A 144,179-nucleotide genomic window follows, 5' to 3' on the forward strand; every position below is an offset into this window, starting at 1 on the left:
CTTTTTTTTTTTTTTCCTGGGTTATGCTGGTACTCTGTCTGCCTTAGGGCTCCAAGTTGGACTCAAAGACAGTGTACTCCACCAGGCTCTCCCTCCAGCTATATCACCAGTGGCCAGGGCTGATGAAGTCAGGTCTCACCTGGCTCTCCAAAGCTGGCATTTCCTTCAGTTCTCAGCTGCGGAGGTCGGGTGCTGTGTCTGCATTTGTTGCTGCAAGTCTGCACCTTTCACACTGGTCCACAGCTTCCCTCTTCCTTCTATAGAGTTTCCACTGCCAGTTTCTCTCCAGCTCTCCCCTGGGAATGCACTTCCTCCAGATCTTTTGCTGCTATTTCCCCGTATCTAAAAGCAGTCCTTTCTTTCCCTAGTATACAATGATACGAATTTTCACTTGGCATGACTGACTATGTGATGCATTTACCCAATAATCCTCTGCATGATTCATTTTTCTCCCCAAAAATGATACTTTTACTACATAAAACATGAAAATCAACTCAGCAGATTATAAAATGTACCTTTAAGAATGAAGTTTCTCTATACCTTGCTCATGATTTCTGTGTGACTACACTAGGAAATGTGGATATAAAAATTACCTAGTTCAATAAAAACAATGACACTTCACTGAGATATTATCGATGAAAAATAACCTCCAAAATAATGAAATTAAACTAAATTTACTTGCACTTTACAAATTTAAGCATCCAAAACATCAATGAGCATATTCACCCATTATCTAACTTGTTTTTAATATTGCATTGTATTTAAACAAAAAATAAGAACAATGTATAACCAGAAATTGGTACAGAAACTGTAATGAATTCAAAATGCTCAACTGGTAAACACTGACTTATGCAAAGGAATAGCTGGGGCTTCCACATTTCAAACATTTTTATGTCAGATTCTGCTATGTAATATATATTTTTTGACAGGCAGAGTTAGACAGTGAGAGAGAGACAGAGACTGAGAGAAAGGTCTTCCTTTTTCCGTTGGTTCACCCCCCCAAGTGGCCGCTACAGCTGGTGCGTTGTGGCCGGCGCGCTGTGCCAATCTGAAGCCAGGAGCCAGAAGCTTCCTCCTACTCTCCCATGGGGTGCAGGGCCCAAGGACCTGGGCCATCCTCCACTGCACTCCTGGGCCACAGCAGAGAGCTGGACTGGAAGAGGAGCGACTGGGACAGAACCGGTGCCCCAACCGGGACTAGAACCCGGGGTGCCGGTGCTGCAGGCGGAGGATTAGCCTAGTGAGCCACGGCGCTGGCCTTTGCTATGTCATATTACTATGTAATTCTACTATGTGGTATTCATGAGTTAGATATTTTGTTAACATTTTCTAATCAATAGAATACAGAGATTCTAATCAATAGAATACAATATTCTAATATAATGGAACAGAATTTTCTAATCAAGAATACAAACACACGTACTAATGCACACTATTTCAAAAAGTTCATGGAATAATGGAAGCTAAAGTTTGTTTTCGATTTATCAAACATTTAAATTTATCATACACATGTATGATTTTTTCAGACTATTAAATCTACCATATTACGGAAAGATGTTTACAGTCTTTCTACATATATCGTAATATTTTTATTTATTTTATATGCATGCCTGTTGCTGCATAAATATGCATGTCTGTTGCTGCATTAAATAAAATATTGTATATTTAAAGTCAGATGCAATGCTTTATCATTAATCTCTACAAGAATCTCTTAATGTATGGAGGCTGACGAGATACCATTTTGAGATTTAAAATATCTTAGTGACCTGAGTCTTACCTAACCATTTTTTGATTGACATTTTTGCTTGATTCCTGGGCATTGATGCAATGATTGCCAAGAACTGGAACAGCCTGGTCATAAGATAAGGCCCAGATGGCAGTGGAGCACCTCCTACATAACTTTTTCATGACTGACTCACATGGCTAACTTTGTCTTCCCTATATAAACCTTGCCCCACTTCCCTTTGGTGGAGAGGATAAGTGTGTTTTCCCCATATCTCTTTGGTTTCAGCATCCCAAATGAACTTCTTCCCTTTCTTTTCCATGAATCCTCATGTTCTGAAATACTGATTTCTCTTGATATGAATACGTGATTTTGGGTTCAGTAACAAATTGGTGAAGCTGTTAGGAGGTCCCTGGGTGCAAGTCTATTCCCCCAAATTCCAAAATATGGAGCAATTGGATGTGGAAGTGCACCAGCACTTGTCTGTTTGCATACTGGGGGGTAGAGATAACTACTCAGGGAACTGAGCCCCTTTTTGGTGTTGGTCTAGCTCCCAGGGAAAGATTAGGGATGACCACATCAGTGGTCTACACCTATTACCTTAGGGAAACTCCATTTTGCATTTCTTTGTGAAATTCCTGGCCTCTGTTTTTCTTTTTGTTTGAGGAAAAAGAAATTATTTTGGATGTGGCAGGCTTTAAAATCTGGGTAAGTCACCTCCGTGTGCACACTGGAACTAAATAATTTCCGCTTTAAAGGAAACATTGTTTGTTGTTAGAATTCAGTAATGGGTCCTGGAAGTCTGAATCCTAAGGGTTAAAACTCCCAGTTTCCCCTTTAGGAAAATTTATTTGGGCTTCTTCTTCGAGAGAATATGGTTTGGAAGAGCACTCCACTTGTTTCTTTCTGGTAGCTTTCTCCTTATTATTTCTCTGTATCGGATGGAGAATTCCACTCCTCCAAAAAGCCATTGATAGTGTATTTTGGTGTCCTCGTCAAACTATAACTATATATTTATAACTATTTTATTACATATAAATTATGTGGTTATTATTATAAATATCATACTACTCTTTGACCCAGGTACATGTTAAATTCTGAATGCAAGTGGCTTCTGAATGAACCAATTAATTCACCAGTTGACACTTTTTTTTGGAGATCAGCAAAATGGGATAAAATGCTTAGTTTTCAGGCTTTTATGTAAAAAAATAACAAGGATTCTGTCAACAAGGGCTCTAAATTACCCATGAAAGAAAGCTGAGGATCAGGTTTATGAAGGTAGTGGGAGTCCAGAGGAGAAGGAAATGAGGAATTCAGCACAGTAAATTCCTTAGTTCCTCCACCAGTCCTGAAGCCCACTGGACCCTCCCTTACCTGAAGAAGAGCCACGTGCAGTCAGTCGTTCCAGGCACGCCTGCAATGCTCTGTCCGTCATGGTAATGCCTTCCCGTAATTAATGAGCACCTGCAGAGATGGTACCTGCCTCTGAGACTCAACAGGGCACCCGTGTGGCCAGGGAGCAGAGCAGGCAAGGACAGGGTCACTCCCCTTGCTGCAATATTCCATGGGAGAACTGAATCCTCAGTTGGCACATGCTGCTTTGCAGTATTTGATGGAAGGGGAGGAGGCAATAGGACACTGTGCCATTGGCAGGTGCATCCTCTCAAGGGGGAGAAATAAGAAGAGGGGAGAAGCCCTCCAGGGAAATTGGGGTGTTCATTGCAGAGAAGAGACACTGGAAAGAGGAGTGCCCAAAATTGTAGGAGATGAACGAAACCAAAGACAGATGGTCTCCCAAGTTCAAAACTCAGACAGTAAGTGATGCAGCCCAGGGGCTCCCTTGATGATATCAGCTTCTAGATGTCTCCCCAACAAGGTCCCCACCTGCGTGCAACTGACAGCAAGGAATCAATTATTTGAGTTTTTGATAGATATCAGAGCTACTTACTCAGTACTTAATTCAAAACTGAGTAAAGGCAGTGGCAATTGTGTGGCCTCGTGGACTACAACAGACAGTCTCAACAGGGGTCATTTCTGCTGCCGCTGGAATGTCATTTGAGGGAAGAAAAACCAAAGCGCTGTTTTCTGTAAATGATTGATTGTCCCATTCTGTTGCTGGGTTGAAACTTGGTCTGCAAACTAAATGTTTAGATAGATTTCTCCTCAGGGTTACAGCAGCTACACCTACGAGTATGGGCTGAACTCTCCTCCATTTCCAGTCACTTTCCACTCAAAAGGAAAACATAGAATGAGTGCTTCCCCCAGAGACCTGTGAGAACCTGAATTAAATTCTGTGAGTGAATGGGATCTCTGGAATGTCCTCAAATGCAATACCTGTGCATGTCTGATTGATAAACAAAGTCTCGTCATCCTCAGAAAATAAAGTAGTCTTTAAAGGAAGTAGCACCACTTTATATAAAATGATTTCCTCAAGTACATTTTAATATGCCCATATCAGTCCCCCCACAATATACAAATTATCTCAGGAAAGAAACCCTGAACCAGTGAAAATTGATTTGTACGAGATCTGTAAGCAATTGATGGCATTGCACAAGATGTCCATATACTGTATGCAACCCCTTTAGCAGATGGGGCTCAGTGTTGGACTTGAAAGATGCTGCTATTCTGCAATCCCTTAGAATAACAATTGTTATTCACCTTAGAATGGCAAGAATCTAAGATTAATAGCATCACCCAAATGCAATCAGAGGATTGTGTTACTACAGAAATATAAAATTCACCTACCCTATTTAGCGAAGTTATTGCAAGAGACTTAAGATGCTTATGATTCTATTAGGGGACCCTCCTCCAATATGCAGATGATTTATTGATAGCTCATCTTGATTATGACCATTGCCTAGCCAATACCATCCAGACACTAGTTCATTTGGTATAGGATTGGTTTAAGTGCTCCGTTGAAATGCCCACGTATGTCAACAACAGGCTACTTATTTGGATTTTCAGTTGTGACAGGGAACTCATAGCTTGATGACTGATAGAATTATCATAAAGAATATTAAGACACTGCACTTGCAGACAACTCCTGGGAGTGCTGTTAATTCAAAGGATTGTGCTCAAACATGGATTGTAACATTTTCAGTAACTACTAGGGATTCATGTGGAGAACACCAAATTATCTTTGCTGTCTTCATGAAGGAAATTTGTATCTCATTCTAATAATTAATTTTTAATTTCAGGCAGTGACATGACTTATTTTCTACCTTCCTGGTTTTTCATTAGCCTGTTAACAACACAGGCATGATAATGGTATCTTTTGTATTTTTGCTCATGTATGTCTATTGCTTGGTTATCAGAAATGGTAAAAGCATAAATGATTTTACTTCATAAATTAACTAAAAAAGGTAGCCATTTCAATCAGGCAAAGATAAAGAATGTAAACAATCAACTCTATTTCCCCTTTGGTTACTTGACTAAGCAGCAGGAATTTTAGTAAAATTATAAAACCTTTTAGAGGCCGGTACTGTAATGTAGCAGGTTAAGCCACTCCCTGCAGTGCTGTCATCCCATATGGGTGAAGGTTCTGATCCTGGCTGCTCCACTACTGATCAAGCTCCCTGCTAATGTGCCTGGGAAGGCAGCAGAAGATGGCCCAAGTCCTTGGGCCTTTGCACCCACATGGGAGACTTGGAAGAAGGTCCTGGCTTCTGGCTTTGGCCTGTCCCAGCCATTTGGGAAGTGAACCAGCAGATGGAAGATTTCTCTCTCTCTTTCTCCCTCTCTCTCTCTCTTTCTCTCATCTTTCTCTTTCTCTTCCCCTCCTCTTCCCTCCCTCTTTTTCTCTCTCTGCCTCTTCCTCTGTGTAACTGCCTTTCAAATAAATAAGTAATTAAAAAAAAACCTTTTAGTACTTATTTATGTTTCAGTAATATGTATTAATTTCCAAAATGTATTCAGGTCATTATACTTTCAAAGTGACACAATAGATCCTAAAATTAATTTCCATCAATTTTCCTATGATTTAGCAATACATGGAAAGAATGCAGACCTTTAGGTATAAAGAAACATTCAAATAAGTATAGTACACAACATAGATCAAACCAAAAAAAATAATAAAGAATTCTGTAAAAATTTAGTTGAAATAAGAAACTACACTATTTGAATTTAGATTTCATTCTGTTATTTATTGTTCACTCAAGTATTTTCTTGAAAAATATGCACCAAAAGTTTGAAAATAAGTATAAAAAATAAATACTTAAAACATCATTCTCATCTCAATTAAATGATTTTATTTTACAGACTGGGACAAGTGAATATATTGTATTGTCTAGTATCCAACTACCTGTCAAGTATAAGAGCATGAGAATTATGTGGACAGATGTTAAATTATCTGGCAAAAAAATTTCAATGTTCAAATTAGGGGTAACTCAAAACTACAAAAGTCAAATTAGGGGCAATTCTATTTTGAATCCTTGGAGAAACAGCCACAGTAGTTACACCATTTTACATTTCCATCAGCATTGCACAGTGTACAAGTTTTCTGATTTTTAAATTTTCTTTACAATCTTTTTTTTTTTTAAATTGTAGGCATTCTAATGGATGTGAGGTATTTCTTCTGTTGTTTTCTGTGGTTTTGATTCTATTTCCCTAATGAAGGAGCATCTTTGGTATTTACATTTTGGTTGTTTTGTTTTGTTTTGTTTTCATGTGTAAACTGTTCATATGCATGTCTTCTTTGGAGGAATGCCTGTTAAAGTCATCTGCCCATTTTTAATCAGATTATCTTTTTTTTTAAGTTTGGCAATTCTTTATACAGTCTAGATTTAGCCCCTTCTGGCAAATGAGATTTGCAAATATTTTATCCCATTCTGGGAGTCAATTTTTTAGTGAAAACATTCTTACTGTAAAGTGAATACATGCATCTATCTATATGTCTCTCAGAATCTCGAAGGGATGGCTGAACATCCACTTTCAGAGCAGCACTATTCACAATCACTAAAACATGCAAGCAGCCCAGGTGTGGACGATGAATGAGCATCCAAAGGCAGCCAATGTGTGCAGTCAAAGTGTTCAGCCTTGAAAGAAGGAATTCTGACAAACACTGCAACTGCAGGAGCCGCTGACACATGCTGAATGATCCAGTCACAAACAGTCAACCACTGAGGTATCCACACCAAACACATTCATAGACACAGCAGGAATGCTGGTTGCCAGGGCTCCGGGGAGAGAAGAGGAATGGAGAGTGATTGTTGATTGGATATAGAGATTCAGTTTTGCAAGATGAAAAGAATTCTCACGATGGATGGCAGGGTTGGTAATATACAAATATGAATGTATTTAGCTCCGCTGAAATAGGCAAATGTGAAGCTGGTAAATCCAATGTTCATTTTGTGATAATAAAATATTATTAACAATATTTTAAACAATAACAAATGGATAATAAATGGACTAAGAAACCAAACATTATTTTATGTACTGAAATGGGAATTTTCTCAGTTTAACTCTGTTGTCTTTTGTTGTGAAACTCCATACCCAAAGGGAAAAAAATCATATCTGGCTGCTCAATGAGTTTTGCTAATAGAAATTTCACTAACAAACACAAGTAAACACAACTAAATAAATTGATTTTGAATGTACTTACAGTCATTTCCTAGCTATAATTTTTATTTGCCTGATCTCAAAGGACAAATCAATACTACCACAATATAGCACATGCATGCATTTCCTTTAGCTTTCTATCTGTATTCAGTTACCTGGGAAACAACCTTCTCTGTAGTAGAATAATAGCTTTTTGCTTCCTTGGTGGTCGCGTGTGCTCTAACCTGAGACTGAAAAGCAGAGCGGTAGGAGCGGAAGTGGTGAAAGCAGGTCACTGGAGCTGCCTCACTGCACGCTTGGTTGTTTGTTCTTCTCTAGTGTAAACCATCCATTGTCCCAGAAGCTGAGAACCACGTGAACAAGCGGCCCAGAGGAGAAAAAGCGCCTCAATGTCCATTATGTGACAGCTGCGTGAATTTAAAGCATTACCGCAGTTTTGCAAAATGCAGCCCACGCGCTGCGGCGCTGGCTCCCAGGGGCTCCTGCACCTGCCGGGGGCTGGGGTGCGCGCCCCCAGAGCGCCGTCCGCAGGCGTCCACAGAGCTGGGGCGCCTGGGCCCGGCCGCCGCCGAGTGGATGCGCTCCCTGCTCCTTCCCAGCCCTGCGCCTCCCGCGAGCCCGGAGACCAGTAATCCTGAGCAGCTGCCATTCCACTCCTAACGGCCAGACAAGGGCCCCCGGCGGCCGGCCCACGCAATGCTCTGTCTCCTGTTCATCTTCTCAGGTCTTGGCCCGCTGGCATCCGCGGCCCCGAGTAAGTGGGGAAGGCTGCTGGCAGTTTCCCCTGCCCTTCCTCACCGCCTGGCCAGGCAGGCGGCCCCCTCCCTGCTCCACGGGCTCAGCTCGGAGCGGCTCAGGGCCCAGGTTCAGGGCCTCAGCGCCTCAGGGCCAGGGTCCGGGTCCGGCTGGGCCTGGCGCCTGGAGGCTCAGGGTACAGCTGGGTACACCTGGCCCTGCACAAGCAGGGAGGGTGGATGGGGCTGGAGACTGACAGCCCACACTGCCCCATTCAGGGCTGAGGTCAACAGCCCCAGAGTCTCCGGACAGTGGTCAGTCTCCCTTCTGGAATGAGACAGTGTGTGTGTACGCGTTATGTTTGTGTATGTGTGCATGTGTGTATGTGTATGTGTGTGTATGTATGTGTTTATCTGTGTGTATGTGTATGTGTGTATGTGAGTGTATATGTGTGTATGTGTGTATGTATCTGTGTGCATATGTATGTGCATGTGTGTATGTGTGTATATGTGTGTATATGTGTATGCGTATATGTATATATGTGTGTGTGTTATGTTTGTGTATGTGTGCATGTGTGTATGCGGGTGTATATATGTGTGTGTGTATGTATCTGTATGCATATGTATGTGTGTATGTGTATGTATGTGTGCGTGTGTATGTGCATGTGTGTATGTGCGTGTGTGTATGCATGTGTGTATGTTTGTGTGTATGCGTATATGTATATGTGTGTTATGTTTGTGTATGTGTGCATGTGTGTATGTGAGTGTATGTATGTGTATGTGTGTGTGTGTGTGTGTGTGTGTGTAGGCTTGGGTGCTAGAGTGAGGAGACATCAGAGGACTAGGGAAGTGGACGCTGCTGCCTCTGGCGGATGCTAACTGGTTTCCTTTGCTGCAGGTTCTGAAATGCCACTTCTGTACCTCACAGTGCCGCAGAGGGTTGGGGAAACCAGCAGCGATGACTATTCTTCAGAAACAAATGTAATTCCGACATCATTTTCAAAATTTTGGGGTATTTTACTTTTACTGGACTACATGGCAATAATCCACTGGTACATATCCCTTATGAAATTTAGTTTGTATTCTAAGTTATGATGCAGTGGAGTTGTTTAGTCAAAAGGAGTGCAAATGTTTGATTGAGACAGACAAAAAACATGCCCCAGGTCCCTGTAGCACAGACTACAATGTGTATTTCACTGGACTCCATTTTACTAAATGTGTCTATTTGCATATGCATTCTTATGTAAATGAGCTCATACTGACCTTGCATTATAATTTTAACATGACAGTATAAAAAGAGTATCTTCATAAGTTCTTATGTATACCTAAATCCTAGGTGATATAAAGTAATGATATTTTCAATTAGATTAAAGTCTTAAAGTATGTACATTGTCAAAGAATCTAGCACAGACCTTGTGAATGAAGTAAATATCCCCTGTGGACTTTTGGATTTTTTTTTTTGAAGATTTAATTATCTATGTGAAAGGCAGTTACTGAGAGGCAGAGAGAGAGAGAGAAAGAGACAGGGAGACAGAGAGAGAGAGAGAGAGAGAGGTCTTCCATCTGCTGGTTTACTCCCCAGATGGCTCAATGGAGCTGATATGAATCCAGAGGCAGGAGCTTCTTCCAGGTCTCTCACATGGGTGTGGGGGCCCAAGGACTCGGGCCATCTTCTACTGCTTTCCCAGGCCATAGCAGAGAGCTGGATCAGAAGTGGAGCAGAGAGGAATTGAATCAGAGACCATATGGGATGCCAGCACTGCAGGTAGTGGCCTTACTCTCTATGCCACAGCACTGGCCCCCACTGTGAATTCTAATTGTAGCAAGTTTAAACCAAGGGAATATCTAGCTATGCACACATGTATATTTAATTACCATATGATAGTATTCTTGGCTTTTTCATTTAATGGATACACCATCATATATTTTATGGAGAGTTTCACAAACTTTTAACATAGGTAAGGATTACAAAATCTTTTCCATTAACAAAGAATGATGATACCTATCTTCTAAACATCTGTGCTAATGTGTCCACAGAAACGTATTTTTTCAATAAAGACAAGGTAATTATTTGAAATATTTTTCTAGTTATTCTTTAGTGATTACTACTTTTTTCTAGTAATTCCTTACTGATTTTGAATTCTCTTTTCATAAGAGCAGTTCTGATTAAGACATTAGGTTTCCAAGAAAGAAGAGTTGATTTAACAATAGAAGAAAGTTTAAGAGTAATATTCAGTTGTCAATAAAAATTTTCGAGTGATCTGTATGATAGCCTCACTTTCTGGCACCAAAGGAAAAAAAATCTGAGGTTGTGTTTATTATAGCAGCTGCTACACCGAAAACATAAGTACCCATCGAGGGTAAAATGTTAAGCAGAGACAGACACAATATGCAGCTTGACCTGCATATTGTTTGATGCCCATCCACTGTTTCAAGCAATTGTGGATCAAAAATATTCAACAGACCAGGGGTTAGCTTTGTAGCTGGCTGGGTAAACCACCGCTTGTGACAATGACATCCCATATCAAGTTCAAGTCCAAGCTACCCTACTTCTGATCCAGATCTCTCTAATGCACCTGGAAGGCAGAGGATAACATCCCAAGTGGTTGGGACCCTGCTGCCCATGTGGAAGGCCCCAGTCGAGTTCCTGGCTCCTGGCTTAGGTCTGGCCCCGACCTGGCTGTTACACCATTTGGGGAGTGGACCAATGGGTGGAAGATCTCTCTGTTTCTCCCTCTTCCTTCAGCTCTACCTTTCAAATAAATAAACCCATTGAAAATTATATTTCTGTACATATAGTTACATACAGGTACATGCGATTATATAGCATTTACAATGTTTAGGCAATCTAGAGATGATTTAAAGTATAAATATTGGTTTTCCCAGTTCTGAGATGGGTTAGGACTTGTTACATTCTACTTGCTGCCATCTATGAGGCTTTTATTTAAGGGCAGATGATATGGCATAGCAAGAAGGAAAATGCAGGCAAGCATCAGAAATGTTGGCAAGAGTCACAGCGAATACAGCCAGTGAGCCTGATCCTTGTGCAGGAACATGCAGAATCTCCAGCTTCAATCAGCCATATCAGTGGGAAGAATGTGTGTTTTAGAGGAACTGACCTAAAAAGATTTCAATGACTAGTAGTCAAGACAGCCTGGTCAAATTCATTAGCACACCAGAGGGACTAGTGAAGATTTGAACCTAAAACAGCGTAATATAAATCTACTGTCTTTGTCTTAACCAAGAGTTAAACAAATTCAGACTTGAAGGCATCCCCAGAAACACAGGTAGAGTTTTTCCAATCCAGCTGGTATCCAGCTTTATGTCCACACTAAACAATGCACGCTCTTCCTAAGAATGTGAAGATCGTGCAACAAAACTAACCACAGCCAAGAAAGAACATGTAGTACAAAACTGTCTGATAAAAGTGAAGTTAAGATAGAACAAAAAGATTGGAAAATTCACTAAGGAATATTAAGGGGCATTTGTTCATGGGTTGAAGAAGAAACCAAAAGTGACCATAGGTATTGCAGAATAACAGAGAAGAATGAAGAACCTACTGATGTTTGAGTCATATTTAAAAGATTCTTAGAGGCATAACCTGTAACTAAAAATGCTTTTATTATTTGAAAAAAATCTGAACAATTTTCAATAAATGAAGATGTTAGAAAATAATTCCATCCTTAAAACTTTTAAGGATCCTATTAAAATTTAGATGGAAATAAGTAAAAGAGAAAATTAAGTTAAAATAGTTGGGATTCAGAACATCTAATTTAATTTCTGGAAAGAATACAAAAGAGAAATTTTGGTTGAGATACTACAAAAAGGAGAGGGAAAATATGTAATATTAGAAATGAGAAATACACCAAAGTATAAAAGGATAATGAAAATATAAGCCCATAACTTATAAAGAAATTGCTTACTCATGAAAACATTTAACAAAAATGACATACAATAAAATAAAGTCTTAACACTCAATGCCCTAATAAGAGAGTGAGAAATCAAAATATCTGTAATTACAGATGATGTGAGTTTGTACATGGAAAAAACTGAGAACTCCGCCAAAAAGCTGTCAGAACTGGTGAGCCAATTCAGTGAAGTTTCAAGATACAAAATCAGTAGCATTTTTATACATGAACAATTATCTTAGTCAAGGGGAAACTCAGGGAAAAAATCACATTTATAGCACCTAAAATATAAATATCTCTAATAAATACAACCAATGAATTGAAAGATCTACATAATGAAACTGTAAAACATGGATAAAAGAAATCATCACACAGTAAAATGAAATATATTTCTTGCTCATGGATTGTAAGAATTAATATCATTAATATGTACACACTGTATAAATCAATCTAAAGATTCATTGCGTTGTCTATGAAATACCAATGTCATTCTTTACATAATTAAAAATCCTAAAATTCAAGTGGAATCGGAAAAGACCCAGAATAGCCAAATCAGTGTTTAGCAAAACAATAGAAGAAAATAATAAAAGAAATCATGCTGGATGCATCAAATACCTAAAATTACAGCATTTTACACAAGGACAGTAATGAAAACAATATGTTAGTGACATGAAACCTGACACATAGATAAATGGAACAGAAAAAAGAGCCCAGAAATTAATCTATGTACATACAACCATTAATCCATGTACATATAACCGATTGATTATTGTCAAAGGCATCAGGGGAAAGAATTGTTTTTTTCAATAAATCATGCTGGTGAAACTGGAAAAACACAGGCAGAAGAATTTATTTAGATCCCTACCTCTTGGTAAATGCAAAAATCGGCTCTAGATGGATCAAAGAACTAAATGTAAGATCTGAGAACTATGAATGCAAGTATAACACATTGGGACACGCTTGAAGACATCGATGTAGGCAACGATTTTTTTGATAAGACCTCAAAATCTGAAGCAACTAAAGCAAAACAGGACAAATGGGATCAAACAAACTTAGAAGCTTCTGCACAGCAAAGCCAACAATGGAGTAGAGACACCTGACACAATGGGAGAAAATATTTGCAAGGTACTTATCTGAGGGAGGACTGCTATCCAGAATATATCAGCAACTCAGAAAACCAGAACAAAAGAGCCCATACAGTTAAGAAACACTCAAAGGATCTGAATAGGTGGTTCTCAAAAGAAGGAGTGCAATGACAACAAATAAATGAAAATAATAGTATCACTAGCCATCAGAAAAATGGAAGTAAAAAACACAATATTGGTATACCCAATCCCAACGCAGAAGTACAGGAAAAGATAAAAAGGGAGGTGGAGAGAACATATACAATATATAAAAAGCAAGGGGAAAGTTGTATTCTCTGCTATAAGACTGCATTAATAAAATCAGTGTAATTTTGCAAATCAAGTCAATGCCATTCAGATGGAAAAACTGAAAATTATCGAGAGTGTATGTGCTTTTAAGTTATGAATGGAATAAAATGAAAGAATTGCAAAATGGCTATCATTAGAAATCGCAATTGTGGGGCCTGTGTTATGGCACAGCGGGTAAAGCCGCAGCATGCAGTGCCAGCATCCCATATGGGCTGCTCCACTTCCAGTCCAGCTTTCTGCCATGTCCTGGGGAAGCGGTAGAAAATGGCCCAAGTACTTGGGCCCCTGCAACCGCCTTGGAGATCCGAAAGAAGCTCCTGGCTCCTGGCTTTGAATCGGCCCAACTCCAGCCATTGTGGCTATTTGGGCAGTGAACCAGTGGATGGAAGACCTCTCTCTCTCTCTCTTTCTGCCTCTGCCTCTATGCAACTGCCTTCCAAATAAATAAATAAATCTTTAAAAACTAAAAATAAAAATTGCAATCATGAAGAGGCTAGCACTGATGAATTAGTTTTCCACAAAATAGACTAAAGAGCAAGGATATTGCAAAGACAAATAATGATATCTTGTTATGATTACTAGTTTATTTTTTAAAAAGATTTACTTATTTATTTGAAAGGCAGAAAGTTACAAAGAGGCAGAGGTAGAGAGAGAGAGAGAGAGAGAGGTCTTCATCTGCTGGTTCACTCCCCAGAAGACCACAACCCAAGCTGTGCTGATCCAAAGGCAGGAGCCAGGAGCTTCTTCCAGGTCTCCCATGCGGGTGCAGGGGCTCAAGCACTTGAGCGATCTTCCACTGCTTTCCCAGGCCATAGCAGAGAGCTGGTTCGGAAGTGGAGCAGCCGGGACTCGAACTGGCACCCATATGAGATGCTGGCACTGCAGGTGGTGGCCTTACCCACTATGCCACAGGGCCAGCCTTGACTACTTTAATTTTTAAGAATGTATAACTGTCCTGAAAGATCTACAAGTAACAAATACATTAAAAAAAAATATGACGCTAGTAAAAGAAAACAGGGGGAACAGCTCAGGACAGTGCTCTAGATGGTAATTTTTAACGATATGTCCCCAAAAGTGCATGAAACAAAAGCCAAAATTTACAAATTTAGTTCCATTCACATAAAAACCATCTGAACAGCAGAGGAAATATTTGACAGAGTCAAAATCTATAAAACAGATGAAAATATTTGCGTAAAAACTAGTCATCTGACAAGGGAGAGGCACTGAGAATATGGGGCAGGCACTGTGGCCTAGCTGCTAGAGCTGCAGCCTGTGATGTTGGCATCCCACGTGGGTACTGGTTCATGTTCCAGCTGCTCCACTCCCAATCCAGCTCCCTATTAATGGCCTGAGAAAAGCAGAGGGACATGGCCTAAGTGCTTGGGCCCCTACTACTCACATGGGAGACCTGGAAGAAACTCTGGCTCCTGGCTTTGGCCTGGCCCAGCCCCAACATGTGTGGCTGTCTGGAAATTGACTTAGTGGATGGAAGACCTCTCTGTCTCTCTGCCTCTTTCTCTCTAGCTGTGACTTTCAAGTAAATAAATCTTAAAAAAAAAAAGAAAAAGAAAAAGAAAAAGAAAAAAAGAGCCTTGGGTTTATTCGCATTTAAGAAATTTCTCAAAATACTCTTTGCAAATAACTATGCACTATATGATAAAACATTAACCTCATTCAGGCAAACACAATCCAAACCACAATGGGACATCATCTTACCCTAGTTAGAACAGCTGTTCTCAGAAAAAGATAAAAAAGTACTTGTGAGAATGCGGAGAAAGAGAACTCTGATACACCAATGCAGGGATTATAAATCAGTACAGCCCTTATGGAAAACAGGATGTAGTTTTATTTTTAAAAAAATCAAATACTGGTAAGGATGTGGAGAAAAATGCACTCTAATGCACTGTTGATGGGAATTTCAACTGTTACAACCATTATGGAAGACCCATGGAGATTTTATATATCTATACTTGATCTCAGCCAAAAGGCTGAGAAGCGAGAGTTTATACTATCTGGTACAGGCCTGAAAATATATCCGAAGGAAATGAAAGCAGATCTGAGTTATCTGCGATTCCCATCTTTATAGCAGCTCAGTTCATAACAGTGAAGATATGGAACCAACCTAGATGTCCATCAGCTGACGGCTAGGTAAGGACAATGGGGTATGTGTAGATATATATATATATATATATATATATGATGGAATATTAGTCACCAAAATGAATGAAATCATGACATTTGCAGCAAAATAGATGCAACTAGAGATCACTATGCTAAGTAGAATAAGCCAGACCCAAGACAAAAAAAAAACATGTTTTCTCTTACTTGTAGTAGTATATATGCATCTTATATGTATATAGATACATTTAGATAGATAGAAATATACTACCATAGTGCTCGCTTCAGCAGCACATATAGAAATATACTACCATAGTTCTAATGGTGTGATTATTTTAACATGTACTGTATTTGACTAAAATGGACATATTTTCATTTGATTATTGTTTATAGTCTTTGCCTATATTCCTGCTGAGCTGTGGTCATAAACACCATAATTTCCTTATCCAGTCATCAGTTGATGGACATCTGGGTTGATTCTATATCTTAGCTATTATTAATTGAGCTGTTAAGAGGAAATTCTCTATCTGTCATTTATGACCAATGTATCTGAGGTTATTATACTACACGAAATAATCTAGACAAAGATACATACTACATCTCACTTATATGATATATAAAAAAGAAATCAAGCTCATATTGACAGGGCTACTAAGGGCAGAGGGAGGTGAGTAAAAAGGAGAGATGTTGATAAAAGTGTACAAATATTCAGTTGTAAAACAGGTAAGTTCAGCACATCATATTGGCTATAGTTATTGCTTCCTTGAAATTTGGTAAGAGAGTAGATCTGTTATCATCACATGCAATAAAATGGCAACTATGTAAAGTGATAATTACATTAATTAGATTATGGCAGTCATTTCACAATGCCAATATAAAACAACATATCTTATTCTTATGTATAACTGGAATATATACACATATTTTATGTCAGTTTCCACTTAAATAATGTTGAAAAATGCCATCAAAATGGCATCTCTTCTAGAGATCTAGAGATAAAAGGAAATTCATTGTTGATTTGTGGATCAGCTTATCATGAAGAGATCATTGTATTAAATCTGTTTGTCAGTGACAGCAAGTTTTCATTTGATGGGAGGGCTTCTAAAAGTATGGGCTTAATTTCCGTGTCTGTGTCAGCCAACCCTCTAGCTGAAGTAATTCTCAAAAAGCAGAGAGGACAGGAAGACGGGGACAGCATCTGGTAGGGACTAGTTCCTCAGTCTAGACAAGGAAGCTCTGTTGTCTGACTTGGTTTTCAATTACTTGTGCTGAGAACTGCAAAGGAAGAAACAGGGTCTCAGAAACTGCTTCTTCAGTGGTTGCTCGGCATCTCTGAACATTTCCAATTCAGATCTCATTATGGCACCTAATAAATGCTAATGAGGAATACTCTAAGATTTGAAAGTTGATTTAGACATTTTGGTTTTAGTTAACTTTAATTATGACTAATTCTGTTATACATCCCAAATTTTGAGACAGGCAGGATACAGTCAATGTTATATGAAAAGAGTGCATGTGTTTCCAAATAGTGTGGAACTCTAACAATTGCTTTCTCTCTGTATACTTTGGAGCAGGTCACTTACTTACTCAAAATTAAGGAGGAAACATTCACTATTCTTCTGAAAAGACAGTAAGTGGTCATCCTTTCTTTTCAGATTATTGCGTTTAGTGTTGTCTTAAAGTTTTATAATCACTGCCTCAAATTGAACCTAAACAAAAGCGCTAATATTTTATTTACCTAATATGTTATACCTTCTTTGTGATTTAGATTGGCTCTCAACATGAGATATTAAAATCTCATAATGTAGCCAAATTTTTATCTAAGAATGGGAATATCATGCATATCTAATGAAAATAGCTCTATGTAAATCCTTAAAATATACCATGAAAGTGACAATTGGAGCATACTTTTTATGTAGCCATTTTTAATGTTTTCCATCTGCACGTATCATATTACACACCTATCTGATTTTCATCATGTTACTGGATATCGCACATGGACACACAAAAATCATTGTGGAGACTGGACCTGAGAAACTCCTGAGCCAACAAAATCGGCCAGGCCTTGAAGATGGTCCCAATCTTGCTTAAGCTGCGGACATAAGCAAAACTCACCTTGGATCATTCCTGGTAAACACTTGTGTTAGAGGAAAAGAAAACAGAGCCCCAAGCCAGCAAAAGCAGCCCCGTGGCCTATAATTGGGTGCTCAGGGAATTTCCAACAAGGTAAACCAGAATAGGAAATTTTGTACCTGTAACCAATCAAGTAATTTCTTGGTTTGACTTCCAAGCTGATCACATTAGTTCTTAGCTCCGGAGCTTCTTCTGGCTTGATGCTCCCCAATTTGTGTTTTTTTGTTTGTTTGTTTGTTTGTTTTTACCAAAAATGACTATTAACCATTTTATTGTCCCTGTTAATACAAATCACGTTTTTCCCCATTTTGTTATAAGGCATATTGTTAATCTTTTAAATTCTGTCTTTCCTACTTTGAATCTGTGTGGAAACCAGTTTTATTCAGTTCATATGTATCCTTCCATAAGTTTTTTGTCTAAATTGTATATACCACACAGAAGCCTACAAAAATGTTTGTTTTTACACAGATTTATGTAGTGCACCAGAACTGGCAGATGTGACTGGCAAATGTACACTATTTGTCATCTGAATCTAGGTATCTAGCCTAATTCATTCTTTAGTAGATAACCTCCCATAGGCTGTAATAGGATAGATAACAAGGGCATTTCCAAGGACTATCACTGTGGCCTCTGGCAATAAACATTCTTGCATGTATGCTCTTATTTGATATCAGGAAGTGTGTTTCTTGTCCAAGGAGAGGTGAAAATGACACCAACTTACAGCGAAATTAACTGACATGATTAGGCACATACTATTTTCCAGGCATATTAATTAATGACTTACATGTACTAAATGATTTAATAAATAAAATATTAAAAATTTCAGAGATTAGTGCTAATTAACTTCTGCAAAAAATGTACTCATTCAATTCTCCAAATGCAGCATGATGTCTCGAAGTATTTAATTTTAACTTGACTTTGTTTTTGCCTAAATAATTTCTCTGGGTGTTGACTGACATTTGGATTTTTCAATATGAGGCTTGTCTTTTCATATAGTTTTTCTATTACTTTATAAATGTATTTTTTTTCTATTGGAAGTGCTTAAAATGAGATGAGGGAAATTATGAGAATAATCTATATCACTAGTTTCTGGCCATGATGGGTGTACCATACATGATTGGTTCACATACTAAAAGCAAAATTACACATGGGAGTTAATAGTAAAATTGTATATGTGAAATACATGAAAACTGTTCTCTTTATATAAATAAAAAATTTAAAAGTTGGAAAAAAAATCTAATTTTTTTCCTTGCCATCCCAATTAATTTCTGTCAATGAAATATTGTTCACCTTCTCAACAGAGACTTCAGAACAATTGTGTGATTGTGTGTCATAAATAAGAGTGTCAATTGTGAAATCAACAACAGGAGTCACTGTGCACTTACTCCCCATGTAGGATCTCTATCCTTAATGTGTTGTACAACGTGAATTAATGCTATAACTAGTACTCAAACAGTACTTTATACTTAGTGTTTCTGTGTGGGTGCAAACTGTTGAAATCTTTACTTAGTATATACTAAATTGAACTTCTGTATATAAAGATAATTGAAAATGAATCTTGATGTGAATGGGATGGGAGAGGGAGTGGGAGATGGGATGGTTGCAGGTGGAAGGGAGGTTATGGGGGGGGAAAGCCGCTATAATCCAAAAGTTGTACTTTGGAAACTTATATTTATTAAATAAAAGTTTAAAAAATTGTGTGATTGTATAATTATTACATGCATTCTACTAAAATAAAAGCAACTTTCACAGAGCCCGTGAGCACTGCTGTTTCAGAATGATGGTAGCAAGGAACACAGCGGAGTAAACTCCTGAAGGGAATGCTAGTGTTCTTTCAAGGCATTGAGATTGCAGAACTGTGTGTAACAGAACATGTTTCTTGAACCTTTTTTTATTTTATTTATTTGAAAGTGTTACACAGAGAGAGGAGTGCAGTGACTCTTCCTCATCACCACCAGAGAATCAGGCAGGCTGCCCACAGCTTGCCTTGGCCAAGGAGGGGAAGTGCACTGGCCCCTCAGCCTCCCCGAACCCCGGGGGACAATCAGACGTAGTGGGGAGACCAGTGGAAGCAGGATCTCACTTTATTGTAAAAGAGAGGTGTTTATATAGCTTTGGTACAGAGCAGCTATGGGCTAGGGGTGGGATGATGTGATGTAAAAGGCTCTTAGCCAATCCTATTATAACACCTCAATGATCCTTAGGCAAAAGCGCCCTGTGGCTGGGTCGTTTACCGCCAGGGATTTGAAACTTAAAGACAGGTTTTCAAATTTGAGGCAGGCTTAGAAGTTCCTCTAGGCCTCTCTGGATGCAGCCTGCCCCATAGAGGAGAGGGAGAGAGAGAGAGAGAGAGAGAGAGAGAGAGAGAGAGAGAGAGAGAAAGAGGTCTTCCATCGGCTGGTTCACTCCCCAGATGGCCACAACAGCCAGAGTTGTGCTGATCCAAAGCCAGGAGCCAGGAGCTTCTTCCGGGTCTCCAATGTGGATGCAGGGGCCCAAGGACTTGGACCATCTTCCACTGCTTTCCTAGGCCATAGCAGAGAGCTGGTCAGAAGAGGAGCCGCTGGGTCTTGAACCAGCACCCATATGGGATGCCAGCACATCAAGCCAGGGCTTTAACCTACTGCGCCACAGCGCCGGCCCCTGAACACTTTTTAAATCAAACATATGTGGGCATTTCTGCAAACACATGTTATAAATATATGCATGAATTCCACAAGTTTTTGCACTAAAATAAACTTTAGTTTCCATTATCCCATGAACTTTTTGATATTGTATGTGTGAATACAACCCATCACTGTTATCTAGAAAATGTTAACTAAGGTATTTAATGCGTGCATTTTATTGATTTTTTTTAACCTAACCTTAAACTGTTGTTAAAACCTGGAAATCCTAGCTATTACATAAATAAATCTGTGTTGGTTGAGCATTTTGAATTTATCACAGCAAATATAATAATTTAGGGTAATACTTGCTTCTTATTTTTCCTTTCAATACAAAACAGTATTGAAAAACAAGCTAGATAATAGACAAATACACTCATTTAGTTTTGGAATATTTGAGTTTGTAAAATAGAAATTAAATTTAGTTTAAATCGTTATTTTGAAGGTTATTTTTCATTGATGCTATTATTTCAATGAATTGTCTTTTTTCCTTGAATTAGGTCATTTTTACACCCACATTTCCTGGTATATTCATACAACAAATCAAAAAGCAGGTATTCAGATACTTCACTCTTAAAGGTAAGTTTTATTATCTGCTGAGCTGATTTTCATTCTTTTATGTGATAAAGTTGTCATTGTTGGGAAGAAAACAAATGCTTTATCGTCCACAAAATTATTGGGCAAACATCACAATCTCATTAAAGTGAAATTTGCTATGAATGTATATTCTTTTTCTATGTATATTTCTTTTCCATCTTAATGACAGAGAGAGAAAGAGAGAGGGGGTAGAGGGAGAAAGAGAGAGAGAGAGAGAGAGAGAGAGAGAATTAGGTCAGTTCCCAAAGGCTTGCCAAACTGGTGCTGAACCAGACCCAAACTAGGAGCCAGAAACCCAGTCAGGGCCGCCCCTGTGCACTCCTCAGCGCCCCCACCCCACCCCGGGGTGCACATTCTCAGGAAGCTGTAATCAGGAGTGGCACCAAAAAATGGAACAGAGTGATCCCAGATTTGCCCTGGCGCCCATATTTCAGCAGAAATCAGCACAAAATGCAGAAGGCGACAGTTTTCAGAAAATAAAGATAGATCAGGAAATACTTCTCTGAGAAAAAGAAAGCACAGAGGGTGAGTTCCACACGCACTTTGGCTTTCTGGGGTAACGTTCAGACCACAGGACAGGCAGGTAGAACTCTTAACAGAGAACCAGGTGGGGAGGGGCGGAGAATGAATATCTTCCATGTGCTGGCTCACTCCCCAAATGGTCACAGCAGCTGGAGCTGGGCCAGACTGAAGCCAGGAGCCTGACACTCCAACCTGGTCTCCCACATGGGTGGCAGAGGCCCAAGGACTTTAATTTTATACCGTAGTAGATTGCATTCACTGTTTTTTATGTTCAACAATCCGTGCAGTGCCACCTGCTTATAGTGTATGATCACTGTGAAGTGCTGCTGAATTCAGTTTGCTAGGAGACTATGGAGAAGGCTTGCATCTGTAAGGATCAGCGATATTGTCCTATAGTTTTCTTAGCTTGTGGCGTGTTGGTCTAGCTTTGAGGTAAGTATAAGCATGGTCTCATAAAATGAGTTTGTTGTTCATAATGTGCTCCTTCCTTTTCAAATCCTTGGAAGAATTTGAGAATTTTTGATGTTTATTCTCTAAGTGTTTTGTAGAATTAACCAGTGGAATTCCTGTTTCTGGGTTTTTAGTTGGGAAGTTTTGGTTACTGATGCCATGCCTATGCTGTTTTCAGGCCCCTAGGAATTTATTTTATTTTTTAGTCAATATTGAAATATTGTGTGTTTCTAGAAATTTGTTAATTTATCCTAGGCTGTCCATTTTGAAGGCATGTGATCATTCATAGTATTCTCTTTATTTTTTATTATTTTTTTTTTTGACAGGCAGAGTGGACAGTGAGAGAGAGAGACAGAGAGAAAGGTCTTCCTTTTGCTGTTAGTTCACCCTCCAATGGCCACCATGGCCGACGCACCACGCTGATCCGAAGGCAGGAGCCAGGTACTTATCCTGGTCTCCCATGGAGTGCAGGGCCCACGCACTTGGGCCATCCTCCACTGCACTCCCTGGCCACAGCAGAGAGCTGGCCTGGAAGAGGGGCAACCGGGACAGAATCCGGCACCCCGACCGGGACTAGAACCCGGTGGGCTGGCACCGCAGGCAGAGGATTAGCCTATTGAGCGCCAACCCATAGTATTCTCTTATAATGGTTATTTTCTCTGTGGTCTCAGTAATATTGCCTCTGCTCTGATTTCTAATTTTATTTACTTAAATCTTCTTTTTATTGCTATAGGGAAAGCTTTGTCAATTTTCATTTTAGAAAATGACTTCTCGATTTTATTGATTTTTATATTGATTTTCAGTTTGTCTCTTGTTTTTTAGTTTTATTTTTCTTTCTTTCGGCTAATGTTTGGCTTATTTTCATCTCCTTTTCTTAGCTGTTACAGGTGAAGATTAAGTTGTTTAGTTGAGATATCACTCCTTTGTTAATGTAGGTGTCTATTGCTGTAAGCTTCTTAGTTCTACTTTTGATGCATCCATCTGTTCTTGTGTGAATTGTTTCTTCGTTTTATGCTATTTTTTCTTCTCATTTGTCTTGAGGAATTTTCAAATTTGCTTTTTCCCTTCATTCTGTCGCTCAGTAGTGGCTTGCAAGTTTGTTGTTTAATTTCCATGTTTGCTAATTTTTCCTTTTTTTTTTTTTTTTTTTTTGCTGCTGGTAATGTATAGTGTTATTCCTACGTGTTTAGAAGAAATACTTGGTAGGCTTTTAATATTCTTGATCTGTGACCTAACTCGTGAGGTCTCCAGAGGAAGAGCGATGCTTCTTTTGAGAAGAATGTTTAACCCACTGCTTTTGGGCGCAGTGTTCACTATGGTGTTCGACCTTTTGGGCAAAGATGTTACCCACCTCCTCTGCTTCCTGGCTAAAATCTGTTTGGATGTTTTGTTTGTTATTAAAGTGAGTTATTGAAGTTTCCTGTTGCTGTGGTGTCCCTACTTCTTTCAGTTTTAATTGTATAGGTTTTCTGTTACCAGGTGCCCAAATATTTATTATTGTTGATTCTTCCTGAACTGGCACTGTGGTCATTAGGAAGTGTCCTTCCTTTCCTTTCATGGCATTTTTTTAAATACTCTTAAAGTCTGTTTTATTGGATGTAAGTAAAGAAACTTCTCATCTCTTTTGGTTGTGCTTTGCATGGAATGTCTTCTTCCATCCCTTCACTTTTAGCCTGTCCATGTCCTTGAGTCTAAAGTGAGTTTCTTATAGGTATTATAGTTCAGTTTTGCTTTGTTACTCATCCACCCGGCTATGTCTTTTGATTGGGAAGTCTAAATCATTTACATCTAAAGCAATTATCATCAGTTTCTTTGTCATTCTCTGCTTGGATTTCAGTTCTACCATTAGTCTGCTTCCTCAGCCATGTTCCTTTGTATTTTATTGTTTATTTGAATTGTGCTATATTTTACTCTCTTTTGTTATATGTGTGTGTGTATATATATATATAGATTTAAAGCATGGAAGAGATAAAAGGGTGAGAGAGAGCAAAGGAGAGAAAGGATGATAAGAGATACATGTAAGTATTATTAACCTGTGGATTGCATAAAATATTCATTATAAAATATATTTTAAGCTGATAATATAATTTCCATCACTTATCAAACAAAAAACTAAACTATGACTTCTTCCACTCACACTTTTTTCTTACTGTCACACTTCACATGTTTTTTAAGCTTTGTACCTTTTAACATGTTCTAGTTATATTCATTTTATACATGTTACCTTTTAACTTTTTACTTAAATTGTTCTTAAAAAAGTGACCCACTCATCCTACAACAGTAAGAGTGTTCTTTTTCTGGTGTAGATATATTTACATTTACTAATGAGTTTCATATTTTTATTCTATCATGTTTGTATTTGGTGCCTTTTCATAACAACTTGAAAATCTTCCTTTAGCGTCCCTGTTACGGCAGACCTATAGTGATAAAGTCCCTTTTCTGTTGTTTGTCTGCTTAAATCATTTTCTACCCTTCAATTTTTAAAAAAATGTTTTATTTGAGAGAAACACAGGGCAGGGGGAGAGAGAGAGAGGAAGAGACAGAGAGAAGAGAGAGATCCTATCTACTTGTTTATTCCCCCACTGGCTTGTAATCGTTGGTGGGGTAGTGGTGAGGACGCCTGAAGTTGGGCGACTGGAACTCAGTTCGGATCTCCCATGTGGGTGGCAGGGATTCAACCATGTGAGCCATCACTGCTGCCCCCTAGCGTCTGCATTACAGGGAAGTGGATGAGGCATCAGAACCAGGCTGTGTGACGTGGGTATGGTTAAGTGGCATCTTAACTGCTAGGCCAAACGTTCACCCCTGTCCTTCGTCGATGAAAACACTTATGCTTGCATAGTTTTCTTATCTGGAAGATTTTTATGTTTGTTTTTCCTCTTAGACCTTCGAATAAATCATCCCACATTGCTCTGGCTTGTAATGTTTTATACTGAAAATTAAAAACAAAACTTCTGACAGTTCTACAAATTCTCCCTGTGTATGACAATGCACCATTGGCTTGATCTTTTCACAATTGTCTCTGATTTTGATTTTGACAGTTTCATTAAAATGCATCTGAGTGTGCATCTTATTTGGACTCTTTGACATTATTTGATCTAGATATCAATTTCCTTCCTCATGTGAGAACAGAACACTCAATATTTATTCATTTTTTTAACTTTTATTTAGTAGATATAAATTTCCAAAGTACAGTTTATGGATTACAGTGGCTTCTCCCCCCCATAACTTCCCTCCCACTCGCACCCCTCCCATCTCCCGCTCCCTCTCCCATTCCATTCACATCAAGATTCATTTTCAATTATCTTTACATATAGAAAATCGATTTAGTATATATGAAGTAAAGATTTCATCAGTTTGCACCCACACAGAACATAAAGTGTAAAATACTGTTTCAGTACTAGTTATAGCATTAATTCACATTGGACAACACACTAAGGACAGATCCCACATGAGAAGTAAGTACACAGTGACTCCTGTTGTTGACTTAACAATTTGACACTCTTGTTTATGGTGTCAGTAATCTCCCTAGGCTCTAGTCATGAGTTGCCAAGGCTATGGAAGCCTCTTGAGTTCACTGACTTCGATCTTATTCAGACAAGGTCATAGTCAAAGTGGAAGTTCTCTCCTCCCCTCAGAGAAAGGTACCTCCTTCTTTGATGACCCGTTCTTTCCACTGGGATCTCACTTGCAGAGATCTTTCATTTAGGGTGTTTTTTTTTTTTTTTTTTTTTCCAGAGTATCTCGGCTTTCCATGTGTGAAATATTCTCATGGGCTTTTCAGCCAGATCTGAATGCCTTAAGGGCTGATTCTGAGGCCAGAGTGCTGTTTAGAACATCTGCCATTCTATGAGTATGCTGTGTATCCCGCTTCCCATGTTTGATCATTCTCTCCCTTTTTTATTCTGTCAGTTAGTATTAGCAGACACTAGTCTTATTTGTGTAATCCCTTTGACTCTTAGACCTATCAGTGTGATCAATTGTGAACTGAAATTGATCACTTGGACTAGTGAGATGGCATTGGTACATGCAACCTTGATGGGATTGTATTGGAATCCCCTGGCACATTCCCAACGCCACCATTTGGGGCAAATCTGATTAAGCATGTCCCAAATTGTACATCTCCTCTCTCTCTTATTCCCACTCTTATATTTAACAGGGCTCACTTTTCAGTTAATTTTAAACACCTAAGAATAATTGTGTGTTAATTACAGAGTTCAACCAATAGTATTAACTAGAACAAAAAAATACTAAAAGGGATAAAGTATTAAATTGTACATCAACAGTCAGGACAAGGGCTGATCAAGTCACTGTTTCTCATAGTGTCCATTTCACTTCAACAGGTTTCCTTTTTGGTGCTTGGCTAGTTGTCACCGATCAGGGAGAACATATGATGTTTGTCCCTTTGAGATTGGCTTTTTTAACTTATATTTATTTAATTATTTCATTTTAAATTGTGCCACATAATTATTATATTATTACATAGAAGGGTGATTATAGCTAATAAGCTTATTGCATATATAGAAGAAGCTAGAAGAGAGGATTTTGAATGCTCTCATAATAAATAAACTATACTTAAAATTATTGCCAACCTAACTATCCTAGATAACCAGCACACAATGTATAGCGGTACTGTTAATTATTTGCAGAACATTCTCTGGTCTTTTTTCTCCTTCTGAGATTTCCACCCTCTCTGTTGACCTGTTGGTAATGTTCCATAATTTTCTCTATGAATTATTTCTTGTGGTCTGCTGTGTTTCTTTTCCTGATGTTGGTCTTTCAACCCCACCTCCCGCAGTGAATCTTTCAGTCAGTTATTGTGTTCTTTAGCTTCATTATTCCTTTGGGTGCTTTCTCTTTTTTTAAGATTTATTGATTTATTTGAAAGGCAGAGTTACAGAGAAGCAGAGGCAGAGAGAAAGTGTCTTCCATCTGCTGGTTCACTCCCCAGATGGCTGCAATAGCTGGAGCTTGGCAGATATGAAGCCAGGAATCAGGAGACTCTTCCAGGTCTCCAACATGGGTACAGGAGCCCTGGCACTTGGGCCATCTTACAGTGTCTTCTCAGGCCATTAGCAGGGAGCTGGCTTCAAAGTGGAGCAGCCAGGATTTGAACTAGTGCCCATATAGGACGCTGGGCTGCTACGCTACAATGCTGGCCCTTGGGTGCTTTTTAATATTTCAGTTTTTTTGTTGAAATTCTCCCTTTGTTCATGCAGTTTTCTCATGAGCATCTTCATGAGAGTTTAATTATCTTTCAGGTAAATCATACTTTAGGAGAGTCATTTGAATTTAGTCATGGCCTTTGGTTTATCTTTGTCCACTTCTTTATTTTGCTTGATAATCCATGCTGATATCTGTGCATGAGCTCATGTGAGCACCTTTTTCACTCTGAGTAACTGCCTACCTCCAGGAAAATTTCTCTACTCATTATCTGGACAAGGAATTCTGGCGTCTCCAGGGACTATTTCCCTCATTACGGAGAAGCGAGCAGTTGTGATTTTTGTTAGCACTCCCTGTCAGGGAGGATGTCATGTACCAGATCAAGCTACCACCTCCACTCTGCCCTGAGTGGCCAGAGGGTAACTACTTTCCAGAGCTTCAGGCTGGCAAGATACAGGCAAACTCTCTGGGCAGTCCCCATACAAGTTTTGCGTTGTGGGCCACCGATGCTGCTGGTGCAGGCAGGTTCCGTGATGTCTCTGCCTACTGCTGTGGTGCTGCTCCAGTACCTGGGTCTGTGCTCGGTGAGTGACCTGAATCTTCCTACAGACATTTGGAGTTTGGTGGAGTTTGGTTTTACACCTTCCTAGCTCACAGAAGCTTATTTTTCCTTTGTTTTTTTTGTGATTTTTCAAAGGATTTTATTTTTATGTAAGTACTGTGAAATTGGTATGCTTATGGATACAAGGAGGATCCTGCACTCTTATTTGGTCAACATTTCCTGGAATACTGTTTCAACCCAAATTTCTTCCTCTTCTTCTGAATCTATGTTTAAGATCTTTGGTTATTGTTCTACAAATTCTTGAGACTCAAGGCATTTTTTTCAGTCCGTTTGTCTCCATTTTGCATACTGGGCAAATTCTTTCCTCATTCAGTGATTCTCTACTCTGTCATCTATACTATAGAGCTTATCGTATGGTTTTCGTTTCCTTCCTTTGTTCATTGCGTGTTTCAGTTTTAATATTGCCATTTGTTCTTTTATTATGACTTATGTTTCCTTATTGGATATATGTGTGTGTGTTGTGCTGTTTGTTTCTTAAAGATATATTTATTTATTTGAAAGGCATTGTTACAGAGAGAGAGACAGAGAGAGCGCACGAGCTTCCATCTGCTAGTTTACCCCCCAAATGGCCAGAAGGCCAGAGCTAGGCCAGTCAGAAGCCAGGAGCCAGGAGGTTCTTCCGGGTCTCCTACATGGGTGCAGGGGCCCAAACATTTGGGCCATCCTCTGCTGCTTTCCCAGGCTCATTAGCAAGGAGCTGGATCAGCAGTTAGGACCTGAACCAGCACCCATATGAGATACTGCACTGCAAACGGTGGCTTAACAAACACTCTGTGCCACATTGCTGGCTGCTCTGTCGTATAAGAAAATTTCTAGTTATTCATTGATGCAGCATTCTTTCAAATGCAGCTTCTTTCAAATCTGTATTTGATAGCTTTTTTCCGTCATTTTGATATTGGTATCAGTGCATTTTCTTTTCTCATATTTGTGAATTTCTCAGTCTTCCATACAAAAGGTGATTTTGATCATTTCCTGCACAAGGCAGGCACCCAGTTTAAGTTCAGGTTTCATGTTTTATGCTGTCCTCCTTTCGCAGAATTTGCCACAAAGTGGGTTGTGCTTCATCTTTTGGTCTGTGGCACCTTACATGGGTCAACTATAGGTGTAGACGTTTGAAATCAACTGAATGCTTTTCATTATAATTTAGCTGGTATTCACTACAGATATAAGAAAAATGACTGAAAAAGCAAAGAGGACAATAAAACTTGTGTATGAAAATAAAATTGCAACAGAAAGCACTTGAGTGAAGATGGCAGTCCTGATTATTCACAGACAGAGGAGTGAGAGGAAGAGATTTCAGACATTAGCAATGGATGCAAACTTCTGATGAATGATGTTAGCATAGTATCTAAGTTTGAATATTTGGTAATATCCAGGCAGGAAGGATAAAACCAAGGACATACTTTACTAGTTAATTATGAATACGTGTCTGGACTCCTTTTTAGGTTCACTGCTTTTATCAAGGACATGTAGCAGAGATTCCAAAATCATCTGTGATACTCAGCACCTGCTCTGGACTCAGGTAATTGTATGCTGGGGAGATGTGCACTGAGATAGTGTGAGCCCACAGTGTTCGGAATGCTTTTGAAGAATGGGGTGCAACAAAGAGACACATACACCGAATGCGTTTCCTTCCAAATGCTTTTTCTTTAACCTCCTTCTCCAATTCATATCCTTCCTCCTAGTTTCTTTGTAAACTAGGCTTTCAGTCTTAACATTAATGCAGAAAAAGTTCCATCTTGCATGAAGAATATATACATTTCCAAGCAACATTTAAACTGTAACCAACCCAAAGTTCCACGATAGAAGAATATAAAATTTGGTTTGCCAGCACTCTGGCCTCAGAATTAGCCCTTAAGGCATTCAGATCTGGCTAAAAAGCCCATGAGAGCATTTCAGGCATGGAAAGCCAAGACACTCTGGCAAAAAAAAAAAAAATTAATTAATTAAATGAAAGATCTCTGTGAGTGAGATCCCAAGGAAAAGAATGAGCCATCAAAAAAGGAGGTACCTTGCTCTGAAGGGAGCAGAGAACTTCCACTTTGATTTTGGCCTTGTCTAAATAATATTGGAGTTGGTAAACTCAAGAGGCTTCTATAGCCTTGGCAGCTCATGACAAGAGCCTCAGGTGATTACTGACACCATAAACAAGAGTGTCAATTGTTAAATCAACAACAGGAGTCACTGTGCACTTACTCCCCATGTAGGATCTTTGTCCTTAATGTGTTGTACTATGTGAAATAACGGTATACCCAGTACTCAAACAGTACTTTATACTTTGTGTTTCTGTGTGGGTACAAACTGTTGAAATCTTTACTTAGTATATACTAAGTTGATCTTCTGTATATAAAAATAATTGAAAATGAATCTTGATATGGATGGGATGGGAGTGGGAGTGGGAGATGGGATGGTTGCAGGTGGGAGGGAGGTTATTGGGGGGAAAAGCCACTATAATTCAAAAGTTTTACTTTGGAAATTTATATTTATTAAATAAAAGTTTAAAAAAATTTGGTTTGCAAGTTAATCCATGTAAGATGGGATGATACTCAGATTCTGGACTGCAAAGTTCCTGATGAAATCATACAAATTTTGACTATTGACTTTCACTTCTGCATGGAAAATGCCCTCGAATTGCAATTTTATTTCTTCTTCTATTTGAATATTTAGAGGATTATTGCAGTTTGATAATGTCACATATGGAATAGAACCACTAGAGTCTTCAGTTACAAATGAGCATATCCTGTATCAAATAATAATGAATGAAACTGGTTATACCTCCTTACAAGAGATTCAGCCTGTAACTCAATATGCGCAGCAGTCCTACAAGATTCTAGTCCAATCAGATGTGAGTAAATTATTTCATGTAATCTTCATTTACATCACTTCTGATAAAGTATTCATATGGATATATTATGATCTGAAACATGTGGAAAAGAAATTTAAACTGATCTTGAATAGGTTAATACTTCCAAATGTAGTGTTTTGTTTAAAAATTTTTGATGGTTATCCAGTTAATTGTTGAAAAATTGCAAGATATATTGGGGGAAAGAGAGCCTGTTGTTATGCAGTGGGTTAGAGTGCCACTTAGGGTCCCTGCTTCCCATATAGTAACAGCTGGGATCAAGTCCCAACTCTGCTTCCTATCCAGCACCTGTTCATGTGCCAAGGAGGTATCAGGTGATGGCCCAAAGTATTGGTTTTCTGCCTCCCATGTGGGACACCCAGATGGAGTTCCAGGCTTCTGACTTCAGCCTTGCACAGCCCTAACTTTTGAGATAATATGAGGAATGAATGAGCAGATGGAAATTCATTCTCTCTCTTTCTCTCTCTGATTCTGTCACCAGCCTTTCATATAAATAAGTAAAGATATAAGTAAATGATTTTAAGAAGAAAATGTAACCATCATTTATAAATGATTTATATATCATCAGACATCTCTTGACCTGTTTTCCTTGATGAAAACATTTTTATGCACATATGCATGGTTGCTTTTTCTGATTTTGCATGTGATTATTGCAATGATTTTCAGATTTCAATGCTTACAAGCATTTTTCTTTTTTTTAAAAGATTTATTTTATTTATTTGAAAGACAGGGTTACAGAGAGAGGTAGGGACAGAGAGAGAGGTCTTCCATCCACTGGTTCACTCCCCATATGGCCACAACAGCTGGAGCTGTGCCGATCCAAAGCCAAAAGCCAGGAGCCTCCTCCTGGTCTCCCATGTGGGTGCAGGGACCAAAGGTCTTGGGCCATCCTCTACTGCTTTCCCAAGCCATAGCGGAGAGCTGGATGGGAAGAGGAGCAGCTGGGAATAGAACTGGCACCCATATAAGGCCAGGGCGTTAACCCGCTGCGCCACAGCTCCGGTCCCAAGCATTTTTCTTACCTGTATATTTTCTTTGGAAAAAAAAAGTATTATTTTGATATAAAGTTTAATAGTAGAAAGAGCGCAAAACAACTTAGACATTTTCCCAAAATTTGTCTAGAGAGTGTTTGGAGAATTTTAGGTTATTTTGCCTAACCTTTTCATATATGTATTTATCAAAATAGTTTTAATATTATATAGATTTTTTAAAATAAAAATGGCCTAGTCATATGTGTTTCTTTTAGATTTTGCCATTAAAAGAGTAATGCACATTTTACAGATTGAATTATAGGTTTCTGAAGTAAACAAAATATGTGAAATATGAAATATGTGTGTAAAAAAAGGAAAAAATACAATGGGCCATAATATCATTTTCTAGAGCTAAACGTGGTCGTGGAATGTATGCTATAATTTCTGATATAATTTTGCATACTATTTCCTGCATAAACAAATGTCCTTCTAAAAGTTCATTGAAAATGGAATGAAAAGATAAAAATAAAAAAAGATGAACTTTTATTTCTTGAAGTAAGCTTCACGAAGTTCAAGAAACTTTTGTAATTAAGGATATTTAGGTAGTTTTACATCACCAAAGAATTTAGAGTCCTAAAATTTTAACCTGACAATGTAGTCTTTTTTAAATGATCACCGGAAGAAAAATGGGTGCCTTTTTTATTTTTTAAGGTAAGGAAACAGACATGAGAAAAGGCATATCAGGACTGTGAGGTGGATTTCTAATGATCTCCCCTTGAATACACACGTGCACACACACACAAGCATACACACACAAAATGGTCACAAAATTGCCTTTGTTTGATGTGAGGGAGTGAACAGAACCATGGTTATGATGCAGTAGGACTCGCAGGTGAAGATTTCTTGGCATTTTTTTCTGTTAACGCTCTGGCTAAATTTCTTAAAACTATGCTAATAAACAAGTGTTATGATTCTTTGACCTTCCCTCAAATCAAGCAATATTCCATGAGTATTCACAACATTCAAAAGAAAAAAAAAAAAAAACAACAACTATTGTGATGACCTTTGCTCTTGACTGGTCTGCTTTTGCTTTGCCTGGACCACGTCTAGGTAGACTTTGCCTAGATTGTGCTTTGTCTTGAGACTCTCATGGGTATGCCCATGTTCATCTCCTATTAGGTTTCTGGGAGAAATGCTTCGGGAACTTGATCCGACTTGTTTAAAATCTCCCTTGAAATTTTGTGGTACTCATTGTGGCAAAGATTGTGGTACTCATTGGCAAAAGGTTTGCCTCACTTTAATGTTTTAGCCATAGGGAGCTAGGCTAATTAAGATAAGCAAGATATGGTCTGTTGTTTCTGTTGTGATCTTCAATCAGGGCATGAGCAAAATTAATTTTTTTTATTTATTTGACAGGTAGAGTTATAGACAGTGAGAGAGAGAGAGAGAGACAGAGAGAAAGGTCTTCCTTCATTGGTTCACTCCCCAAATGGCCGCTATGGCCGGTGCCCAAGCAAAATTAATTTTTTAACTGAGTTGTTGTGAATGATCTGCGATTGTATTTGTCAACTTGTGATTTTGGGGTGGAATTATTCCATAAACATTTTGGAGTACATCCATTGTTTCAACAGTGTAACACTTAAGCTTCATGTTCAATTTGATATATTCTCTGGCTTCATTCATAACAAAATTCATATTACTTTTGTAGGCAATTTTTTTTCTTTTTTTATTATTATTTTTTATTTTTGACAGGCAGAGTGGACAGTGAGAGAGAGAGACAGAGAGAAAGGTCTTCCTTTACCATTGGTTCACCCTCCAATGGCTGCTGTGGCCGGCATGCTGCGGCCGGTGCACTGCGCTGATCCGAAGCCAGGAGCCAGGTGCTTCTCCTGGTCTCCCATGCGGGTGCAGGGCCCACGCACTTGGCCCATCCTCCACTGCACTCCCTGGCCACAGCAGAGAGCTGGCCTGGAAGAGGGGCAACCAGGACAGAATCCTGCGCCCTGACCGGGACTAGAACCCAGAGTGCCGGTGCCGCAAGGCGGAGGATTAGCCTATTGAGCTGCGGCGCCGGCCTTCGTAGGCAATTTTTTTAAAGTAATGTCTTATCCTTCTTAGTGCCTCAAACTAGACCATTTTCTGTAAGTTCTGGAAAGTTATGGTGAGTTTATTTTGGAGCAAAAATTTTGAAATTGCTGCATACACAGCTTTTCGTAATATAAATCATCTTTTTCCAATGTGGAAACATAGGTTTAGAGAGATTAAAATATTATTCTAGGAAAGTAAGTGGTGGAATTAAAATTCAAAACAGATATGACCAGCCAATATAGTCTTCTTAGGCCTCCCGTGGCTTCATAAAAGTTTGTGAAAGTGCTCAGAAAATAAGCATAAGAGAATGATACAAATACTTGTAAATGACAGAGTAGGTTAATAATGCAGTGGACACCGTGGTAAAATCCCAACCCGTAATAGGGAAGTGTTTGGGTTGACAAACAGATAAAAACAATGAAATGGAGAAAGCAGTGCTATAAAATGATGGCAGAGAAATACTAAAAACACTTGCTAGTTAGTTCTATGTGTCAGCTTAGCTAGTCCAGGTTACCTGCTCAATTGGCCGAATAACATTATGCCTGTTCTGAAAGAGACTGGAGGAAGCAGATTTCCCTTCCTCATGTGGGAGAACCCATCCAGTCGTGACCACGGGACTGGCCCTCCCCTGGAAAGAGGATTCTCCTGCTGCTGGCCTTTGGGCTTCAACTGAGACTGCAGCCTTGGCTCCTGCTTCTCCAGCCTCCAACCTCTGGAGGTAACATTGGCTGCTCCAGCATCTCCAGGCTGTAGGAATAGCTCCAGATGTTAAAGCAGCCAAGTTCTTGGATCACGTGAGACAACTCCTTAATAACAGTTATTTCCATATGTAGGAGCAAACTTTAAAACCTTTTGGTTGAACTGAGTTGGAAGATAACTTTATTTTGGTGCAAAAATTATTGAGATACATGCAAAGCTTTTCCATAATAATGTATATTTCCCATGAGGTTTTAAAGACCCCTGGCATGCATGGACTTCAACATGTTCTTGAAATAAACTCACCTTTTAATTTCATTTTCCATGGACTTTTTGAAGCTTCCTCACCTACACACCTATGCATTATGTTTCTCTGGATAGCTGTTGTCCAGTATTGAAAGCTGATAATGGAAATTCAGGATGTTGAGAATTGTCATCATGAAGGAAATCATATAAAATGGATTGCAATTTAGAACAACAGAAATAGCTTTGTTGAACAAATGAGGAAATTGAAAATTTCCCAAGAAAGTCTGATGCCAATTTGCAACACCAATACGAATAACGAATACAGCAAATAATCTTATGGGTATCCTGCACTTAAATCTAATCACTCACAAAGATAGAGAAATGAATAGCCACAATGAATGAAGCCCTTACAAAGCAGTCAAACACCTCCTATCACTTCACTGTGGGACATAAAAATACTCCAAGAATTTTTATCTAGTCCGGTTGCCATTATGCTACAATAGCAGTCATGATTTTTTTTTTTTTTTTTAAATCCTGAGAATCTAGAAAACCTTATAGTGGTGGCAATGCTACTTAAAGTATTAGATTGAATCTGAAATTGAATCATATATTTTTACAGATATAGTTAGAGCATAACAATCATTTCAGGAAAAAATACCGTTTTCTAAAATTTTGCACACATTCATGATGCAAAGTAGGAATATAAAGCTTCCTTGATCTGACGTGTGACAGACCTACAGCTGGCATAAAGACTGTGAGTGACTGAAGGCTTGGTACATGCTGTGGGTGACATCTTGTGTCCCCTTCCAATACACGTTGAAGCCCTCACTCTCCAGGAGAGTTTGTAGAGATGAAGCTTTGGCGTATAAGAGTTAGATTAGGTGCTGAAGGTGGCAGCCTTTCTGATGGGATTAATGCTCCCGTAAGAAGAGGAGGAGAGAGGCCAGCTCTGTGGTGTAGCGGGTAAAGCTGCCGCCTGCCAGCATCCCATATGGGCACTGGTTCAAGTCCCGGCTGCTCCACTTCCGATCCAACTCTCTGCCGTGGCCTGGGAAAGCAGTGGAAGATGGCCCAAGTCCTTGGGCCCCTGCACCCGTGTGGGAGACCTGGAAGAAGCTCCTGACTCCTGGCTCCTGGCTTCGGATCAGCACAGCTCCGGCCGTTGTGGCCAGTTGGGTAGTGAATCAGCAGATGGAAGACCTCTCTCTCTCTCTTTCTCTTTTTCTCTCTCTCACTTTCAAATAAATAAATAAATCTTTAAAAAAAAAAAAAAAAAAAAAAGAAGAGGAGGAGAGATGGGTCCTCCATCTGTGCTGCCAGCCAAGTGAAGCAACAAGGGAACACAGCCATCTGAAAACCTCAGAAAAGTTCCCTTATCAGATCTGAGATATGCCAGCACCTTCACTTTGGAATTTCCAACCTCCAGAACTCTTCAGAAAATCTCTGCCTGCTGACCCCATGGTCTATATTTATTACTTCCAGTAGCCCAAGACAGGACAGGAAACAAGGGAAGGGTACATGGCCTCTGTTTTCTCATCCAACAGTGCAACAGGGAAAAAATGAATAATAGAGGACATGCAGTTTCCAATGGAAAAAGTAACCTTGCTTTTGTTTAGACGACTTACCTCCTGTACATGGAAAACTAAGGAATACCAGCCCAAGCAACAAGGATGAATAAGAGAGTTTAGCAATGTCACAGGAAACAAAAGAATAGGTATCATGAAGGTGTTCGTTTTTTCCCAACATGATCATTGGTGGATCCAGTACAATAGACATTAAAATCCCAGAAAATACCTTCCAGGAAATTTACTTTCAGTTGCAAAAGGAAACGCGAAGGTCCTAAAATGTTTCAGGAGTAAGAAAAGGCCAGACAGTATGTATTTCAGGCTGGGGTGGCATATGATGCATTGCATCTCCCGCATTCTGCTTTTATAGCGTGGCAACTGCACAGACAATAGGTACACGAATAGGTGTTGTTGGGTCTAATGAAGTCTTGTTTATAATAGAAGAGAGGTGTAGTTTGCTGACCTCTATCATAGAGCTATGTATGTGCTGTTAATGTTACCATAGGTATACAGAGCAGTGGAACAGAGCAGAAAGATCAGCGGTTGAACCACCAGTTACTGGTCAATTGATTTTTCACAATACAGCTAAGGACCTTCATTGCCTAAAGTTCTTTTTCTTTTTTCAAAATAATACTGTAGGAAGCATTGGCTATCCATATAGAATAAAGTGAATTAATGAACCTTACACAAAAATGATTTAAGGCATAAAAATTGTTGAATTTAATATAATTTCAGTTAGAAACTTAGTGAAAACCAAATTAACAAAGGAGTGTAAAAAAAATGATGTTCAACATCAATGATCATCAGAGAATTTCAAATAAAACCTGAAGGAGGAGTCAGCTTTCTTGATAGTGAGTTAAGCTACCGACAGGATTCCGGCATTCTGTATCAGAGTGCCTGGGACTGAGTTTGCCTCAGGTTCTGATCCAGCTTCCTCCTAATGCACACCAGAGATGGTACCAGGTAATGGCTTAGGTGTTTGAATCCTTGACACCCACACAAGAGACTCGGATGGGAGATCCTGGACCCTGACATCAGCCTGGCCCAGGCCAACCGGGTCTTGTCTGTTGCTGTGATTTGAAGAATAAGTCATCTAGTGGAAGATCTTGATCTGTCAATCACTCTTTCCTCTCTCTCTCTCTCTTTCTCTCCCCATCCCTCTCTCACTTTTCCTGTAAAATAAATAAAACTACATGAACACTTTAAAAACTCAATGAGATAATAATACAAGTCGACAAGAAAGGATAAAAAGTTTGACTTTTTCATACTGCTTTATACATTCACAATTACCATATATCTGAGATACTCAATTTCAAAGTTTTTGGCAAGAAAAATGAAATAAATATATGTGTGTATATATTTATAAAACTGTACAAACTTGCATATTCACACTTAGAAAAGCATTACATATAATTGCTAAAATATTTAAATAATCCAAATGACCATTAACAGGTTAATTTATAAAGAAATTGTGATGTGCCTCTAAAGTAGTACACTATTTACCAATGAAGATTAATAGAATATTAATAATGCCAACAGTTTGAGTGAAAGTAGCTCAATATCAAAGAGACTACTTACCATGTGATCATGTGATTCCATTTATATGAAATTCTAGGTCAGATTATTCTAACCTGGGTGGAAGAAAGAAAATTAGCAGTGGTTTTGAGCCATGTGGGCTACTGGCATCAGAGAAAGTGATGAACATGTCGCTTATCTCAATGGTGACAGTGGATGCATGGATGTTACATATCATATAACTATATACTTAAAACAGACCTGTTTTACTGAATATAAAGCTCAAAAAATATAATATAAAAAAGTTAAAGTTTAAGAACAATGAGAAGGGGCAGGCCTTGTGTGCAGAGGCTGAAGTCACTGCTTGTGTGCTGGCACCCGTGTCAGAATCCCCGGCTGAGCCCTGGCTGCTCAGCCCCTGATCCACCTTTCTGCTGATGCGCCAAGGAAGACAACTGAAGGTGCAGAGCTCAAACCCCTGCAGCCACCTGGGCTTCCAGCATGTGTCCCCTTCTCCTGGTTTTGCCCTTTCCCATGTCTGGCCTTTTTAGGCATTTGGAGAATGAACCAAGGCTGGAAGAGTCTCTCTCTCTCTTGTCTTTCTACCCCCCACATGCCTTTCAAATATATAAGTCAATTGATATTTCAAAAGAGAAAATAAAAGCAACATTTGGGAGAAGGTTGGTAGAAATGTGTTTAGCTAGGGGCTGGCGCCATGGCTCACTTGGTTAATCCTCCACCTGTGGCACCAGTTGCCCCTCTTCCAGTCCAGCTCTCTGCTGTGTCCAGGGAGTACAGTGGGGGATGGCCCAAGTGCTTGGGCCCTGCACCCACATGGGAGACCAGGAAGAAGCACCTGGCTCCTGGCTTTGGATCGGCACAGTGCCAGCCGTAGCAGCCATTTGGGGAGTGAACCAAGAGAAGGAAGACCTTTCTCTCTGTCTCTCTCACTGTCTATAACTCTACCTGTCAAATAAAAAAAAAAAAAAAAAGAAATGTGTTTAGCTTGAAGGATGGCAGGTTGTGAGTGTCCTATCAGCAATGCAGAATGTTTTGAGAGGAAGAAAACACAAGTATCTCCTTTATTTTTGTGACTTTTTGGAATCCTCATTTTCAAGAATAGAAATTAAAATACTTCTTATATGTTATAAAGACATTTGGAATATTACCTGTTTATTTATTGAGTGGGAATCCATCCTCTTGTTTTTCCATTTTTTGCTGAGTCTCTTTGTATGCTTATATACATATCAGTGTTATTATCTGTATCTGTGAGGGTGGATGAGTCTATCTCTTCTCTCTCCATCTACCTCCACATGTCTACATATAGTGCATGTGATAATTACAATGTAAGAATTCCGAAAATGTTTTGTTTAATTTATGTCCTATATTTCACAGCAAGATTCAGATATTGTCCTACCAAAAAGAACTTTGAAAATACACATCATCGTGGATAAAGCCATGGTATGCATTATTGATATATTTCATTATATGTTCACATTGAGGAAATGTGCATGATATACTTCCAATGTTTTCAATAAAGGTGCATTTTACTCTTCAAAATCGGCGTCTTAGTACATTCATGACCTAAGGATGCCATTTGCCCTTAGGCAGATATGGGGGCTTTGTAAAGAAGGATGCAATCACATCATTTCTGTTTAATGTGGTTAATCATGTCTAACATTTGCAGCTATTTATACATGTGAGTAATATAAATATACTTGTAAATGCATCATGTCACATAATCTGTACGTATTTAATATTTTAAATTAACACTATTAGCCTTTAAGATTATGCTTAAAATGAAAGAGTCATTTCATAAATCTTAATTATATTTTGGCTTCTTCATTCAAGCACTGCATTATTTTAACTTGAAACCATTTGAAGTGTGTTAGTGATTTTATCCTATGATTAAGAAACAAGCATTTGTCTTCCAGTATGATTTTATGGGATCTGACGGGGCACTTGCAGCTGAAAAAATTGTCCATATGTTTGGTGTTATTAATGCTGTAAGTATTTATGTTTCATATTTATGTAGGACATATTTTTCATTAACACAGTGATATTGTTTGAATACATTGCATTTAAATTTTTATAAAAACATAATTCTATGTGATAGTTCCATTTACCAATGGATTCAACTCCAAATAAGAGTTAACTGATTGTAGATATTACATTTGGGCATAGGGATGTAAAATTATGTAGCATTATTACATCATTTATCTTCTGTTTTCAGATTTTTTCCAAAGTCAGAATAGCTGTTATTCTGTCCTCTCTGGAGCTCTGGTCAGATGAAAATAAGATTTCAACAAATGGAAATGCTGAGGAGATACTACAAAGATTTCTGTCATGGAAACAAAAACTTCTGTCTCAAAGTCCCCAAGAAATGTCGTATTTATTGATGTAAGCACTTTGTTCAGATTGGCAGAGATTTTATCAAGTTGTTTGATATGTTATCCATCAAAATTATGTAGAGAAATGTTATTTAGAATAATATTTTTAAAAAGAAAATCGAAACATGAATACTGGGTTTGCAAAATGCAAAACAGAAAATCAGACAACCCACGTAAGATACTGTTTACTTCATACTGGGTCTTTGCTGAGTAGACCATTTACGGAAGTGCGGGGAGCTGGAAAACGTGGAGTCGGGACCATGGTGGGTCCTGCAGCTCTTCTCAGGGGAAATGACTGAAACCATCAACGTTGCATTTGGGTAAATGCAAACTACCTTACAGAGTACAGTGACTGCCTGAAGTTCTCATTATCACAGAAAGCGTTGTAACGGTAACTTCACCATCCTTGTGGTTAGGCTACTTTCTGGTATGTTCCTACTGACCTGAGGTGCACCTGTTCATCTTTCTGCATCTTTCAAGATTCTTTCTACAGATATTTGCTTTCCTTATTTAATTTTTATATTCAGAAACAGAATGGCAAAGACCTTCTGCAATATGAAACAAACATATAAATCTATTGAGGTATCAAGTGGAATCCAAAGAGCTTCTAAAGCAACAATAAAAAGGGACTAAAATGAATGTGCACACTGGCTGCATCTTGTCTGTTTCTCTTCGTGCAACTGTTGCATTTTTTTTATCTCTTTCCTTCCTCTCCTCGGATCTAACACTCTTAACATATTATTAGGGTTGGTTCGCTATGAACAAGTCAGGGCGATAAACAGCCTTTACTTTTATTTCTTGGGATTACATCCATCCAGTGAGAACAACAGTGGTATACTTTTGGTGAGGTGCTGGACAGCCCCTGCTATGTTTGGGGCTGTGTATCATAGGACATTAAGTAGCCTTTAGAACTTAACTCTTATGTCTCCTATGACTGACAGCTGAAATGGTAAATGACTTAAATCTCTAGATATGATATGCTTTACTCATATTTCTAAAGAAAGAAGAACTTTATTGCAGAATACAAACCTGTAAAACATCATTAAGTTCTCCAATACTTTAAAATGTATGTTTTCACCAGAAAAAAAAAAAAAAAACTTTCTTCTTCAGTTACAGGGACCAGGCTACTTTTGTGGGAGCAACATATCATGGAAGGCCCTGTGATCCAAAGTTTGCTGCAGGAGTTGCTATGGTATGCATTTATTCCCTTCACTTCGTTCGGAATATCTGGTATAGAAAGTTATCATTCACATCAGTAAGCACATGTACGTTTAACACAGCACTCATACAATTTTGTCAAACTTTATTGGTTTTGATATTCTAATGATATGATTTTAAATGGATGTTCTATTGTGGGCAATACACATACATAAAACCTCCCATCTTACCATTTTAAGTGTTGAGGCCAGTAGTGAATACCTTCACGGGGTGACAAGACCTACCTCCAGGGGTTTTATAGTGCAAAGCTGAGGCTCTGTCCTAAAAACAACACCGTTTGTTATCTCTGGTAACCAACATTCTACGTTTTGTTTCCATACTTTTTTTTTTTAAAGATTTATTTATTTGAAAGAGCCACAGAGAGAGAGACAGAGAGAGAGTTCTTCCATCCACTGGTTCACTCCCCAAATGGCCACAATGGCCAGAGCTGGGCTGCTCCAAAGTCAGGAGCCAGAAACTTCTTCCTATCTCCCACTGCAGTGCAAGGTCCCAAGCACTTGGGCCGTCTTCCACTGCTTCCCCAGGCCATAGCAGAGAGCTGGATAGGAAGAGGAGCAGCTGGGACTCCAATCAGCGCCCAAATGGAATGCCAGTGCCACAGGCCGACACTTGACCTACTACACCAGAGTACTGGCTAGTTTCTTCTTTTATTTTGAGGTCCTCAAGGTATAAAGTTAGGTTGTTGATTTGAAATCGCCCTCTTTTTCAATGTGTGCATTTACACATATAAACTTAACCTCTTGTGATGTCTCACTAGTTTTTGTGTGTTTTATTTTTATTTCTATTTTTCTTTGGATTTTTGTAATTTTCAGTATTGAGTTCTTTTATTCAATGGTTGTTTAAGAATGTTTTTCGGGCCAGTGCCGCGGCTCACTAGGCTAATCCTCCGCCTTGTGGCGCCGGCACACCGGGTTCTAGTCCCGGTCGGGGCACCAGATTCTGTCCCAGTTGCCCCTCTTCCAGGCCAGCTCTCTGCTGTGGCCAGGAGTGCAGTGGAGGATGGCCCAAGTGCTTGGGCCCTGCACCCCATGGGAGACCAGGAGAAGCACCTGGCTCCTGCCATCGGATCAGCGCGGTGCGCCGGCTGCAGCAGTCATTGGATGGTGAACCAACGGAAAAGGAAGACCTTTCTCTCTGTCTCTTTCTCACTGTCCACTCTGCCTGTCAAAATAATAATAATAATAATAATAAACAACAAAGTGGCACTCCCATGTGATGCTTGCATCACTGGGGCAGCTAAATGCCCACAACACAGAAAACCCCTCTCTTCCCCAGCTCCTTTCCAGCTGCAAGCTAACAAGACACCGGGTTCTAGTCCCGGTTGGGGCGCCGGTTCTGTCCTGGTTGCCCCTCTTCCAGTCTAGCTCTCTGCTGTGGCCCGGGAAGGCAGTAGAGGATGGCCCAAGTGCTTGGGCCCTGCACCCCATGGGAGACCAGGAGGAGGCACCTGGCTCCTGGCTTCGGATCCGCGCAGCGTGCCGGCCGTGGCGGCCATTTTGGTGGTGAACCAACGGAAGGAAGACCTTTCTCTCTCTCTCTCTCTCACTGTCTAACTCTGCCTGTCAAAAAAAAAAAAAAAAAAGAATTGTACCTATGAAATACATGAAATCTATTCTCTTTACATCAATAAAAATGTTTGAATAAGAAAACAAAATATCTTCAAAGATTAAAAAATCATATACATTAGTGAGTACTCAAGGTTTCCTTTTCTGAGTGGGTTCTGGTTTTATTCTGTTGGTATCGAAAACAAGTACTCTGTGTTATTTGGTATTTGTTAAATTGTTAATGAAATTTTTGTGTCCTAATTGTTCGTGCTGGAAAATATTCTGTGTGTGCTGGAGATTATTGTGTATCCTGTTATTATTGGGTAGACTATTATGCAAATGTCTTTTGTTCTAGCTTGCATATTTTATTGTAGAAACTGATCTTATTTATCCTACATCTGGTTGCTCTGGCCTTTGGTTGAAATGGAACACTGAAGCCTTCTACTACTCTTGTATTGCTTTCCGTTCTGCTTGCAATCCTTTCACGTTTCCCTCCTGAGTATAGGTGTTCTGGTTTGTGATATTCAGATGGTTATGTTCCAGGTGAACTTATCTTGTTTGTAGGTCTTTAGCTTTTTCATTTGTTTTTAAAGTAAATTTACATGTCAAACTTACAGAAATTTGTTAATGCTTGCATTTCAAAATGTTCCATACCAGATATACAGCATGAAAACAGGTATTATGAAAATAATATATATTTTAACATTACTTTGTACCCAAATAGTTATCTTTTACTTCCATTTTTTGTTAACTTTTTGAAATACCCTCATACATTCACTTTACTAATAGCTTTATAAGTTTCTTTCATAGTAAAGATTTTGCTTATCTATTTGTAAGGCAGGATGATAGAGAGATGGGGGGAGACAGAAAGAGAAATGCCTTTCATCCACTGATTCACTCCTCAAATGCTTATGACAACCAGGACTGGGCCACACCAAAGCCAGAGTCGGGATTCCGTGCAGGTTTCCCACATAGGTTTTAGAAACCTGGTTTCTTGGGCCATGACCTACTTTCTTCCAGTTGCATCAGCAGGAAGCTTTATCCAGCTGGAATGTAGCAAGCACCTTAGCTAGGCACTCCAGAAGGGGGTGCATCCATCTCAGATCTCAGATGTCAGCTTCCTCTGCTGTGCCACAATGCCCACCACCCGTGAGGATCCATAATTTTCTTGTGGTTTGGTGTTGCTATCTAATGCATTTTCTTTTTAACCTGTGAGACTTCTTTAGCATTTCTTGTAAGTCAGGCCTACAAGACACAAATTCCCAAAGATTTTGCTTATCTGGAATATTAATTTCTTCAACATTTTTGAATGACTGTTTTGTCCAAAACAACGTTCTTTGTTGAAATTCTTTATTTCAGTATTTTGACTGTGTCACTGTACTCATATCTGGCCTCAAAAATATCTGCCAAGAAATCCATGGACAATTACATGGAAGCTCTCTTATGTCACAAAGATTTTTCTCATGGTCTTTTAATTTTTAACAGTTCAGTTATAATACACATCCATGATAACCTCTTTGGGTTTATCCTAGTTGGAATTCATCAAGGTTCTTGATGCTGGTGTTCTTTATAAGCCTTGTTTCCAAAGCCTTTGGCCATTACTTCTTCAAATAAGGGCTATGCCTTGTGTTCTCTCTCTTTTTAGGACTCCAAAATACATAAATTTGTCCCCTTAATAGTGACCCATGAGACCATGGTGCCCATTTATTTTATTCAATCTTCTTTCTACTCTTTGGCATGATAATAGCAAGCAACTTTCTTCAAGTTTAAGTTTGACTGCATCTAGTAAATTCTTCAATTAATTCATTGGGTTCTTCATTTCTAGAATTTCTGTTGATTTTTTTTCAGTTTTTCTTTCATTCTTGTTGTTTATAGATTATTACTTATATGTATGGCTTGAATTCAAAAATTAACATAACCACCATTTAAATATAATGAGGAAACTCATATAATATTGCTAGATTCATGAAATAAAAAATGACCAAATCAAAAAGTGCTTTAAAAACTCTCAGCAAACTAGGAATAAAAGAGAACTTGCAAAAGAGAATTGTAACAAGCAACAATTATAACATCACACTTGTTCTGAGAAAAGAATGCTTTGCTGCTAAGATGAGGAACAAGTCAAGAACAAAGACTCTTACTCCTTTTCCACACTGTACAAAGCTCTGAAAAACTGATAGCTCCAAATTTTATAGGGATGTAGAGCCAAAAGGAATCTCATTCAATTTTCATGGAGCTATATGGGACAGACATTTTAGGAAATATTTTGACAATTTCTTGCAATACTGAATGAACTATTATCAGATGGTCTAGAAATGATCATCCTGGGTATTTACCCAATGAACTGAAAACATATCCAAGGACCTGCATGTGAATGCCTGTAGCAGCTTTACTTATAATTGTTGTAGATCACAAGTAACCGAGATGGCCTTTAATAAGTGAACCAATAAACAATAAGGTATAACCACGCAATGGAATATTAATCAGTGATTTGAAAACTTGGCCATTGGCTGGCGCCGCAGTTCAACAGGCTAATCCTCCTCCTAGCGGTGCCGGCACACCGGGTTCTAGTCCCGGTTGGGGCGCCGGATTCTGTCCCGGTTGCCCCTCTTCCAGGCCAGCTCTCTGCTGTGGCCAGGGAGTGCAGTGGAGGATGGCCCGGGTCCTTGGGCCCTGCACCCCATGGGAGACCAGGAGAAGCACCTGACTCCTGCCTTCGGATCAGCGTGGTGCACCAGCCGCGGCGGCCATTGGAGGGTGAACCAACAGAAAAGGAAGACCTTTCTCTCTGTCTCTCTCTCTCACTGTCCACTCTGCCTGTCAAAAAAAAAAAAAAAAAAGAAAAAAGAAAAAAAGAAAAAGAAAACTTGGCCATTAAGCCACAAAAAGATATGAAAAGCTTTATCTGTAAGTTGTTAGAAGAAGCTAATGTGAAAAAGATATATATTGTATTAACTGTATGACTTTGGGAATCAGCAATACATGGAGATAGCAAGAAGATCATTGATTTGTAAATATGTAGAGAAAGACTTTGCCATGTAGTATATATTGCTTTTCTTTGAGAAAAATTGACTCCTCAATGTTTTCATTTTCAATATTTATAATTGTTTTAGATTTAACAATGTTAACATGTTGTATATACACTTCATAACTGATTTCCAGTTAACCACTTCAGAACCTGCATGTCCATTCCAGTGTGAGCTCTTTAGAAACAATATATTTAGTTACATAAGGCTGGTAAATATAAAAATGATTGATGGTACCTGTTAGATTTAAGTTCAATCATCATAAAATGATGTCATTAATCTTTTATAATAGGTCAATGACATTTGGATAAAAAATAGTGTTGCTCAATAAGAATAATAAAATATAGTTGTTTGTTCTGTCCTCTAGACCTTTAAGAAAGCAACTAGCTTTGATATAACAATTTCTTTTTTTCTTTAAATATTTGTTTATTTATTAGACAAGTAGAGTTACAGAGAGAGAGAAGAAGAGACAGATAGAAAGATCTTCCATCCACTGGTTGATTCCCCAAATGGCCACAGTGGCCGGAGCTGTGCCTATTCAAAGCCATGAGCCAGGAGCTTCTTCCAGGTCTGCCATTTGGGTGCAGGGGCCCAAGCACTTGGGCCATCTTCTACTGCTTTCTCAGGCCACAGCAGAGAGCTGGAATGGAAGAGGAGCAGCCAAGACAAGAACCAGAGCCCACATGGGATGGCGGTGCTGCTGATGGAGGCTTAGCCCACTGCTCCACAGCACCAGCCCCGTAGAGCAGTTTCTTAAATTTGCAATTGTATCTAGGCTGTATGTCCTGAAATTGATTAGTTCAAAACAGGGCAGAAATGATGTAGGATGTAATTTTGTGTTTTTCTCTGTTTAGTATGCGAAGATGATAACTTTTGAGGCATTTTCAATTGTTATGGTACAGTTGATTGGAATTAATCTGGGATTATCATATGATAACATCTACCATTGTTACTGTCCAGGAACTACATGCATCATGAATCCTGAAGCAATGTAAGTGTTTTATATATCTTAATACAATGCTATTTGCATAAGTACTATTATACATTATATGTTATATAATATGTTGTTCTATGTAATATTAATATATAAAGATGTAAAGATTTATACACATATATAATGTATGCATTTATGATTTGTATAATTTAATACATGTGTATCTATATTATGTTTTCCCATTGGAAATGCTTCTAACTATTCCTTGATGTATAATCTCTTACAGTATTACTTGAATATGGGTATCTTTATTAATATCATAAGTGCTTATTTAAACATAGAAAATGAATTTAGGACATTGTAGAAATTGTGCTAGATAGTTCAATATTCAAACTAGATATAGAAGGAACATTCCTCAATACAATCAAAGCAATTTATGAAAAACCCACGGCCAACATCCTATTGAATGGGGAAAAGTTGGAAGCACTTCCACTGAGATCTGGTACCAGACAGGGATGCCCACTCTCACCACTGCTATTCAATATAGTTCTGGAAGTTTTAGCCAGAGACATTAGGCAAGAAAAAGAAATGAAAGGGATACAAATTGGGAAGGAAGAACTCAAACTATCCCTCTTTGCAGATGATACTATTCTTTATTTAGGGGATCCAAAGAACTCTAGTAAGAGACTATTGGAACTCACAGAAGAGTTTGGCAAAGTAGCAGGATATAAAATCAATGCACAAAAATCAACAGCCTTTGTATACACAGGCAATGCCACGGCTGAGGAAGAACTTCTAAGATCAATCCCATTCACAATAGCTACAAAAACAATCAAATACCTTGGAATAAACTTAACCAAGGACGTTAACAATCTCTACAATGAGAATTACAAAATCTTAAAGAAAGAAATAGAAGAAGACACCAAAAAATGAAAAAATCTTCCATGCTCATGGATTGGAAGAATCAATATCATCAAAATGTACATTCTCCCAAAAGCAATTTATAGATTACATGCGATACCAATCAAGATACCAAAGACCTTCTTCTCAGATCTGGAAAAAATGATGCTGAAATTCATATGGAGACACAGGAGACCTTGAATAGCTAAAGCAATCTTGTACAACAAAAACAAAGCTGAATGCATCACAATACCAGACTTCAGGACATACTACAGGGCAGTTGTTATCAAAACAGCATGGTACTGGTACAGAAACAGATGGATAGACCAATGGAACAGAATAGAAACACCAGAAATCAATCCAAGCATCTACAGCCAACTTATATTTGATCAAGAATCCAAAACCAATTCCTGGAACAAGGACAGTCTATTCAATAAATGGTGCTGGGAAAATTGGATTTCCACATACAGAAGCATGAAGCAAGACCCCTACCTTACACCTTACACAAAAATCCACTCAACATGGATTAAAGACTTAAATCAATGACCCGACACTTTCAAATTATTACAGAGCATTGGAGAAACCCTGCAAGATATAGGTACTGGCAAAGTCTTCTTGGAAAACACCCCAGAAGCACAGGCAGTCAAAGCCAAAATTAACATTTGAGATTGCATCAAATTGAGAAGTTTCTGTACTTCAAAAGAAACAGTCAGGAAAGTGAAGAGGCAACCGACAGAATGGGAAAAAATATTTGCAAACTATGTGACAGATAAAGGGTTAATAACCAGAATCTACAAAGAGATCAGGAAACTCCACAACATCAAAACAAATAACCCAGTTAAGAGATGGGCCAAGGACCTCAATAGACATTTTTCAAAAGAGGAAATCCAAATGGCCAACAGACACATGAAAAAATGTTCAAGATCACTAGCAATCAGGGAAATGCAAATCAAAACCACAATGAGGTTTCATCTCACCCCGGTTAGAATGGCTCACATACACAAATCTACCAACAATAGATGCTGGCGAGGATGTGGGGAAAAAGGGACACTAACCCACTGTTGGTGGGAATGCAAACTGGTCAAGCCACTATGGAAGTCATTCTGGAGATTCCTCAGACACCTGAATATAACCCTACCATACAACCCAGCCATCCCATTCCTTGGAATTTACCCAAAGGAAATTAAATTGGCAAACGAAAAAAGCTGTCTGCACATTAATGTTTATTATAGCTCAATTCACAATAGCTAAGACCTGGAATCAACCCAAATGCCCATCAACAATAGACTGGATAAAGAAATTCTGGGACATGTACTCTATAGAATCCTATACAGCAGTCAAAAACAATGAAATCCGGTCAATTGCCACAAGATGGAGGAATCTGGAAAACATCTTGCTGAGTGTATTAAGCCAGTCCCAAAGAGAAAAAGAAGATTTTAAGTTTTGTTTTATTTATTTGAAAGAGTTACAGAGAGAGGTAGAGACAGAGAGAGAGGTCTTCCACCTGCTGGTTCACTCCCAAAATGGTTTCAATGGCTGGAGCTGAGCCAATCCGAAGCCAAGAGCCAGGAGCTTCTTTTATGTCTCCCACATGGGTATAGGGGCCCAAGGACTTGGGCCATCCTCTGCTGCTTTCCCAGGTGCATTAATAGGGAGTTGGATTGGAAGTGGAGTAGCCAGACTTGAACCGGTGCCCATATGCAACACTGGTGCTGCAGACTGGGTCTTTAATCTGCTGTGCCGCAAGCCAACCCTGAGAAAGAGGATGTTAATGAGAAGTGTTAGGAGCTTGCTGGAGACATTGAAAAACTTGTCAGGATAACTGCTGAAGAGATACTGGAATATTATTAAATTTGAGAACTCAACAGACCTGGAATATGGAGATCCGAGAGTGAGGGGGTTAAAAAAATAGCAATTGTAAGGAATGAAAAGAACAGTCTTTAGGCTTAGGGAAATAAAGTGAAATACTGCAAAGTTAAAATAACTTGAGTCAGGGGAAGAAGTCCAGGAGGTTATATATGAAATACAGTGAGGAGTCTGCTCTTGTTTGTATGCTGCAGGGTCTGGATCTTATGCTAATTGTAACACAACCCATTTGAATCAACCTATGAGGTATGGGTACTAACATTTTATCTTGTAAATTAATGCAATTTGAATTAGAACTGTTATGTACTATTTGAGAGATGGTGATTTTTATACTAATCTGTAATATCTGGTTAAGATTGAGAAATAAAGAAGTCAGGAGTTTTTTTTTAATGAGTTTTGGAGTATCAAAACTTAGTAACAAGTATTGGAAAAGGTCAATATTTTACGAAAGAGGAAAGTTGTGGGGAGAACTTGAATACAATTTGTACAGGTTGACTGTAGGCAACTGAGTTAGAACTGTGAAGAGGAAAGCTGATTATGTAGGCTCAATTTTTAGAGGGCAAGAGATATAAAATGCAAAAGCCAGCAGGATATGGAAGGGAATGAACACACAATTTTGAAAAAAAAAAAAGCTGTAAGATGAGAATAGTTGCCTTCGATAAAATGTTTAATACTTTTCCCATTTATAGGCTGAGTAGTTGAAGGCAAAGCAGCAACATCAGTTGAGAGCAGAAAAAAAAGAAAACTGTAGAACAAGAACCAAAACACAGTTGAGTATTACCTAGGGTGGAATAAGTTTTAAGAACAGGGAGACAGTGAAGTCATTTGGCAAATGCATCAGTGTGCTACTTTGCTCTCCAGGAACTCGTTAGCAAAATATAGAGAAATCTAGAAAAGCAAACAACAACAGCAAAGGAATAAAAATGGAAAGAAAAGCACATACTTCAATTTTCTCAAACTGTAACAAATCCTTAACACCAGCAGCTGTGGTCCATACACTAAGCAAATAAGAGCTGCATGAAGTAAGGAGTTCTTTGGTGGGAAATAGAAAAGAAAAACAAAAAGCATTAAGACCTCAAAAACCTTAAAAAATTGAGAACGCAGAAATCGTTGACTAACTTGCGTTCCTCACTGAAAGGAAATATCAGTAAGTCCATGGCATTAGAAGGGATAAAATTGGTGGGGATTTTGCAAAGTGCAAGTGAGAGCAAATGAACTGTAAACATACCTTTGTACACTGGTAAAGCAGTAATTCGTGTCCTAAACAATCTAAAAACAATGAACCATGTGTTATCCTGATCCTGACTTTTAACTGTTGCTGTCCATCAACGGGAACAGGGTCATCTTGGAAACCTGATTGATTTCAGGGCTAAGGCAGAGAAAATGCAAATGACCCTGGAATATTTTGTGTGAGAAAATAAGGAGGGAGTCAAAGATTGATGGAGGTCTGTCAAAAGGCTGCCGAACTTCATTTGGAACCAAATCTGGGCCAATTTAATTCTAAAAATCGTAACAGTAGGTTGTGTGTTATGGTACAGCAAGTTAAGCTGCTTCTTGGCAATATGTGCATGCTCTATCAGAGGGCTGATTCGAGTTCCAGATATCTACTTCCAATCCAACATCCTGCTAATGCATACACTATGAGGCAGCTGGCAATGACTCGAGTGCCTGCCTCTCACATGTGAGACCCAGACAGAGATCCAGTCTTCTGGGGTCTGCCTTGCCTGGTAACGGATATTGCAGGTATTTGGAGAGGGAACCAGTGGATGGAAGATATTCTTTCTCTCTCTCTCATGTATTCTCTCTCTCCCGCCTGCCTTTCAAGTAGATGAAAATAAATATGACTTAAAAATGATAGTGGTGATGATGTTTTACAATCCACTGCTGATAATGTAATTAGGGATCATGTTTATATTAAATCAGAGCACTCCTCTGCAAACACAAACTGGCAATGAACAATAATTTAAGAACAAAGACTGGCCAGCACTGCGGCTCACTAGGCTAATCCTCCGCCTTGCGGCGCCGGCACACGGGGTTCTAGTCCCGGTGGGGGCGCCGGATTCTGTCCTGGTTGCCCCTCTTCCAAGCCAGCTCTCTGCTGTGGCCAGGGAAGGCAGTGGAGGATGGCCCAAGTGCTTGGGCCCTGCACTCCATGGGAGACCAGGAGAAGCACCTGGTTCCTGCCATGGGATCAGCGCGATGCGCTGGCTGCAGCGTGCTGGCCGCAGCGGCCATTGGAGGGTGAACCAACGGCAAAGGAAGACCTTTCTCTCTGTCTCTCTCTCCCACTATCCACTCTGCCTGTCAAAAAATAAAAAAATAAAAAAAAAGAACAAAGACTAGTGGACATACACTGATTACAGTTACTTTTACAAATAATAAAATCAATAGATCAAAGCGACTTTCATCTGTCCTGCAACAAATTAAAATTGCATGCCACTTTTTAGATTGTAATGAAGCAAATGTTGTTGCCAAGGTTCCTAACCTCAATCTACTAATAAGGACATATTTCACAAATACAAATTGAGGGGACATTCTATGAACGATTGTCCAGGAGTTATAAAAACTTGCATACTCCTGGGAGCTGAAACAAAGCACTTAGGCGATTAAACTAAGGAGTCATAAGAACTAAATGCATGGGCTTATTCTCAACGGATCTGATTGTTATACAGTGGTAATATTGTGGTATTTGGGTAAATTTGAGTGACATCTGAAGATTAGATACTAGAAATGGATGATTATTTCCTGATGTTGAAAGAGAATCCATTTGTATGTCAGAAGTATATGCTGAAGTATTTGGTTGTCATATATGTGTGATGGCATCTCAACCTTTCAGGAAAGAATTTTTAGACTAAATTTACTCTGAGTTTAAGTTATTTCAAAATTAAACAAAATTCATTAAACAGTGTACTTAGTAGTATAGAAGAACAAAATGTCAAAAATTACAGTCGTTCATTCTAGAGCTTGTGTATTTTGCTCCTGGCTGCTGGAATATTTTATTTATTTTGTGATTCAAGAACCAGTGATCTCAATTATTCATTAACACAATTATCCATCTTTTATACTTTATACATTTCTAGTTAAATTTATCAGTATGTTCCATTTTTGTAATAATCATTCAGGCTTCATATAATAATGATGATGTCAATAATAGGATATATTCAAATAGAGCTTATTTTAACCTCTTTACTTTCCAGATGCTTCTTATAACAAATTACAGTATAAATGAACATATGGCATTTGTTTGCGACCTATGGAATTAAAAGCGCCCTCCCATTTTCCCTGGCTGTCTTGCAGTGAAGTAGTTCAGAATTCAGTGCTTTATGGGAGAGTGTTACTGCAGTACGGGTTTTTGCTCCATTTATCTGAAGTATCTGACTTAATTTCAGACTATCCAGCGGTGTGAAGTTCTTCAGCAGCTGCAGCATGGCTGAACTGAAACAAGCAGTGTCACAGCCTGAATTTGAATGTCTTCTGGATACCAAAGTCTCATCAGTGGTTTTCCAAGGAAAAACCGGAACTTGTGGCAATGGAATTTTGGAAGGAAGAGAGCAGTGTGACTGTGGCAAACCTGAGGTGAGTCATAAACTTTATCAGGGTATCCTAAGATGTGTCTGTTTTTCTCCTGGAGTCTTAGGGAGATCCATGCAAGCTGAAAGGGAAAGACAGTCTTTAAAATGTGTATATTTTCTCAAATATAGGGGGCGTGTGAAAACTGACTCGTCCTCAGTTTGAAGCATTTGAAGGGTGTGCCTCCTGGGTGTATATGGCACGGATTATAGAAGCAGACTGCAAACATAAATAGCCTCAGTGATATCATCGTCACCTACATCATCTCCCAGATGTGGCTGTGCAGGCTCACTGAGTTAGTAGATGTGTCTCGTTACTCATCTCCTCATCTGATTTTGGAACTTTACATCTGTGGTAACTTCTTTTATTTTTATTTGGTTTACAGAATTGGTTTAACTACACTCGTTTGCTCATTATCATGACAATACAGCATGACCAAACAATTAACACATGCAAGTCCAAAGTACTCCTTGTCCTGTATCTTATTGCCCGTTCTAGAAGTAGACACTATCCATTTTTTGTTATTATTATTACTAGTAATAGTATGCATTTTCATACATTTATAATGAGATTTCTTAGGGTTTCGTTGTACATTTTAATACTAGAACATCGTTTTCTGAGACAACTTTTTCTTCTCTTCATTTCTAAAAGTATTCATATTATTTTATGCAAGTGTTGATTCACTTTTCTGTCTAATACTCCACTCTGCATGGGGATTTAGAATTGCTAATGTTTCCAGTTTATGAGCTCTTTGTGTTTTCTAAAGAGTTTAGAAGCAATGGAACTCTGTCTTCTGCAGCAAAGTGGATGCACCTGATGCAAAGGATTTTTTTTTTAAATTAACTTACTTCAATATAAACCTCTATTAATAATTTTAGGCTTCTTAAAGATTTATTTATTTATTTTGAAATTCAGAGTTGCAACGAAAGAGGGAGGGGCGAGGTGGGGAGAGAGAGAAAGAGAGTATTTTCCATGCACTGGTTCACTCCCCAAATGGCAGCAACTGTCAGAGATGAGCAGGGAGTTTCCATGATAGGTTAACCCACTATGCCTGATGCCCACACCTAATTTCAGTTTTATAGTGTGTACTCTCACTGGTGAAAATTTTCTTTTCTCTTTAATGAAAGATGGGATTTTTTAAAATTTTCATTTTATTTTTTTCAGTATTCTCTCTGCCCAGTGGTGGGGACCCCTTTGCTACATTTCAAATCCAGTAAATTTCTCCATCGGATAGTTCCTGTCTTTTTTTTTTTTTTTTTTTTTTTTTTTGATAGGCAGAGTGGACGGAGAGAGACAGAGACAGAGAGAAAGGTCTTCCTTTTCCGTCTTTATCCTTTCGATTTGTATCTTTTTTAAAGATAGCTTTCATTTACTAGAACAAAGATGCCAAACAAGTTCAAGCTAGTAAAATTTATCTGAGCCAACAGCGACTCACTCTGAGCCAGTCATCACTCTGAGCCAGGAGCAGCCCAGGGAGCTCCACCCAGCAACCAAGCAGCAGTATTTATAGACAGGAAAATAGGTGGTGTACAGAGAAAGCCTGATTGATTACAATCAGCCCACAGCTTTCCTTATCTGGTCCTGGTGCGATAAAGCCATTGCCTTGGGAAGACAGGGTGTGAGCAGTGGTCAGCTGCTGTGATCGGCTGAGACTTGGGCTGCTTGTCCTGAGAGTATCCTCTTCAACCACGGGGCAGTTTGTTTGCATGTTAGGTAAGGTTGCAGTTCGATACTTGCCCAGGCACAAAGTACACGGGCAACTTGGAACAAATTTAGTTGAATTTTATGCCACTCTCTGTCACCTTCACAATGAACATGTTCGCTTCAAAAGGGAGTCCACAATTCATGACATAGGTTACTTGAGTGTTCTTTTTGTTCCCTTCGTGTTTTCATTATTGAAATCCCAGTGAGACCATTCGAGTGTAATGGGTAGTTACATATAAGTATGTTAGAATCTTGAGAGCTACATTACACAAGGGACCCTGTTATGACCCATCAATGGTGTATACTCCTTAATTGGAGTCCCATATATTGAACCTATCAAAATCAATTACATCAAAAATGAACTAGAAGAGGAAACTGCTTATGCTTGTGAGAAAGTGTATTTGTTGATTTCTGGCAACTCAGTTCCTCCCACATTGGATGTATTTACAAAAGATGTTGGCTGTCACATACAGCGCCCTCGGTTCATCCATGGGTGGTCTAAGGCAAACATGTCATCTAAAACAACTTTAGCAGGTGAACATAAAAAAACTTTGGCAAATACCCATGGCTTACTCAGTAGAGTCATTGTAGTAAATGTTAGAGAAACATCTCTAATTATAACCTCATTTATATTTATGCTAATTAAAAGGAAAATCCTTCTACAAAAGGATACCCATTCATAAAGATTCCATTTGACTTTATTTTTAGTTTTAAAGATTTATTTTATTTATTTGAAAGAGTTACAGAGAGGGGGATTAAGAAAGAGAGGTCTTCCATCTACTGGTTCACTCCCTAAATGGTCACAATGGCCTGAGCCAGGAGCTTCATCTGAGCCCCCCACATTGGTGAAAGGGCCCAAGCCCTTGGGCCATCCTCTAATACTGCTTTCCCAGGAACATTAGTAGGGAACTAGATCTGAAGTGAGGCAGCCAGGACTTAAACTGATGCCCAGATGGGAAACCAGTGTCACATGTGGTGGCTTAACCTTCTATACCACAACACCAGCCCCATCCATTCATAAGCATTTACACCTGATGGAAAATTCACCTTTGCTTCATAGTTCATTTTATTAGGTACAGTCTCAACTTCACTTGCCAATTGTTTATGGATTGGCAGTGGTATAACTAGAATCCTTGCTCCAAATTGGTTCCTTGTATTACATTTATTGAAACATGGAATTACCAATATATATGGCTGTTCTTTATATCTGTTTATCCACAGATCAATAAAGATAGGGGAGGGGCATATTTGGCATTTCCCTCTGGGTTGCCTTGTTAGGAGTCACCAGCATGGAATCTCAGATTTGTCTTGGGATCCATTATTGAAATAGTGCACAGTGGGAGGCTATTGAAAATGAAGGGATCACAACATGGGAAGCGGGATACACAGCAAACTCATAGAGTGATAGATGTCCTAAACAGCACTCTGACCTCAGAATCAGCCCTTAAGGCATTCGGATCTGGCTGAAAAGCCCATGAGAGTATTTCAGGCATGGAAAGCCAAGACACTCTGGCAAAAAAAAAAAAAAAAAAAAAAAAAAAAAAAAAAAAAAAAAATCTCTGCAAGTGAGATCCCAGTGGAAAGAACGGGGCCATCAAAGAAGGAGGTACCTTTCTCTGAAGGGAGGAGAGAACTTCCACTTTGGCTATGACCCTGTCGGAATAAGAGCCAAGTTGGCGAACCCAAAAGGCTTCCATAGCCTTGGCAACTCATGACAAGAGCCTAGGGAGATTACTGACACCATAAACAAGAGTGTCAAATTGTTAAGTCAACAGGAGTCACTGTGTACTTACTCCTCATGTGGGATCTGTCCTTAATGTGTTGTCCAATGTGAATTAATGTTATAATTAGTACTGAAACAGTATTTTACACTTTATGTTCTGTGTGGGTGCAAACTGATGAAATCTTTACTTAATATGTACTAAATCGATCTTCTATATATAAAGATAATTGGAAATGAATCTTGATGTGAATGGAATGGGAGAGGGAGCGGGAGATGGGAGGAGTGTGAGTGGGAGGGAAGTTATGGGGGGGGAGCCATTGTAATCCATAAACTGTACTTTGGAAATTTATATCTACTAAATAAAAGTTAAAAAAAAAGAAAATGAAGGGATCAGAGTTATACATTCATATGCAAATTGCTGAAGAATCTTTCTTTTGGTTTTCTTGTGCATTTTTTTGGCATAAATTTAAAACCTTCAGATAGGTTTCAGCTACCATTAGATTTAAGCAAATAACCTGAATACATGGAATTTGAAATAAGCAAAGCTTACATCAAGGACCAGATAATGGACTTTGCATATTGGGGAAACCGGTTACAAGGTTAATTAGAGAATTCCTCGTGACATATTCGGCATTGTTATTTCCAAGTGAAAGTGATAAAGTGCAAAGTCTTACTTATTGCATTTTTTTTTTTGCCATGATCAAATAATAAAGAAACACAATGAAAGGAAGAGAGAGGATGAGGTTTCATGGTGGCAGAAGAGAGAGGGCTTGTCCAATGATTTTCAGAAAATCAACATGTCTCCAGGATATCATTTGCCTTGAAGAGAAACTTTCCTAGTCACAGTTAAACTTTGAGCTCTCCAGTGATAGCTGGGCCCAAGAGTGGGGAGGGGCCATGAGATGTTGATCTAAGACCTGAGGCTGTGAAGTTTTGCAACAAACAACTTGGTATGTTGTTTTCCATTGGAGTTCGGAGCCAGTGTTTCCCAGTGTCATTTCCAGAAGACCCTTCTCTGAGTTCTTAGGTACTAGAAAATCTGGCTATAGGCAGTTGGGTCACCAAGGCCTCATTATATTGTGAAAATGTACTTTTGCCTAACACGTAAAAGCTTTCCAGGGTTGAGTCTGTGAGAAGCACAGATTCTAAGTGGTTCTCCTTTTCGTAGCATAGACCCTTTAGAAACCACACTGCTGCGGTTTCAACCTGTGTTTTCCATTGGAGGTATTGTGATTGCCATCAACAGCTGAGGTTAACACCCTTGACCAAGATGATCCACCCAGTTAGGATAGCTCTGGCTCCTACTATTTTGTTAGCAATAACTCATTTAACGGTTTTGTAACTTATCATGTGAACTTGAACTTCAAGAAATATATATTCTCAGCAATGCCCCACGTGGGAAATACATTTTCTAATTACCTTTAAGTTACAGTTAAGCCATCAACCATCCTGCATGGAAAAGCCTCTACAGAACCAAAACCAAACAGCAAAGGTGGCAATTCATTGACATCCATCTTTAAGTTCTCGAGTGATCTAGCAAGGGTGGGAAAGTTATTACCTGCCATATTTATTGTCTTGCCGGAATTATGAGCTTGACAAATAGAACATTTGTTCAAAACCACTTTAGAAAATTTAGAACAACTATCCACTGTTGTTTTTTTGTGTGTGTGTGATACACATCATTTTATTATAGTCCATGATGAGCCCTAGAGAGCAGGCCTTTTAATAATGGAAACACTTTTCCCATTATTGATTTATTTAGTTTTAATTTTAATTTTTAATAATTTTTAACAGATTCAATGTGCTTTGTAGGTACAATTCTAAGAACATAATGGCATTCCCTTACTCCCTCCCCCTCTCTCTCTTTCCACCCTCCTTCCTTCTCTCTTTCTTTTTAGTTTTTGAGATAACATTTTAAATTTACATTACAGTGAAAGGCTTAGTATTTCATAGAATAAGAAGTTTAACAACTAAAAGGCAAAATACCTTAGTTTAGTGGGGATGTACACGTGAATACAAACAATAATTCAACAGGAAAATTAACAATTCACCCATATACAGTAAATTTTAAAGTAATCATGGATCATTAAAATTATAGTAATATAACAATCATAACCATTGATTTGACAAAGATATAAAACAGTTTTACAAAACTATAATTTTTGCAATATTGATGTACATAGATATTTCTTTTTTCTTAGTTTTTTTTGGTTTGTTTTTAAAATTTTAGCTCCCAAAATGAGATATTTGTATATCTGGGTCTAGCATATTTGACTCAACATAATGTCCTCCAGTTGCATCCATTTTGCTACAAATGTTAGAATTTCATTTGTTTTTATAGCTGAATAATATTCCATTGTATATATATACCAGATTTTCTTTATCCATTCATGTGATGATAGGCACCTTAGTTGATTCCAAATTTTGGCTGTTGTGAACAGTGCTGATATAAACATAGTAATGCAGGTATCTCTTCGATACATTGTGTTCAAGTCTTTTGTGTATATACTCAGTAGTGGGATTGCTGGATCATATGGCAAATCTATTTCTAGTTTTTTAAGAAATCTCCACACTGTTTTCCACAGTGGCTGCACTAATTTACATTCCCACCAACACCATATAAGTGTTCCCCTTTCTCCAAGTCCTTGCCAGCATTTGTTACTCTTTGTGTTTTGGATTTTAGCCAGTCTGATAGGGGTGAGTTGATATTTCAGTGGGGTTTTGATTTGCATTTCCCTAATGGTTAGCGATGTTGAGCATTTTTTCATTTATCTGTTGGCCACTTGTATTTCCTGTTTTGAGACCTGTCCAAGTCCTTTGCCCATTTCTCAACTGGATGGATTGGGTGTTGATGTTGTTGTGTTTTTTAAGTTGCTGATATATTCGGGATATTAATCCTTTGTCATATCAGTGATTTGCAAACATTTTCCCCATTCTGTTGGATGTCTATTCACTCTATTGATCATTTCCTTTGTTTGCAGAAGCTTGTGAGTTTGATGTAGTCCCGTTTATTTAGTTTTGCTTTTGTTGCCTGTGCTTTTGGAAGTCTTGTCCCTGAAGCTATCCTCTGTCCCAGTGTCGTGGAGTGTTTCCCTTATGTTTTCTTCCAGCAACTTCCTAGTCTCAGGTTTTAAATTTAGACCTTTGATCCACTTTCAGTTACAAAAATGTATATGGTGAGAGTTAATGGCTCTAATTTCATTCTTGTACATATATAAATCCACTTTGCCAACTGCCAGCAGCATTTATTGAATAACTACCCTTACTCCACTGTATGGTGTGAGTGGAAGCTTTAAGTATGAGGTCAAATTTTTTTTCCATATGGACACCCAATTGCTGCAGCCCCATGTATTGGAAAGACTGTTCTTCTCCTATTCTCACAATTGTTGAGAAGCAATCCATCATATTTTTAAGACTTTAACTTGTATAGCTAAGACTCTCATGGATTTGACTTATATTGTATGTTGTGTGTAAGGTTTTTTTATGTCAAGTTTCAACATGGTTTGTAGGCATATAGAAGTAACGATTCCTCCTATATCAAGCTTAAGGTAAGTTTGATTCATATTTTGGAAAATGTTTGGAAGATATGCAAAATTTAGAAATCAAAAACATGAAATAATACCAATGAAGATATGGAAAAAAGTATGCTTTTGAAGTGTATTCCAAAAATAAGAAAAATCAGTAGTTTGTCAACACCTACCATCTAATTGGCAAATGGAAAATTCAGAAGATAGTAAATAATGAAGACATATTAAATGAAAGTTTGGAGAGCTAGGAATGAAGGGAATAAAAAAAATCTGGTGTCTTGAATTTTTCAATGACTTCTAAATGGAGCCTCCTTTGGAGAAAAGAATCATCACTCGAGTTTACCACACAACAAACCGCTCCAACCCTTCCAAACGGTGCACACACATACACACACACACACACAGGACTTCCACATATTTGCCGAGGCCATGATGGGGGTGAGAGTCTTACCCATAGGCACAAAGAATGAAACCACAAAGATTAGATGACAAGCTTTTAGATATAATAAAGGTATACTATTTAACAATATCAAAATATACAAAAATTACCAACAACACAAAATTGAGGTGTTAGAAAAACATGTAAAATGTGATAACACATACAAGGTTACTTCAAAAAGATCACGGGAAATGCACATTACCTTGTTGTAATTTTTTTCCACAACTTTCTTTAAAGTAACCTCATATTAATGGCTAGGGGTTAATACTGTTAATATGAAATTGCTTAGCAGGAAAGAAGAAAGGAGAGAGACAATACCATAACAGAAATATTAACATTGTAATATTAAATACACCAGAATGAGCATAGAAGTAAAATTTTCAACACATCAATAGTGAAAATGATAAAATTGAAAAAAAATTGCACTTTGGTAGTCCCTTTTACTCATTTATAAATTTTACTGTTACCTACTGCTAAATAGAGAAACTGTACAAAATGATATATTTTTCAAAGATTTATTTCATTTATTTGAAAGTCAGAGTTACAGAGAGAGGTAGATACAGAGACAGAGAGAGGTTATTCCATCTGCTGTTTCACTCCCCAGATAACTACAATGACCAGAGCTGTGCCGACCCGAAGCCAGGAGCCAGGAGCTTCTTCCAGGTCTCCCACGTGGGTGCAGGGGCCCAAGGACTTGGGTCATCTTCCACTGCTATCCCAGGTCATAACAGAGAGCTGGATCAGAAGTGGAGCAGCCAGGACTAGAACTGGCACCCATATGGGATGCCAGCGCTTCAGGCCAGGGCGTTAACCCACTGTGCCTCAGCACCAGCCCCACAAAATGATATTCTGAGAAGACTTGACAATATGGAAAAGCACTGATAATACAATAAATTAAAAACTATAAAAATCACACTGTGTATTTTTGTGCACACAAGAAGACTGAAAACTGATTGTGTCATATCTCTGACATAACAAGGTATCTACACCATGGAATTCTGAGTAACTCTATCATCCTTTTCTCTAAAGGGACCATATATTATGAGTGGAGTGCTGATAAATACAAAAGTCAAAAGTCGCTGGCGCTGCGGCTCACTAGGCTAATCCTCCGCCTTGCGGCGCCGGCACACCGGGTTCTAGTCCCGGTCGGGGCGCCGGATTCTGTCCCGGTTGCCCCTCTTCCAGGCCAGCTCTCTGCTGTGGCCAGGGAGTGCAGTGGAGGATGGCCCAGGTGCTTGGGCCCTGCACCCCATGGGAGACCAGGAGAAGCACCTGGCTCCTGCCTTCGGATCAGCGCGATGCATCGGCCGCAGCGCGACGGCAATTGGAGGGTGAACCAACGGCAAAGGAAGAGCTTTCTCTCTGTCTGTCTCTCTCTCACTGTCCACTCTGCCTGTCAAAAAAAAAAAAAAAAAGTCAAAAGTTGAGGTGAAAGTGTTGTGGCACATGAGTAGCCAGAGTCCCAGCTGTTTCGCTTCCGATCCAGCTTCCTGCTGATGCTCCTGCCAAGGCAGCAGAAGATGGCTCAAGTACTTGGGGGCCTGCTACTTGCAATAGAGACCAGGATGGAGTTCTTGGCTCCTGGCAAAATAAATTAATAAGTCCTTTTTTTTTATAAATTCAGAAGTCAAATTAGAGGGCTTTTGTAAAATTTTTTAAAAAAAATTATTAGTATCATGTATTTCATAGGTGCAATTCTAAGAAGATAATCATAATCTCTCCCTCTGTCAAACACCCCTCCTTCCTTCCTTTCTTTTTCTTGCAAAAACATAATTTCAGTCCACTCTATAATCAAAGGCTTAATGCACCACTAACCATGATATTCAACAAGTGTAAGAGGGATCGATAATATGCTGTCATGCATCAGTTAATTTGGCTGCTTTTAGAGAAATGCATTGTTAGGCAATTTCATCCCTAAAGGCCCAGCCTACTGCACCTAGGCTATGGGGCGTAACCTACTGCTCCTTGGCCTCAAGCCTGTGTGGTGTGTTACTCTACTAATTACTGTGGGCAGCTACAACACAGTGGTAAATATTCATGCATGTAGATATAGAACATAGAAGCGTGCAGTTAAAATATGCCACACAATAAGGAATGCTACAGCTGGAGGAGACTCTCACCATGACTGCACCCTGAACTGTGCTCTAGGCAGGTGGGTGAGTGAGCAGTGAGCGGGAGAGAAGGCCCAGGACACTGCTCCCACAGACTCCATGAACGCCACACACTTAACCCCCACACAATTTCCTGAATATGTTTCTCTCTGTGTTAATAAGTTAACTGTAACTTGTTTTTTTTTTACTTTATGAACTTCTAAAACTGTTTAGCTCTTTATCTCTTTTATAGTAACAGCTTAAACCGCACACTGTAAGTCTGCACAAAGGTATTTCCTTTCTGTATAGCTTTGTAAAGTTTTTTTTTTTCTGTTTCTAATTCTAATTTTTTTACATCACAATTTTATGTTGGAAACTAAGAGAAAACACACATATTTGCTCTTCCTACACCAGATCGGTGTTATAAATGACGGCATCTTCCACCTGCATTTCTTGTCTCAGGGCAATGCCATGCCTGCAGCTGTCATCTCTTGTGGGAACAATGCTGTCTTCTGGACACTGCCTGAAACACTTGCCTGCTGCCTTACGGTTCACTTTTTATTTTCTTCTAAGTAGAAGGAGGACAGGCCACAGCAATGACCAGTGCACAGTGCAGTCCATACACTGAGCCACTGTCATCAGTGAATGCACTGTACCGGGCTGGTCGTTACAGTTTAGGTGACTGACGCGTAGTAGGTTTGTTTGCACCAGCACCAGCACAGTCACTTGAGTGGCAACGTTGCACTACAGTGAAGATGACCACATCACTAGGGGACTGGAAGTGTTCAGCTCCTCTACAACCTTATGAGACCACCATTGTACATGAATCTGCCCGTGACCCATCATGTGTCATGGGGCTCATGGACGTATCTGTAAACTCTGTAATGTCATTTGTGTGAATGAAAATTTCCATATTTAACTTGAATATATTTGCTTTCAGACATGTATATATAAAAAATGCTGCAATCCCCATGCTTGTGAGCTAATTGGATTTGCCGAATGTGGAACTGGACCATGCTGCAATAATAAAACTTGCCTAGTAAGCTTTCAAAATATCACATTATTTAGTTTCATGAAGTTTTAGTCTTCTTATACATTCATTTGTTAGCTATTTAAAACAATCTTTTTAACTTTTTGTCTTTTTGGTAAGCTTCTCTTGGTCTAGTTCCTAATAGCATGCGAATATTTTTGAATGTCCTTAAGTTTTATACAGAGCATGTTTTTAAATGAATATGTATTATTTTCTATGGAGCTAGATATAGAGCATATTTTATTATTTTATATATGTGTAATTTCATTTGTTTTTGAGTTAATAGTTATGTGTGCTTGTAAATGACATTTCATGGACAACTGATTTCAGGATCCAGAAGATGTCTTTTGGGGTCTGTCAGTCTTCCTCTTAGCTCCATTTCTAAATCAGTCTTAGTCTCTACTGAAGACACACTCAGTTCTTCCACACAGTGCCAACTCCAGGTTATTTTGACATTATTAATCCTTCTTGTTTATGCCTGAATGTAGCTCTTCATGATTAGACAGAGCATGACAAAGCCCTGGTTGAACTATCCTACACACATGGGCAATGTCTGATAAGCAGAAAACGATAACAAGAGCTCCTGCTTTCCACACGGCAGGAAGAGGAGCAGTGTAGGACACGTGGTGCATAAAGACTGACGTGTAGCTGGAAAGTGCTTTTTTTAAGGACCTTCACAGAGTTTTCTATGTTAAAATCAAGGACGGTTACAATTAGCAAAAAATAATAAGTACCCTTAAAAAAACGGGGTCCTTGCTAAGAAATTTAGATCACCAATATGTGAGTATAAATTACAAATTTAAGGGTAAAACAAGATCCAACCTAAACAGGAAGCAGAAGAATATTTTGATTTTCGTAACATTTGTCAGTTGCAAGTTGCTCTGTCATCTTGTGTATCTCTCTCTCCCTGCTGAATGTCTCACCCTGCTGGTGTCTGGGCTCCTGCAGCTTATTCTTGAACTCAGCATTAATGAGATGTCGTGGGATTGTCACACTGGCGCCCCCAGTGTTTGTGACAGTGACGATGACAAATTTCCCGTGTCAGAAGTTGCAAGGTACAGCTCGGCCGCTAGGTGAGGCTGACCTACGTTTCCTCACGTGCTGATTGGCCGGCCTGTGGCTTCGTGTCAGCAGGCTTTCAAGACTCATTCTCAGTGGCACAATGCCCAGGCTTTTGGAGAACTTCACCACCCTGCTGCCACCATGCTTGCTGCTGTCAACTCATTTTGTGTCAATCAGAAAAATCTGTTTCTTTTCCTCTTTTAAAAGATTTATCTACTTGACAGGAAGGAGGGACTGGGTGAGGGGCAGAATGCCCGGAGAGGTGGGTAAAGGGAGATACCCCCATCTGCTGGTTCACACCCTCTGTGGCCACATCAGCCAGCACTGGGCCAGGTCAAGGCCAGGAGCCTGGAAATCTGTCTGGATTTCCCACAAGGGTGGCAGGGGCACAGTTACATGCACCAACATTCACTGCTTTCCTGAGCACACTGGCAAGGAGCTCGAAAAACAGAGCAGCTGGGACTCATACTGCCTCTCTGATCCGGGATGCCAGCCTGGCGAGAGGTGGCTTCATCCACTTCACTACAATGCTGCTCCCTGTCTCACTGAATCCCGCCCCGGGGGCTGGGTACTTCCTCTCAAGACGGCCTTTCCGGGATTCATGGCAGGTCACAAATATCTTTCAATTCCTTTCCTGACAGTAGGGTTCTGACTGCAATAGGGCTTCCCTTTCTTGAGTGTCTCAACCCTGGTGTTCACCTTTTTGAACTTGCCACTGGCGTTAGCCTTCTTGGCTTGAGCTTTCTTCTTCGTGTCTACTTTGGAGCAATTAAACCCAACGCTTTGCAAGATGGGAGGAAATGGAAAGCGTGTTCTTTTTCACTATGGATTAGTAACTAAAGTCAACGGCTGTTTGATTTTTAGAGTGTATAAATATAGAGAGCAGCCTGGGGTTTCTATCTCTAGGCAATAGGTCATTCTACTTTTCCCATCATTAGAGCTCTCATCTTGGCCTTTGTCTTCAGAACAGTGGTGCCGAGGCTTTTTCTAAACATTTCACGGCCCTCTGACTACATCTTCAAGAGTAGGTTAAAATGTAGATCATTGCAAAACTTGGCAGAATGAAAAATCTCAGTGCAAGTTGCAAGGATGGCCCCATACCTAACATCTGGAGTCGTTACATCAGTCCACACTGATTTTTATCATGCATGAAGGCGTGAATTTGACATATCATTCAAAGGTTTCCAGGTGTCTTCCAGTGTGTTCCCATTTTTATTTGCCATAGTGTAAAATTCTGTTTTCTTCTCTGCCTGCTTCCAGATAAGTGAGTTACCACTAGGCACACTCAGCTTCTGGCTTCAGCTTGGCCCTGGTCCAGCTGCAAACACGTTTTGGGAATTCTCTCTGTCTCCACATCCCCTTTATTCTGTCTCTCAGATTCAACGCTTAGTCTCAGCCAAAAGCCCAAGAAGTCTCTCAAATAAATAAATAAATACATAAATAGTGATCACAAAAGCCCATTGAAAACAATGTGCACATCTCATGTCTGAATGTCTGTACTTGATACCCAAACTCTGGATCCTGACTCCAGCTTCCTGTCATTCAGACTATGGAAATCGGAAGTAATTCACTCAAGTAATTAGGTTCCTGCCCCCTGCTTGTGAGACCCGGTTTGAGTTCCTGGTACCTGGCTTCTGCCCAGACCAGCCCTAGCTATTGTGGGCATGTGAAGAATAACCCAGGTAGTGGGAATGCTCTCTCGCACGCTCTCCCTCTCTCTGCCCTCTCAAATAAAAAACTAAAAAATGTTAGTGTCCCCAGAATACCAGTTATGATTTGATCAGTTGTATCCTGAAGAATGGGCAAGCAAAGAAAAACAAATAAGCTCTTAAGAAGCTTGAACTGAAAATGAGTCTGTCTTTATAATTGGGTGAATCCAAGTTTCAAACAGTAATGACGGGATTCTTCTTCTAATCATTTTGTTGGGATTTCCTTTTTCCTGTTGTTGCTGACAACTCTCAAACTTTCTCATACGTGATCACAGTTTGCAGCTTTGTACTTTTCTAATCCATAGTGTGCCAATGTTTGAAAAAAAAAAAAAACAGAGAGCTCTTCTTCTCCCCGACATTCATTCACGCATTTTTAATCCTTGAGAGTGGAGGGAAACTGGACTCACACACACACACACACACACACACACACACTCAAACTTACATATTCTTCTTTGTCTCACAGATAGCCCATAGAGGATTATCGTGTAGAAAAAGTACAGATCCATGTGATTTTCCAGAATATTGTAACGGAACAAGTGAAATTTGTGTACCTGACATAAAAGCTGCCGACTTAGAACCATGCCAGAATAAAACTGCCTACTGCTATAAAGGAAGGTGTCGAGATTTAGATAGACAATGTGCAGACTTCCTTGGAGTGTGTAAGACTTTTATCTTTTTTCTGGGATTTCTGTTTAAACTTTAGTTCCTCGAAAGACAGTAAGCGCATCTTATAGCTGTACTGGAAAATGTTGTAATTTTTCCACCCAGATTTGAAAAGAAATTAAAGCCACTCTGACCTATATTAAGAGGTGAACAGAATAGGGCATCAGTCCAATTCCAGTTGACTTGTGGGAAAGTCTAGACCTTTAGAGTAGCAAACAAAAGAGCAAATGACCTATTTCTCAGTTATTTCTACACTATAGTACACATTTTCTCATTTGGATTAGCTTTTAAGAAGTGTTTCTCCTTCTTGTATAGGTAGTAGATGGAAGTCAATTTATACAGTTTGTCATTGACTGGGCATCTTATTGTAATATGCCTCTTCATTGATTTGCCACTTTTGGTTTCTAATTATGTATTTTAAACATGAGGAATTCTAACTGTGTCTTCATTTTCAGATGCTAGAGGTTCTACTTATCTGTGTGGACAAGAAATCAATTTTCTACATGACCAATTTGGAGGTTGTCGGGGGCGATTTTGTACTTTCACGTAAGTATTTGGAAGATTTTTTTATTTTCCAAATGCATGTCCATAGACTGTAGACTCACCCAGAGCAAAGAGAGAGGCACCTGGTGTATGTGTGTGTGTTAGCATCTGCAGTTTATAGAAAATGCACTTACAGTTTGTTCTTCATAAGTCAGTGTATGCTGTAAAAAGTTTTAGTTTTATCATCGGAGTATTTTGAATTTTTATATTTTTTAAATTGTTATTTACCTGATACATTGCATACTTAAGCGACTAATGAATTACTTATGTCTCCAGGAATACCCTTTGTGGGCACCTAGTTTGTACATGGACAAGTGAAACCATCATACAATCAAGAGAGTTTGACTATCAATACACTTTTCTTGGAGGCCACGTATGTGTATCTGGAAGAGCAAGAAATAGAACAAACGAGGGTATATTCGTTGTGGAAGAAGGAACTACGTGTGGTAGGGACAGTGTAAGTACAGTTTCTACTTCATATCACATATTGTGGATCTCTGTGTGTGTGTGTTGAGGAAGACCTTAAAATCTCGTTTATTACTAGTGTTAATTACAGTTGCTGCATTATGATTTTTTTTAATTTTTAAAATGTATTTTCATTTTATTAGAAAGGCAGAGAGAGACCGAGAAAAGAGAGAGAGATTCCATCTGCTGATTCACTCCCCAAAATGCCTGCAACAGCTGAGGCTCAGCAGAACTGAAGCCAGAAGCCGAAACTCAATTCAGGTCTCCCACATGGGTAGTAGGAAGCCAGTGGCTAAAGCAGCACCAGCTGTCTCCCAGGGTGTATATTAGCAGAAAGCTACAATCGGAAACAGAGCTGGGACTTGAATCCTTATATGGCAGATGGGCATCCCAAATGGTGTCTTAACCACTGGGACAATTCCTGCCCCTTGGATCATGATCTTAAAATTCAACAACTAAAATTAAATGGTCAAAAGTGCTCTTGCTCCACTGTATCATGTAGATATTGTAACTCATATTTTGACCACTTGAGAAGCTAAGCTTCCTTCTTAGGCTGGGAATTGACCTGCGGTAATCTGTGCAAATCAAGAATAAAAATAAACAATCAATAAACCAAAAAATGTTAAAATATCACAAAAGTGTTATGCTATTAAAATAATCTGAAGATCAACAACATTATGCATATTAACCTACTCCACAAATAATTCTTCCAAGGAAGATAATATTCTTACCAAAAACTTGGCCACTTCATAGGAGCTAGTAATGAAATACAGAAACCTAGTAAGGGATTTTCAAAGCAGTGATTTAAAAAAATTAGCTGATTAATGAAAAAAAGTATACAATTATGATGTATTTTAATAAAATAATTACCATATGCACATAATATTTTAAGAAGTGAACAATAAGGGGAAAATTCCAGTGAGCTGAAAACATATCAGAATGAGAAAATGTCACATGAAAATGATAATCACAAAGGAACATACTATCTTAAAAAGTAACATGTCAGTATCAACAAGGCCACTTAAAATTAACTGGAAAATATTTACCAAAACTACCACAGTGTAAATACATAACTTATTAGCTAATTTTGTAGTGAATAACTTAGAGAAAAAGTCACTAACACATAACAGATATGTGATATAATATGAAAATTAATTTGGCTTTTTCCCTGTTTCCTGGCACACAGCTCTGAATAAAACCTGTAGAGAATCATGAGAATGAGCAGTGTATTTTGCTATTCATAATAAGCCCCTCAGTCAAAACTGAGTTTTTATTCATTTCCCTCACACTTTCACTTCTGCTACTGAAGCAACTTAGAGCAGGATCTCTTGATGGCCTCAGGATGGAGCCGGTTATTAGAATGACCAAGCTATTAGAGGGTTAGGACTTTCACCCATTCTCCTCTGATTTCTTGGGAGAAAAGAGATAAGCTGTGTAAGAACTCCAGGACAAAGGGACCGGAGGTTCTATATCGTGAATTTGCAACTCGCAGGGAGCGTAGTGCACTCATGTGGTCATCCTGGAAACCAGCCTCTACCTGAGAAGACGTGGGAGCCCTCCACCTTTCCTCCAACACCTTGCCCTAGGCATTCCATCCATCTGCCTGTTTGTGGCATCTTTTACAGTAAACTTAAATATCAGTAAAGGGTTTTGGCTGAGTTCTGTGGGACTTCCTAACAGATTGTTTCTCCAAGGAGGGGAATTGTGATTGGCATCTGAAATCCAGTCAGTCCTTTGGGGGGCTGAGCCCTATAGCTTACGGTATCTGATGCTAATCCTTCCAGGTGGGCATTGTGTGTGCATTGATTTGCTGGACACTCAATTGCTGTCAGAAAATTGGTTGTTGTCCGAGAACTCATGCTAATTTCTACCTGTAGAAGTTGGGTGCAATTCTTGATGCATAGACACAAAGAATCATCTATACATAGTTCTTGTCTAGTATACATGACAACAGAAAGGCAAAGTCAATTGTCGAGTTGTAATCAGTAAGGAATGTAATGAGGGTTAACGTGAGCCAAGATTGAAATTGGCTAATATCCAAAGTCAGGCTCCTGAGAAACAAAGAGTTACAATTTGAGTAGAGTATGCTTTCAGGGAAGTCACATGGACTCATTACATCTGGCTCGAAGTTCAAGAAGGATTATGCATATCCAAAGGGGTGTAGGTGTGTGCGCCCAGTAAGCTATTACCTATGCTACATATGCCATCATATTCAGCTGGAGGTGGGGATTTAGCATTCCAATGAATGGTCTGGGGCTTTTTACTTTAGAAAGCTGAGGTTGAGGTGACAACTGCTGCTTGTGCACAGAATTCTTACCACTGGCTGCAGCCTGCTTATGGCTAGTGGTTCCTCAGTAAAGGGAGTTCACCAACTGGATAATGTCTTCAACCAGTCAGTTGTAACTTACATAGAACTGCAAGGATTCTGGTTGATTTTAATATATTCATTTGTATACACACACACATGTATGTATGTGTGTGTGTGTGTGTGTGTGTGCGTGTATTAGTTTCCTGGTGCAGGGTATGTGAATAAAGAATATGAAAATTTCCCAAGTAATGTGATTAAATAATACAAAGTAAACAAATATTGAGATACTGGTTTTACATATCAAAATCTATGGGATACAGCAAAAAGCAGTGTTAAAAAGCAATTAGAAAGATATCAAATAATCAATCTAGCAATGCATCTCAAAGACATAGAGTAATAAGAAGCAACCAAACCTCAAAGTGGTAATAAAAAAGAAATATAAAAAACTACAAAACAAATACACAAATTTGAAATTTTTTAAAAATCACAAAAAAAATCAGTGACATGAAGAGCTAATTTTTGAAAAAGTAAACAAAATGGACAAATGATTGGCCCAACTAACCAACTAAAGGAAGAAGGATTAGACCCAAATTAATAATATCAGAGATGAGGGGCTGGCGCCATGGCTCACCTGGTTAGTCCTCCGCCTGTGGCACCAGCATCTCATATGGGCACCAGGATCTAGTCCTGGTTGCTCCTCTTCCAGTCCAGCTCTCTGCTGTGACCCAGGAGGGCAGTGGAGGATGGCCCAAGTGCTTCGGCCCTGCACCCACATGGGAGACCAGGAAGAAGCACCTGGCTCCTGGCTTCAGATCGGTTCAGTATTGGCCATGGCGGTCATTTGGGGAGTAAATCAATGGAAGGAAGACCTTTCTCTCTCTCTCTCTCTCTCTCTCTCTCTCTCTTGCTATCTATAACTCTACCTGTCAAATAAATAAAAATAAATAATAAAAATAATAATATCAGAGATAAAAAAGATGTTACAAATGTTACCATGAAAATAAAATGAATAATAATTATGAATTATTACAAAGAGCCATATGCCAATATATGCATAAGTGTAGGAGAAATAGATTGAATTCCAGATACATACAATTTACCAAAATTGAGGCATGCAGACACAGAAAACTTGAATAGACAAATAACCAAAAAAGAGTTTGAAGCAGTAATAAAGTCTTCCCAATAAAGAAAAACCCAGAACCAGGTGACTTCATTTGCTGAATTCTACCAAACCTTTAATGACAAATTAATCCCAATTCTTCTTAACCTGTTCAAAACAATTGAAAAAGAGGGAATCCTCCCAAACTCCTTCAGTGAGGCCAGCATCTCCTTAATTCCAAAACCAGAAAAAGATACAATCAAGAAAGATAACTATTGACCAATATGCTTAATGAACTTAGATGTAAAAACCTCAAGAAAATACCAGCTAATCAAATCCAACAACACATCAAGAAGATCTTCAAGCCTGAACATGTGGAATTTATCCTGGGGATGCAGGGGTGTTTCATATATATAAATCAATATACATGATACATCACATTAAAAATCTGAAGAATAAAAATCCTATGATTGTCTATAATTACAGAGAAAATATTTGATAAAATATAACATCTTTAGCAAATTCAGTATAGAAGGAATATATCTCAGAACAATCAAGGCAATATATGAAAAACCCACAAGCAGCATCATATTGAATGTGGAAAAACTGGAAGCATTTCTACTAAGATCTAGAATCAAACATGGAAGCCCACTTTTTCCATTACTTTTAAGTACAGTTCTGGAGGTATTATCCAGAGCCATCAGAGTAGAAAAAGAAATAAAAGGGATACAAAGTTAAAAAAAAAAGTAAATAAAATTATCCCTGTTTGCAGATAACATGATCCTCTATAAAGAGAACCAAAAGAGGCCGGCGCCGCGGCTCACTAGGCTAATCCTCCGCCTTGCAGCGCCGGCATACCGGGTTCTAGTCCCGGTCGGGGCGCCGGATTCTGTCCCGGTTGCTCCTCTTCCAGGCCAGCCCTCTGCTGTGGCCCGGGAGTGCAGTGGAGGATGGCCCAGGTGCTTGGGCCCTGCACCCCATGGGAGACCAGGAAAAGCACCTGGCTCCTGGCTCCTGCCATCGGATCAGCGCAGTGCGCCGGCCGCAGCGCGCCGGCCGCGGCGGCCATTGGAGGGTGAACCAACGGCAAAGGAAGACCTTTCTCTCTGTCTCTCTCTCTCACTGTCCACTCTGCCTGTAAAAAAAAAAAAAAAAGAGTACACCGAGAGAACACTGGAACTCTTAAGAGAATCTGGCAAAATTACAGGATATAAAAAATGAATACACAAGAATCAACAGAATTTGTATATACCAATTATGCCATGACTGAGAATGAACTCATTCACAGTAGCTACAAAAATTTTTAAATATCTGGGGATAAATTTAACCAAGGGTCTAAAAGATCTCCACAGTAAAAATTAAAAAACATTAAGGCAAGAAGTAGAAGAAGACACAAAAAATGGAAAAAATCTCCCATGTTTGTGGAAAAGAAGAGTTAATACCAGTAAAATGCCCATACTATCCAAAGCAATTTACAGATTCAGTGCACCCCCAATTTGAATACCCAGCACATTCTTCTCAGATATTAAGAGAAAAATGATCCAAAAATTCATATGGAAACACAAGAGACCTTGAATAGGTAAAGCAGTCTTAAGCAATGAAACCAAAGCTAGAAGCCTCATGATACCAAAGTTCAAGACATAGTACAGAAGTCACTGTTACAATTTAATGGATTAAGCCTCTGCCTGCAAACCCAGCATCCCATATGGGTGTCAATTCAAGTCCCAGCACCTTGGAAAACACTGGAAGATGACCCATTAGCCCTATACCCATGTGGAAGATCCACTTGAAACTCCTGGCTCCTGACCTCAGCCTGGCCATGCCCTGACCTTGACAGTCATTTGGGGAGTGAATCAGTGGATGGAAGATCTCTCTCTCTCTCCTTCTCTCTCTCTCTCTCTCTCTCTCTCTCTCTGTAACTCTGTCTTTTAAATAAATGCAATAAATTTTTAAAAATACTACAGGGCAGTTATAATAAAAACAACCTGATCTCAGCACAAAAATAAACACATGGGCCTATGGAACAAAATAGAAATCCCAGTAATTAATCAATGCATCTACAACCAACTAACTTTTGACAAACTAGCTAAAATCACTTCCTGGAAAAAGGGCAGTCCCTTAATGAATGGTTCTTGGAAAACTGGATATCTGCAGGTTGAAGTATAAAAAAAGACCCCTACCTTTCATTGTATACAAAAATCAACTTACAGTGGAATAAAGACCAAAACCAAAAACCTGAAACCATCAAATGGTAATCATAGGGAAAACACTGCAAGGTGTTGGCAAAGGAAAGAATTCTTGGCTAAGATCCCAGAAACACAGGCAATTAATGCAAAAATAGACAAATGACTTTACATCAAGCTAAGCGGCTTCTGCACAGCAAAGGAAATATTCAACAAAGTTAAGAATCAACCAACAGAATAGGACAAAATATTTGCAAACAATGTATACATACATACTTACATACATACATACAGGGACATATAAGGAGCTCAAAAAATTTAACAACAAAGAAATAAAAAATCCAGTTAAGAAATGGGCAAAAGGCATGAACAAGCATTTTTCAAAGGAAGAAATACAAATGGCCACCAGACACATGAAAAAAAAAAACTCTCAGGGTCACTAGCCATCAAGGAAATGTAATTAAAAATCACAGTGAGGTTTCATCTTATCCCAGGTAAAATGGCTATCATCCAAATATCAAAAAATAAGAACTGATAGACATGATGTGGAGAAAAAGGTACCCTATTATGCTGTTTGTGGGAATGTAAACTAGTACAACCGTTATGGAAGGCAGTATGGAAATACCTCAGAAACCTCAAAATAAATTTACCATATGACCCAGCCATCACACTCCTGGAAATATAACCAAAGGAAATAAGTTCAGTATATGAAAGAGTTACCTTTATTCCCCAATAGCTAAGTTATGGAATTAACCCAGATGTCCATCAACTGATGACTTGCTAAAGAAATAATGGAATACTACCAATAATAAAAAATGAAATTCTGTCTCTTGCAGTAAAATGGAGGCTACTGGAGACCATTATACTTAGTGAAATAAGCCTAAAAGACAAATATTAGCTATAGCTAATATATAGAATACAAAATCAAAGGTTAATGTTTTTTGAACTAAATTGACATCTTGTGATTTGATTGTTGTCTATAACACTTCTCTGTACATCTGCAGAAGGGTGATCTATTTACCTTTCACTTGTAGGGTTCTTTGGTTAGAGGAACATTGAGCCCGTATTTATAAAGTAAATTGAAAATATCACAAAAAAGTGGGAAGAAAGGAAGGAGGGAAGGAGAAAATGTTGTGTTCCTGGAATCATATTGACAAAATTCATGAAATCTATACTTTATGTATTAACAAATGTAAGAACTAAAAAAGAGAGATACTGGCTTTGACTTATGAATGGGTCATTGACAATATATTTGGTGGATGAATCATATATATTACTATCACCATAAGACAAGTATCAATTAGCACACACAATATGTGTTATGCAAGAGAAAATATCAGGTCACAATAAATGCCAGCCTTAGGATGATCAGATAGCTTACAGTATTTCCACAATGCAGTATGATTCCTTTCTCTTAAATAAAATTTGTAGTATGGAGGGTGACAAATCAGGAAAACATCTGTAAAACATGAACTTTCACTATTTGAATTGCAGTGACACATGAACATTGTATGGGTTCCAATTTCTTCAGACAGTATCTTTGACTTAATCATCTTTCTGGACATTCCCAATATGATATACAGCAGTCCACGGCCTTATGTCTTAATTATTTAATATTTATACTACATTTCTTTCAGAAAGACATTTTAGAAGAAGCCCTAGCATAAACTGTTGTAGTATTGATTGCATTCAAAGGCATGGAGATCCTGTAAAGATCCAGAGGCACATGTGCAACGTGGCTTCTACACTGATAATTACAACAACTTATGATCAGAGAAGTCCTAGGAAAAGGCATGAAAAGGGGGCCAGTGTTGTGGCACACCTGATTAAGAAATTGCTTATGACGCTGCCATCCCACATAAAGCACCAGTTAGAAAACCAGCTGATCCACTTGCAGTTCGTATGAAAGCAGCCGTTGACAGCATATGCCAATCCTGTAGGAAACCCAGGTGGAGAACCTGGCTCCTGACTTTGCTCTGGCCCAGACCTGGCTGCTCCAGGCACCTGAGGAGAGAACCTTTAGGTAGAAGATGTCTCTCTCGCTCTCACTAGCTCATCATGCTCCCTCTTATGCCTGCTCTCACACGGTCACCATCACTCTCTCTCTGTCTATCCATCTCTCTGTTCCTCTACCTATCAAATAAATAAATGTCTTAAAAAAATAACCAGAGGGCCGGCGCCGTGGCTCACTAGGCTAATCCTCCACCTAGCGGCGCCGGCACACCGGGTTCTAGTCCCGGTCGGGGCGCCGGATTCTGTCCCGGTTGCCCCTCTTCCAGGCCAGCCCTCTGCTGTGGCCCGGGAGTGCAGTGGAGGATGGCCCAGGTGCTTGGGCCCTGCACCCCATGGGAGACCAGGAAAAGCACCTGGCTCCTGGCTCCTGCCATCGGATCGGTGCGGTGCGCCGGCCGCAGCGCGCCGGCCGCGGCGGCCATTGGAGGGTGAACCAACGGCAAAGGAAGACCTTTCTCTCTGTCTCTCTCTCTCACTGTCCACTCTGCCTGTCAAAAAAACAAAAAACAAAAAACAAAAAACAAAAACAAAACAACAAAAAAAAAAATAACCAGAAAATGCAAGAAGACTTATCCGTGAATCGAAGTCTCAGTATGATGAAGATGTCAAAATTAATTGTTAATACGATGCAATAAAAATAAGAATTGCAGGAACGGGGCATAAGGGACTGACGGTACTAAAAAACTGACCTAAATTTGTATGAAAATACAAATCGCTAAAATAATAGCCAATGCCATTTCAATTGAGAAAATGAAATCAGGAAAGTATTCACTTACTAAATATCATCTTACTAAAAAATGTAAGTAATTAAGCAATGCAGTATGGATACCAAGATGGATGAACTGACCTATAAGAGTAAAACAAAAGATACTGTTTCAGAATAAGTTCAGATCAAAGTATAAAATGTTTTTATTTTTTCATGAAGCTCTCTTAAGAAAGCTTAAATGAAGTGTCTAAAGCATTCAAAGGTTTCTTTAACAAGACAAAATTAATTAAAAGGAAAACATAGCTAAAGGCATCATTTCATGATTAGAAATCACTGAGTGGACTCTTGGGGTTCTAGAAAAATGTACTAGGCATCCTTCACTAAAATCTGAATATTGTTTAAAAATATAGCACTCTAAGGTCTGGTGCTGTGGTGCCCTAGGCTAAGCCTCTGCCTGTGGTGCCAGCATCCCATATGGGCACTGGTTTGTGTCCTGACTGCTCCTCTTCTGATCCACCTCTCTGCTAATGACCTGGGAAAGCAATGGAAGATAGCTCAAGTTCTTGGGACCCTGCACCTGTATGGGAGACCCAGAAGAAGCCCCTGGCTCCTGACTTCAGATTGGCTCAGCTCCAGCTGTTTCAGCCATTTGGGGAGTGAAGCCTCAGATGGAAGGTCTCTCTCTGTCTCTGTAACTCTAGCTCTCAAATAAATAAATCTTTAAAAAATAAGACTCTAAAGATTAGAGAGAAAAAAGGAAGACTAGCAAGAGACCTTGGACTCAAGGAGCAACATAGTGGTGAATTTTCTTTAATGTTTGTCCTACAAATTCCAAAGGGTGTGCCAGAGAGACTAGCAACTCAAAAAATGTTTAACACTTTAAGGTCTGGTGCTGTGGTGCACTAGGCTAAGCCTCTGCCTGCAGTGCCGGCATCCCATATGGGCACGGGTTTGAGACCTAGCTGCTCCACTTCCAATCCAGCTCTCTGCTATGGCTTGGGGAAGCAGTACAAGATGGCCGAAGTTCTTGGGCCCCTGTACTCACGTGGGTCAACCAGAGGAAGCTCTTGGCTCCTGACTTTTGATTGGCGCAGCTCTGGCCGTTGCAGCAAGTTGGGAGTGAACCAGCAGATGGAAGACCTTTCTCTCTCTCTCTCTCTCTCTCTCTCTGTGCCTCTCCTTCTCTCTGTGTATAACTCTGCATTTCAAATAAATAAATAAATCTTGAAAAAAAAGTTGAAAAAGTTGGGAAAATCTTTAAAATGACAGTATTGGTTTGTAGCCTTAATTGTTTAGATGTGTGAGAAAAGCAGCTGCTAAATTTAGAATTGTTTCTGTCAACGTATTTAAACATGTAAATTGAATGATATGTAAAAATAAAGTTGAAGGTTTGGTATGGGTATATATAACAATGCATAAAAAGTGTTAATGCAAACCCTAGTCATTACAAATGATTTGTTATTTTAATAATATTTATTTACTTATTTATTTATTTGAAAGAGTTACAGAAAGAGAGATGGAGAGAGAGAGAGAGACAGAGAGAGAGAGATTTTCCATCAACCGGTTCATGCCCCAGACAGCTGCAACGGCTAAGGTTAGGCCAGGCTGAAGCCAGGAGCCAGGAGTTTCACCCGGGTCTCCTGCATTGGTAACAGGAACCCAGATACATGTGACAGCTTCCGATGTTTCTCCCATGCCATTAACAGTGAGCTGGATTGATGTGGAGCAGCCTGGACATAAATGGCACACGTAGAGGGATGCTGGTGTCGCAGGTGAAAGCTTCATCCACTACACCACAACGCCAGCCCCTACATTTCTTCTTCAACCAATTAATAACACTAAATCTATAGTTCTACTCCTTCAAGGAGAAAATAGCATCGCATTTGAATTATTTAATATTTCATAAAGAAACAAGATTCCATTTTAATGTTGATAATAAATCCAAGTTCTAGTTGTAGTTTGAATTGATTAAATGAAATACTGATTTGTCTGTTGTGTATATCACCCCTGTAATGTGATTCTTGTATCAACTACGAGTTTCAATACTTGACATTTTTGCTGCTGTTTGCTTCTTTAACATATTTAACTTTAACATCCCTGTAGATCTGTATTGGTGTGAACTGCAAACATTTTTCTCAGCTACCTAACAAACCACAATGTAATGCCAGAGTGAAATGTAATGGACATGGGGTACGTGACCTTTATATTGTTTTTAATTATAATGCTTGTCAGTAACATTTGCCAGGATAAGAATGGTTAGAAGTATTTGATGCAGAAATTTCTTTCGGAAAAGTTAGGGTTAAATTCAGAAAGTAGATTTAGTTATTGCTATCCGTGCATATCATTTAAATGTGTCTCATATTAATAGTGTGTGCAGAACCTAAACACCTTGTAATTGTGTACAAAATGTTATAAAACATTTGTTAGTAGTATGATAAATTAAGATATCGAATTTCAGAAATGGATTTGTAAGAATTACCCTCATGCTGTACATTTAAACATATATGTAATATTCTTTGTACTTGAGTGTAGTTTTACTTACATATGCACTTATGAGCACTCAACACAATGTATTCATATTATACATATGTATACAATCTAGTAGGTTATGGGGTCAGAATTTCCTGTCCACTCAGATCTGTTGCATCTTCTGACACATTAAATTTATGTGCCAGTATGAATCTTCTATGAAAACTTATTTACTTTTAGCCTTTGAAATAATGTTAAATTTTAACCATTTCCAATAATCATACAAGAGACATTGCTATGTAAACCCCCTGGTACATTGATCTGCTTTCTTAAATTTCAGTAATACATTCTATTTGAATAGTAAGCCATTGCAAAAAAATTAAAAGAAAAATAAGAAAGGAAAAGGTAGGGAGGATGGGAGCCAGGGAGGAGTAAAGAAATCAGGGTTTGAAGAGTCTCAGGTTTAGATTCTTTAAGAAACACAACTTCAGCTTTTTCCTCCCACCTGTCATATCAGACAATGAGAATCTCCCCTCATTCTGGCTTCTTTTAACATGCTCACTGCAGTGATAACTGGCATTCACGTAGGAACCGATGACACAGCTCTGAAGAAGGTGTGTTCGTGTTGGCCACTTGCCTTTCTGCTGTGTGGCATCAGCAAATCCTCTGCTGATTACGGAGCCTCTGTAAACTCGGTGCTTGCCATCGTGCCGTTGGCTTCAGTGTGCGTCCCAGTGACTTCTGCTGCATGGGCGCTTCCGTGGGTTACACAGCAATTCAGGATGAAGGGACGTTTTCCACAAAAGCACTCGCATACACTGCTGTTTCTAGTTTCGTTGCTCTCTCTTTCCTTTCGTATTTACTGCTGTGTGACTTTACTTCTTTCTGCCACCGACGGTTCTCTGTATTCACTCAGTGATCACATTTGCAGATATTTGCTAACTTTCCGTTTACATTTTGGCTACCTGTATCTGATTATTCAGGCTTCTTTCTACCTTTAGTTTTTGGCCCCCGTTCATTGTAAAGTTGGAGCTAATCATGTTCTACCTAGACACTTGTGAATTTTTACTTATTTATTTGTTCACTTAACAATGAGGGAGGCCAGCGCCGCTGCTCACTTGGCTAATCCTCCGCCTGCGGCGCCGGCACACCGGGTTCTAGTCCCGGTCGGGGCGCCGGATTCTGTCCCAGTTGCTCCTCTTCCAGGCCAGCTCTCTGCTGTGGCCTGGGAGTGCAGTGGAGGATGGCCCAAGTCCTTGGGCCCTGCACCCCATGGGAGACCAGGAGAAGCACCTGGCTCCTGGCTTCAGATCGGCATAGCGCGCTGGCCGTAGCAGCCACTTTGGGGGTGAACCAACAGAAAAAGGAAGACTTTTCTCTCTGTCTCTCTTTCTCTTTCTCACTAACTCTGCCTGTCAAAAAAATAAATAAAAATAAATAAGTAGAATAAAATAAAATAAAAGAATCAGGAAGTGAGACAGAAAAAAAGAAACAGATTGATAGCAAGAGTGCCCATCTCAAATGCCCACAACAGTCAGGGATGGGCCACGCTGGAACAGGCAGCCTGGAATGTGGGCAGCTAGACCCCAAGGACGGGAGCCATTGTTGCTGCCTTCCAGGGCTTTGATTAGCAGGAAGATGGAATCAGGAGCTGGGGGCACCTGTGAATCCCAATCACTATGTAAGGTGCACATGTCGCTACCAGTATCATAACCACTAGGCCAAACAGCCTAGTGGTTAGGATATCTGAGTGTCCAGGATATCTGAGAAGACACTGCATTCGCACTTGTCATATTACTTTTCATTTGAAACCATTTCTGTATTAACTTACCATTTCTATATGAAGTCACAGTATTTTAACAACTTGCATTCTCTAACAAGCATTTGTTTTTATGTTGCATGTGTAGCTATTCTTCTTCTTTTGGTTTTAGATTTGCAATGAAAGACTCAACTGTCATTGTGATCCTGGATTTGCACCTCCTAATTGTGAGAGAGTTGCATTTTCGCCAGGTGGAAGTACCGATGATGGGTTTTGGCTCCCGGCAAGTGAGTCTCTAGGTGATTCTGTTCCAACACTATTGTGCTTCTTTTTTAAAAAAAATTATTTATTTATTTATTTATTTATTTGAAAGGTAGAGTTACAGAGAGGCAGGGGCAGAAAGAGAGAGAGAGAGAGAGCTCTTCCATCCACTGTTTCATTCCCCAGTTGGCCGCATGGCCAGAGCTGCACTGATCCAAAGCCAGGAGCCAGGAGCTTCCTCTGGGTCTTCCCACGCAGGTTCAGAGACCCAAGTGGATGGAAGACCTCTCTCTCAGCCTCTTCTTCTGTCTCTGTGTAACTCTGACTTCCAAATGAATAAATAAATAAATCTTAAAAAAAAATGGGATTTCATCCTTTCCTAAGGATGATGAATGGTATTCCACTGTGTATATACAAGCCATTTTCTCTATCCATCCATCTGCTAATGGACACCGGGGTAGACTCCATATCTTGGTTAATTGCAAACAATGCTGTGATACATATGGATGTGCAGAAGCCTTATGAACTGACTTAATTTCCTCTGATACTTACCAAGTAGTGGGCATGCTGAAACCCACAGTAATTCTATTTTTGCTTTGTTGAGACATGGCCATGCAATGGATATAGCAATTTACCTTCCCCAACTGTGTGTCAAGGCCCCTTTTTCCCACACCCTCACCACCACTTGTTATCATTTGATTTTCTGACAATAGCCATCCAAACTCAAGTGAAGTGGTATGTCACTCACCTTCTGATTTTTGTCTCCCTGGTGATCAAAAATGCAGACCATGTCTTCATGTGTTTATTGTATATTGGTTAGCTTTCTTTTGGGATATGTCTGTTAAGGCTGTTTGCTCATTTTTTAATCACACTACCTGATTGTGTTCCGTTTTGTTTTGGCTTGTTTCAGTTCCTTACATATTTGGATATCATTTATGTGGTTGAAAAATACCTTTTTGGCATATAACTTATTGTTCATAATGTTCTGCCAGGATCATTTTGTGACGTAAAATAATGTCTCTTTCTTCATTTATCGTTTTATTTATTTGGGTCTCTGTTCTTTCATCTTAGTCTAAAGAACGATTTGCCCACTTTATATCTTTGTCAGAAATTTAAGGTATTGTTTTGCTGTTCTTTTGTATTTTTGTGTCTTTCTGTTCTGATCTTTGTAATTTCCTGTCTTCTATTAACTTTTTCTTTAGTTTTTTCTTGCTTTCCTATTTCCTTGATATAAATATAAAATTGCTTATTTGAGGCCACTCTTCCTTTATGATACACGTTTTGATTGGCATAACTTCCCCCTGAGAACAGCTTTTGCTGCATCCCTTAAGTTTTAGTATGTTGTGTTTTCATTATCATTGGTTTCAAGAAATTTGTTGTTTCCTCTGTTTTCATTGACTAGCTGATTCTTGGGGAGCAATTATGCAAGACATGATTTCTATGTCTTGCATCAAGTTTTCAAGGTCCCTCCTGCTAATGAATTGTAGTTTTGTGCTGCTTTGTTTATAAAAGAGAGTTGGAATTATTTTTGTCTTCATAAATTTTTAAGACATGCTTCATGACCAAATGTAGAATCAATCCTGGCAATGTTCTTTGTGCCATAGAATAGAAATAAGTATTATGTTGCTGTTGGATAAAACGTTCTGTAATTCCTGTTAGGTCCATTAGGGCAGACATAAAGCCTACACCCATTGTTTACTTGTTGACTTTCTGTTTTGGTGACCTATTCATTTTTGAAACTGGGATATTAAATTTCCCCATTTCTTACTGGCTGTGCTGTCTACCTCTATCTATCTATCTCTATCTATCTATCTATCTCTATATATCTCTATATCTAATATTGGGTGTCTATACTAAGTGCTGTGGTAATGGTACATGCGTCTACAACTGTGAGCTGATCTCGTGGAGCCGACGCTGTGTTCGTCTGTCTTGCACAGTCTTGACACACAGTCTAATCTGTGACATTGTGCAATAGCTGCTCACACTGTCTTTTGGAGGATCCTTTTGTAAGTTCCTTTGCTTTCAGCCTGTTGGCGTCTACACAGCTGAACAAAGTCACTGCTCGGCAAGTAGATTTCTGGGTCCCGGCTCCTTTATTCAGTCTACTTAACATTGATTCATTGAGGCTGTTTACATCCAGAATTATAATAGATAAGTAAGATGTAGAACTGTCATTTAAAAGTGGTTTATTGTTTTGAGTATCTGTTGCTTCTTCCAAGTGGTTATTATAATTTCACATATTTGACTGCAGGACCCTTTTAACATCTTCGGTTAAACCAGTCTCGTGGTGTTTGATTTCTCCAAATTTTGCTTTCCTTGTAATATCTTTGTTCCCCTTCATTTGCAAAAGATAACTTGTCCAGGTAAAGTAGTCTGGATTTGCATTTGCTTTCTTGAATAACCATGGCTGTATCATTCTACTCCTTCCAGACCTCTGCAAGATTTCTAAAAGCCTGCTGTTAGGGACCAGCACAGTGGCATGGGCAGGTAAAGCTGCTGCCTCACTGCCGGCATCCCACTTGGGCTGCTCAACTTCCGATCAAGCTATGGTCTGGGAAAGCAGTAGAAGATAGCCCAGATCCTTGGGCCCCTGCACCCATGTGATAGACCATGAAGAAGCTCCTGGCTTCAGATCAGCCCAGCACTGGTTGTTGCAGCCCCTTGGGGAGTGAACCAGTGGATGGACAACCTCTCTCTCTCTCTCTTTCTGCCTCTGTAACTCTGCCTTTCAAATAAATATTTTTAAAAAAATCCCTGCTGTTATTTTAATAATGCTCTGCTTAATAGTGACTAGGCACTTTTCTGTTGAGGATTTTAAAATTTTTTCTGTGTCCTGAATTTTTGAGAGTTGCACATTAATGTGTTGTGGTGAAGACTTTTTCTCATCATGTTTATTTGGGATCCTGTGAGCCTCCTGTGTTTGAGCAAATGTATCTTTTCCAGATTAGGGGAGTTTCCAGCTATTTGATTGAACGGATTCTTTGTGCCATCACTGCTCTCTCATCTTTCCGGGATTTCCACATCTCAAATATTTCTTCATTTAACCATGCCCAAGGTCACCTGTTTTCAGGTTGTCTTCATCTCTTTCATTTTTACTGTTTTTTTGTTTTTTTTTTTTTTTTTTTTGTCTCACTGTGATGTTTCAAGTGACTTAGCTTGAATTTCAGATATCTTTTTCATGTTTGATCATGTATCTTGTTAGAGGCTTTGAACTGATTTTGTTTTTCAATTTGATTTATTGAGTTCTTCATTTCCAACATTTCTGATTAGTTTTTTTCAAGATCTCTATCTCTTTGATGAATTTGCCATTTACACCACATATTTTTCTTATGGTTTCCTTTTAAGTATCTTTCTGTACTATCATCTATCTCCTCAAACATCCTTGTACTCACTCTTTTGAATTCTGTATCAAGTATGTCATTGATATCTTTTTCTTTGGTATTCGTTTACAGAAAGTTATTGGGTTTCTTTGGAGGCATAATGTTACCGTGCTATGTTCTGCTACTTGAGACCCTATCTCAAGATCTGCCCATGTGGCAGATCAGTTCTCTCTCTCTCTCTCTCTCTCTCTCTCTCTCCTGGCAATCTGCTTTCTCTTGGATATGTGAGGTGACGTGTTGGTGTGGTAGTCCGTGTAGTGTCTGACTTCATTTGGATTCCACAGTCTAGTTTTTCTATCATTTCTTTGGCTATATCCAGGGCCTGACATGACAACCAGGGAGACACACAGTTCCCAGCAGTCATGTGAGCATGTCTCAGAATGCTGTGCACACGATGCTGAATGAGAGGGATGTCCACTGTGAGGACATTCTGGTAATGAAGGTGACAGCATTATTTCTTATGCAATGTGCAACAGCAGCCCCAAGCAGCCCCAGTGCCAAGGTGGATAGCTATCATGCTCCTCCGTTCCACGGGCAGGATGGGCACAGGAACAGTTGGCCTGGGGCTAGGGAGAGGAATCCTAGCAGAGGGACAAACGCAGCTGCTTGCGGTGGTAAGTGGGATCACAGCACTCTCCTACTGCTACCCACTCTCAATCCCCGACAGTGTCAACGAAAAAGCAAAAAGAGGTGGGTGAAACAACGGTCCTCACTCTCAGCACCTGTTCTCAGTCCCTGGCCAAGACAGCTGAAAGCACTGGCCCAGGGGGAAGGGATGGGCAAGGCTGCAGTTCTGCCTCTGGGCAACCATCCTCATTCCACAGCAGAGGCCAGAGACAGTGACTCAGACGTATTTTTTTATTCTTTTTTTCTTTGTCTTAGTGCATCTTATATTACATCTTTGGTTTTTCAGTGCCACTATGATTTACCAAAGTGTGATTTTCTTTTTAGTTTAGTCTGCATGGATTTGCTTATAGTCTTAAATGAAGACTTGCAGATATTTTGGGATGAGCTTGAAAAAATTCTTAGCTTTTGGTTTCTTTTTAAAATATTTATTTATTTATTTGAAAGGCAGTTACAGAGAATAGATTGTGTGTGTGTGTGTGTGAGAGAGAGAGAGAGAGAGAGAGGAATCTTCCTTCCACTGGTTTACTCCTCAAATGGTCTTATCAGCAGTGGCTGGATAAAGCCAAATCCAGGAGCCAGGATCTTCCATCTGGCTGGCAAAGGCTCAAACTCTTGGGCCAATTTCAGCTGCCTTCCCAGGCACATTGGCAGGGAGCTGGATGAGAAGCAGGGCAGCCGGGTCCACACAGGTACCTATTTGGGATTTTGGGATCACAGGCAGAGACTTACTCTTTGCACCACAATGCCTGCCCGTTTTTTATTCTTACTTTTTGTTAAACACATTACATTTCCAATAATTTGTACACAGCAGCATTCACTCTTTGGAATAGAATTCCACAGCTATTGAAACATGGACAGACTCACATTTCTACCACAGTGATCCTGATGCAGAATAGATCTGTCACCCACGTCATCCCCATCACTCTGCCAGTCCTTAACTCTGTGTTGTTGCTAGAAGCCTTCCAACGAAAGTGTGTCTTATACCTCACCTATCCAGTCACTCACGGAAAGATATTTGAGTTGTTGCTAGGTTTTCACCGTAGTGAATAAGCCTACTATAAACATGCACACGGGCCTTAGCGTATCTATAAGTTTTGTGGATAAATGCCCAAGAAGGAGAGTGCTGTCTCATTTTGAATTGTCTAAGGAAAAGCTAAACTATTTTTCAAATTGCCTGTGTGTTACCTTTGTTTCGTTATTAGCAGTGACTTTGCAGTCAGTCCACACATCCACCATCACACAATATTGTCAGTTTTGGTTTTGTTGGGCTTGAGCTTCACTTTGCAAAGCTTTAGATGCCCAGTGATATCCTATTAGGGCTTTTATTTTAACCTTTTATGTCAAAGTAATTATGGATTCACAAAGTGTTACAAAGGCCCATAGACAGAAATCCTATACAATCTTCACCCAGCCTCCACCAATGGCAAAACGTTGCAAGTCTGTCCTGTAATATCCCATCTAGGAAAGAGATACCGAGAAAATACATAGACCTTAATCAGATTTCACCACTATGTATGCACTCATCTGTGTGCGTGTGCATGGGTGTACGTGTTTTATGCAATTTTGTCATGTTCAGACTCACGTCACCGCCACCGCAATCATGATATGCAACTGTGCGACCACTCCACGGGTGCCTACAATTACCACTTTGTAAATACATTGACTCATTTTTCCTTTTTGCCAACTCCTGGCAACCACTAAATTGTTCTTCATTTCTTCAATTGTGTGATCTCATGAATCTTATATAAATAGAATTATAGAGTTTTTCTGTAAGCTGAGCTCCCACAGACACTCAGCAGAATTTCTGTAACCTACATATAAGTCATTACATTATCAGCATTCATTCATTTTTGTTTTAATTTTTTGACAGACAGAGTGGACAGTGAGAGAGAGAGACAGAGAGAAAGGTTTTCCTTTGCCATTGGTTCACCCTCCAATGGCCGCCGCAGCTGGCGCTGATCCGAAGCCAGGAGCCAGGTACTTCTCCTGGTCTCCCATGGGGTGCAGGGCCCAAGCACTTGGGCCATCCTCCACTGTACTCCCTGGCCACAGCAGAGAGCTGGCCTGGAAGAGGGGCAACCAGGACAGAATCCAGCACCCCGACCGGGACTAGAACCCGGTGTGCGGGTGCCACAAGGTGGAGGATTAGCCTAGTGCGCCGGCCACATTCATTCATTTTTGTTTTGCATAAGTACATTGTAATTTGTTAACTGTTCACACTGTGAAGGACATTTGGATGGCTATCAGTTTTTATCTATTATGACTAAGTCTGGGATGACTATTCATACAGAAGATTGTACTTGAAACTTATATTTTAATTCTTTATGATGTGTGGCCATAACTAAAATTACTAGGTCATATTTTTAAGCTGATTATTGTTTGTAAAGCAATGATCAGTTTCTAGTGTCTGTACCGTTTGACACTGGCACCCATAATATATGTATGGTCCTTTTTTTTTTTTTTTTGCATTTTTACTACCAATCCATGGCACAACTTTTTTTCATTTTCTTTCCTCCTTCCTCTTTTTTATAAATTTGTTCATTCTGATAGCTGTGTATTGATATCTCACTGCAGTTATAGAGTTCATTTTCCTGTGCATAATATTATTGTTAAGCATTTTTACAGTGTTTATTTGGCTGTAAGAGCACTTTAGTGCTCTTATGTGCTCAGATCTTATGTTACTTCCTAATTGAGTTGATGACATTTGTGTTTTTTTAATGTTGAGTTTTAAGAGATTTCCTGTAGTACATAACTTTGTTGGATGTGTCATTTGTACATATTTTGTCCAAGTCTGTGACCAAGAGTTTTTGTTTGTAATTTGAACTTTCCACTTTATTTCCATATCAAATACTGCTTTGTGTTCAAGTTTATGTACTCTTTGTCCTAGCAGTTGAAGATTTTCTGCTGTTATACTGAAAGTGATAGGTTTATGCTTTGCATGTAAGTCCATAACACACTAGCAATTAATTTTTATAAGAAATGGGAACTCTTAGGATTAAGTATTTTTTCTTTTTAATTTTTAACTGTTATTGATACAATGAGAACAGATTTCATTTATCCCATAGGTACAATTCTAAGAAGACAACCATGCTTCCCACCCTCGCTATCTCCCAACCTCTTCTCCCTCTTTCCTTTCTTTCTTTTTCTTTAATTTTTGTGAAAACTTTAGTTCAGCCCACTCTATATTCATAGGATTAATGTACCACTAACCATGATATTCAACAAGTGAAAGCAGAAAAATCACAATTCCACAAGAGTGTAAATAAGCATTAAAAACAATTTTGAGGGGACAAAGAATGGTCTTTTGACAAAATTTGTGGAGACAACTGGGTATCCACAGGCAAAAGAAAGAAGATGGATCTCTACAGCACACCATTCTCAAAAAGTAACTGAAAATGGATCGAAATTCAGTATCTAAAGCTCTAAAAATTGTTAGAAGAACACAATTTTGTGGACTGAGCATAGGTCATGTATAGAAGAGACTAAGACAAGGGTGAGATAAGAAAACAGTAGATGAATTCAACTTTAACAAAATTAGAAACTTTTGCAGTGCAAATTTTACAAATCAAGAAGTGAAAGGCAAATTACAACAAGGGAGAAAATATTTGCAAATAGGATGTCCAATGTGGGAACTGGATCCAGCACATATTAAAAAAAAAATTCTAAGTAAATAATCAAAAGTCAACTCAATTAAAAATGGAAAGTAGTGGGTCAGACCTATATTCTAGCACCTGCAACACTCATGTCTCTACAGTCCTGCTTTCACTCCTAATTGAAGCTTCCTAGCAATGCAGACCCTGGGAGGCAGCAGGTGATAGGTCATCTAGTTGGGTCCCTACTACCCATATGGAAAACCTGGTTGCATTCCTGATTTCCAGCTTCAGACTGGCCTAGTCCCAACCATTTCAGGTATCTGGGGAGTAAACCGCAGATGAGATTCTCTCCCTGCCCTTGCTCTCTGGTTTTAAAATAAATTTTTTTTTTTTTTTTGACAGACAGAGTGGACAGTGAGAGAGAGAGAGAAAGGTCTTCCTTTTGCCGTTGGTTCGCCCTCCAATGGCCACCACGGCCGGCGTGCTGCAGCCGGCACATGGCGCTGATCCGAAGCCAGGAGCCAGGTGCTTCTCCTGGTCTCCCATGCGGGTGCAGGGCCCAAGCACTTGGGCCATCCTCCACTGCACTCCCTGGCCACAGCAGAGAGCTGGCCTGGAAGAGGGGCAACCGGGACAGAATCTGGCGCCCCGACCGGGACTAGAACCCGGTGTGCTGGCACCGCAAGGCGGAGAATTAGCCTATTGAGCCACAGCACCGGCCTAAAATAAATATTCTTTTAAAAGAAAATAATGGGAAGGGATTTAAATAATCACATCTTCACAGAAGATGGACACTTGGCCAGTAATCCCATGAAATGTGTTCAATGTCCTGGACAAATTTAAATAAAACCACAGTGAAGCACCTTTTCACATCTACTGGGATGAGCACAACGAAATGCAGGCAATTTGTGGCAATGAGTTTGTGGAGAAACCTTGTTAGTGGTCTTTTCCCAGCAGTGGTCAAACTCCAACATCCCCATTAAATTATCTGCTAAGTATGAGTGGATGTCACCTCAGGTTGTCTCCTGTTGTGTTTACATGCCTTGCCTCTCTACTGAGCAGTCCTCGGATGTACACACGCATGCACACACATGCACATACACACACACACACATACACACTTCTGGGTTCCATAATCTACCAAGCAACTCTGTCTGCGTTGCTGTAACCTAAGGAGTCCAGCCATTTAAGTTGCAGTGACCACAGTCTTCTGCTTCCTCAGCTCAGTGGTCTGTGCTGAGATTCTTTTTGTACTGAGGTCGGCAACTCATCCTAGGTAAATTACAATAGAGTGAGCCTCATGTGTTCTCTGTCCTTCCTTCCGAAATGGTCGTGTTCACTTTCCTGGAATTGTAGAAATCATTTCCCTCATGTTTTTACCCTGAGTTATATTTTCTTTTTTTTTTTCAAATTGCTAAAATTTGATTCATTTTTCTTTTCTCTTCTCTTTTTAAATTTGTATCAATGTAAAGAGAACAGATTATCTGAATTTCATAGGTACAATTCTAGGGTAATCATTGTAAGAGGACACAGGTGGCATCATTTAATGCAAGCATTTCATCGTGACTAGAACAGGAAGTATAGTCTTTCTGTCTTTGAATAATGGAATCTCCCAATCAGTTAAAAAAATTTAAGTCCATTTCAAAAGATTTATTTATTTATTTGAAAGGCACAGTTGCAGAGACAGGTAGAAACTGAGAGAAACCTTCCATCCACTGGTTCACTCCCCAAAAGGCCACAACAGCCAGGACTGGGCCAGTCCAAAACTAGGAGCCCAGAACACCATCCAGGTCTGCAACACTGATGCAGCTGCCCAAGTACTTGGGTAATCCTCTCCTGCTTTCCCAGCTACGTTAGTAGGGAACTGGACGAGAGGTGGAGCGGTACTGACATGAACTGGCACCCATATGGGAAGACTGGGTCACAAGTGGCATCTTAACCATTGAGCCAGCCCCATGGTCAAATTTTTGAAATCCCCCTGCTCTGTTGTATTTTTGGTGAAGGGGTTCTTAAAAAGTGATGACCTCTTCAAGTGGGTGAGGCATTTTTTAAACCTGTGTTTGGGACCAGTGCTGTAACATAAGTGGGTTAAGCAGCTGCCTGTGATGGCGGCATCCCACATGGGCACGGGTTCTGACCCAGCTCCCTGCTCTTACAACTGGGAAAGCAGCAGAGGATGACCAAGTACCTGGGTCCCTGCCACGCATGTGGGAGACCAGAGTGGTGCTCTGGGCTGCTGACCTCAGCTTGTCCCAGCCCAGGTTTTTGTAGCCATTTGCAAGAACCAGCAGATGAAAGATATCTCTCTCTCTCTCTCTCTCTCTCAGCATTCTGCCTTTCAAATAAATCTCAAAAAATGCTCTTTATTAAAATTTAAAAACTGTTTTAGGCAATATTAATGTGTTCAAAGTAGCAGGGTACAGAAGGGAAATGATAGAATAAAAGAGACTAATATTTTATCACATAAGTAAGGAACGGATGCTACATACTGTTAATGACTGTATTCTCAGCGATATGTGCATGCATTGACGTGTAATGCAATTTGGGCTACAATCACAGAAAAAGCTTTTAAATTAAAAAAAATTCATTCTTAGTGTGTAATACTTGAACCCAAAATTTTTAAAATCCAAATTATTGTACTTTGAATGCATTTTTCCGGAAGGTGATGGATACATTCATGATTACAGGTAAAAACCTGCCCTGGACCCTAACAAGACAAAGTGCTCCTAAAAAAAATGGCCTTTTGATCAGTCTCTACGTTTTTCTACCTCTCCTCATGATGACTGGCATCGTTGCTTTAAAATGGGATAAAATGAAGGAATTTTTGCTCAGAACAAACACTTTAAGTGAAGGGTAGGTAAACATTTTTATGTTTAATTTTAAAACGTATTATGGGAAGAATGGAAACAGAATTCAGGATCTCACATATAGGGATTCCAGGAGGTATAGGGTGAATTTTTAGAAGAACTGAATAAGAAAGTCCCAGACTTCAGGCACCTGGGTATCCCTCATGTTCACAGGAGCAATTGTGGCGGCTCAAGAAGTCCTGGGGCCTTTGTGGGAGCAGCCACATTGGCTGAAATTGTTTTAGGAGGTTCTGTTGACTTCCCAGGCAACACCACTGCCACTGCCCTGACACCCACCTGTGCTCGGGAGGCGAACAGACACAGTCAGGGAAGCAAATGCTGTGATCAGAACACGCAGATGGTAGACAGTAGGAAAAATAGGAGCAGGCATGGACTGAGGGAGGGAAAAGCGTGATAGCCTCCATTTTAACAATCAATGCTGTTCATGGATTTAAAATTAAGGAACTGCTCAGCTCTTTCCTTTTTTTGTTTTTTTGTTTTTGTTCTTGTTTTTTTGAAGATTTATTTATGTACTTGAAAGAGTTACAGAAAGAGATGGGGGAGACACACACTGAGAGACAGAGAGAGAGAATCTTCCATCTACTGGTCCCTCCCCAGATGGCTGCAATGGCCAAACCTGAGCTAGGCCCTAGCCAGGAGCCAGGAGCTTCGTGCGAGTTTCCCATGTGGTGCACAGCTGTTTCCTTCTCCATAACACCAATGCTAATCACAGTTTGCCCAGGGAATACTTAGGGAAATAAGGATGCAGAAATAAAGACAAAGAAGTGGGCCTCACTCCATGCACAAGAAAAATGACTTTCTGTTTCCCGTAAATGCTGATGGAAACAAAATCGTGATTAACATTTCCATCAATACCTCGATTCATAAAATTAGTTAAGATAATAAAAAGCCTGCGGCACGTAGTTAAATTCAGGTTAATGTCTTATTATTTATAAAGATGTTTATATAATCAAATCAGTTTTGATGGACTTAATTGAAAAGTAGCTGGGATAAGTCTTTCTGATGTTCTTATTTAAGACATCTTGGCGGGCTGGCGTTTTGCCGCAGCAGATTAAAGCCCTGGTCTGCAGCACCAGCATCCCATATGGGTGCTGGTTCAAGTCCTGCCTGCTCCACTTCCAATCCAGCTCTCTGCTATGGCCTGAGAAAGTAGTCCTTGGGCCCCTGCACTGGCATGGAGGAACTGGAAGAAGCTCCTGGCTCCTGGCTTCGGATCAGCACAGCTCCGGCCTTGTGGCCATTTGTGGAGTGAACCAGAGGATGAAGACTTCTCTCTGTCTCTCCCTCTTACTCTCTGTAATTCTACCTCTCAAATACATACATAAAGTCTTTTTAAAAAAATCCATCCGAAACTCTGGCTGAATTTAGGTGCCTTTTGCACAGCTGTTCACTTTTGTCCCCAGAGAATATGCACTGAGCGAGATTGGTTGTGGGTAGAGGACTGGTGTTTTCACTGAAAACTAGTCTAAAATGTTTGGCATAGATGTGCTGAGCCAAGTGCACACAGAGCAGTCATGGTTGAGGGAATGGGCAGATCCAGGAAGAGACGATTTCAATCCCAAAGACTGATTCGTCATTTGTAACACACGACCCCTTATTATGATATTTCCTTCAAGCATCTGTTCTTTGTTATCAAAGATGTCTTTTTTTTTTTTAAGATTTCTTTTATTTATTTAAGACAGAGTTATAGAGAGAGGTAGAGCCAGATAAAGAGAGGGGTCTTTTTTAAATATTTATTTATTTGAAAGGCAGAGTTGGGGGACGGTGGGACCGGAGACACATCTCCCATTCCCTGGTTCACTCCCAAGATGGCTGCAAAGGCCAGGGCTGGGCCAGGCTGAAGCCAGGACCCTGGAACTCCATCCAGGTCTCCCCTGTGGGTGCAGGGGCCCAAGTCCTTGGGCCGGCTTCAGCAACTGTCACAAGCAGATTAGCAGGGAGCTGGATCAGAAATGGAGAAGCCCCAGCAGGGATGGACCCTCACAGAGGTTGTCAGTGTCGCAGAGAGAGGCTTAGCCTACTGCGCCACAGGGCCAGCCCAGGAGGGGTTTGTGAGTACTAGTAAGGGGTTCAAACCTGTGCTCGTCATCTGTGGCCAAGGACGTCATGTAGTTGATGTCACGTAGTAGTGATCTGAAAGCCATGACCCTCGGTTTCAACATTAGCTGTGGTGTACAGTGGTCTTGCAAAGCAAACATGCAGGCTGTCTAAATAGCACAGATGTGACTAAATGTAGCTGGAAGATTTAGCTGCCAGCTTAAGGACCTCATTGGGGAAAGTGAATTGTTATCTAAATGTTTACAGAGCTACTTTAGTGAAATATTATTAGATAGGCGGTAATTGAAGAATTTTAAGGTGTATATGCAAAGTATCTTTTTTACTTGGGAATTAGGCTAGATATGATACTATTTCGGGACCAGCACTGTGGTGTAGAAGTTAAGCCACCATTTGCAGTGCTGGCATCCCATACAGGCACTGATTCGAGCCCCAGCTGCTCCACTTCTGATCCAGCTCTCTGTGTGGCCTAGGAAAGCAGTAGAGGATGGTCCAAGTCCTTGGGCCCCTGCACCCACGTGGGAGACCCGCAAAAGCTTTTGGCTCCTGGCTTCAAATCATCCCAGCTCTGGCCATTACAGCCATTTTGAGAGTGAATCAGAGGACGGAAGATGTCTCTTTCTGTCTCCCTCCCACCCCGTAACTCTGTCTCTCTAATAAATAAATAAATTTTGAAAAACAAAGATATGATAATATTTCATCCTGTTTTCAAGGTAGGCAAGAAAGGGAGTTTGTTAACCAGGATTGATTTTAGTGAATTTTCCCTCCAAACGCTTAAAATCTTTCAACGTTAGGCCAACCTGAGAAAAAAAGACAAACAGAAATATTGATACATATTCACTGATAAATTAATGCAAATTAGCTGTGTTTCCTTTTCTGTAACCCTAAGAAACAAACAGTGCTCTCTTTTATGCAGATCAACATCAGAAGAGAGCGTTCACAACACCAACAGCATCATGGAGTCCTACAGCTAAAGGTGAACTGAGGGCATCGCGTCACTGACTGTGTGATCCAGCAAAGGCTCTGATCCTCACCCACACTTCCGCTTAAGAAATCATCACTCTTGGCAAATCCTCATTTGCTAATTCCCTGTGATACACCAAAGACCACAGTAAAGCGTGAGGTGTTACTTTTGTGTTGTCGGGTTGGGATATTGAATGCTAACTCAGATCACCCTGGCGTGTATTAAGCAACAACTTTATTAAAAAAAAAAAAAAAGAAGTGAGCCTAAAGACATTTTAAATATTCTCAAAATATCTATAAGATACGTGCCCCTGCTCCTTCAGGTCAGGTCCTAATTAGTAAATTGACATAGACTGTCTCCCAACGTTTATATTTCTTCCTCACTACGACTCCATTGCTAAGGTTACCCGTGTTCTGGAAATAAGGAAATGGGCAAAAGGAATTTCAATAACTGTTCAAGTGCACAGAGTTTTGGGGAGACTTGGAATTTAAGGCAATTGGACTCCAGAGTTTAAGCTCAAGGACAGTTTTGGCACACAGCCTAAAACTATGTCAGAGGAGGAGGGGTTGGGTCTACATTGAGCGAGGACCTCTTAGATGCCAGGCACAGTCTAAATCACCCCCCCCCCATACACCAAGGCAATTCTTTATCATAGAATGGAAATCAAACCAGCATCCACATATATTTCAGAGCTGTAATTTACATATGTAAGAATATAATGGTACTTGATGTGTTAGTTCTATCGCTGGGAATAATAGGAAGAAGTCTAACTTTGCACCAAGAGTGCATGATCAGGAGGCGTTCCCCCAGCTACTCACCTGCCATTGCCCTCGTCTCCTCCAACTGACAGTTGTCAATGGGGATCTGCTTCCTCCTCTGTCCTTGAGCACAGGGGGCTGGAGAGCAGCAAAGCCCTGTGGGTCCTTACTTTGAATTCCAAATGTCTCATCCACAATCCCAAGGCTATCTCTGTGGAAGTGCTGCATCCAGATACCCAGACTCCTTCCAAGACCAAGAAGGAGCTGTCAAACCCCAGGGGCAGAGCAAATCCGTCTTACACAGGTACCTGGCTGGCAGAAGCACCCATGCGTATATCTAGACCCCCTACATAGGAGCCAAGAATGTTTAATGGGCACCAACGAATATCAGTTTATCTGCAGCCACGTTGGCAAGAGGACTATGGTTGTGAGAGGTCAGAGAGGGAAGCTGGGATAGGATCGTGGAGGTCTTGAAGGCCCTCTGACGTTTTACAGTGAGTGAGAGGACTCACTGGGGGAACAGAGACCAGTACCTGCCCTACACTCACAAGGACTTTCCTCTACAGAAAAAAGACCAGTCAGCTTAGTGGGAACCCTTCCCCATTCCCCTATTTTATCACATACTGACATCTTTCTTTTTGTAAAAAAAAAAAAAAAAAAAAAGATTTTATTTATTTATTTGAGAAGCAGAGTTACAGACAAAGAGAGACAGAGAGAAAGATCTTCCATCCTCAGGTTCACTCCGTAAAATGGCCGCAATGGCTGGAGCTGGGCTAATCTGAAGCCAGGAGCCAGGAGCTTCTTCTGGGTCTCCCATGCGGGTGTAGGGGCCCAGGTACTTGGGCCAACTTCCACTGATTTCCTAGGCCATAGCAGGGAGCTGGATCAGAAGAGGAGCAACCAGGACATGAAATGGCACCCATATGGGATGCTGGTCCTGCAGGCAGAGGCTTAGCCTACTATGTACAGTGCTGGGCCCAACTTACATTTTCTTTTCCTCTGTTTCCTAGTGGGTGATCTTTGTAAACGAAGTTCCTAAGGGTCAGTTTATAGTGTTTCCTTTTCATGTGGTTATTGCAAACCGTTCATGAGAAGAAGCTGTGCCTTCCAAAAGTGCTTTACAAATTTCACAAGCACCAGTTTCAGCATGAGCAGTGGGTTTGTGTGTGTGTGTGTGCACGCACGTTTTGTCTTGTTTTGTACTGAGTAGCTGCTACACCTGTAGTTGACTAAGACAGCTCTGAACTCTGAAGAGCGAGCATCTCTCTGCTTCTGTACTTCCCTCACAGCCACTAAGCAAGAGCACCAGAGGCATCAGCTGGAGAAAGGGTACGACCCAGACGCTCACGGCTCACTGCCTGGACTCAAGAAACAAACTTCCTGTTGTGGCCTCAAGTATTTGATTTCAGCAACACAAATAAACCCTGTGACTCAAAGTGCACAGGCTGCTGTCCGTGGTTCCGGTGCGGTCACAGACCTTCACCGGGAAGTAAGCAGCTTTGCCCTGGAAGCTGCTGCAGCCCCAGCGGGAAACAACGCCTTGTCCACTGCTGCCCGCCCCAGGTGCCCTTGGCCATGGTGACCCTGCACCTCTCCAACAGCTCTCCCAGGCTGTGGAGCATGCAGTGGGAGCGTCACCGGGTCGCGGCATCTCCAGAGCCCCAGATGGTCCTGCCATCTGCTGTATCTACAAGGATGGTCCTAGGTGGGTCCTTGCTCACGGATCTCTGTTCCGTCCCCAGGTGGTGCCTCCTGGGCCCCATGTAAACTGAGACTCGAAGTGCTCGCTTGTCTTTGGGGACCCCACACTTGCTGCTCTGTCTTCACTGCAGCTTCCCTGGGTAGGCTTTCCTTGCTGCAGTCTCCCTCTCCCACCCCCCCTGCTGGGTGCCACAGAGCATTGCACCCCGAGTCCAGCCAGGACCTGCAGGGTCTCCGTGCAAAGGCAGAGTCTCCTGGGAGAGAGGCGGGAGGACCGCACTGCCGAGGCTCATCCGTCCTTTCCAAAAGTCCATCAGCTGACGGTGGATGAGAAATAGTGGCACATGCATTCCACGTAGCAGCTTCCGCCATCCCATGGGACCAGGCCTTGCTTGAGACTTGAAACCACTGCACCCAGTGAATAAAGCCAGGCGCCCAGACCACGTGCACCATCCATTGGTATGAAACGGGCAAACAGGGCCACTTCTGGACAGAAAAATGGGTTTAGGAGTTGTTGAGGGCCGGGATTGTAGATGGACAGAGGGTAGAGCAGATTGGAGACGGGGTTTATGGAGAAAGGGCGCAGTGTTTGTTTTCTGAGGTGAAAAAGCTAAATGGAGTAGTGGCTGCACATATCTGTCTGAACTAAAATCTGTTTGAAATTATCCCTTTAATTTTTATTGTTTGAGAAGCAGAAAGACAGGGCAACCTCCCATCTGCTGGTTCACTCCCCACAGGCCCCTGGACTTGGGAGCACCATCAGGACAGGAACTATGCTGCAACAGGTGATGCAGGGGCCGGAAGTGGTGACTTCACCGCCAGGCCAAATGCCCAGTCCCAGTTGTAGTCAGTACACCAGTGAACTTGAGGTAACTGATTTACATCTCAACCATTTGTTTGAAAAACAAAGAAAACTACTAGTTGGGATGGCTGTACCACAACTGACCCTCATACCCACCACCACTACCTTATCTGGGGCCGTGTGCTCTCCGGCCTGCCCTGTTTAAAACACGTGGGAGGTGTCAGCTCCCCTGTTTACCAATACCTGGCAGGGGCAGGTCCCGTCTTGCACAGACACACCTGCAGCAGAGAGGTAGCCGGGTGGGCCCCAGGGTGACTGGGGGTGGGACCACATTGGTCTGAATGTCGGGGGGGGGGGGCTTAGGGACTCTGCCCACAGTGGTGTCAGTGGGGCCCTCCTTGTCTTGCTGTCCCATCTCTGCAGCTTCTCAGCAGGAGCTTAGAGTAACTGCTGACACAGCAGGTGGCTTGCACTTGCAAGCTGTCCTGTGTCTCTGTGGTGGTGCTGTAACCAAGCTACACAGGTGCAGAGGAGTGCTTTGTCAATGCCTCACCAAGACCCAACCCTGTAGTCTGATTTCCCCTCAAGCGCAAAGGGAATGGCATCAGGAGTCCCAGGCAGGAAATTGCCACTAATAACAGTGACAACTGCTGGCCCACCACAGTAGGTAAAGCCTTCCAGGGAACACAAAGGACTTCCAAGCCCCACCCTGGAGAGGGAAAGCTCGCCTCTGGGCCCTAATTCACTCCGGAGGAGTCTCCACAGTTCACACCTTTTTAGGACAAATCAGTGGTGCACAGACGGCTTTGCCATGTCTGCTGGTTCCTCTCCCTGCCCCATGGAGTCCACAGAGCTACCGGGGGTCCGCAGCCCCCCTGCTCCCAGGCCCCGGGCGCAGCGCGCTGTCGTCCCAAGTGGCCCAGCGCCTGCCCGCGAGCCAAGGGCAGGCCCAACGGTCCTGGTCCTGGGCTGAGCTCCCTGCGCCCCGCCCAGCCATGTTCCTTCTCTTGGCGCTGATCGCTGGGCTTGGAGAGCTGCGCGCCCGTCAGGGTAGGTCCTCGGGCCCTCCCTTGCCTGCTCCTGGGCTGCGGACAGGGCTGGGTTCCGCACCCCATGGCCTTCCCTGGGTCCCCCTGCTGGAGTCTCCTCCCTGTCACCCCGCGCCCCAAGAGACGGAGCAAGGGCGCACGGAGGCGTCTGCTCTGGGCCTGGCGGCCCGGCTCTGCGGGGGGAAGTGCGGGTGCGGAGTGGCCCTCAGGGCCCTGAGCTGCACCCGCAGATTTCGCGGGTGGATGGTTGGATGGTTGGGTGTGTGGTTTGCCAGGAGGGGCCCCTGGACACCCAGGGCCAGCTGTGCGTGGGCAGGAGCGCGGGGCCACAAGCACAGCGCTGCTCGCCGCGTTACTTCCACTGTGCACGCCTCACGGGAGCGAGGCCTGACTCGGAAAGGCCGGGAGACCCCGCAGCCAGCCCTGTTCTTCCTGCAGATGCGGGGGGCGTCTTCCTGCGCGTCACGGTTCCGCGGCGGCTGAGGCCCGCGCAGAGTGCAGCCCCCGGGAGGACGGTGAGTGTGGAGGCGGCGCGGCGGGCGTGCGGAACGCGGAGGCGGCGCGGACGCCACGCGTGGGCAGGCGGCGCCGCGGTCTGTGGGCTCCGGCCGAGCGCGCAGTTGTCGCGGCGCCGCTTCCCTGGCCCTCGCAGGTCTCTCCTTACGCCCTGCTCCCTCACCATGCTAAGTCCTGAAACCTCTGACCCTCCACGCCTGGGAGCCTCACAGGGAGTCAGCAGGACACGCGCCTGTGTGCGTGGCGGACTCCAGTCTGCACTCTCACAACCCAGTGCTGGCTCCCAGGAAAGGACGGCATGGCTGGACCTAGGCAAAATTTTGGAGTTTGGAAGCATCACAGTCTGTAGTAATATGCAAAGGACAAAAGAAAGAAAAAGGAAAACTAAAAAAGGCTGTATGTGCCCACTGTGCTAAAAATAAAATGGCACAAATAATGTAAATTAAATAAATTACAAATATGTAAGTATATTGAATATAATGTATATATTAATACGCATTAAATAATGTATATTAAACTTTATACATTACAAATATACATTTATATTTCTTACATTACAAATATATACTTATACACATTAAATAAGTAATGTAAATTAAATACACTAAGTACAAAATAGAATTTGTGACTATTAACCGGTAAGTGCTTTTTTGCTGTACAAAGAATGATTACATTGGAGGCAATTGATCTTGAATATTTTCTAGAATACAATACTTAGCACAATTAAAATTTTTCACATTGCAAACTTAAAGTAACAATACTGGAGTTTAGATTTCCATGTGGTTAAAATGATGAGATGTGGGGCCAGCACCGTGGCGCAGTAGGCTAATCCTCTGCCTGTTGCACTGCCATCCCATATGGGCACAGGTTCTTGTCCCAGCTGCTCCACTTCCGATCCAGCTCTGTTGTGGCCTGGGATAGCAGTAGAAGATGGCCTAAGTCCTTGGGCCCCTGCACCTGCTTGGGAGACCGGGAGGAAGCTCCTGACTCCTGGCTTCGGATCGGTGCAGCTCTGGTTGCTGTGGCCGATTAGGGAGTGAACCAGTGGGAGGAAGACACCTCTCTCTCTCTCTCTCTCTCTCTCTCTCTCTCTCCCTCTCACTGTCTGTAACTCTACTTCTCAAATAAATAAATAAAGTCTTTTAAAAAAATAAAATGATGAGATGAATATGTTATTCCTACATATTTTTTCACATTGAAGGAGCAAATTTGAAAATAAGAGTAAGGAAAAATTAAAAACCATTAACAGTTTGGCATACAATATTAAGAATCTACCATGAACAATATTGGAACTTACCTAATGAACAGTTACAGTAAAATAAATAAAATATATGTGAAATTGTGTTGCAAAATTACAATGAGATAAATAATTTCCTTCCAGAGGTGCTGTAAAGTATTTTCATGTAACAATTCTCACACTAAGTCTCTTAATTAGGATGTAGCTAGGAGGGTGGCTGTGGCTATGGCTATATATGTATATGTATAATATGTTGATAAAGATGTATTTTATGTATTCTCTGATTCATATACATGTACATTTTTTTCCAGAAAGGAAATTAGAAAATGTTAGGGACATAAAATCTTGAAGTGTCAGCACATAGATTCTGAATTTTAATATTGATTACAATTCCACTGCAATAAGGTGTTCTCTGTGGAAAGATTCTTTGTCAGTTATTTTCTTCCAATCTTTTACTGTGATACATTACAACTGAGTGATCACTTTAGCCTTCACATTGCTTACTCCTTGTCAGGAGACATACAGCTAGAAGACTTCTGAATATTCACACTACAAAGAAACCTTGACAATGTGAAGCAATGGATGCTCACTATCCTAATATGATCATTAAAATGTATGCATGTATCAAAATATTTTACATTGTACCACTTAAATAGGTACAATTACTGTTGGTCAGTAAATTAAAAAATAATAAAATAAAATAAAAAATAAGAGACATATAGCAACATTGCAGGATGTGAAATGCTGTTACTACAGAAAACATGAAGAGATAAGTGCTTGTCTTTTATTTTGCTGTTATTTATGTGGCATTATCGATACGACTTTTACAATAAGAAAATACTTTCTGATGTCATATATTGGTATAACTGATATAAAATGTAATTATCTAATGTATGCATTGCCGGAGACCAGCACCAGCCAGTCCAGGGGCCCCAAGGTGTGAGAGGTGTCGGCGCACGAAGAAATGAGAGACACTCACAGCAAGGCCCATGGCATGGCTCTGGCTCTCGGGCACCAGACTTTATTTTTATATCATAAGTCACATAATGATTCTTTTTTCTCACAATAACAAGTCTGTTGTCCATTTTTTTCTAATTACAATTTCTTTGATTTTCAAGGGCACATTCATAGCATGGGTTACAATCACAGACAGGTGCGAGAAATGGGCTGCCCACACAAGCCAAAGCCTGGAGTGCTGCTGAGCTATGCAGAAATTGGCTACACAAGCTAGAACAGTACCTTCCTAATCTAATCTTTACCAGAAGGCCCAAGTTCAAAGCAGGCCCTTTTTAAAATGTATCCCCTCTCTGCAGTTCTTTCTGTAATTCTTTAATTTCTTTATTGCACTTATTTAAGGTTCTCTGAGATCTACTCCACAGTTTTGACATCCTAACCATTGCTGTATTTGTAGCACATATTGAATTAAAGCTTTAATGACATTTACCTTTGTTCTAGTGGGAAGTATACACCAAGGAGCCTGTTGCCTTTTAATTCTTTTCCACAAGCAGCTCAACCTTGCATAAAGCATCACCCCTTCTCCTACACTAACATTCTGCTTGATTAAAATTCTACAAAGTGATGGACATTTTGGGGATTATGAGACTAAGCGTTCTTCCCTACAATTAGGAATGCAGCAATCAGTAGCAGGACCACCAGGAAGCTCCGGCTTTCTTATGCAGAGTGCAGTTCCCAACAAACCTAAAACCACCCAGAGGACCGCAGCTGTCCTGCTCAGGCCTTGCTGAGACAGACCTGCTGTGTCCTTGTCAGCCAGCAGAAGTTGCTTTGGCCTCGCCAATGCATTTTGATGAGTTTGTACACACACTCGCCATGACACCATCACCACAATCACTGTCCTGAACTAATTCCCCTCAAAAATGTCCTTGTGTTCTGTTCAGTCATTCTGCGGCAAGAACGTGAAATGTATCAACACCATGTTCTCAACTTGCAGAGTACTAGAAATTATTCGTGATGAATAACTGAAACCTTAGATCCCTTGAGCAACCATGTCCTCTTTCCCCATTCCCCAGCCCCTGGTAACGGCCATTCGATTCTCTTCTGCAAGTGTGGTCATTCAGAGACCTTATGTAAGTGTAATCCAGTGTGTGTTGCGTTCTGTAACTGGTTTACTTAGTTTAGCATTATGTCCTGTAGGTTCATCCTTGTTTCAAATGCTAGAGGCTCCTTTCTTATCTAAGGCTGAATAATATGCCATTATATGTGACTATCACATTCTCTGTATGGAAATTCACCCGCCAGGAAATTAGATTCTTCTCATCTCTTGGATATTGTGAGTACTGCGGCAATGAACGTGAGACTGCAGAGGTTGTTTTGACAGAGAGATTTCAGGTCTGTAGGATATACCCAGTAGTGGATCACTAGATCGCATGGGTAAGTCTATTTTTGGTTTTCCAAAATGGCTGTACTAATTTACATACCACACACTGCACAGAGCGCCCTCTTCTCCACACACTCACCAGTATTTGCTATCTTTTGTCTTTGGGATGATAACTGACCTAACTGGAGTGAAATGAAAGCATAGTGTGTTTTCGATTTTCATTTTCCTGGTAATCAATGATGCTGAGCACTGTTTCATGTACCTTTTTGTCGTTTGTATGTCTTCCTTTGAGAAGTGTCTGTTTGGATCCACTTCTCATTTGGTCATAGTATGAGGCTTTATTGAGTTTGAGTTCTTATTTACTCTGATTATTAACTCCTTGTAGATGTGTAGCTTGGAAATATTTTTCTTCACTCTGTTGTCTCTTTAATTTGTTGATGGTTCCTTTGCTGCACAGAAGATTTTTAGATTGATGAAATCCCATACATATATTTAAAAAAAAATTTTTTTTTTTATGCTCTTTTGGAATCTTATCCAAAATCCTTGTACATCCCAAAGTCTGGAAGTCTTTTCCCTAAGTTGTCTTCCCGTATTTTCAGTTTCAGGTCCTCCATTAAGATCTTTATCTATTTTGTGTTGATTTTGGTTTTGGGGTCTAGAATCATTCTTCTTGTGGATATCCAGTCTATTGAAAGCCCGTCACTTATCCAGTGTATTTTCTTATCTCCTTTGTCAAAGATCTACTGGCTGTTGATGCTTGGGTTTACATTAAGAGTCTGTATTCTGTTTCATTGATCTACATTTCTGTTTTTAAGCCAATAAAGGGCTGTTTTGATTAGTGTAGCTGTATTTTCTAGCTAGACTATTGTCTTCATTTTTTATTTGTTGAACTCTTTATTTAATGGAGCTAACAATCCTTTGACTATAATGTAAATTAAAATGTTAACTCAAAAATAATAAAATATTTTAAAATTACCATAGTTTCATAGTATATTTTGAATGACAGGTAGTGTAATGCTTCCTTTATTATTCTTTTTGCTAAAAATGTCTTTGGCTATTCAGAGTCTTTTGTAGTTTCACACAAATTTCACTAGTGTATTTTCTGGTTTTGTGAAAGGTATTCTGATAGGGCACACAGGAAATCTGTAAATCACCATGGGCAGCATGGTCATCTTGGTCATCTAAATGATACAGATTCTCCCAATATGTGGACATGAAAATTTTTTCATTGCTTTATGTCTTCAATTTCTTTCATCAATGATTTATAGTTTTCATTATAGAACTATTTTACCTCCCTGAGTAACTTTTTCCCGAGGTATTTAATTTATTTGTTTTTGTTTTTAAAGGAATTTAGCATTTATTTTGTAATATATAAATACAGCCCAAACGCCAGAAGAATAAACCAGTGATGTCAAAGATCGGTTCCAAGTCAGGGAATGAAAAGCCAGACCTAAACAAAGATTAGCCCTAAAATCAGAAAACCGTTTCCTCCCTGCAGAAGCTCCAAGCTATGATGCAGTAGTGTGACCCGGACATTTTCCTTCCTTCACTGCATAAGAATCTCAGTTTAGATCATCAGCTTGTTTGGCCACTGCTGACCTCAACCGCCCGAGGAGCAGGCTTGCTTGATCACATCCACTGTCCACAGACTGTTCTCCGTGAATCATTGTTGAAAAGGATTAACATTTTTGCTCACCCTCTTCATGAAATAGCTGGGAAAAATACATACAAAAAATTTAAATGGTTCTACATTTCACATGAATGCTCAGAAAAAATGTTTGTGTAACATATGCTTAATATTTAATACAACTGTAGCTTCAACATGGTGGAGTCTGTGGTTTCCTATATAGCAGATCTCTCGTCACCTACAAATGGGCACTTCCTTCTTCACAGTAGGGATCCCTTTACTTATGTCTCTCACCTAAATACTTTAGCAAATACTATGCTGAACACAAGTTGAATGTGGGCTTCTTGCTTTGCTCCAGATCTTCAAGACTCAACTTTTCTATATGCAGTTTCATGTTAGCTGCTTACATCTATCTGTCTGTCTATCTATCTATCTATCTATCTATCTATCTTTTATTAGGTGGAGATAAGTTCCTCCTATACGCGATGTGTTCACAGTTTTGATCACAAGAGGATACTTATCAAATGCTTTTTGTGCCCCTATTAAGATGATCATTTGCCTGGTGCCACGGCTCACTAGGCTAATCCTCCACCTGCGGCGCCGGCACACCGGGTTCTAGTTCCAGTCGGGGCGCCAGATTCTGTCCCAGTTGCCCCTCTTCCAGGCCAGCTCTCTGCTGTGGCCCGGGAGTGCAGTGGAGGATGGCCCAAGTGCTTGGGCCCTGCACCCCATGGGAGGCCAGGAGAAGCACCAGGCTCCTGGCTTCGGATCAGCGCGGTGTGCTGGTCACAGCGCGCCGGCCGTGGAGGCCATTGGGGGGTGAACCAACGGAAAAAAGGAAGACCTGTCTGTCTCTCTCTCTCTCTCTCTCACTGTCCACTCGGCCTGTCCAAAAAAATAAAAAAAAAAAAAAAAGATGATCATATGATTTAGTCCTTGGTTCTCTCAATGTGGTGAAATCACATTCATTGGTTAGCAAATGCGAAGACATCCTTGCTTCCATGAGATGAATTCCACTTGAAAAGAGTGGAAAATCTTTTTAATATACTTGGGTTTTGGTGGAATTTTGCTGAGGATTTTTGCATCTACATTTATAAAAGATATTGGTCTGTAGCTTTCTTTTTTGGTTGTATCCTTTTCCCATTTGGTATCAAGGTAATGCTGTTTGGAAGACTTTCCTTCTCTTGTACTTGTTAGAGTAATCTGATCATTCGTGTTGTTGATTCTTCGTAAGGGTTTGGTAGAATTCAGCAGTGAAGCTATTGCATCCCAAGCTTCTCTTTGATGGGAGACATTTAATAACTGATTAAATATTGCTACTCTGTATTGACCTAATTAGGCATTCTCTTCATAGATATCTCAGTCTGGGTAAGGTGTATGTTTCCAGGAATTTGTTCATTTCTTTTACGTTATCAAAACTGCTATCAAATAATTTTCATGATAATCTGTTGCAATCCTTTGTATTTCTGTGGTGTTAGTCATAATGTGTCCTTTCCATCTCTTATGTTATGAATTCCTTTCTCTTTTTTGCCTAGTTAATTGAGCTAAGAGTTTGCCAATTTCATCTTCTCAAAGAATCATCTCTTTGTTTCACAGATGTACTGTATTGCTAGTTTAGTCTCTGTGTTATTGATTTGTGCTCCTAATTTTGTTAATTTTTTCTACTTTTTGGGGTTGGTTTTGTTCTTATTTTTCTAACTCTTTCAGGTGCTAGAATAAGGTATGGATTTGTGAGCTTTCTGGTTTTTTAATAAAATGATCAGTATTTAATGTAATAAAAATAAGAAGGTTACAATAAAAAAGTTGAATTTACCTGTATGGAAAATTCATTTATTGTCTTCTGTCCTCTCATCTTGTTACGGAGGAATAGGTGCCTCCTCAATTTAAAAAACAATTTATTTGAAAGAGTTACAGAAACAGTGACAGTGAGAGGCTGAGAAAGAGAGAGAGCGAGAGAGGCAGAGATCTTCCATCTGCTGGTTCACTCCCCAAATGGCTGCAAAGACAGGGGCTGGTCCAAGCCAAAGCCAGGAGACAGAAGATTTAGCCAGATCGCTCACATAGTAGCAAGGACCCAGCTGCATTCCCAGTCACGTTAGCAGGGAGCTAGATAGCAAGTAGAGCATCTGGGACTTGAACCGGTGCCTGTATGGGATGCCAGTGCTGCAGGCAGTGGCTTATCCCACTGTGCGGTATCTCAGCCCCACCTGCTCAATTTTGATTGGCATTCTGCTCATGGAATTCCATTTCATTCACCATTCTGTCTAGAGTACCACAGAGGGCTGTGGGAAACAAGGTTTCAATGGAGTGAACAGCAAATTATGATACTCTGACACAATGGTACATTTCACTCGGCTGTAGCATAGGCTATAAAAAAATTGTTATGGTACAAGTCCATGATTTGTGAATTACTGATTTTAATGTATAAATTGGAAGTGAGTCAATGTACATTTTTCTCATTTGCATACCAGAATCCTGAATTTAGGATGAGAAAAAAAGATGCAGTGTCAAGTTAGGATTTCATAATATGAGAATATCTTTTGGTACCTGAATATGTCCTGCATGAGAATATTATTTTAATTATTTATAGTAGAAAAGTAATATAAGTATAATGATTACTACTTCAAAACACTATAAAAAGTACACACTGCAAGTATCTTTGAAATGTTTAAAAATATATGCTGATTTTAGTCTCAATTATCATCAAATTATTTAACCTAGTCATTATGGATAACTATTATAAATAAAATTATTGCAGTGAGATGATTTACATAATAAACAGAAAAGAAACACAAGATATAAACTTACATAGCATAGTGCATGATAAAATAGAAACCCAGAAAATGCGTTTAACTAGTCTACAAGAAAGAAGCAGAATATGAGTAGGCATTTGGAGCACCGGTAAGACCCTATGTGGGACGCCGGCTTCCCATATCATAGTACCTGGGCTTGAGTCATGACTCCATTTCCAATTCCAGTTTCTACTAACGCACACCCTAGGAGCAGCAGGTGGTAGCTCAGGTAGTTACATCCCTGACAGTCCTATGAGAGCTTTTGGCTTGAGGTTGGTCCAGCCCTGGCCGTGTAGGCATGTGGGGATTGAACCAGTACAAGGGAGATATCTCCATCTCTCTGTCTCTACCTCCCCTCCTCTCCTCCTCTGCCTTTCAGGTAAATAAAATTAATAAATTTAAAAGAATTTTTAGGGGCTGCACACTGTGGCACAGTAGGTTAAAGCCCCGGCCTGTAGTGCTGGCATCCCATATGGGAGCTGGTTCGAGTCCTGGCTGCTCCACTTCCAATCCAGCTCTCTGCTATGCCTGGGAAAGCAGTAGAAGATGGCCCAAGTCCTAGGGTCCCTGCACCCATGTGGGAGACCCAGAAGAAGCTCCTGGCTCCTGGCTTCAGACTGGCTCAGCTCCGGCCACTGTGGTCATTTGGGGAGTGAACCAGCGGGTGGAAGACCTCTCTCTCTTTTCTCTGTAACTCTTTCAAATAAATAAAATAAATCTTAAAATGTTTTAAATGTCTATATTCAGATCCTGCTGCCTATTTCTTAACAGGATTGAATTTTTGATGTACGCCTTGATTTCTATAAACTCCCCTCATCAGACTCCTGCTGTATCCCAAAGGTTTTGGTATGTTGTGTCTCCTTTTCTTCTGTTTTATGAAATTTTAAAATTTATTCCTTGAGTCATTTGTTTTACAGGAATTGACATACTTAATTTTTCTATCCTTGTGGTAGTCTCTAAACTTTTTCTTGTTATTTCTACTTTTTTAAATTTTAATTTTAATCTTAATTTTTAAGATTTATTTGTTTATTTGAAAGGCAGAGCTACAGAGAAGCAGAGGCAGAGAGAGAGAGGTCCCACATTTGCTGGTTCACTCCTGAAATGGCTGCAATGGCTGGAGCTATGCTAATCTGAAGCCAGGAGCCAGGAGCTTCTTCTGGGTCTCCCACGCGGTTACAGGGGCCCAAACACTAGGGCCATCTTCCACTGCTTTCTCAGGCCATAGGAGAGAGCTGGATTGGAAGTGGAGCAGCCCGGACTTGAACTGGCACCCATATGGGATGCCAGCACTACAGACAGCAGTTTTACCCCCTGTGCCACAGTCCGGCCCCTATTTCTGTTTTTACATCATTGTGGTGGGAAAAAGCACTTTTTATTATTTCTATTTTTTTTTGATTTGCTGAGACTTGTTTCATTCTCAAAAATGTCTCATTTCTACTGAGAAGAATGTGCATTCTTCAGCTTTTCTATGGAGTACTCTGCAGACGTCTGTTAGGACAGCTGATCTGGGTGCAGTTTAACTCTGCTGCCTCTTTGTTGATGCTGCCTGGGTGATCTGTCCAGATCAGAAAGCAAGGCGTTAATCTTCCTGATCTCTTGTAAGTATAGCCATTTCCCACGTTATCCTGTGAATCTTCTGGTTTATGTCATATTGCTTCAGAGACTGTTCGTATTTTTGCTTCTGCAGACAATATATTGTGTTAGATCCCAAATTCAAACGTGCTATACCAATAATCAGTTTAGGTTTAAAATGCAAGTTATTTTTTTCTTCCCAGTTTGCCCATGATTATGGGGATTTGGGATGATAATTTCCTATGGAGCGTGAGGGGCTCCGTCTCTCTGATTCCGTCAGTCCCAGAGTTAGCACTCAGGCTCTGCCTCCCTGCTCACCTGCAGCCAGAGGTGGGCTACTTTATGGAAGTTTCAACTTCGCTCAGTTAGAGGTGCAAAAATCCAGGGACTCACTCTATGCCAGTTACTTGAGCCAGTTTTCTACTTCCTTAGGTTTGTTTTTTTTTTTTTTTTTTTTTTTTTTGACAGGCAGAGTGGATAGTGAGAGAGAGAGAGAGAGAGAGACAGAGAGAAAGGTCTTCCTTTGTCATTGGTTCACCCTCCGAATGGCCGCCTCGACCGGCACACTGCGCTGATCCGAAGCCAGCAGCCAGGTGCTTTTCCTGGTCTCCCATGGGGTGCAGGGCCCAAGCACTTGGGCCATCCTCCACTGCACTCCCTGGCCACAGCAGAGAGCAGGCCTGGAAGAGGGGCAACTGGGACAGAATCCGGCGCCCCGACCGGGATTAGAACCCGGTGTGCCGGCGCCACTAGGCGGAGGATTAGCCTAGTGAGCCGCGGCGCCGGCTTTTCTACTTCCTTAGTATCCAGTTGAGTTTAAGACAACTTGAATCTTTGAGTTTTATACAGTGATGGATGTTACAGATTTTTATAAATCCTGCTTTGGAATTTTCCTACAAGGACCTCTCAACAAGTATGTTAAATCCATTTTTGTTAAACAGACAACTATGAATGCTTCCCCATTCTCATTGTTCTTTCTGGAGACATATTAGAACTTCTGTTTTTGCTCTCCATATGGATTAATACTTGCATAATATTTTCCTAGTTTATTTTATTTCTATGTAATGGATTTAAGTTTTAATTCATTGAATATTCAACTTAATATCAATAATTATTTCTGAAAATCACTCCTTTCACATAAAAATAATAGGTGGATATTTCTTACTATTTTGTTTTAAAAATTAACAGGCATACAAAAATCGTATATATATTTATGGAGTATGATGTGATGTTTCATTATATATGTACATTGTGTAACATCTAATCAAAATAAATATTTATCCTTTGAAGAATGTACAATTTATTCATAAGGAAAACATCAAAAACAATTTCTTCTTGATTTTTTAAAAAGAGAAATATATAGTACATTCACATTATCACCCTGCTATGCAATAGAATCCCAAGCTTCTTACTCCTAACTAGCTGTGTCCTGGTACCTGACAATGAACTTTTCTCATCCTTTCCTCTCTAATGCCTTCTGCATTCTCTGGTGGCCATCATTAGCACTTTAAAATTCTTTTTTGTTAAAAAAAAAAAGATTTATTTATTTGAAAGGCAGACTTACAGGGAGGGAAGTAGAAAGAGAAGAGAGGGAGAGTGACAGAGCAAGAGAGACAGACAGAGAGACAGAGAGACAGAAAGAAATCGATCTTCCATTCGCTGGTTCACTCCCCAAATAGCTTCAACAACCAGGAGTGGGCCAGACCAAAGCCAGGAGCCAGGAGCTTCTTCTTGGTCTCCCACATGGATGCAGAAGGCCAGACACTTGGGTCATCCTCTGCTACTCTCCCAGAAGCATTAGCAGGGAGCTGGATTGAAAGTGGAGTGGTCCCTATGGGATGCCAGCATCAAAGGCGGCAGCTTAGCCTGTGGTACCTCGGCAGTAGCCCCAGTATTTTAAAATTCTGTGAGATCTGCTTTTTTTTTCAACTCCACATAAGATATCAGGTAATATTTTCCTGATAATAGTTATGTGAGATACCTTAATACTAATTTCCAAATTGATTAACTAAACATCAGTCAAAGACAATAAAATGTCTACAAACACACACACATAATTATCATACTAGGATAGAAATGATTTCTTCAAGGTAAAACAATTAGTGTGATTCTAAGAGTTGTTGTCTCTCAGTAACACGGCATCTGTTACTAATCTGCAACACCCACAATACGTATCTGTTTTAGTATTTTTCTAGAGGAACAATTGCCAAAAATATATTGCTAAGCTCATGTCTATTTATATGTAGTTTGGATATGAAAAGCCAAATCATGAGATATAAAAGCAAGAATATAGCAATCATTTGGTTTTTCTCTGGCTTGCATCATTATATTTGCATTTCTTAAAGTTTTATTTAGCATGTTTTTGTGCTTGTTTGAGGTGGTTTTTTTTTTTTTTTTTTTTTTTTTTTTTTTTTTGAAAGGCAGAGTGGACAGTGAGAGAGAGAGAGACAGAGAGAAAGGTCTTCCTTTGCCGTTGGTTCACCCTCCAATGGCCGCCGCGGCCGGCGCGCTGCAGCCGATGCACCGCGCTGATCCGATGGCAGGAGCCAGGAGCCAGGTGCTTCTCCTGGTCTCCCATGGGGTGCAGGGCCCAAGCACTTGGGCCATCCTCCACTGCACTCCCTGGCCACAGCAGAGAGCTGGCCTGGAAGAGGGGCAACTGGGACAGAATCCGGCGCCCCGACCGGGACTAGAACCCGCTGTGCCGGTGCCTCTAGGCAGAGGATTAGCCTAGTGAGCCGCGGCGCCAGCCTTGTTTGAGGGTTTTTATAGTCACTTGTTGCTTGTTCATATTTTCTGTTTGACTTTTATATATGTGATCATGTTAAACAGGTTTATTTTATAATACCCATTTATGCTATCTCATGCCTTCATGATTGTAATTCTATTATAGTTTTTATTCAAATATTTATTTAAATAATTACTTATATTTCTATTTTGCCTATTAGCTTTTGCTTCTGTCGGCTTTCTTTATTGGATATATGATCTCTGACATGAAATGAGTGTCCTAGAAAACTTATATGTGGAAATATAATTACTAGCAATCATAGTCCACCAGAAAAAAACTGTTTTTCTCTGTCAGTCCTTGAGAGTATTATCAAATAGAAAATAATCTGGGGCCGGTGCTGTGGCGTAGCGGGTAAAGTCCACCTGCAGTGCCAGCATCCCATATGGATGCCAGTTCTAGTCCCAGCTGCTCCACTGCCAATCCAGCTCTCTGCTATGGCTTGGGAAAGCAGTAGAAGATGGCCCAAGTCCTTGGGTCCCTGCATCCATGTGGCAGACCTGGTGGAGGCTCCTGGCTCCTGGCTTTGGATTGGCCTTGCTTCTGCCGTTGCCACCATCTGGGGAGTGAAACAGTGGATGGGAGACCCTTCTCTCTGTCTCTCCTTCTCTGTGTAACGCTACCTCTCAAATAAATAAATAAATAAACCTTAAAAAAAAATTTAAATTAAGTGCCTGATTGGTTGAAGCTTTTGAACACTTTAATTAATTGAGATTTTTACTCTTTGTCCTGCCATTCAGTGTTCAGTGAGATGAGGGTTTTTTTTTTTTTTTTTTTTTTGGACAGGCAGAGTGGACAGTGAGAGAGAGAGACAGAGAGAAAGGTCTTCCTTTGCTGTTGGTTCACCCTCCAATGGCCGCCACGGCCGGTGCGCTACGGCCGGCGCGCTGCGGCCGGTGCACCGCGCTGATCCGATGGCAGGAGCCAGGTACTTATCCTGGTCTCCCATGGGGTGCAGGGCCCAAGCACTTGGGCCATCCTCCACTGCACTCCCTGGCCACAGCAGAGAGCTGGCCTGGAAGGGCCTGGAAGAGGGGCAACCGGGACAGAATCCGGCACCCCGTCCAGGACTAGAACCTGGTGTGCCGGCGCCGCAAGGCGGAGGATTAGCCTAGTGAGCCGCGGCGCCGGCTAGAGATGAGCTGTCTTGTCCTTAACGTCAAAGGATAATCGTAGTCCTTTTTCATGACTTGGTCTTACACAAAATATTTATGTTCTAATAATTAGCTCTATACAGATGTGTCTTCCTGCTTTATCCATTATTATGTCCCTAATTTTGTATATTTTAGAAGTCTGATCTTTCTTTTCTTTTTAATAATCCTATTCTTACCTTGATTGTTCTCTTTCTTTTAATTTCTATGGCTTACTCTGCTATTTCTTTAAACTGTTTAAATTTAATTCTTACCTCACTTTTTTTATATGTTCTTTTGTTAAAAGATTTTATTTATTTATTTGAAAGTCAGAGTTATACAGAGGAGAGGCAGAGAGAGAGAGAGTCTTCCATCCACTGGTTCACTCTCCAATTGGCTGCAACAGCTGTGCTGCGCCAATCTAAAGCCAGGAACCAGGAGCCCCTACCAGGTCTCCCACATGGATGCAGGGACGCAAGGACTTGGGCCATCCTCTGCTGCTTTCCCAGGCCCCAGCAGAGAGCTGGATCAGAAGAGGAGCAGCTGGGACTCGAGCCAGCATCCATATGGAATGCCGGCACTGCAGGCGGCAGCTTTACCTGCTACGCCATTCACCAGCTCCCTCACTTATTTTTAATTGTCCATTTTGGAATACATGAAAACATTTAGTTTCATATTAAATATTCCTGGTGTCATATTTTACAACTTTGCAATCATTTTTCAATATATTTAAATAAATACTATGACTCTTTTTTTTGCCCTGAGTGATTGGGAAAGTCATTTTGTCTTTAACTGGCAAGATAAAATACTGTTTTACACATTTCCTTTTTAATAACTAGAAAAATATTTTGTATTTAAGTATAAAACTCAATTTTAAAGAAGTGAACACACTTTCAAAGTCAGCACCCAGATTTAGAAACCGAATATTTAGATACAAGTCAGGTTATTGTTCCTTCTGTTTATTTAACTCCTGTCTTGACTAATAACGCCATTACTTTGCCTATGTTTAGAATTGCAGTGTATTAACATTATGTCCACTGCTTTTTCTGTTTCTAAGATTTTTCACATTTCATTTTTGTGAAGTACATCCAGACTGTTGTGTTTAGAAATTATTATGGTTAAACATCGCACTTAGCGGGCATATGGATATTGTTACATGTTGAAGGAAGCTAATATTAGAGTGCTTCAGCACACATGTATGCATTTTCTCCTGGGATAAATCTGTAATTACAATTGTTGAGCCATGTTTTATAATTATCCAAGTAGTTATGTCAATCTTTTACAACAAAAAAAAGGAGAATTTTTGTAGTCTACATTGTTTTTACTAATGGTCCTTGCTTCCTCTCCCAGGGGGACCTGTGCAGACTTCACACACTCGCAGTGTAATAGCCTGTAAAGCACACGGCCCCTCTCAGCCCTAACGCTCACTCGACACTTCATCTCATCTACCTCCTTTCCCAGAATTAAAATTGTGTTCTTAATGAGAATCAAATGAAATACAAATATGTTTGAGACATATGAAATACTTAAAACGAGATGAGCATATGACAACCACTAGTCAAGCCTTACGAAGTGTAGAAATAGTATTCTATCTCACCTATCACACTTGATGAATGGCACAGCGGGAATGAGAGAGAGCACTCAGGAGTAAACTAACACCAACACTGACCTTGGGCCCAGCAACAGGGCGCTTGTTTTTTATGAGTCGCCAACAGTGCTGTTTCTTGAGAAACATGCTGAAGGAGAATGGAGGGCTTGAACTTATCCTGGGTGGAAACAAGAGCACGCTTTGCACAGGTGAGTAGCTGGCATCTGAAAGAAGCAAAGCATCCAGGTAAGATACGTTAGGGTTTCGTTAACCGTGTGCGGCCTGAGGTCTAGGCCTGGAAAGCTTGATTGTGCATAGTCACCCACACCCCTATGCACCTGTTTATGTGCTCCTAGTGCTTTCTGGGTGTCCCCAGCCGGAAGCAGTGCTGCTCAGTTCTCTCTACCAAACTTGCAGACCCTGTCCCAGCTTAGAATCAAAGACCTCATTTGAAATTGATGGCTGTATAAAAGAATTGTGGGCTTGCCTCATGCAGGGACGGAGTAGGATTAATCCTTCTGTAATATTCCATAGAGTCACCTTCTACTCCTGGATGCCAAAACACCAGGACGACGAACATTATCACCACTCAGTCTCTCTTACTTTAGGACTTTGATCCCTCAGCTGTATCACTGGCTTCTCATCTGCTCAACCTCTAGAGCCCGTTTCCCTCATCATTTTATATTTTTATGTTAATAGTTGCTGAATCTCTGCCCTCCCTCTCATATATTTATGTAATTATTCTAGATTTTATATGTGAATAGTTACTAAATCAAATAAATCATAATTTCAGATTTTACATGTTAATAGTTGCTAAATATACTTGTCATATACACATACATATGACTTTCAAGATATATATGGGTTATGAGACTGGTGCTGTGGCGTAGCGGGTAAAGCCACCGCCTGCAGTGCCAGCATCCCATATAGGCACCAGTTCGAGTCCCCACAGCTCTGCTTCCAATCCAGCTCTCTGCTTTGGCCTGGGAAAGAAGCAGAAGATGGTCCCAATCCTTGGGCCCCTGCACCTGCATGGGAGGCCCAGAAGAACTCCTGGCTCCTGGCTTCAGATCAGCACAGCTCCAGCTGTTGCAGCAAACTGGGGAGTGAACCAGAGGATGGAAGACCTCTCTCTCTCTCTCTCTCTCTCTGCCTCTCCTCTCTCTGTGTAACTCTTTCAAGTAAATAAATAAATCTTTAAAAATAAAATGTCACTGTCATTCTAAACTACGTAAAATATATGAATTTCTAAACATAAGCAACTATTATAGTACTGATAATGCTAACATTGGATCTTTTTCAAAGTGTACTCCATTTTTGAAAGTCACCACATACCTATTTCTGATTTACTAAACAATCTATTCATTTGCTTTATCTCAGGTGATTTACGTTATCACAATTGATGGGAAACCATGCACCCTGCATCTCAGAAAACAGTAAGATAACGACTTTTCTCTTTAAGCAAATGATGGTTTCAAATTTAGATTTTGCTCTTTTTAAAATTTTTGTACAGTATTTCAATTCATGAATGCTTTTTCATGAATCTACTTTTCAATTTAAGACTCATTAAGTCTTGAATATTAATCTATGACAATCTTACTTTTAAATTATTCCACTTGGTATTTTCATATTAATAAGTAAGAAACTTATTGAAAATCTCCAGTTAAGTAGAAGCCACTGAACCCAAGGTCTGAGAGTTACATGTCAGGTAATATGATGTGAAATCAAGCACTGTTATGCTGTTGGTGGAAAATTCAAGCAGTGGTGTTCATTTTATTATGTGTTTATTTTTAACAACTTTCTTAAACATGTTTTACATACAAAATTCACCAAAATGTGAAGTTCACCCTTTTCAACAACTCCATGACGTGTTGCCACCTTCAGCTCTAAACCAGTGCCAGGCTCTTTCCTCCCCAGAGAGAAGCCTGCATAACAGTCTTTTCACTATTAACCTGGGCCCACCCTCACTGCAGGCAGTAATCAGCTGCTATGTGTGTCCTGATTTGCATCTATTAGCACTTCAAAGAAGCAGAACCAAGCAGCCTCTTCTCTGCTGGTCTATTTTAAAGTGTTTATAGCAACAGCCCTTTGTCTGCCTTATCCTTCGATAAGGAGATTTATTCTCACCTAATTCATGAGTGCCCCCAGTTAATTCAAGTTTACTATTCTCACACTAGCCTTTCACATCTTTGCAACTGCACTAAAAGAATTCTTTTACATGATCGTCAGTGTTCATGTTTTTTAACATCGCTTTTGCTTTATTTTGCTTATTTTTATTTTATTTGAAAGGCAGACAGAGATTTGAAAGGCAGGCAGAGAGATATTAGATGTGATAGGTAGGTAGATAGATAGACAGACAGACAGATGGACAGACAGGAATCTCCCATCTGCTGATTCACTCCACAAATGCCCACAACTGCCAGGGCTGGCATTGGCTAAAGGCAGAAATCTGGAACTCCATCTCCGGCTCCCATGTGGGTAGCAGACGCAAATACTCAAGCCATCACCTGCTGCCTTCCAGCATGTGAATTGCAAGAAACTAAAGAGCTGGGATTCAAACCCGGGTACTAGTGTTGTGTCCGAATTTTCCAATCAATGCACAAGGCACAGTCGCGGTATTTGTTACCAGCCGGCTGGGACCCCCTACCCGCACACAGCCCTTTAGCAGTGCACAGGCAAAAGGCCCCTTCATTTGCATAAGAGAGGTTTTTGTAGCCTCACACTTGCAAGGGTGCAGGTCATCTCCTATTTGGTTACCTTCTTACTCTATATGGCAAGGTACTGGGACCTAACATGTTCATTGGTTCATTTAAATGTAAAGGCTATATACGTTATGTGGGGGGAAGGCCACACAAAGGGGATGGCACAGGGAGCCACTGGCGGGAAGCACCGGGCCATAAGTCCCAGGGGAGCTGGTGGGGGGCAGGAGGTCATAAATTCCGGGGGAGCATAGCAGGCGAGCAAGCAGCCAGAGGACAGGAGACTCCAACTCCTACACTAGAATATGGCAAGCTGATGTCCCAAGCAAAAGTTCAGCCACTGTGCCCCACATGCCAGCTCCTGATACAGTTGGTTTTAAGTCTTCATTTTATCCTGGCACTTGTCAGCATTTGGTAAAGCTGATGAATGTCTCTTCTGCAAAATAATGTCTTAATTTGGCTCATAGAGTGCCACAGACTCCTAGTTCAGGTTCGACTTGTATCTTTGTGATCTCTCTTGTTCTTCCTTTCTTTTTTTCTTCTCTTCCTCTGAAGTGGGAGGGGTGGGGTCTAATTTGAATCCAAGTGCCTTGACTTTTACTGAGAGGACAAAATGGCAAACTTCATTTAAAGGGTGAGAAGGTAAACACACACACACACACACACACACACACTCACGCATCTGCACAGTTGAGCAATGGAGTGGGCCAGAGGCAGAAAAGGGGTGGGGGAGGCGAGGTAGAGAGAGGGTGCCTTCAATGCCTCCTCTCCCCCTGGTCTCCAAGGAAAGAAGGGCCCCTCCCAACTACCTACCTTTTGATAAGGTTGGCACTTCCCACAGGATCCAGGTGAAGGACAGACAGCAGATGTGGGGTAGTTTTGATTAACAAGTAGGCAGGTAGAATCACGTGGGGCAGGGGCTCATGGTCTGCGACCTCCCCCTCAGCTAGCTGCCTTAGCCCATGTCACCTCCTCCTCTCTCCAGTCTTAGAATCCTCTGTAGTGCTGTTTGTCGCTCCCCGTCTTCGTGGAGGAACGACACAGGACCCTGCGCTGTTCTTTTGTCTGCTCGGCCCTTCCTGGGTTTGCTGCTGGTTCTTCCCGGGTTGGCTACCGTCCCTTCCACCTCCGTGGAAGGGCGGTTCCCCCTGGCCACTTTCCCCACTTCCGCGGGGGAGCGGCACACCGCCGGCTCTCTCGGGAGCTGCACAGGTGTTCCTTCAGATAGATGTTCCCCTTAGATGTTCCTGGTGCATGTTGTCTCTCTCCCCCTTTATAGTCCTCTTCCACCAATCCCAACTCGGCTGCCCACACGCCGAGTATGCTGCTCTCCTCCAATCAGGAGCACGTCCTACAGTTTATTGGTTGAACTGGAGGCAGCTGAGTAGAAGCTGTTTCTCCCTTCTCAGCGCCATATTGTGGGAGAGCAGATGCATAAAATAAGTCTTAATTCCAGTAACTTAGTCTAGTCCGAGTTGCTCCCCACACTGTTCTTCATTTTTTTTCTAGCTATATTCAATCACTTGGTTATTTCATTCACACAAGACTTACACAGTCTGTCACATTGTTAAGAAAGCCTGAACTCTTTGAAATACTACACCAATGAATTTCAACTATTACACCATACTAATTGCCCAAATTAAATGCTGCTCTGTTTATTTCTAATATTTTTTATTTTACTATTTATTTTGATTATTTCAGTGTGTACATTCATATTAAACCTGTGACAAGCTTTTATTCTGTTCTTTTTTAGCTCATTCTTACCCCAGAACCTACGGATTTATACACAAAATGAGACCAGAGATTTGCCTTCTGAAACTTTGTATTTTACAGTAAGAGTCAGATGTCTTAGAAATTTTTTGTCGCATGTTTTCCAGTTGAAATGGACTTGTCATTTCCATTAGGATAATTTTTTCCATGTTAACAGTTTAATACAAATGTTTTATCCTATAGAACTCTGACCTAGGGTTGATTGTGGCGCATAGCAGTGGCCTGTGCTAGAGATGAAACCAAGAGTGTTAGGAACATAGATCAACCTTGTACAGATAATTGAGGAACACTGCTCTTAGTATTTTTTTTATGCCATTTGTTCTTTTTTTATTTTTATTTCTCTTTCTGGAATAAAAACAAGGGAGAGAGCAGGAAGTGGGGGGAGAGTGGGTAGGAGGGAGTCACTATGGGAAGAATTACTATGTACATAATGTATTTATGAGACACGTACAAATTAAAAATAAATAAACGAATGAAATTGTGTTAGGAAAAGAGCCGCAGAATAGAGTGGAGGCAGTGTATGAATTTACAGCCAGATCGAATTTATTCAGAGAAAATAAATTTGTGGAGGTGCATGACCAACTGCCAGCATGCATATTGATGGAACACATGGCAGAAGGCCAGGTCCCCATGGGCCTGGCCTTTTTATATATTAGGAGGGCTAGGTGTGGGGGTGGGGGTGGGCTAGCAGGTGGAGAGGAATTCCTGAAACTGGTCTTTCAGGTGATGTGGCCACTGTGAGGGGCCTTGGGAACCTGTGAAAGATTGCAGGGGTGAGGTATGAAGGTGATGGGGTGTGAGACCCAATTGAGATTCAAGGGCAAGGAATACATTCCAGTGTTTATCTATCTTTTGGGCAAAGATTGAGAATGGCTGAGGCTTATGTCTTTTTTCTATCAAGAGAATATTCATGGACACCTAGGCTTCAAAGTAAACGTCTTTTCCTGAAAGTTTTTCATTAAAATTCTTTATGATCCATGATGTCATTAAGCCTTTAATATCTTGAGTCTGCTAAAGTACAGTATACTCTCTCGGAAAGAATTCCTGGCTCTACTCATCCATACTGTGTTTCAGACGAACTGCCATTACCAAGGATATGCTGCGGAATTTCCAGATTCAGCTGTGACCCTCAGTATCTGCTCTGGTCTCAGGTAACAGAGAATCTCTGTACGTGGAGGACGTTGGTAATGCTCTAAAATGAACTCAGTGGCTAGCAGATAGGAAACCTGGGAAGGCTGAGGGCAAATTCAGATCTGAGGGATTCTCTTAGGATGGCCTTACATTCATCTATATTAACACCTACACCTAAGTGCTCGCTCAAATGGAATCAATCCAGGGAGTTCTAAACACCGTTCCAGAATACTGTGCAGAGGGGATAGCTCCATAGAAGGAAACTTAAGAACATCTCCCTAAGGCCGGCACCGCGGCTCACTAGGCTAATCCTCCACCTAGCGGCGCTGGCACACCAGGTTCTAGTCCTGGTCGGGGCGCCCGATTCTGTCCCGGTTGCCCCTCTTCCAGGCCAGCTCTCTGCTGTGGCCAGGGAGTGCAGTGGAGGATGGCCCAGGTGCTTGGGCCCTGCACCCCATGGGAGACCAGGATAAGTACCTGGCTCCTGCCATCAGATCAGCGCGGTGCACCGGCCGCAGCGCGCCAGCCGTGGCAGCCATTGGAGGGTGAACCAACGGCAAAGGAAGACCTTTCTCTCTGTCTCTCTCTCTCACTGTCCACTCTGCCTGTCAAAGAAAAAAAAAAAAATCTCCCTAATGTCATCATTGCACTCTGTCAGTTATGAGGAATAGTTATGGAAAATGGCATAAATTAGTTAAATCTAATATATTTATATTTTACATTTATGTATATATAAACACACATAGCATGCACTCAGTTTAACACCACACATAAAATAACTAATTTAGAAGGGCCAACATTATGCCACCTGCAACACCAACTACTGTCCCAGCTGCTCCACTGCCAATCCTGCTCCCTGCTAATGCCCCTGGGAAAGCAGTGGAAGACGGCCCAAGTGTTTGGGTGCCTGCCTCCCACTTGGGAGAGAGACCTGGATGGCATTCCAGACTCCGGGCTTCAGCCTGACCCAGCTCCAGCTATTGCAGCCATTTGTGGATGGAATATTTCTCTTTCTCTCTCTCTCTCACTCTCACTCTGTGTCTCTCTTTCTCTGTCTCTCCCTCTCTCTCTGTAACTCTGCATTTCTGATAAACAAACCTTTAAAAAATAACGAATTAAGAAGATTGCTCAGAGGTAAAGGGTGGGATGAGAGAGATTCTCACTGATGCTGGGAAGCTTATTTTTGGTAAGTTCATAAGAGAACGAAGGATCCAGGATGGCTCTCTTTTACTTCCTTTTGGTTGTCTAGTTTCCAGAATTTATCCATGTAGACTTGTGATACTGACCTCCCCTGAATGTGTTTTTCCCAGCTGCCAGTCTGCTCTACCACATATCTAATGTTTTCTCTTCGAATCTCTATAAGAACAGGAACCTTATTTTTGGAATTCTCAACAAACCCTTTGGTTCCTGGCAGACCATGGCCTTAATTTATCTGAAAAGGGTGTGATTACTATCTACAAATTAGAAAATACTGTGGGCTTTGCTGCCTTCTTTAAAAGTTGAGCAAGATGCACTGGCTGCTATGACTGGGAGACTGGAAAATTCACGGAGGACCGGCAAAGACGAGGCCTCCTCTGGGGTCTCTGCTTCGGTGTAGCGTGTCAGACTGCAGCGTGGTGGCCTCTTCCTCAGGATTTCTGCAGTTACTGCTTTCTGAATCTTCAGGGGATTTCTCCAGTTTGAGAATGTCAGCTATGGAATTGAACCACTAGCAGCTTCGGCAAGATTTGAGCACATAGTTTATCAAGTGAAAAATGACGATCCAGAAATACCGTTGTCAGCAGGAAATTACACTGTTTGGCAGAAAGACCAGCCTTCCAAAGTTCATTTCAGCTCCCAGGTAACTAGTGATTCTGATGTAGTGATATACCAGCAAAATACTTCTACAGACTTTTCACGATCACAAAAGGAAATGCCGTAGCTACCAAGTAGCAATGTTGAATTTTTTGTCTCCTTTTCATATCTTGAAGTGAAACATCCAAATTGCATAACATTATATAATATTATATTTCAAGATTTGTGCTTTTTGTTATATTATGCAACATTTCTGTGTTTTCTGCATTTTTCAGACAGAACACCTATTGTTTGTCAAATATAAAGTTTGTCAATATAAGAACAGAGTCACAGTTACTCTAGTACTTTGGAAACATTGCTTTTAATATTTTGACATAAAAGTTGGCAGCCTTTTGGTGTAGTGGGTGAAGCTGCTGCCTGCAGTACTGGCATCCCATATGGATGCCTGTTCATGTCCCATATGCTCCGTTTATGCTCTCTGCTAATGTCCTGGGAAAGCAGTGGAAAATGGCCCGAGTGTGTGGGCCCCTGCACCCAAATGGGAAACCCCGAAAGAAGCTCCTGGCTCCTGGCTTCAGCCTGGTCCAATGCTCACCCTTGCAGTCAACTGTGCAGTGAACAAGCAGAAAGGAGAGCTCTCTGTCTTTCCGTCTCTCTCTGTGACTCTGACTTTCAAAATTACTAAATAAATCTTTTTTAAAAAATATTTCAATATGTAGCTCTGCATGCTGACTGACTGTATCTTCCAATATAGTTCATCATTTATGTATTATTCAACTCTCCAGATTCTCTGATGGACCGGATACAGAACAATCGGTTGACAGTTTCTTTCTTTCAGCACTTTCCCTATTTCAGTCCACCACTTTCTGCTTTCCATGGTCTCTGGTCAAAGATCAGCTTTCACCGTTACTGAGAACTCCTTGAAAATGATGAGTCCAGTCTCTGTTTATGCTTCTGATGCATCTCTGAGTAGGTCTCTTTGTGTAAATCCTACGTGCAGTTTATTGAACTTTCTGGAATTGGAAGTTAGTTTATTTTTTAATCAAATTTAGGGAGATTGGATCATGAAGTCTTTGGATATTTTTCTGCCTCTTTATCTTCTTCCATTCCTTCTGGTATCCTTATGTACATGTCAACACACTTGATTACTGGTCCATGGATTTCCGGGCTGTGTTCATTTTCCTCCATCCTCTTTTCTTTTTCTTAATTGACCTATCATCAAGTTCACTGATTCTTTCTTCTGCTGCTTAACTACTCAATGTTTAATTTCAGTTATTGCATTTTCCAATTCCAGGATTTGTAGTTCATTTTTGTCATTTCTACTTGTCCCTTTATTGATATTCTCTACTTAGGGAGCTATTAAAATAACTAACAGCTGTTTATGCACAATTTCTATTATTTCTTTGAAATTATTGTAGACAGATAATGTAAAATATTTTTTCTAATAGGTCCAACATCTGGTCTTCCTAAAAGACAAATCTGTTGATTTTTTCCCCTTTTATGCAGGTCATTCTGATTGGACTCTTTTCATCTCTCAACTATTTTGAAAATTGGAAATACCAGTTAGTATAATGTTAGCATCTGGGAATCTGTATCTACTCCCCTTTCCCCAGAGATTTTCTTGCTGTTTAGCGCAGTTGTTGCTTTTGTGACTTTCTGCTCTGGTTCTCTAAGGTCTGTAATTTTTGCTATGGATCGTTCCCAAAGCCTCTCTCCTGTCGTCTCACCGATGGCTTTCTGTGCACACTGACACAGGCCTTCATCATTCAGCAAGGAGGCACTTAGCAACTCTGCCTGCTGTTCACTGCCTGCCTCACTCAGAGCGTCGAGATCAGCTAAGCAGCGTTTGACACATGCCACCCCTACAACGTGTGTGTCAACCTCAAGATTCCCAGAAAGGCCTCTCCGGTTTCCACAGCACCATATAAACACCCTTTTCCCTAAGTTTCCCTCTTAGACTTTCCCATTAGCCAATAATGTGTCCCATTGCTGAAAACTTGGCCACAGGTGCTTTCAAACACCTGTCCTTGGGAAAGAGACATTCTGTAGCAGATGCATTTATGACAGTTTTCTGGGAATGAGATTTTAATGCAGCTCCAACCCCACTCTTCCTTGTTTAGTGATTGCCAGTCTGTTGGTATTCATGTCCAATACAGACTAATAGTTTTAAGCTTATGAGAGAATGGACCCCAGCAAATTCAAATCCCATGAAATTGCCATTTTTACCAACACTAGTCACGTGTTCTTAGAAAAGCACTTCTCCCAGGAAGGCTATGGACCTTGCTTAAATTCTAGAGTACTTTAAAAGTTGGTTCCAAGAAGTTGGTTTTATGTAGGACAGAATTTTTAGAGATCTTCACTCTGGTTTTCGCTGCTGTCAATCCATTTCCTAATTTTGTATCACACACACAGGCACACACACACACACACAATCTTTACATATAGAAAGTTTTCTAGTTTCTCCTGTTACTCTTTCTATGACCCAATGGGATATTTAGAAGGTTTTCTTTGAAAGTAATTTATTGGATAGCTATAATTTTTAAGATTTATTTATTTGAAAGGCAGAGTGACAGAGGGAGAGACGGAGAGATCTTCCATCCACTGGTTCACTCCCCAAAAGGCCACAAGGGATGGCACCCACATGGGTGGGAGGGGCCCAAACACTAGGGCCATCTTCTGGTGATTTCCCGGGGGCATTAGCAGGGGGCTGGATCAGAAATGGGGCAAGCAGGATTCAAAGTGGCACTCCAATGCCAGCGCCGCGGCTCACTAGGCTAATCCTCCACCTTGCGGCGCCGGCACACCGGGTTCTAGTCCCGGTCGGGGCGCCGGATTCTGTCCCAGTGGCCCCTCTTCCAGGCCAGCTCTCTGCTGTGGCCAGGGAGTGCAGTGGAGGATGGCCCAAGTGCTTGGGCCCTGCACCCCATGGGAGACCAGGATAAGTACCTGGCTCCTGCCTTCGGATCAGCGCAGTGCACCGGCCGCAGCAGCCATTGGAGGGTGAACCAACGGCAAAGGAAGCCCTTTCTCTCTGTCTCTCTCTCTCACTGTCCACTCTGCCTGTCAAAATAATAATAATAATAATAATAATAAACAAAGTGGCACTCCTATGTGATGCTTGCATCACTGGGGCAGCTAAATGCACCACAACACAGAAAATCCCTCTCTTTCCCAGCTCCATTCCAACTGCAAGCTAAGAATACTTTAATAAGAATACAGCGCAAGGGTAATCAATGAGCAATATCACTTGTAGACTCATGTGACTAGAACTGTATTAAGCAATTGTGGCAGAAGTATTGATCTTACATGTTTGATCTTACATGTTATCCTATTTCACTAGAACCTTCAATGCATTAAGTTGCTTTAAATTCCATTTCTGACAGTTCCAACATGTGTCATACATCGATTTAGTTGTCCTGATTACGATGTCTTTCAGAATGTTTTTTTCACTTGTCTTAATTCCTCCTCATTTTTTGTTGAAAGACATGTTGCATAAGGCAGCACATATTATTTTTTTTTTTAGAATGGAAATCAGTATACTTTTCCTTCTATTTAGGACTGTAGTTTGAAATTCTGTGCTAATCTAGTCATAGGATAGGTTTGTTGTTGCTATGGCCACCCTTAGTATACCTGAGTTTCTCTTAAACTTGTGACTTTGCAAATAAAACCTGTCTTCCAGGTCCTCCACTTGTCTCTACTGTTATTTGTTTCCTGAGACCTTTCTTTATTTTTAAAGATTTATACATTTTATTTGAAAGGCAAATTTGATGGAGAAGAAAGGAAAGACAGAGAGAGAGAAAAAATCTTGTATCTGCTGGCTTACTACCAAGTCAGGGTTAGGCAAGGTCAAAACTAGGAACCAGAACCTTATATGTACCCTGTTTCTCATTCGGTACTAACACAGGTTGCCTAGCACTCTGCATTGTTCCAGCAGTTCCATGGGACATCATTTATGCCTGGAATATGTTTTTAAGTGAAAACTGCTGCTTTGGCGGTCAACTATTTTATCTCTTTATTAAGGTTTATTAGATCACTTTATGTTTTCATTACATGTTATCTTTTGCTCTTAACATTTAATTAAAATTAGTGTTGAATAAACCCCATTTTATTATTTTTTCCAGAATATACTTGTTTCAAAACTGCTACCCCAATATCTAGAAATGCACATTATAGTAGAAAAAGGTTTGGTAAGTCATTTTCCTTTTGTCCTCTTTCCCCCCTCCCTCCTTCTCTCTTTATCTCCTCTCTCTCTCTCTCTCTCTCTCTCTCTCTCTGCCTCTCCCCTTGCTGTGTAACTCTGACTTTCAAATAAATATAATAAATCTTAAAGAAAGAAAGGGGGGGCCTAACACATTTGCTTCCCACTGGTAAAACAGCCTAATGCAAATGATGTACATTCTTTGATAATGCCCTGTGTCTTCATTTGGCCAATTTTGTTAATTTTCCATATGGGTTTCTTACATACCACCTTGTTGTATTTCTTGTATATATTGATGTTTATTATAGCATCTAAATGATGCTATATATATTATATATAAATAATATATTGCCTATTATTTGTATATTACTTTCTACATTGACAAATACATATTAGTGATATCAAATGAATGTTTGAACACTGTTGTTCTATTAGTTACTGAGTGAGTTAGTTTAATGTATTAAATTATCATTGTGGTGTTTCTTAAATTTCCCTTTTAATTGTGTCTGTTTGGTTTTCCAAATTTTGATGATAGGTATTAGTTTCTACTGAGTAAGCATTATCATGTCTCTCTTATGTATTGACAAATTTATTGTCATGCACTAAACCCCTTTAGAACCAGCAACACCCTCTGAGATGCCATGGCATTTAGAATAGGAAACGATATTTGACAATCTGCTAATCTTGAGTATTCATATATTGTCATAAATTTGTATTTTTCCTACTTGTATGTGTTGTAGGAATACATTCCTTATGTGAAACTTGACACCTCCCTGGCTCAGTGTATTTTCCTACCTTACAACGAGAGCATTCTGTCTAATTCGATCAACACAGACATAATGAATTTTACATTCCTCTTTATCGACATCTGTAAGCAGTACATTCATTTCATTAGCTATTGTAATCAAGAGTGAACAAACATAAACACTTCTAAGATTTGGAGACATTCCTTATCTTCAACTTCTAGAATTGACAATTTTGCAGCATATCTCAAATAAGACTCCAAAGACTGGAGATAATAATTAAACCCTGAAATGTGAGTCTGTATCTTTTCAAGACTTTCCAAAATTCAAACATCAACATTTCTTTCTTCTTATTTTTACATTACTTCACCTTATTCTTTTTCAAATGTTTTTGAATCATTCACTCTACATAATTTTCACTGAACTTTATGGTGACTTATTTCTTTCCTCCTATAGTTATATAGTTGTAATTCAACTGTTTTTTGCTTCTTTAATTTGCCTTTTTAAAGTTTCTAAAGCACTTGACTATTGAGAAAGAGTTTTTTTAAATACTATTTGTAGTTGAACTCTTTACTTAGTATATAGTTAATCATATGAATATAAAATAAATTAAAAATAGATCTTAGGAAGAAATAAAATGGGAATAGGAGAGGGAGGAGAAAGAAAGGAGGGAATGAGGGTGGGAGGGAGGTATGATGAGAAGAATCACTGATGTTCCTAAAGTTGTACTTTTGAAATTCGTGAAGTTTATATTCCTTAAATAAAAGGTTTATGGGGAAAAATTTATCAAGCATGCGAAGAGAAATACTTTGATTTTATCTGTGTCATAGAGAATTCATACCTCCATAAATTCCTCTATGATAAAAGGCAAAATGATTAGTTATTTTAGTACCCCTAGATGATTTCAATGTTTTTCCACTTGAAAATGTCCTTCAAAAATATTACAAGTCAGAATCCATTTAAAGTGCCCGAATATTCTTTTTTGTCATGTTTTATTATAAAAATTATCCTCTTTATATTAGTGTGATTTAAATTGTTTGACATGTCTTATGCTTTTCTCGCCTCATATCACATATCATATATTTGCCAACTAAAAATTGCTGTTATTTGTATTTAAAAAATCATATAAAACAAGCCGGCGCCGTGGCTCAATAGGCTAATCCTCCACCTTGCGGCGCCGGCACACCGGGTTCTAGTCCCGGTTGGGGCGCCGGATTCTGTCCCGGTTGCCCCTCTTCCAGGCCAGCTCTCTGCTATGGCCAGGGAGTGCAGTGGAGGATGGCCCAGGTGCTTGGGCCCTGCACCCCATGGGAGAACAGGAAAAGCACCTGGATCCTGGCTCCTGCCATAGGATCAGCGCGGTGCGCCGGCTGCAGCGGCGGCCATTGGAGGGTGAACCAACGGCAAAAGGAAGACCTTTCTCTCTCTGTCTCTCTCTCTCACTGTCCACCCTGCCTGTCAAAAATTAAAAAAAAAAAAAAAAAAAATCATATAAAACAAAAAATGTTTTTCAGTATGATTATATGAGATCTGAAATGATGGCTGTAACACAGAAAATTATTCAGATTATTGGACTTGTCAATACAGTAAGTTTTTACTTTTTCAAATTTCTAAAATTTTATTATAAAAGGTCACTGACTACAATTTGAGTTCTGTTACGACAAATTAATGACTTAAAGGCCTTTTATTTTTTAATACTGAAAATACTTTAATGCGCTGTTCTCTATTTTTATGTACTGTTTTAATGCAAGGAAGTATGCTGCTTGAGACTGTACCATAAATCTCATTTTTAGATGTTTACTCAGTTCAAATTGACTGTTATACTGTCCTCCTTGGAACTGTGGTCAGATAAAAACCAAATTTCTACCAACGGAGATGCAGATGATCTATTACAAAGATTTCTGGTGTGGAAACACAGCTATCTTGTCCTACGGCCCCATGATATAGCATACCTACTTATGTAAGCACACTGTTCTAGAGTGATAAGAAAATATGCATAATCATGCCATTACACTAATGTATTTGTTGTGTTCTTCAGCTTTCTGTAGGCACCTTTGAAGTGCTAAATTTAATGTACTTGGAAATATAATAAGACTGCAAACCACAGTAATCCACTTTACAGCAGTCCATTTTGGAGTATAATTAGTATGAGCAAAACCTACAGATTGGAATTTTATGTCACAAGCTTTATTAAAGGCTATAACATAGCCCTCAGCTTCTTAATAATGGAAAAATTAACACTATTAGGTTGTCATTATGCATCATAGATTAATGCAATTCATAGCTACATTTTGATCAAGAATGATTTGACTTTCTGGTAATACTTAATTTAAAAAATGCTTGTTTTAGGACAGCTGAGATTATCTTTTCCACAAATAAAAAAATTCTTTCTTTTTTTAACTTTTGGTAAGCAAAATAGTGAATGTGGAATGAGAGAAATGAAGTTAGATTTGAATTCATAAAATGTTATCAAATCTAGGAATTGAGGAGAAAAAAAGTGAAATAAACTTTTCAATGCTTCCAATATTTTAACCGTCTAAATATTTTTGGCATTGGAATGTCATATGTTTACAAAGCCATTTTCAAAATTTTGTGATAAGGAGATTTAATTTAATAGATAAACTTATGAATAACTGTGCAGTTGAAAGCAATACTGTACTCATATAGTTACAGGAAGCATCCTAAATATACGGGGGCAACGTTTCCTGGCGCAATATGCAATCAGAACTACAACGCAGGTGTTGCTATGGTACGTAACATTCATCCTTCTTTCCATTGCTATGCTTCAAAGCTTACATCATCTTTGTAAGTATTAAATTAAGTAGTTAAACAGCCTAATATTCTTCTGTATGTGTATGTTCGTTATTATTTCTTGCTGGGACAAAATTACTAGATGCCAAGAAAGTTCATTTACACAGAAGTGGACATCAGCCTACCTTGGTGCTTAATTACAGCAAGTTAAGGCCCTATTTCTTACTCCCTCTTCCTTGGCCAGATGGCAATTAAGTGAAGTGTCTTTTTCTAATACAGCCTGTATCAAGACACAGGCGGGAGGAAGAGTTCCCAGTTACCAGGAAAACTGTGTCATCTATACTAAGCCTGTCTGAAAGAGTTAGGTTTTCTGGCTGGAGTCAGAAGTTGCCTGGGTAACTGACCGTTTCCTGCTGTAGTGGAAAGTGCCAGACAGAGAACAGGGCTCCTGGTGACTTTGGTGGGCCAAGTCCCAGTGTTGTCAAAATGAGACAAGTGGAGGTAGTTTGTGCCGGCCATTATTTGATAGTATACATCTCCCGTGAACTGCCAGTCTATTATTTGTTTTTGTTTTCTTGAATAATGGCTTTGTCTTCAATCTTCTTAATTTCAGTATGCAGATGCAGTCACCTTGGAGGGATTTGCAGTTATTATAGCTCAGCTGATTGGCTTTCATATAGGATTAACATATGACGACATCAGCAAGTGTTCTTGTCCGAGAGCTACATGCATAATGAATCGTGCAGCAGTGTAAGACTTTTTTTCCTGGTTAGTTTTATGTATAACTTTATCAGTTGTTCCCAAGATACGTTGACATTAAATCCTTTAGAATCATCTCCATGTCGAAAATTGGATAGATTATACTAGAAGAAAAATGACATGAAAATTCTATTTTTTTTTTACGTATTCCTCTTATTTGAGATGAAGGGAGACAGAAAGACTGTGGAGCAAAATAAACTGTCATTTGTGATCATATCTCATTATGGTGGAGCAAGAATTTGGGAAGTCATGCTAACTACTAAGAAATTTCATTTTAGAGCATTATAGGGAGAAATAAATATATAGAAATATTGCATAATATACTAATATTTTTGTTGTAATATTTGTTGCTCATGACAAAAATACCTAATGTCACCCCTAATAATAATATAACAGTGCTGGCAGCTTTGACTAACATGTTGAGATAAAGAAATATAAGGCTACAAAAAGGAAAACATCCTTATATAATTAGAACAAAACAATAACAACATCAAGGAATTCTTTAATGGGCTGGTGTTGTGGCAGTGAGTTAAGCTGCCACCTGCAACATGGGTATCTCCTATGGATGTGAGTTCAGGTCCCAGGTGCTCCACTTCCAATTCAGCTCCTAATGTTCCTGGGAAAGTAGCAGAAGATGGTCCAAGTCCTTGGACCCCTGCACCCAGATGAAGTTCCAGGTTCCTGGCTTCAGCCCAGCCCAGCCTTAGCCATTAAGGCCAATTAGGAAATGAACCAACAGATGGAATATCTCTCTTTCTGTCTTTCTCGCCCTCTCTCTCTGTAACTCTGCCTTTCCAATAATCCTAACCCCAACCATAACCCTAACTCTTAACAATCTTTATAAAACATTCTTTAAGAGAGACGACTCTAGAAAAGTCAATTGTATATGTATATTAGCACTAATCAAATAAATGACTTCCTACAAAACTGTAAGTTTTACAGGTTTTAAAATTCATTATAATCCAAATCCATATTTTATAATAAGGAACTTGATGAACTCCAAGAGGTGACAAAGTGGAGATGGTAAATATAGACTTTTTTTTGAGTAGGAACCAGAATTTGTGATCAAAGGGGAAGTTTTAAATGGGAAACATTTCATATGAAGGGCCTGGAAAAAGTTCACGGGAGATGTATACTTTCAAAGTCCTATGCAGATTTCATGTTTTATGTACCAAGTAATCCTATTTTCCATGAACTTTTTGAACAGCTCATATTATCTGTAGACTGTTAGAAATAAGAGAAAAGGGGTTGATGGCATCGCATGTAAGTCTTAGGAAAGACGCAGTGAGTAAATTGTGGAGGCAAGTATGAAAGTGGAAGATGTGGCTGTATTGATTGATTGTGATAGGGGTTTAGGAAAGTAGAGAGATGGGTACTTTGATTAATAGAGGTGTGAAGATGAGGACAGTTCCCTGAGAGGAAGGAATGTAAGCTCTTTTGTAGAAGGTGTAAAGCAGTTGTCTTGGCGATTGGACCTTAGAAATCAGTTAGGAAGTAAACAGAATTTGCAATTGCAAATTTACTGTGAGCTCCAACTCCATCCACTAGGTTTAGCTTCTCAGTCGCACATGCAAAGGAAAGAGAGAATTGAGCTTTTTGAGTTAAGTTTCCTGGAATTCAGAAAGAAGGCCAGGCCATACATAGGAGAGCCTGAATTCTCCCAAAATAATGGGACTTGAATGTTTCTTCCCCAGAACTTGGAACTCTGGATAAGAAATCAAAGTATTTTGAGACAACTGCCCTAGCTCACTTTATTACAGTTTGCTAGTCTTCCTTACAAGAAGCCAACAGTTTACGTGTCCATTCAACTGTCATGTATCTATTAAAATTACATATAGACAGACATATAGATAGCTAGATAGATCATAATGATCAGACTGTAGGAGCTGGCATGCTCTGGACATCTTGTGTGGGCACTAGGAAGTTGTTCACAACAATATTGTTTAATGATCAATTTCTCAGACTGTATCACCATCATTAAGTGATGCTTGCCTGTAATATCGTTTTCCATCCATTCACATTAAATTTCTAAGAAATACAATTTTGTGGAGCATGTTAATGTAAGCAGTACTAACACTAAAATTAAATTATGATTTTCTAAGACGCAAATTTTTATTTGAGCCACACTGTTATTCAAACGGTTTTGTGTGGAATTTTGTATATATGTGGATTTTATTAGGAAGGGTTACTCACCTGAGAAATGTTATTTCACTTTAGGAGTTCCAGGGGTGTGAAGAATTTTAGCAACTGTAGCTTGCATGAGTATAAAAATGTTGTTTCTAACTTTGAAGTGAAATGTCTTCGGAACCTTTCGAAGTTGCAGCCATTCTATCAGAACCAAGCTGTGTGTGGTAATGGGGTTTTGGAACCTAGTGAGGAGTGTGACTGTGGTGATGAAGAGGTAAGCAGCAAACATGTAAATCTGAACCAAGCGTTTGCATCTCTAGTGAAACACGTTTGTGTTGTAGCTATGGAATTATATACCCACCGTGTCTTCAGTGTTTTACTCAAATAAGAGAACTGGGGTAAACTCACATATGTGAATCACATTCCCATGTTTCTTGAGCTGAGAAGGAGGGATGTCAAGAAACACTGGTTTTTGTAGCTGCTCACAATCGAGCCAGCAGATACAGTGCTATGGTTGAGGCCAAAACAAAGTCCTATTGATTGATTATTCAGTTCGTTACTCATATGGCCTCATTCTGTGTTTTGGACAAATGTGCTAAGTTTGGTCCAGATATTTCTGTCTCTTATGGTTGCAGGAATTTTTAAACATTCTAGTGGGTTTTCTTAATCGTTCTCAAACAATCCTGTAATTATCAGTTCATAGATGATCTATTTTTACTACTTGCTTGTTTCTGAATGTAGATAGGTATTTTACCATAGTTCCATCAATCAAATGTTCAACAAAAACTGACAACAGGTGACACCACACATTCAGTCTATTGTAATTCTCATTGTTTAACAATACCTAACAACCGTATTGTATTTTCAAAATTGTCCTGCATAATTCATCCCCCAGCAGTTACGTGAATTCCTTCCTCCTGCAAAAGGATCACCACATGTTTGCATTCCTTTCCAGCACCAGAAATTCTCCGAATCCTGTATTCCACAAAGGAAAATCTTTATGGATGAGTTACTCTTACAATCTCACACACACACACACACACACACACACACACAGAGAGAGAGAGAGAGAGAATGAGAGAATGGTTTCCAGTTATTACAGATTTTCCAATGCCATCTCAGCTTTCCAATAAGCAGTTCTGTGTTCATGTGCGGTACTGTGTTCATTGCGGTAGGCACCGTCTACCTGCCGATCAATACTAGCTGTTTTTACTGAAGGACTGAAGGAAACAGCCCACTCTGGAGTTAGATCTGCATACTCCAAACACAGGCTGTGGGCTGACTGGTGTTGATACCTGGACTGTCGATGGCCACCAGCATCTCTCCATAGCCTGTTCCTGCAAGGTGCTTTGGTTTCACATACAGAGACCTTCCGCTGGGATGCTGCCTGTGGCCCTGAGTGCTTAGCCACCAACGCGGTGTGCTGCATGTGTTAGGACCTAAGGGCCAGCCTTCAGATGATCACAAGGTCTGCCGGTGCACAGGTGTCCCAGCCTTTTTGGCTCTGGTGAGCGAATCTGGAAGGGTGTTCTAGAGTTCTGCGACCCGCGCCCGTAGGCCAGATGCAGCCCCCACTACTTTTGGGAATGGAATCTTACTGGGATGCAGACAGGGTGGCTACTGGTTTGTCTGGAGGCTATGGCTGCTTTCGTGCCGCAGCACCAGATTTATGCAGTGACACACAGACCGTACGGTAAGCCAGCTTGAATGTGCTGACTGTTTGGTCCTTTACAACACACACTGCTGATTCCATAGCATCCGCCGGAGGCTCCTGCGGGATTTAGGTTAGTTTGCAAGAGCATAAGAAATAAGAGTATCAACTGTTAAATCAACAAGAGTCACTGTGCAGTTACTCCCCATGTAGGATCTCTGTCCTTAATGTGCTGTCCTATGAGAATTAATGGTAAAAATAGTCTTCAAAAAGTACTTTACACTTTGTGTTTCTGTGTGGGTGCAAACTGTTGAAATCTTTACTTAGTATGTACTAAGTTGATTTTCTGTATATAAAGATAATTGAAAATGAATCTTGATGAAGAATGGGATGGGAGAGGGAGCGGGAGATGGGAGGGTTGCAGGTGGGAGGGTGGTTATCAGGGGAAAAGCTGCTATAATCCAAAAGCTGTACTTTTGAAATTTATATTTATTAAATAAAAATTTTCTAAAAAAAAAAAAAGAAGTTGAGCTTTCCAAAAAAGAACTCTCAGTTGGTTGAAATGTACAAATCCTTTTCCTTATGCAACTCTAGGAATGTCAACTTAAAAAATGCTGCAATTATAATACTTGCAAACTGAAAGACTCAGTAAAATGTGGTTCTGGACCATGCTGCACATCAAAGTGTGAGGTAAGTTCCTGACATCTGTAAGAAAGAACAGAAAACTGTAGTGGCTGAGTCATTGTGGAATTGATGAAAAGAATACAACAGCAACGAAGTGTAACAAAACACAAAATGCATAAACACAAGTATGTAAGGAAAACACTATGCAATAAAAAAGGCATATCAGATGGGTACAGACTATTGTATAATATCAAAACCACAAAGTTTACCATCTACTAATTTATCAAACAGGACAAACATATATATATATATATATATATATATAAAACTATATGTATAGTTTTATGTAAATATTTATAAATAAATATATATAAACTATATAAAACATCAACTCAAAGAAATCATAAAGTCAAATTAATAATAATAGATTAAGAAAAACTTAACATGAATAGCAGACAAACTGTGTAGTATACAGAACATATGAAGAATTTTCATACTTTGATAAGTAAACGGTTAGGCCCCTATTGTGGCACAATGGGTTAAGCTACTGTTTGCAATGCCAGTATCCTGTATTGGAGTACTGCTTAGAGACCCAGCTGCTCCACTTCCAATCCAGATCTCCGTTCATGCACCTGGGAAAGCAGAGTAGATGACCAGTACTTGGGCCCCTGCTACTTCTGTGGGAGGTCTGTTTGGAGTTCCTGACTCGTGGTTTAAACCAGGCCCAGATCTGGCCATTGTAGCTATTTCACGGAGTGAAACAGAGATGGAAGATGATCTCTCTCTCTCTCTCTCATCTCTTTCTCTGACGCTCAGGTAATTTCTTTATTTGAAAAGATAAAAAACATTCTCATATGTTATAACCACAAAATACATAACTATAATTTTTGCATTATATTAGTCTTTTATCTGTTAGATTGAGTAAAATAAGGAGCAAATTTTATAGTCGACATCATTTATTCAATTTCCATCTCTACTTTCTTTTGCAGATATCTGTTTAGTATCATATTCCTTGTACCTGAAGGTCTTATTTTACTATTTCATTTGGTGTAATTTATGTTTGGTGAAAATGAATTCTCTCAGTGATTATTTATCTAGGAAAATAGTTATCATAGTTAATTTTTGGAATATATTTACAGTTTATGAAACTAAGCTGACTGATTCCTTGAGTCATTTTTAAAGTGCCATTTCACTCATTTATCATTCATGTTTGCTTTTATTATTAAATATAAATTCAATAAAACTAAGTTATAGTGTATGTTTGAGGCAGAGGGAAAGGAAGAGAAGAGCCTCGGTATATGTAGCAAGTTGGCATTTGGGCATGGTGAAGTTCACTATGGAAGGCAGTGGCTACCTAAATTAGTCAGTTGGCCCCACAAAAAAAATTTCACCAACTATGCTCAGACTGGTAGTCAAGGAGGTCTTTATACCGTCAGAAAATAACAAATATGGTGATAGAGTCGATGACAGTAGTCATGTACACTGTTTCCCAAGTCTTGTTCTAAGTACACATTCTATTAAGCCAAATTAACACAACTTACAATTCTATGAGACAATGCCAAGGTTACAAGTGTAACATTATCTGACCCACACACTTGAGCTAAGAGTCACAGTCAGGGACTGAAACCGGGCAGGGTGGCTTCTGGATCGCTTCATGTTAGTCAGCTTCCCATTACTGCATCTAAGATATGTGAGAGGAACTACTTAGGAGGAGGAAGGCTTATTCCCGCTTCCATACGTGGAGCTTCCCAGTTGCATATCTGGTGGCCTCAGTCAGTTAATGAAGGTGGAGGATGGCGGAACAACTACAGAGGTGGGACACAGGGTGATCCAGGAAGGAAATACAGAGACTGGGCCCAACCCAGCTTAAATAATCAAGCCTTTCAAGAGCACTATATCCCAAGAGCACAGCCCGGTGACCTAAAGACCCCTCACTGGGCGCAGCTCTCCCAGACCCTACAGCTGGGTCCAGCCTCCCCTCTGGCAGCACTTGGGGACTTAGATGTCTACCTGAGTTGAGGAGCGCAGTCCTATGCAAACCACAGCGTTCTCCAAGAGCAAAAAGGTAAAAGCAGTGTGCCTGCAGCTTCAGGAAGCGGGTGTTTTTGCACTAACCTGCTTGTTCTACTTGTAGATGCTGCTTCAATCAGATGGCCTCGCAGTGGGCTACCCAGAGCATGTGGGCAGCTGCAAGCCTTCTGTCAGAGGCATTGCTTTCTCCCTCTGACGCGGTCACTTTTCCTGGGGCTCCACAATGAATCCTGCACCTGGTGTTTGCTTTTGGAAAACCCGTTGTCTTAGGAACCTTGCTATCCCTCAACTACCTTTAACCAGGCATATTTTATTTAATAAACCTCTTCTGTAACTGAGAACAGTAACGCACAGAGTTTGACTGTCTTTTCCTTTCTCTAGTTTTCAGTAGCAGGCACTCCGTGTAGAAAGAGCACTGATCAAGAGTGTGATTTTACAGAGTATTGCAATGGAACATCTAGTGATTGTGTTCCGGACACATATGCACTGAATGGCCAATTCTGCAGGCTGGGAACCGCATACTGCTATGGTGGAAAATGCCAAACTATTGATAACCAGTGTGCCAAGATATTTGGAAAAGGTATGACTCTTTCTTTTTCATGTTTTATTACCACAAATTTGAATCACTCTATAGATTATATAACCATGCCACACAGCTCTAGGCGTTGTGCAATAAACTTGCCAGAGATTAAACTTGAATTAAAGAAAGCCTAATTTCGCAGGTGTGTTTGAGATTTTTCTAAGAAGAAATGATACTGTACGTTGTGTTTCTCCTGATTTGATGTTTGATTTGAGTAGTTAGCTACCGGAGCAGAACTCCATGTTTAAAGCTCATTGTTAGACACCTGCATGGCAAATCATATTCTGAAATTCCACTTTGCACACTCATGATCTGCAGTCTGTTCCCATACTCTCCTTCAGAATTTGTCCAAAGGGGCATCCTTTCCAGGACAGAACACACCCGGCTATTCATTGAAGTGTGTGTTTTACAAAATGTCTAGCTAATTTTGCTCAACCAAACCCGTGTTGGCTATTTCATCTTGCATCTCACGTGAAATAGGAGAAAGTACGACACCAGGTAGCCTGTTTGGATTCTGGAGGCAGGGGAGTCCACATAGGGAAACAAATACTCAATTTCGTTTATGGAAAAGCAAGAAATGGCTCTGTAGTGGTTCCAGCCTGCAGGGCCAGCAGCCTTGTCCTGCAGACTCAATAACATGAGACGTGTTGGATGATGAGAAAATGTCACATGGATTCCGTGGCCAGGCCGCTTTGGAGAAGGGCGCTGTCCCGGTGTTCCAGAGCAAGGCCGCCGCCCAACCGGGAGAAGCATGGGGATTTAGCAGAGTGGTCCTGGGAGTGTGACTGGGCCTTGGAGAGGTGAAGAAGCTGACTGCAGGAAACCGTGACCATGAGTTCAGAACTGCACATCCTAACCGGCTGTGTCAGAGCCGCTGTGAGAGGTGGTAGGGCCAGAGAGTTGGAAGTAATTTATCCTAGTTCAGGCACACACAGAAAGAGAACACAGAAGAAAAGCCTGCAAGCAGGAAATCCAGACAGTCGTGCTCTTCAGCCTTCTCACAGCTTGGTTCTCCCTCACCTCACACCTGTGGATACCTGCATTTCATTACGACCTCCGGACACGCGGGAATGCACCCAGGCTGCTCTGACAGATGCATTGGCTCAGTAACTATTCAGGCTACAGGGAACAGTAGCCCCACAACAGCCTAACCTGGGACTAGCACTGAAGGACACAGACCACCACCTGGTCATCCTTTTTTGTGAAAGGAGATATTGAAAGGTACCCATGGTTGGTGACAAAGGGCCCACTGGCTTGGTGGGGAGCCTGGAAAGGTGTGGAAAGATTAGAACATTGGGAACATAAGTTCTGGAAAGAAATTTATGAATAGACACAAGGAAGTAGTCAAGAAATGCGAAAATTTCATGAATGAATCCTTCTGGTTAATACCCGTCAAAGGGTGTCCACCATAAAAAGGCTCAAACCAGCAAGAGCTGTGAAGACTTGCCCAGGTTATCTGCCAGCATCTCTCATTATCCATCCCCAAGCTCGCAGGACAGGCACGTTTCTGGACCTCCCCTATTCTTTTCCTTCTTGCTATTGAAACAGCTGATTCTCTTTAGAGTTTAGCTTATCTATTTCTTTGGATACTTACACCACCTGGCCAAACACAGCCAAGGGTAACCGGACACATTCTGTTGCCTTATCCCTTTGCCTGAGGCAGCGTGGTTACTAAGGCCATTATCCTAAAATGCAGGAAGAGATAGTTCCTCCGAATGTTTCAACGTCACAGAGCACAGTGTCCTCACCTTTCAAGCTTTGATGATGGTTTTCTCATTAATTACTGCAAGCTTCTAACGCCAATGCCACATATTTTAGATGCGTTTTAGGGTAGCCCTCAATTTCTAAGTGTGAGTTCCTGTGTTGAATGACATAGAAAGTCTCTGAGATCTACACATCCTGTGTGTTTTTTCAATATTCCAAGTCGCGGCCAGCTCCGCGGCTCACTAGGCTAATCCTCTGCCTTGCGGCGCCGGCACACCAGGTTCTAGTCCCGGTTGGGGCGCCGGATTCTGTCCCAGTGGCCCCTCTTCCAGGCCAGCTCTCTGCTGTGGCCAGGGAGTACAGTGGAGGATGGCCCAAGTGCTTGGGCCCTGCACCCCATGGGAGACCAGGAGAAGCACCTGGCTCCTGCCATCGGATCAGCACGGTGCGCCGGCCGTGGCGGCCATTGGAGGGTGAACCAACGGCAAAGGAAGCCCTTTCTCTCTGTCTCTCTCTCTCACTGTCCACTCTGCCTGTCAAAAAAAAAAAAAAAATTCCAAGTCGCCTTCCCTGTTATAGCCAGCCTGAGAGATGTACATCCACTTGAAATGTCGCTGATCCCTTGTCAGAGAAAAAAGATGGTATGGCAATTCATGAACTCATTCCAAAGGTTTCTGAATGAAAGTGACTTGGTTTGGATTTCTCATTTGAGTAAGAAGAGTTAAGTTACATGGTCCAATCTAATATCCATCGTCCTAGAAGTGCTTGCTCCCCCAGGAGGAGTAACCTGCTGTGTGAGATGCAGTCCTTCTCTGTGTTGTGTTGGGTGAGAGCTCTGCTTCTTTCCACTCGCATTGGCAGGGTGCAATGGATACCACAGCATGGTCAAGTGTAACTTTTTTATTTTTTGGAAATAAGTTTCATTAGCCTCTTTAAACAAACATTTAATTAAGAATGATCATTGCATTGACATGTTTGCATTTTTAGGTGCTCAAGGTGCTCCTTTGGCCTGCTTTGAAGAAGTTAATTCTCTGCATAATACGTCTGGAAACTGTGGCTTTAACAATTCACAGCCGTTACCTTGCAAACACAAGTATGTATATAGAAAACGATCTTTTTCTGAATCATACAAATTACGTATTTCTTGTGAAGAGACACAAAATCACAATAAGCAGTAAATAGTAGAAAAGGACAATATTTTCAAATATCACAAATGCATTTTTCTTCATTCACTCTTTGATTTCCTGATTTTTTTATTTTCTGATATCATCCTAAGGATGAAAATGGATAAAAAAGAATGCTTTTGATTATTACTAGAGGAAGGAAGTGGGCACAAATTGCTAAAAAATAGGAACTATGCTATATTAATAATTAAAATGGAGTCATGTATTAAACAAATGTAAAAAATCCTAAAGCAGTTGTTTTAAGTGTAAGCGATGTTGAGAAAAGGAAGTTTTCATTTTTATTTCCTTTGTTTCCAAAACACTGGTGTGTAAAGCATGGGAATAGATCTCAGTAGCGACACTGGGACTGTGGGAACACGGCTTTACTGTAAGCCACATAACAAAGGGATTCATAAAACCCAGTAAAGGAAGCTCCTGTCCTCTGACAAAAGCTTCCTGAATTTTATCTGGGTGTTGAAAATAAAAGAATCATGACAGTGAGGTGACCAAACTAGAGTCGAGAAGAAAGAGCAAGAGAAGAGACCAGGTAAACACCCAGATGAAGCCAAGTAATATAGGGAGAAGCGGGACTCTAAGCCTCCAGAGCGCAAGCAAGAAAAACTGTCAAACCCTTAGATAAGCGCCACACTCAGCCTGGTTTCAAACAGCAGGGTTCCTTTGTGGCAATGTAAAAATGGATGGGGAAAGTGTCTGGCTAGGTGAGGTTAGAAAGAGCCACCTTGGCTGGCACTGCAGCACAGCTGGTTAAAGACTTGGCCTGCAGCACCAGCATCCCATGTGGGCGGTGGTTCAAGTCCTGGCTGCTCCACTCTCTATTATGGCCTGGGAAAGCAGTAGAAGATGGCCCACGTACTTGGGCCCCTGCACCCACGTGGGAGACCCAGAAGAAGCTCCTGGCTCCTGGCTTCAGATCAGCTCAGCTCTGGCCATTGCAGTCTTTTGGGGAGTGGACCAACAGATGGAAGACTTCTCTCTCTTTGTGGCTCTACCTCTTTCTGTAACTTTGTCTTTCAAATAAATAAATCTTTCAAAGAACAAAAACAGAAGAGCCCCCTCCACACAGTAATTTGTCATGGATCACGCATGGCATTCAGAACTTGCAAGATTTCCCACAGGTCCCAACACAAGAGAACTGTGATACGGAACGGGTGGATGCGGAACCACAGAGCGACTGCTGACGGCAGGGATCACATAGAATCTCCGAGAGACAAGGAGTAAACAGCCACACACTGGTGGGGACCAGGGCAGGGCACCAGCCACCAGGCCCACTGTTAGACCGCAGATCACAGCAAGGACATAACGTGGCACAGCTGCCGCACAGTCTCTCCCTGATCTAAGAATACCCATGGGAGACAAGAAAAGAAAGATGGAAGACAGTGTGAAAGTTAACAATACCACGTTTCCTTTCTGCATTTTATCTGATCTGGTGATGGTACTAAAACTCTTTTTTTTTTTTTTTTTTAAGATTTCTTTATTTATTTGAAAGGCAGAGTTACCTAGAGAGAGAGAGAGAAAGAGAGAGAGAGAGGTCTTCGATCCTCTGGTTCACTCCCCAATTAGCTGCAATGGCCAGAGCTGCGCTGATCCAAAACCAAGAGCCAGGAGCTTCCTCTGGTTGTTCCACGTGGGTGCAGGGGCCCAAGGACTTGGGCCATCTTCTACTGCTTTCCCAGGCCATAGCAGAGAGCTGGATCAGAAGTGGAGCAGCTGGGACTCGAACTGGCGCCCATATGGGAAGCTGCACTGCAGGTGGCAGCTTTACCCACTACCAAAACTCTTGAAATCGATCACTAGCATATTTCATGTGCTCTGGGGGGCTGGGATCCCTTTTCAGAAATGTAAAATCATTTTGGACAAGTCAACCACAAATGCAAGTGTTGAGAAAATAGTGTTTGGAGGAAGAGTGTCTACTCCATAGCCAGGCTGGAAAGAAACTTCTATGTGCAGCTGGTTTGAATTGTATGTCACAGAGAGCAGAGCTAAAATCAGAGAGAGGACCTAGAAAAGCTATGTTTGGGCCAGCGCCATGACTCACTTGGTTAATCCTCCGCCTGTGGCGCCGGCATCCCATATGGGTACCAGGTTCTAGTCCCAGTTGCTCCTCTTCCAGTCCAGCTCTCTGCTATAGCCTGGGAAAGCAGTAGAAGGTGGTCCAAGTCTTTGTGCCCCTGCACCCGTGTGGGAGACCTTGAAGAAGCGTCTGGCTCCTGGCTTTGGATCGGTGCAGCACCGGCCGTGGCAGCCATATGAGGGGTGAACCAATGGAAGGAAGACCTTTCTCTCTGTCTCTCTCTCTCTCTCTCACTGTCTGTAACTCTGTAACTCTACCTGTCAAATAAATAAATAAAATAAAGCTATGTTTGAGGGAAGAAAAGTTTGGCAATTGATTTAGATTTTTGACATCCAGCCTCATTTTAATTTTTACTAATCCTAGTAACATAAAAAGATCCCAATGGTCATTTAGGTCAAAAGAATATCCTAAAAAGGAGACTTTTATTAAAATAATAGCTTACTTATTAGATACATATCAATAGGTAAAAATGATTGTTTTCATTAAGGGTGATATTTTTTAGACAGAGTTAAATTATTCCAAAATCAGAAAGTGACACAGAGAGGCTGACATTGTCATGTAGTGGATTAAGCTGCCGCTGTGGTGTTGGTATCCCAGGCATATGAGTGCTGGTTCAAGTCCCGGCTGCTCGGCTTCCGATCCAGCTCACTGCTGGCTAATGCACCTGAGAAAGCAGCACATGATGGCCTGAGTGCTTGGGTTTCGGCCACCCATTGGGAGACTTGGACTCTTAGCTTTGGCCTGAAACAGCCCTGGCCATGGCCACTCGGGGAATTAACCAATGGATGGAGGATTCTCTCTCTCTCTCTCCCTCTCCGTCTCTCTCTCTCTCTATCCCCTACATCACTCTGCTCTTCAAGTAAATAAAAGAAAAGAAAAGTGGAGAGTATTTCCCAGGAGATGGCCTACAGATACTGGAAGCCTCTTAGAGAAGCCAGTATTCTATCCCAGGATATATTATAATTTTTTTTTGACAGGCAGAGTGGACAGTGAGAGAGAGAGACAGAGAGAAAGGTCTTCCTTTGCCGTTGGTTCACCCTCCAATGGCCACCGCGGCCGGCGCGCTGCTCTGATCTGAAGCCAGGAGCCAGGTGCTTCTCCTGGTCTCCCATGGGGTGCAGGGCCCAAGCACTTGGGCCATCCTCTACTGCACTCCCTGGCCACAGCAGAGAGCTGGACTAGAAGAGGGGCAACCAGGACAGAATCCTGCGCCCCGACCGGGACTAGAACCCGATGTGCCGGCACCGCAAGGCAGAGGATTAGCCTAGTGAGCCGCGGCGCCGGCCCCCCATGATATATTATAAATAGCAAAGCAAAGTATCTGTGGGATTACCCTTGGTTTGCTTTTGGCAGAGTTCCTAAATTCTTGAGAGACAAGCTTAGATATTCTGAAAATATCACTATGGTGGAAGAAGTTTAGACTAGAAATGAAAAGCCTGCGTGGTTTAGAAAGGGACTGCCTAGAGACCCGACAGGGAGCACAGGCTTAATCAGAAACGTACACATGACCAAGAGGCAGAAAGAGTAAATACCGTTAGCCAATCCCCATAAACATTGACGGTGCAAACGAGGAATTTTCCTATAAAGTAGGTTAAAATATGATGAGCTCCCTAAGAAAACTGGAGGCTGCAGAACAAAGCTGAACTGTGATAGGAAATTCAGTATTGTCAAAAAAAAAAAAAAAGAAAAAAAGCTAATCCTCCACCTGCAGCACTGGCACACCGGGTTCTAGTCCCGGTCGGGGCACTGGATTCTGTCCTGGTTGCCCCTCTTCCAGGCCAGCTCTCTACTGTGGCCCGGGAGTGCAGTGGAGGATGGCCCAAGTGCTTGGGCCCTGCACCCCATGGGAGACCAGGAGAAGCACCTGGCTCCTGCCATCGGATCAGCGCGGTGCGCCGGCGCAGCGCACTGGCCCCGGCGGCCATTGAAGGGTGAACCAACGGCAAAGGAAGACCTTTCTCTCTGTCTCTCTCTCTCACTGTCCACTCTGCCTGTCCAAAAGAAAAAAAAAAAATTCAGTACAACTTTGCTGCACGCATCCAGCTCTGCCGCATAGGTCCACAAAGCTGGGGTGCACCACAAGCTGATGCTCTGGTTTTCACATTTTTGATGGCTTTGTACCATCAGCAAAGCAATATCTGTGTTACTAACCTTAGGTATCTTTTTAAGACAAAATGTAAGGAGTTTTCTGCTTCCCACTTGCAGGGATGT

General features: G+C 40.5%; 2 protein-coding genes and 2 long non-coding RNA genes across 5 annotated transcripts in view; all 4 read left to right on the forward strand.

Annotated features, from left to right (window-relative positions):
• The first annotated feature begins 7,442 nt into the window (after window positions 1-7,442).
• On the forward strand, window positions 7,443-17,104 carry LOC149127900 (uncharacterized). The gene is made up of 3 exons (XR_016230079.1): window positions 7,443-8,033; window positions 8,912-8,994; window positions 17,047-17,104. It is a non-coding gene; the product is annotated as an uncharacterized LOC149127900 (long non-coding RNA).
• A 2,694-nt stretch (window positions 17,105-19,798) lies between these two features.
• LOC100358729 (A disintegrin and metallopeptidase domain 3) lies at window positions 19,799-78,516 on the forward strand. The gene is made up of 15 exons (XM_089327040.1): window positions 19,799-19,866; window positions 20,769-20,847; window positions 29,068-29,144; window positions 30,290-30,467; window positions 38,962-39,027; window positions 39,501-39,572; window positions 39,800-39,966; window positions 41,067-41,148; window positions 46,599-46,735; window positions 52,834-53,020; window positions 63,438-63,536; window positions 66,765-66,960; window positions 67,420-67,510; window positions 67,784-67,964; window positions 78,385-78,516. Exons 1-15 carry the CDS (start codon window positions 19,799-19,801, stop codon window positions 78,514-78,516), a joined length of 1,812 nt encoding a protein of 603 aa, XP_089183166.1.
• A 2,164-nt stretch (window positions 78,517-80,680) lies between these two features.
• Window positions 80,681-94,455, forward strand: LOC149127901 (uncharacterized). The gene is made up of 3 exons (XR_016230080.1): window positions 80,681-80,796; window positions 91,058-91,223; window positions 94,209-94,455. It is a non-coding gene; the product is annotated as an uncharacterized LOC149127901 (long non-coding RNA).
• A 4,006-nt stretch (window positions 94,456-98,461) lies between these two features.
• The window catches only part of ADAM18 (ADAM metallopeptidase domain 18), a 58,642-nt gene continuing 12,924 nt past the window's right edge, over window positions 98,462-144,179 (forward strand). Inside the window, exons 1-16 of one of the 2 annotated variants that reach the window (XM_070069672.2) lie at window positions 98,462-98,567; window positions 99,005-99,081; window positions 115,532-115,587; window positions 118,604-118,682; window positions 119,695-119,771; window positions 121,417-121,591; window positions 125,667-125,732; window positions 128,001-128,072; window positions 128,280-128,446; window positions 129,154-129,235; window positions 129,851-129,987; window positions 132,214-132,397; window positions 134,369-134,464; window positions 136,811-137,009; window positions 139,701-139,806; window positions 144,174-144,179. The exon at window positions 144,174-144,179 is cut by the window's right edge and continues 184 nt beyond it. In XM_070069672.2, the coding sequence (XP_069925773.2) occupies window positions 98,513-98,567; window positions 99,005-99,081; window positions 115,532-115,587; window positions 118,604-118,682; window positions 119,695-119,771; window positions 121,417-121,591; window positions 125,667-125,732; window positions 128,001-128,072; window positions 128,280-128,446; window positions 129,154-129,235; window positions 129,851-129,987; window positions 132,214-132,397; window positions 134,369-134,464; window positions 136,811-137,009; window positions 139,701-139,806; window positions 144,174-144,179 (1,634 nt within the window). In that variant the 5' untranslated portion in view covers window positions 98,462-98,512. Of the gene's footprint in view, window positions 98,568-99,004; window positions 99,082-115,531; window positions 115,588-118,603; window positions 118,683-119,694; window positions 119,772-121,416; window positions 121,592-125,666; window positions 125,733-128,000; window positions 128,073-128,279; window positions 128,447-129,153; window positions 129,236-129,850; window positions 129,988-132,213; window positions 132,398-134,368; window positions 134,465-136,810; window positions 137,010-139,700; window positions 139,807-144,173 lie in introns of those variants that run through there. The other variant, XM_089327358.1, reaches the window with a different exon arrangement.

This window comes from Oryctolagus cuniculus, chromosome 2 (assembly GCF_051225735.1).
Source record: "Oryctolagus cuniculus isolate XC-2025 breed Fujian yellow rabbit chromosome 2, ASM5122573v1, whole genome shotgun sequence".
Classification (NCBI taxonomy): Eukaryota; Metazoa; Chordata; class Mammalia; order Lagomorpha; family Leporidae; genus Oryctolagus; species Oryctolagus cuniculus.

What these genes read in the sequence shown, in the direction of transcription:
- LOC100358729 (XM_089327040.1), top strand. Translation starts at nt 19,799, where the DNA reads ATGATCCTTAGGCAAAAGCGCCCTGTGGCTGGGTCGTTTACCGCCAGG. An exon ending in TTGCTGCAGGAGTTGCTATG is followed by an intron (nt 41,149 to 46,598) that starts GTATGCATTTAT and finishes TTCTCTGTTTAG; the next exon opens with TATGCGAAGATGATAACTTT. An exon ending in GTGACTGTGGCAAACCTGAG is followed by an intron (nt 53,021 to 63,437) that starts GTGAGTCATAAA and finishes ATTTGCTTTCAG; the next exon opens with ACATGTATATATAAAAAATG.